Source organism: Schistosoma haematobium, chromosome 4, assembly GCF_000699445.3.
Source record: "Schistosoma haematobium chromosome 4, whole genome shotgun sequence".
Classification (NCBI taxonomy): domain Eukaryota; kingdom Metazoa; phylum Platyhelminthes; class Trematoda; order Strigeidida; family Schistosomatidae; genus Schistosoma; species Schistosoma haematobium.
This window is the reverse complement of record NC_067199.1, coordinates 2,187,126-2,331,304: the sequence shown is the minus strand read 5'-3', so window position 1 is coordinate 2,331,304 and position 144,179 is coordinate 2,187,126. Positions and strand designations below refer to the sequence as shown.

General features: G+C 36.0%; 3 protein-coding genes across 3 annotated transcripts; all 3 read left to right on the top strand.

The window, feature by feature from the left end:
* The first annotated feature begins 40,334 nt into the window (after window positions 1–40,334).
* MS3_00007195 (uncharacterized protein) lies at window positions 40,335–115,728 on the top strand. Its single transcript, XM_051215449.1, has 27 exons — window positions 40,335–41,010; window positions 44,689–44,830; window positions 46,308–46,466; window positions 49,270–49,401; window positions 53,226–53,339; window positions 56,703–56,783; window positions 58,288–58,458; window positions 62,929–63,087; window positions 64,409–64,799; window positions 67,524–67,741; window positions 68,572–68,597; window positions 72,816–72,873; window positions 74,454–74,703; window positions 76,096–76,159; window positions 77,451–77,640; window positions 78,633–79,046; window positions 83,351–83,408; window positions 89,920–90,310; window positions 91,297–91,754; window positions 93,674–93,924; window positions 102,964–103,071; window positions 103,897–104,061; window positions 106,522–106,594; window positions 107,988–108,094; window positions 108,802–108,874; window positions 109,900–109,946; window positions 113,093–115,728. Exons 1-27 carry the CDS (start codon window positions 40,409–40,411, stop codon window positions 113,159–113,161), a joined length of 4,971 nt encoding a protein of 1,656 aa, XP_051065954.1. The 5' UTR covers window positions 40,335–40,408; the 3' UTR covers window positions 113,162–115,728.
* A 771-nt stretch (window positions 115,729–116,499) lies between these two features.
* MS3_00000363 (uncharacterized protein) lies at window positions 116,500–118,302 on the top strand. Its single transcript, XM_051208160.1, has one exon. The coding sequence runs from the start codon at window positions 117,424–117,426 to the stop codon at window positions 117,787–117,789; it is 366 nt and encodes a 121-aa protein (XP_051065953.1). The 5' UTR covers window positions 116,500–117,423; the 3' UTR covers window positions 117,790–118,302.
* Window positions 118,303–127,865: 9,563 nt separating this feature from the next.
* SLC3A1_5 (Neutral and basic amino acid transport protein rBAT) lies at window positions 127,866–134,686 on the top strand (the record flags this gene model as incomplete). The annotated part of the gene is made up of 9 exons (XM_012939371.3): window positions 127,866–128,316; window positions 128,370–128,671; window positions 128,720–128,839; window positions 128,886–128,981; window positions 129,067–129,188; window positions 131,483–131,760; window positions 132,235–132,470; window positions 133,601–133,717; window positions 134,438–134,686. The coding sequence occupies 9 exons, from the start codon at window positions 127,866–127,868 to the stop codon at window positions 134,684–134,686; spliced, it is 1,971 nt and encodes a 656-aa protein (XP_012794825.3).
* Window positions 134,687–144,179: the final 9,493 nt, after the last annotated feature.

The window sequence follows — 144,179 nt, the reverse complement described above, 5'->3', positions numbered from 1 at the left end:
ATTGAAAGCGATCCAGTGAAGGCAGAAACCGAGAATTTTAGTGAATTCATCTGCATAAACACATAGTGCAAATGATGTGCAGTTCGGAGTCAATTACGTATTGGCACCAAAACAAATTGTATTTATGCAAGTGTTTTGACGACATCCTAAAGTTAAGCAGTCGATAAATTCATTTGAAAACTTGAAACATACAAACACGGACCAAAATCAGTTCACGAGTACAAACATAGCTACACTGCCGCCAAAACCTTTGCTATTCCGTGATCGATACTGACGATAGATATTGAAATCTTGTAGTGGTGCTAAGCAGTCATCTTGTAAATCATTTAACCAAGCTTCTTGAATTGTGGTTACACCACAGTTATGATATATGTTTTGGATTAGTAGGGATTGAAGATTGTCGACTAGAAATTAGCATTTCGTGAATCGACAACTCATTAATGTTCATTCTCCTGAATGCATGTTACCAGCCACAACGATTTTAGTGATTGTACTTTTTGTGTCTTGTAAAGCAATAGGTTGCAGACGTTTTATACATCGCGTGAACAGGTCGGACAAGTCTTAACTTCAAAGGTGATGGTGTTGCTAACACAATCAACAGGAGACTTAATACTGCGCTAGCCAGAACCTATCCGGCGGCCAAACTTCAAATTCTGTATAAAAACATGTTCAATAACTCAATCAAAGGTTGATAAGCATCCTTTTCATGTTACCGCCAATTGTATTTATAAATTTACATGTACCTGCCAAAGCGGCTACATTGGCCGAACAGAAAGGAGGGCATATCTCAAACTTTTTGAACATGTTCCAAAAAGACTCTGAACAAGAGAAAGAAAAACTCTAAGTAGTGCAATCACTAAACATTTCCTTGACACAGGCCATCAGGTTGACACCCTACAATCATTCAAGGTGATTAGTAATCAGCCAAACTCCAGTCTTCTGAAGTTTGCTGAAGCAGTTGCTATCAGGCGCCAAAAACTTGATTTATGTGTTCAAAAGGAGATGATTGTTAATCTTTCCCTGCCTTGGTGACAAATATTCTTCCGCTGCAGCCTCAATTTTTTTTATTTTTATCTTTTATATTTATTACGTCATTGATTTTATTTTCTTCAACTATCTTTATAAGAAAATTGATAATCTTTCAACTGAACTCTACTCACTATATTCCTATCAATGTTTATTCATTATGTAATCAATTGTTTCTAACCCACTTTTGAACTGTTGTCATGATTAATCCTTTAGAGTATTCTTTCACATAAGGTATATATTTACAATATTCAGTAAGCAATTTCAACCCATTATGTAATTATTATCTTTTTGGAATACCACAGGTTGTAAGCAGCTGACGAGAACCTACGAAATAAAATGAATTCATGTTATTCTGTTAGAATCTTTGTTCTTGCTCTTTTCAAAAGGGAACTATATGTATGAAAATAACATTATTATGTTGAGTTCAGACTATTGCAATTATAAGATTTGGTTAAACCTTTTTGTTAACTTATTTAACAAACAGAGTCATCCGTTCAATGACAACTTGTACATACCATTATTAGTGTTGCAATTGTATGAATATGAATGTTTGAGCATCGTTTATCGCCTGCGCATATATTCATTCTGATAGACATACTATTAGTCGCCTAATTTATTCAACGATTTATTCACTTCCCTATGTATATGTACATTTTAATTCTATTCATTTTATGTGGCAAGCTCACATGCTCACTCACTCGCTTGCTTTACAGCACCAGCCTTTTCATTCTTGTTTCGCTTGTCTGTGGCTGCGGTGGCCTTTGTGTTGTGCAATAATAAACCCGATCAACATCTGGTACTCCTCTTCTGATTTATATACCGCTTCGTGGATTTCAAGCATCATTTCTGAACATATTTTGCCCATGTTATGATTCGTTAAGCTTGAATGCTACTACTGATTCAGCTTATTCGGAATAGAACGAAGGATCAAGGATTCAGAAGCTCAATAGGCTATTCTGGTCCGTTGTCCCCGACTCAGCTAACTCGATCAAGAAGTCTTGGTAAGGCGTAGAAAGTGTAGTCTACAGGCAAACAGCAAATACCAAGTCAGGTCAAGCACACAATTCAAGCGTATTTATACAAATATTTATAATCGATATTGTCATGGGAAATTTTTAAACATTGATCAATAAGTTCATCAATTGACCTATTCGCACATTTAATCAATAAGTTCATCAATTGGCTGTTATTTAAATCTTTAATCGATAAGTTAATCGATAAGATGAAATTACAAAATATGAGTTTTGGGGATCTATCGTCCCCAACGCCCCTCCCCTTTTTAATCACTGGCCTTTCTGGGGCCGACTTGCATCCTGACCGTTGCTCACCGTTGTCGGAGAGGCCACCGTCTGGAAAGTGTTTCAGCTTGGTGTTGAGGATTTTCTTGTGGTGGGGTTGCTGATAATTTGAATGTGTCTGGCAGGATGTCAAGAGGAATATTTGCTTCGGTTGATGGGCGGTCTGGGGTTAACCGTTTCCGTAACTGATTCCGATGGCGTTGCCACCTGTCGCTGCCTACCTCAACTTCGTACAAGACACGGCCAACTCTTCTGACCACTCGTGCTTCTGTCCATGGACTATGTTTTGGTCTGCAGTCACGGGCAAGCACAGGACATCCCACTTCGTACGTGGATCGCTTTTCAAACTTGGTCCGTACTGGTGTCGGTGCATTGCTTGGATGCATCAGGCTGTGGATCGTCTTCAGTCTTCTTCCCATGAGGATCTCTGCAAAGGACTTTCACTCCGGCAACGTCTCATTTGTTGTTGTTCGGTACACGTATAAGAAACTTTGCAACGCGTCCGCTGGCGTCCCCTCCGCTTTTGTCTTTGTCAAGGCTCTTTTGTATGTTTCCACAAACCTTTCTGCTTGCCCATTCGACTGCGGGTGGTATGGTGGCGATCGTAAGTGCTTTATGGCTAGCAGTTGACAGAATGACTGGAACTGACTGGAGGTGAACTGTGAACCGTTCTCAGATACAATGGCATCTGATATACCATTTCGAGTGAAAATTTCTGTGAGGATCTGTATTGTTTTAGTCGTCGTTGGCGGTATGATAGGGCTGATTTCAGGCCATTTCGAAAGGGCGTCGACTACAACTAGATACATGGTTTCGTTATTCGGGCCTGCAAAGTCGATGTGTATCCTGGACTAACGATGATCAGGTTGTGTCCGTGAAACTGGTGGAACTTTGGCGTTCACTTTTGCCACTTGCTGACACCGCATAAATTTTCCAATCAATTCTGTTATATGTTGATCCATTGGCGGCCAATTTGCATGACTCCTGGCTATGGATTTTATTCGTCTAACCTCCGGATGACCAAGGTGGAACCGTTTCAGCACTTTTGCACGAAGGAATTCTGGCACAACCACTCTTTCTCCGAACATCAAACAGTTGTTGACAATGCTTTGCGAATCCCGCCGCTGATTCAGCTGTTTCATGTCACCATCAAACTTCTTAGACGGCCAACCGTTTGTGACATAACTCATAGTCATCTTGATGATGGGGTCGCTCTTAGAAGCATTTTGTATGTATGTTGCAGATACTGGCGAGGTTCGTATTGCGGTCGTCAGATAGCATTCGGCGTGGTCTTCCGCCAGCAGAGATGCGATTACCGTGTTTTCCTCAGCCGCCAACTGGTTACTAATGAGTCGTGATAAGGCATTCGCTTGACCGAATTGTTGAGTGCGTTGTTACTGGATCTCGAAATCATACCCCAAGAGTGCTAAGGCCCATCTCTTAAGACGATTTGCGGAATGAGCTGGAATGTCAGATTTCGACCCGAATATTGAGAGTAAAGGCTTGTGATCTGTGAGAAGCGTGAATCTCTGACCGTACAGAAACTTGTGGAAACAGCGCACAGCAAACACAAGCGCAAGGGCTTCTTTTTCTATCTGGCTGTATTTCTTTTCTGCTGGGGTGAGTGTGCGGGCTGCATGCATAACGGCTTTTTCCGACGCATCCGGAAGCTGATGTGAGATAATAGCGCCTAGGTCATGCGCTGATGCGTCTGCAGCTACGATGACCGGCATGGCTGGATCGTAGTGTGTCAACAGCGATTCTGAACTAATAATGGACTTCAGTTTACAAAAGGCAGCGTCACACTGTTTAGTCCAGTTTCAAGAGCTGTTCCTCTGCAGTAAACTATTCAGTGGAGCGCCAATGTCATGCATCGATGGAACAAACGCTGAGTAATAGCTGACAAGTGTCAGGAAGGAACTTAGTGCCGAGACATTAGTTGGAGTGGGCATCAGTTTGATAAGTCGGATATTCTCAGGATCCGATCTGCGGCCATCGGCATCGAAAATGAACCTCAAGTACTTTACTGACTGAAAATAAAACTGGCACTTCTCTGGGCGTAACCGGAAACCGTTGTCACTGATGCGTTGCAGTACCAATGTCGTGCGTTCTCGTAACTGTTCTAATGTCGTCGCTACAATTAAAATGTCATCGAGATAAGCTGTGACTCCCGAAATACCTGATGGGATGGTATCCATTAGTTGTTGAAAAATCGGTGGTGCAGTTTTGACCCCGAAAGATAGACGGTTATACTGGAACAAACCACGATGGGTATTGATGGTTAGCAGCTCCCTTGATGCTTCATCTACTTCCACTTGCAAATAAGCATCAGCCAGATCCAGCTTAGCGAAAAACCTTCCCCCATTCGGCATGGTTAATAGGTCTGCGGGAGCAGGTAAGGGATAATGATGATGTTTCAGAGCTGCATTGAGGCCTGTTGAAACGTCAGCAGATATACGTATCGTGCCGTTGGCCTTCTTGATAACAACTATAGGTGCTGCCCATGCAGAGTAGGAAACGGGAGTAATAAATCCTTGTTGTTCGAGTCGATTCAATTCTTCATCTACTGTTCGTAATGTTGCATAAGGCACAGGTCTCTTTGGGCGAAAAGCAGGCCTAGTCTCAGCTTTCAATCGAAGTGTTGCTTTCATTGTAGAGCAGCGACCCAATTCAGGATGGAAAATAGTGGAAAACTGCGTCATTGAGATCCTCGTATAAGCTCCCTAGTCATGTGGTTGTTATCGTAGTTGGGGTTGTGATACCAGGTTGCATATGGTATTCAGCAGGACATCAGCTAAATTTAAGTGATCGAACCAATCTGACTCGAGCAAATTAAGATCAGCTGGCGTTATGTAGCATACCCCAACAAATGTCGAATCACGAAAAGTAAATGTAAATTCCACTTGTCCTAGCAGGTGAAGGTAATTACCACACGCAGTACGAGGCTTTTGCGTTGTACGCTGCAAGTTTGGGCTGCCAATTTGGTCCAAGTCTTACGACAGACGATGGTGACATCTGATGCAGTATCTATTTGCAATCTAGATGAATGCCCATTAATGTTAACAGTAATTCAGCTATACTATTTGCGATGCCATCTACCGATTGTGCCGTGGTTGAACTAGACGTGCTTGGCTGCAAGGGAGATGTAACCTTGGTCTTCGTCAAAATTTGCAATAATTTCAGCTGCTGCTCAAGTAACAGTTAAAGTGTGGAAGGGTCCATAATTGAAAAACCACCGCCGCCAAATTGTTATGATTCGTTAAGCTTGAATGCTACTACTGATTCAGCTTATTCGGAATAGAACGAAGGATCAAGGATTCAGAAGCTCAATAGGCTATTCTGGTCCGTTGTCCCCGACTCAGCTAACTCGATCAAGAAGTCTTGGTAAGGCGTAGAAAGTGTAGTCTACAGGCAAACAGCAGAAACCAAGTCAGTTCTATCATCTCCAACAGCCCGTTAGCTTGTAACGCCAAACATTCGTCAGAGGAAGATCACCTCAAAGCTTGTTTGTGTTAATGGAGGCAATACAAATGATCGAACCACATAAAGAAAGAACGTGCCATTTGACGTCCCAGTGTATCATGGTTCGAACTCAAAAAAGCTTATTATCAAGATAAGGATTCTGGTGGTTATTCGATGACATATGACTTTAAAAATCTCTGTTGAAATGAGAAGCCAGGGCTTGAAAAGTCAGAGAAGAGCTTAATGTCTAGAACTACTAAAGGTTGATTTGAGTTGTTTCGATGGATAACCAAGAAGGGACTGGGAGTTTGCTAGGCAGTTTGAGACCCCTGTAGCATCAAGAGTCATGGATGATAGTCAACGTTTGCTTCATTTGATACACTATTGCAAGGGTAAGGCGAAAACAGCCATTGGGGAGTGTTTCACTATGAGTGCCCCTATTTGTTATAAAAAGGCCAGGAAAATTCCGAAGTGGTTGTTCGAACGGTCAAATGTAGTCGCTCGAGAAACCTTAGAAGACTTATTCAATACTGTAAATTTTGATCATGATGGCGCGGAGCAGTCATCAAGCCTGGCTATAAGAATGGGAAATTGTGCCATGTTCTTGAAACAGATGAATTATACTGTCAATCTAAATTCTTTAGTTGCTTTAGAGAGAATAGTGAGGCCTTCGTCTCAACCTATGCAAGCACAGTGATCGGAATGGGCGGATAGATTGACTGAAGACCACAGAGAGCCAACGTTTGCCGAGCTCACTACATTTATAACATCTCGTGCAAGAGTAGCTAGTATTAGCTTGAACGGCTGGCGAATTGTCCAAAGAAAGCACATGACGTAAAAACGAATTTTCACTTGCAATCGGGGCAGCGGAACGTTTCGAACTTAACCCTGTGCTGAGACTTCTATATTGTACCAAAATATAATATTGAATAAAGCCATCAATATTAATAATAAAAACTAAATGCCTTATGTGTTCCTATGACCACGCTGTTTATAAATACCCTTTCTAGCGGGGAGCTCATGTAGTGACCTACTTTTATCAAGAGTACGCGATTGGTTTAATGGAAACAATTATTAGTATAACGAGTTGTACCAGTGATTGTTTTACTGTACTTGTTGGTTTAACTGTACTAAAGACGTCCATTATTCTTCCATTCTTCCTTCCGTTGATCGTGACCTTGAACGAATCCGGTTACGCTCAGTAACCACACTTGTAACCTGGCACAATCTCAGTATTCTTACGACACCACAAGATCGCCAACAAATACATCTGGACTACAGACATCAACTGCCATCTGATATTCGACTCACCGGGGATCTTATCGGTTAACTGGCATGTAGTCTTCCTGTAGTGGTGATCATAGTCAAACGCGACTCGCCGCCACATAACAGTACAATCACTAAAATCGTTGTGGCTGGTAACATGCATTCAGGAGAATGAACATTAATGAGTTGTCGATTCACGAAATGCTAATTTCTAGTCGACAATCTTCAATCCCTACTAATCCAAAACATATATCATAACTGTGGTGTAACCACAATTCAAGAAGCTTGGTTAAATGATTTACAAGATGACTGCTTAGCACCACTACAAGATTTCAATATCTATCGTCAGTATCGATCACGGAATAGCAAAGGTTTTGGCGGCAGTGTAGCTATGTTTGTACTCGTGAACTGATTTTGGTCCGTGTTTGTATGTTTCAAGTTTTCAAATGAATTTATCGACTGCTTAACTTTAGGATGTCGTCAAAACACTTGCATAAATACAATTTGTTTTGGTGCCAATACGTAATTGACTCCGAACTGCACATCATTTGCACTATGTGTTTATGCAGATGAATTCACTAAAATTCTCGGTTTCTGCCTTCACTGGATCGCTTTCAATTGTATGAGGTGATTATAGTTCAAGTGACTGTTGCTTTCTTTCGTCAATAGATCACCAACATGTAGAAGAATTTCACAGCCGTCCGGATGCCTATTTGGTCTTAGATTTGATTAATGTGAAAACATATGCAACTTGTGGACGTGCATCATTATCTGGTTCTGAACATGGTATAATTCGTGTTCAACCTGGAGTATTTGGCAAGTTTGGAAAGAGTACACTCCTACATCAGACAAAGAAAGCCAAATACAGGAATTACGTCGAATTAAATATCTGAAATACAGAAAACAAATGGGTGTTGTTATTCACAGATGACTCACTGAAAAACATCTGTGGTATTATCACTTGTTATCCGGAATTCTGTTTTGATATTTGTTGTCCCACTGAAAACCGCTTTGTAAGTTTTAGTCGACTTACATCTCCACAGCTAGAAGGATAATTTACGGTAAAAGTATGAGTGTACTTGAATCTCAAAAGCTAGACATTTCATGACTTCAATATGAGTTGTATGTATTCTATACGTATTTGAGTTTACTGTATTGATCTTATTCATCTTAACGCTTCACTTATGAATAATATCACACAACCGTGAGTCACAGATACACAGTGAAAAGACACCAAGTACCATAACATTGCAGCTGTTCAGTGTTTGCTCATTTTCTGTGATTATCTAGCCGAAGTCAATGTGTGATGGAATCTAAAATCAAAGCTCATTTGTCCATATTTATCTGAAAGCGTAAGATATTTTGTTCTTCATAATATTCCATTAAATTCTTACTCTTCAAATGTTTTGACGGAATTTAGATAAAGTGTTTTAAGGTAAAGTAGATTAGTTTATTTTGATGATTTCCTTCTGATGAATACAGGTTGGATAATGTTGCTTTCTATGTTTGAAAATTGTTTTTCATTTTTCGAGGAGAAGGTACGGGTAACGATTCAAGAGATGTTTATTCGTAGATGACAGAATTTGAAGATGTAGCTAAAACGCTTTGAATATTTGATTTTTCATTGACTGATCTGGAAATGACAAGGACGGCCTGCTTGAATAACTGCTCTACCTGTTCCTACCATCTAGATATTTCAACGAGCTATGTTTCTTTTTGTTTGTTTCAACAAATCATTATGTAAACTACTTGCACAACCTGTTCAAGTACGTTTGTGAAATGTTTGTGGCCTTTCGCTGTAAGACCTACAGAAGAGCTCAATCAGAGACATCGTGGTTGCTGACAAGATAAATGAAATTGAATGTATGGTATTCAGATGTCGATTCCTGAACTGCTAATATCTAATTGGTGACCACTCAATACTTATGGTGAGGATCGATTAAGAAAAAGGAAACAAAAAGTGTTGAAATACTTTGTGCTGAGAATTCTATATTGTACCAAAAATATGATATTGAATAAAGCTAATAAGAATAATGACAATAAAATTATTATGAATAAGTATCTTGTCTTCAATATAAGGCATTATATCAAATTAAGTTTGTTGTTTATAAGCAATACATAACACCTTATAGTGTTTCTCGCTGTTTACGAAGAGCACACAAAGTTCATGATTCCTGAAAGCTAACTCTTCTTGGATTGAGTTGGTACAATTTCACTTATGTGAAAAACACGTGGTTAAATATTCGTATTCTTCTTCATGAACGATAATTCATTGTTCATGAATAAATCAAGTGGACCGAGGTGATTCAAATATGATGAACTTTTAAAACAAGTCAGCATTGAACAACGACAATCAATACCAGAATTAGAACACCATTACACCCTAAGGAATCAAATTGAAAATGTCTTTAGTGTCGTTAAACATCTATAAACTGTGTTTTACACAAAGAAATGAACTAACTACATGGCAAGCACTTGTGAATTGTGTACGTCAAAAGTAGTCACAAATAGTAATGTTGAGTTCTTTGTAGAAACATGAAGTCAAGAGTTTACGTTTATCAAATTAAGATGACTAATGTGAAGTGAGAACAACATAAATGGTACAATGATGTAAAATTGTAGTATGATGGTCTACTGTGTTATTAGTGCTGCTCTTATTATAGACCCAATAACGAAATTGTAGATTTGTCATGATGTCACTGCTTAATCTATGAGATCTTACGTGGAAGTCATGTCATTATCTATACTGACTCATTGTACAGTAACAATAGCTAATATATGATGGAGAACACATTTAAGGGAGGATTGACCACACATGCGGGGCTGAGCCATGTCATCTGTTGAATTGAAATAATGTTCCCGCGTTTTCCCCTGTTAACCTACACTTTATGTCGATTGTTTAATATAAGCCGTTTCAGGAATTATATCCTCAGCTTCAAAAGTCGTGTGATTTGGATCCAATGCCACTACAAATTCATTCAGTTTTTTTGTATGTCAATCTTCCATAAACACATATCTGCATAAATGTATAAATTATTCTACATATGTGAATCTGTGAATTTATTTTATTTTAGCGCCTAAATATTGATGCAAATAGGCACCGAATGTATGTGTGCCACACATTCACTTATTTTGTGTGTGGGCTCTGATACCGTCTAGTTTTCCTGTCAGAATCAATTGGTTTTCTGAAGGGGTCACATCCGGATCCTTCAGCTTAAAGTTGTGACCAACAAGGCAGTAGAGAAACTTCAGTTAATGCAGTCCCATGGTAGCCGGTGACCAACGGTAGGTTGATACGACCTTAGGTTTAGAATCTGGGCTTCTCAACCCCAATAGATTGATCCTTTGTACCTACAAACCTAGTTGAAGCTCAGGAAATCCGCTTTTCGTCCTTTGAAGTTCGCAAACAGTATCCCTGCCATGAGAATGAACTCCGTAGGAGTTCCCTGGCAGTGGATTTATATGCGTGGTTGTGTAAGAGGATTTTGAGATAGAGGGCAGACTCTTCCCACAATAAGCCGTAACAAGGCATTTGGAGGCGTTTGTGCATGACACAAACCCAACAGTTTGGTTGGCTGTGATGAAGATTTGACAACCTGAAGAATTACTTGAAATCTAACCAGTATTGTAATTGCTGTAACCTCAGTATCCAGGACATTCCAAATGATGATTTGCAAATATGATCACTGTTTAAGTAGATCATTTTAACCTAAATCCACAATGCATCTTCTTAAATATAATTCATCAGTTATCTTACGGTTCTTGTAATGCCTAATATACAAATAAGATTAAAATGAAATTTGTACATTGATCTTATATCATATTGAGAGCGATGAATGCTAGAGTTAAGAATAAGATGTTGCAAAGTGAAATATTGTTTACTTATCCACTTGACCTGACTGATTTAAATTTCTATAATTTATTGTCCTGACGACACTAAGATAGGGTCAGTAATTGACCCGAAAATCAGTAACTCTTACAGGTCCATAATATGTTGAGATTTGAATTGTCCATGTTGAAGTGGAGTCAAAAAAGAAATAATTTCAACAAAATCATGATAACCCCTTGTAAATATATTAATTAAACAGAAGTGTTCGTGAGATTGTCACCGTAAACGGTTACTATAAAACATCAGTCAGAAGTTAGGTTTTGGAGTTACATGATGAAAATCATCGTTGTTATTACTATTCTCCTTGTGTTGTTGAGTTCAGTTGAATCTGCTCGTCGTTGCAAAGTTGCTGAATCTAGAAAACCGGTAAGTTAAATGACTACTTAGTTATAGAGTACTTCAGAGAGACGGCGTTTACTCACAGAATACGGAAAAAAGATTGTTGAAAAATAGAAATCTGAAAATTATACCAATATATGATGTTGAACTTCAGAGGAGTAAAGCATTCCCAAAAATAAAGGTTTGTTTCAGTATATTTGTTTATATAAGAAATCATCTTTGAAAAATCGATGTTTATGATATGAAAAACTGGAAAACAGCCTAGTTTTAGACGAAGTCGGAATTAATAGCCCAATTTCCGAATGTCGGCATTATTAATATGTTCATAATTAAAATGACGAACAATTTTGTGGATACACGAGATGGTTGACATTGATTAATTTCATTGAGATTAAAGATAGATTTAGTTTAGAGAACTACTGAAAAAAATGGAACGACTGTTCAGTTTTCTCAATTTTTTCTGTGGTTGTTTATCTTCTCCACCGTCAAGTTGAATCACCTCGTTTCCGTTGCTATTTGACTGGTACTCCTGGTTTCTCAAGTTGTCTGGACATTATATGAACCTGTAGAAATTGTTGTTAGAGACGGTATCAGCCACGTGACTTAAGAAGATTATTGGCTTTCTTCATAAGGCGTCGTAATTTGAATGAATATCATTCAACTCCCAGAACAGATTTTGAATGGTTTATTCTGGTTAGCATCTTTTTAGCAAGATTTGATTCTACGTGATGAGGTTACCGACCCCATGCCCAAACCTCGTTTTTGTGAGCTTTGGACCGTCAGTAACTTTACAAGAGCGATAGCGACAGTTTCTCAGTTTCTGCATTCATTTATATTACCCAACGTCTTTTGCAATCACTGTCACTTTTCATTTATTTATTTTTACAAAAATTTCTGTTATCATTCGTTTTCTGTCAAGAATTCCATGCTTGTTTTTATTCCCACCAACAGAACGCAATTGAGAGTGCTTCCAGTTATTGGGAGAGAGCACTGGTTGTCAATGTCGATAAACAAGAATCGTTACTCGTTCGTAGGTAAATTATGAATTATAATGTTTTATTAAATGATTTCTATATCAGTTTTTGGCCACAATTTACATATGAACATGATACTAGTGTTTTTACAGTAAAGCTAGTCATACTATTTATTCTGATTTGCATAAACATTGTTTTAATGTCAAGTTTTGCATAGGCTATTCCGAAACTGGCGATCACTATGTCGACCCCTTGACATTATCTACGAATATAATGTTCAAAAGTCTGCTCAATCCTGTTCTCAATGTAGTAGTTTTTTATCTAGGATATACAATGAGTATTCACTCTGCATCTTTCGACAGAATCAAATCAATGCTCAGCTTAAAACTTCTTTAGACGCACTTCGATCCCAGCTTGGGAACTGTTGTTGCATCTGATGCTTCTAGTCATGGAGTTGGAACAGTGATAACTCACGTTTTTCCGGACAAATCAGAGAAGACAATTGCCCATGCTGCTAGATTACCCGCACTAGCTGAGCGAAACTACGGCCAAATTGAAAAAGAAGCTCTTGCAATCATTTTTGCTGTCAAAATACTTCATAAAATGCTCCATAGTCGTACGTTTACTCTACTGAGAGATCACAAAACTTTAATCGCAACTTTTGGAATCCCTGTCTATACGACTAATAGATTACAGAGCTGAGCAACAATGCTCCTGAGCTATGAGTTCAATATCAAGTATCAGTTGATAAATACTATCGATCAAGCCGACGCTCTTACTCGATTGGTTGGAGTTCAAAATCCTGGACCAGAGAACATAATCATTGCCTCCAAAGCAATGGATCCAGAAATACGGGGTATAATGGCAGATACCACTCAAAACTTCAACTCCTTCCTTCTAATATCCACTAATAGTAATCAACACACAATATAATTTAATATTGTATTGACTTGTATTTAATGTTAAACAACCATGTATGTGTTAACAATTGCAAAATTAGTTATTATTCTTTGAAGCTTTTGTATCCATATAATTTTAATTATGATTAATCCAATGATTTTGTTATTCAGAGAATGTGTAAAAAATAGGTTGACAATTCCTGGAAAAGAGAAACAAACATACTGCGATGTTGTTGGATGTGAACAAAGTCAAGAATGTTATGAATTTAAAATTCCTAATGATTATTTATCTGTAAGTGTTTGTATAATTTGACTTGTGCTATGTAGAAAAATTGTTTGTATTCATATTGGTGTCATGTACCTTTATCCAAGTTTTGTTGTTGTTCTTGAAGTCATCTGATGATAAAATAAGCATTTAGAGTAATTCTTAGATCTGATCTGTAGTTTACATCACTGTTTGTTAGTTGTAACAGAGTTTATTTAAACTGTATTTTCTAAAATTTCTGATGGAGTACAGTGTTTAGACAAAAGTTGAATGTAGTATAGGGGTTGTGGAGATTATTACGTTTTTGATTGAAATCATGGATCGATTGATGTAAGAACACCGTTGGAAACCTAGAAGCACTGGACGGCCGTTTCATCCAATGGAAAGTGGTCACATAATTTCATGGATTGGTTGGTGTTAGACACTATCACCATTGGATGCCGGCTCAGTGGTCCAGTGGGTTAAGCGTGCGCGCGCGAGACTGAAGGCCCTGATTTGGGATGCCGCGAGCAGGATCGTGGATGCGCACTGCTGAGGAGTACCACAATAGGACGAAATGGCCGTCCAGTGCTTCCAGGTTTTCAAAGGTGGTCTAACATCAATCGATTTATGATCACAATCAAAAAGCTGAATCTGTCAAAATGACAAATAACTCACAGACAGAAGACTTCTATGATGTAATCTTCAAAAGCAAATATTTATACTGACAGCATGTCAAATTAAGTTAACAAGATATTATATAGGTAAAGATCGGTAGTGGTTAGCAGAGGAATACAGAACTCGCGTTTCATCCAGTTTGGGGCTTATCAGTTAGATGTACCTGTGTCGCAGAGTTGATGTTCACTCAAATATAATCATGAGTTTATTTGAATAACTATCTTTATTTTACGAAACACTATCAATTTCATATCTTATTCATCTATTCATCTAGTTCTGGATTTTACTAAGAAGTATGGGTCAGATTTAGTTGGCACAGATGGAATATCCAAGGTTAATAAGGAGTTGAATGAGTTAATCAACAAGTAGAAAAATCTGACTGCTGCCATTTTATGTGTTACGTCGATTGAGATAGGAAAATATGAAGGACTTAATTTCAACTGTAAACCGCTCTCTTCGTGAAATTAAACCATACTAGAATTTGATCGTGATAGTAAGCAAAAAATTGAGAAGAGTTTTAAGTTTGGAAAAAACCAACTATCCCAGTTTTAAGTCAGTGATGAAAGCTAACTTCTCACTGGGTTCATCTTTCCAAATAGTTTGCTTAAATAGATAGCTCCGTTTCTAATGTAATTGATATAAACAGAACATGAATGAATGAATGAATGAATGAATAAATGAATTATTGCACAAATATTAACTGTATATGAAATGCTTGAATATGTCCATATAACTTTACACAACATGTGGACTATTTTTAGGCATGCTATCAACAAAAATCTAATAAAAATGTTCTGGTTTTTCCTGAAGGGAAAGGAATAGCTCCAAATGAATTAGTACTATTTGTGAAAAATGTATATTTTGGTGTATGTGATGAATATGTAGTTGCATGGGCTTCATTTTGTGACAGAGATCCAACCAATGGAAGGCAAGTTATTCTCATTGACCACTTGTTATTTTAATGTGTAATTGTTTTTAATCTACTATCTTTATGTGAAACTTGTACAATCACAGAATGGCGAAAATTGGCCACGTCGTCATAATCAGTTAATCCATTTCATCTCATATTATTGATATGTGGTTGAAACAATTGAGATTCTAAGATGAGATCGTTATATGAAACATTAAAATAAGTGATCCTGTTTATCAAACTCTTGCGTTGGCTGGTTGATAGTTTTACCTCTTTATATAAGATAAATTTCCATATTTTATTGTTGACGATCTTCACATACCTCTCTTATCCGGTGTTTATTGTATATGTTTTGTTTGCTGTAAATCGTTAACTCCAGAAAACATATGTCGTACGTTAATGTTGTCTGTTATTACAGTCAAATTCCATACGTGTTATTTCCATTTCGACTTAGCGAGATTGAATCTGTAAGACATTATTCAAATGTCTTCATTCATGAGTTCTGGCTGATACTTCTAACGGCTTACACATTAAGTTTCCTTAAATTATTTGTGCAAAATGGTATGTTGTAAGTAATCCCCTATCCAACTTAAGTGTTGATTTTATCAAATGATGTCTTGAACAAAGTTTATTCAGTAGAAGACTACTGAAACATTTGTCGATAGTGTCCGAAAATGAGCTTTTGTTGTAGGTATAACAAAAAAACATCACGTTTGTGTATAAATACCTCGAAAGATAATTCCACTCTTGTTTGCATTCTGTGTAATGATGAATCTCTATGAATACAGTTAGTAGATACAATACACATAATTAAAGTTTGATCAGTGACTAGCTTTGAGATGAATTTCTGTAGTCTTTGTCATAAGTTTTGACTGCTGATTACAGTCGCATGAGTAACGAAATTTACCACCGATCGAATTAAATGATATTATGGTCTATTGTAAGTAAACTGGAGACTTGGAACACGATTCAGTGGATATAAACCCAATGATGTGAGCAATGAGCATTAATCGCAGTGTTGAGTGCTTGGATAAATAATCCTCTGCTAATTTGAAGTAGCTTTTGAATGTTTCTTTAATTTTAATGATTTTGAAGTTTGGGTAAGTCAAAGAGCTTCAAAAAGAGCATTATATACAAGTTTATCAAGCATCTTCTATATGAAAAAAAGATTTTTAAAGTTAATATGAAGAATATTCTAGCTTGGAATTCGTTTGTTAATTACGTACTACGTAAATGGAAAATAAGTAGTTTGTTTTGATATATACACATATAGGCCATTTGTGGGTATTGTGAACTTTTGCCCATCAGTGGACGATATTCTCAAAACGGAGGATTATGATCTAATTTTAACAGCCAAACATGAATTAGGTCATGTGTTGGTAAGTCTCTGATTAATACTTGTTCAATGGAACGCATGAATACTTACACTAAGTGATAACGTTTTATTCAGTTTGTTGTTAATGCACAAATAGACTAAATTATTTAGTTAGTAATAACTGCATTTTAGAAATCGTATGAAAATATAGAACATCCGTTATCTTATCAATTTAGCTACTTAATATCTTATACCTTCATGTTGCCGAATACTTCCAGGGATTCGTTGTGACGATTTTGTTGAAATGAATTGAGAAGTTCTAAGCATTCCAAAATATGCTACGAAATTAGAATATGAAAATAAAGTACTTACAGAAATGATTAAGTATCAATGAATTATAGATGATGTTTATATTGTCATATAACAATTTCTATGACAAAAGATCCTCTAATATATAACTGTAGTGGCATCGGACCATAACCACACAATCCTCAAAGCTGAACACGAGACAACTCGGAAAATTGATATTCAATATTTAACGCGGAGAAATACCTAACGATGGAGAAGGCGCGAACAAGGAATTGCATGAATGGGGAGTTGATCGAATGGCATGTCTCGGCCATGCAGGCGCGATCGCTGATGAATATTACCTTATATCTTTTGTCCATAATAAATATATTGTTCTATCTCTAGCCTAAGCTTGTTCTTCATCATGTATTGGTAGTTGTTACGATACAGTGAGTTGGTGTAGACGATGGTGTGACTTCCAGGTAAGATCTTATAGATTAGGCAGTTATATCATGACAAATCTACAATTTTAAGATTAGGTCTATTATTAGAGCAGTACTAATATCATAATAGACCATAACTCTACATATCCATGTTGTTTTCCAAAGAGATAAGCATTTGTTTCAGGTATTGTCATATCATATTCAATATCAAGATGAAATACATCTAACAAGTTGGATTAAAATTTGTTCACATAATGGAATTTATTTCTGCTTGCTTTTAAGGGATTCCATGCTGATATCTTTTCTTCCTTACCGCGTTTAAAACCTGAATTTCGATTATCCAATAATGAGTAAGCTTTTACGTAATGTAATCAATAAGAGTTGTTTTGATCTCCGACAGTTTTCTATTTACATTGTTATTATAATATCCTCATGTATTAATGAGTGTGAATTTAGTACAACATTTTTCTCAGATCACTAATGGTGTAGTTTAGAACACGTACATAATGAATAATACAACATCATCAAATGAAAAACAAGTTTCAAGAGTTATGTATGAAAACAAATTCAGTTGGATCTCACATGAAAACATCTCTATATCATACATTTGAAGAGGTATTTATTATGATGACTGAAGGTTGTAAGATGAAGACTGATGCTTATGATTTACTAGATATTTAAAAAGAACCTCAAAATTACACAAATTATAACACCTGACAACACTAACGATTTCTACTGACGTAATTTAAAGAATAATATTTCTAATAGTGGAGAATTTAAGTAAACTAATGATTTATTAATTATTTATTTATTTTAATACATATATATTGGTACAAGGAGGCACCAAATACTTTCGCGCCACACAGATCTCATTTGATATGGGTGAGTGCCATGATAATGTCCGGGTGCCCAAACCGAAGCAGGTGGTTTTCTTAGGGGGCCACAAGGCAGTAGAGCAACGTAAGAAGATGCAGTCCCATGGTAGCCGGTGACCAAAGATTGGTCCATACGGCATTTGTTCCTTCAGGATACTGGAGCCTATGTGCACTATTGGTTTGGAATGAAGGTTTTCCTACTCCCTCAGGTGGACTCTCCATGTTCACCAACGTGATCAAAGCGCCGGACATTCGCTTTTCGTCCTCTCAATTTCGTAAACAACTCCTCCGCCACGAGAAGGCAGTGAGTAGGACTTTCCTGGCAGAGGCTATGTATGCGTGGCCATGAGAGAGCATTTCGAGAGAAAGAGAGAGCGGACTCTCCCCACTCTTTGCTGTACCAGGGCATTGAACATGTGCCTAGATGACTTCAAAACTAATTAGTACAAGCAGTCTAGAGTCTTTATCTTTCCTGTTAAGTTCAGAAAACCAATCTTAGCCTCTGCAATAGGAAACATGTATTTCAGATAATATTGGGTTTATATACAGACCTAACAGACCACATTCTACCATAAAATGGATAATAACAGTTGTACAATATTTAGGTGTAAATGTGGGAGATAATAATTGATAGACTGGGTGTAACTCAAGAATGATAAATGATATAACAATATTTCATAGATCAAAACAAATCTTATGATAAGAGGAACAGTTTAGTTAATTAACAATTATACAATTAATGTATACATATCGTAGTAGTTTACAAATAGGTTCCAACAGTTACAATTCATTATTCTCATCGGGATATACCAGATGGTAAGGTAGAGTTAATTCGCCATTCATCAATTAATCGGACTGGATAATTCATTGTCAATATTATTCATTGTTCCGGCAGATACAGAGTGTATTACAGATGTATTAAGAGAATCTAAAGACCTAAAGCCAAATCATCCTTCTTTTTTCAATTTGTCACTAAATATCTAATCTCTTATGTTGGATAACATAAAACTAACTTTTATGAAATTAATCATGAACCATATTTACATTTAAAAAGCATGTGATCATATTCTTAAAGTGATATCACTTAGCTAATTTCAATGGAAAAATTATTCCCATAGCCATTAAGTGTCTTTGGATAAGTGTTGCTGTGATAAAACAAGGTGGAGTTGCATTTCATACTTTACTTACGAATACAAATTAACATTTCTGTTCATTCTTTTGTTTTAAGTCCAAGTCCTATTCAAAATATTACCATAAAATGGAAATCAGCTAGAGGGGTCTTCAATATACAAAAAACCATAATGAGATTACCAAATATGATTGTAAGTTACATAATTAGTTCACTTTTGATAAATGTATAGTGCATTAATCATAATGCCATCACATCACTTAATAATCACTACCCAGATCTGTATATTGCGTTAAATGTCAGTACAATATATGCAAACGTTATGGTCAAGCCCTTCAATTAACATGTTTAACAGTGTCATTTAAGTAGTAGCGAATTGTTATTATTATCGCGTCTTCATGATTGATATCCAGCTAAAATATTGTTTGCCTAATTCTCTCGATGTATCATTTGCTTTCATGTATGTATGTGTTTTAATCTTATCAATTTACTTGACTAATGCACCACCTCTGTATTTGCTCGTTTCGTGGCTTTCGCATTCCTATTCAAATTCAGTTTGTGTGCTTGTGGCTTAGTGATTTATACTATGTTATTCGATAATGAACTGTAGTCAACGCTTTGTATTGTGATCTGAAGTCTACACATCGTTTGGATTAAGTTCGTAAATGTTATCAGGATGATTGATATGTGAAATAAAGCCTTAGAAATTATCTTGAAGATAATCCACCACAAATATGTCACTTTCAGTTCGAGGTTCACTCTACCAACAATAGTGCACTAACTAGTTAAAATGTAACAGATCATACCCCTGAAACTTGAATAATGAATTAATCTCCCAGCTGTTTATAATAACTCAGATTATTCTAACTAATTTATTTCAACGAAGTCATAATTGTCGTCTACCACTGGACATCAATAAAATTATTTCTTATTATCTTGTTTTTGTTTTCCATTGAAAGTCTGAAGCACAAAAGCATTTTGGTTGCAACGAAATTCCAGGAATCCCGTTAGATTCTAACCACTTAAGTCACAGAGTTATGGGTGTAAGTTTTTCATTTACAATCATACATTGACTTCATTATTCCATTATTCACTAATAGTTGCACAAAGAAATAAGTAAAACACTTAAGAAGTGAAACTTTGTAATTTGTGAATTCATTTGCGATATCTCAAAGTTATGTCATTTCAGTCATTCAGTCCTCGAGAACAATAGAGTACTTCGAAAATGGATAACAGTTAATGGACACAAATAAGAACAACTGGTTATTAGTTTAATTGGATGCATTGTAACATTTACGATTGATATATTCCTCTCAAGACATGATCATAAAGGCAATCGACATGAAAATATGATTGACAGTTTATCAGATAACCTTTATCGTCTGTTATATCTGTTGAGTTTTGAATTGAAGGGATCCATCTGGAGGCTAAATTTGACCAAATATTCTGCTGGAATCGAAACGTTTAAAGTCGACTGACAATCAGAAAAAAAAAAGCTCTACGAGTTTTATCGCTAATTTTTATGCGTCTAACACTCACTCTATTTGACTCAAATTTCATAGACATCTTAGATAATGTGATATGTCATCTATTACTTTTTGTATACCTCTGAAATCCATTGACTACTACTACCAAACAAACTTCAGTTTCAGTACAGACACAGTAAAAAACATAGAGAACTTCTCATATACAATGAAGTGTCAACTATATCAGTTATAGAATATGTGAATATTTAATGATGAACACAATAAGCGTTGGATCTGTGGAATTACTTTGGGGATTCACATTCAGAACATCCATACATAAAATAATGTTATCATAAAATGACATCGTGACAAACATCTCAATTGTAAATCTTCGGTTGAATGAAGCGACTTCATGATTATATCTCTTGAATAAAAGAGATGAACGTAAACACATTTTTCTCGTTCAATAAGTTTGATCTTCAGTGTTTACATTTATGTTCCTTTTTATATTCAGAATGATATCTTGACGCCTAATAGACTAGAGTCAAACCTGGTTTCCAGAATACTTCTGGCTTACTTTAAGGATACAAAGTAAGTTGTACATACTGAAATAATAGACAAGGGTGATTATGTAATTTCTATAAACTCATTAGTTTCACGTTAAATCTTTACGCTTTCAAAACTCATTAGACGAATTTATTATGTTGAGTAATAAATGTAGTAGTCTTGTGAGTAGTGAACATACAATATGATTGTAATTACTCCCATATTTCTAAAGTTCTAATGAAATAATGTCTATCAGACCTATAATTTAGACGTTTCATGGGTATGGGAAGTCACAGTATGTTAAATCATTCTCGTTGGAAACATTCAACCATGGTAAGTTAATCCATGACAATAGTAGTCCAAGTCGTTTTCAACAACAATAATAACCATGGTCCCTTGTTGAAATATATTTCAGTGATAAAAAGAAATGAAAGATGAATTACTATAAAAATGAGATAGTGGAGAGGATTTGTAGCTTGAGTGGATGATTTCGATGGAGTTTTGTTCTCTGAGCTGGATGGTTTGTCCATGAAGCTTTCATTAGTTCATTACTTCATCAGTTCAGAAGAACGATCAAAGCTCCACAACCAAACCATCCAGCTCAGAGAACAAAAATCCATCAAAACTAAATAAAATAAAATATAAAAATTAAAATTGAATCACACCGTATTTTTGTAAAACTAATTCTTTATACGTAAACTGTCATACAATCAGCTCTGATGATTTCCATGAAGGAGCTCCAACCAGGTTGCAGGGTGACGAGATGACTGTTCCGTAATTAAAATGTCTGATATTATTTCGAAAATAATTTATATCAACTCACGAGCAATTGAGTTTGTTCACTTTAATGTGGTTAAGCTGTGTGTGTGCTACTTATATTGACATAAGTAGTATATGATGTTAGTCGTGAACAGAAGGTCTGGCATCAGAGAGACAAGAGGATAGAACAGTAATGAATGGAAACAGGATGCAACTTGTATGAAAGTGCAAGAACAATGAAGTCTGAGTCATTTGGAGACAACTGGTGGACATTTTGCAAATCATAGTTGAGCGTTGCTTACTGCCTACACATATATTCATTCTGCTGGCCTGGCTACTAGTCGTTAATTGATTCGATGATTCATTTCACTGTGTATAAATGTGTTTAATACATCGTTGAAGAGTTATCTAGTGACCGTTATCAAAACAAACTATGTACGAAGTTTATTCGTTATGTTGAATACTGACCACAACGAATAGTTTTGCCTATAAAGTCTTCAAAAATTACTTGGCATAGAATTTCTGTTAGAATTTTCAAAGATTATTTTATATGAACTTAATTTTTATTGAATATATATTTTACTCCACTAAAGCATATATGATGTCGACTATTCCATGGCCGATGATTTCAAATGGGGAAAAGGATTAGGTTGTGATTTCGTAATGAAGAGCTGTTATGAATTCATTCAGAAAAGGAAGATGTTGTAAGATGAATCTTAATTTTGTATATGTATTCGAAACATTTTTATATGTTATGATGGATAATGTGAAAAATTGTTTTCCTGAATTCGTTGCCAGTATGACCAGTATGACAACACTTTACGAAAGTCACTTGGTTTTTAATCTCTATTACATTTCCAAGAAAGTATTCATTGGAAAACGACGTCTGCTGATGTGTGATTCCATTATGAGAATCGTTGTTTGGTTAAAGTGTTTTTAATGAAAACGAATGTTTATTTATATCATCGGTGGAAATATATTGGATAATGACTTTAATAAAATGATCAAATGAAACTATGGTCAATTGTTTTCATTCTTCAAACTCAATAGAATGAAATGGACTCAAAACGATAAATAATCTTATTATTGTTAGAACTATCATTATAAGCAAAGATGAATATTGGCTAGCAGTGGAATCCAGCTAACGAGTCCCAAATAGGACGAAAAGAGTGTTCTGGATTCCACTGATGGCTGCTATCCATCTTATTAATGTTCGTGTAGTAAAGTTATACCGAGGCAATACGCACAAGATGCACATATGCCAATAAGAGACTGATAAATTGCAATCTTAAAAATCAATGGGAATGTTCAAGTAAACTATACCAAGTGAATTTAAACTTCACTCCATTGCACAAGCATATGGCTATCAAGACTCAGTTGCTAAATGGAAAACACGGTGGCTCTTGAGGCGCATGGTATTGGTTTCCTGCCCCATTTGAATAAAAAATATAGAACGCGACCAAAACATATTATTTGATCTTAAAACAATTCAAGGAGATCAATATTTTTTAATTTTCGCTTTTGGATTTCAGGAAACAAGATATTCAGCCGTTCTGTGATACTCCATGGGAAAAAAGATGTATAAATTATGACAGGGCAATAGGTCGATGCTCACTGTTCGATTCGGAAACTGAGCTGCCGTTGCACTTTCAGTATGCTGATAATTCGTTCAATGTACCTCGTGAAAAACAAACGTATTATTCAGGTCCCGATATATATGATTACTGTCCTGTCTATGAAGTAAGTAACATTGGTTTGCAAACGTTTCGTTCAATCATATTGTTTCATATCGATGTTCCTGGAACAAATTCGATAAAGAACATACGTGATACTCTACAATTTACAATCCACTGTTTTTTGTAATATTTATATTTTTAGGAGGCGTTGAGGTGCAAACAGTACATTACTGAACGTATTAAACTAATTAAACAGGACGAGTTTGATTTAAATGGGTTGGGACAACATTATTCTTTTAAATTCGCACATGCACATTATGAACATCTCTGGTTTATGGCATTTGATATCTTTAAGTTTTTAATGATATCGGATAACTTCTATAATGGATTTGAATAGTCTCCAAAATGGAGGGAAATCGTTTAACAATGTTTGTAATCACAAGCTAGAACCGTGGTACTCCTCACAAAGTTATTAATAAAGACAGAAAACATTAAGAGTCATTCACAATTGGTATTTAACAAAGTACGGCGCATAACACTGTCACTATCGCGAAGAATTACTGCAAATAAAATCATTAGTTGGACATAGTCAATGTACATTAGTGTAACTGATTCGCTTTTCGGAATGGAATGTTTCCCAATGATTTGATACGTTTGTAAACATTGTTTATCGTATTTATGCCTAATTCTTCACAGATGTTTAAACTACACAATGGTCGAACTTCAGCATGCAGATTCAATCTGAACCTAAAATCAGGTTTGTTGATAAAAGCATTCAATTTGGTTAGAAATATATCTTTATATTTATGTATATACATGTACAGTTTCCACTTTTTCTCACTTCTTTCATGTATTGTATATGAGAAGAATCTAAAAGTACTCGTATCGGGATTATTATAAGCATAATATGTAAGTATATTAGGGGAACGCAAACAAAATAATGAGCAACACAAATATATTTCAATGGTTAAGATCATGGGTCAGTTGAAGCTAGAATACCATGGGAAACCTGGTAGCATTTGACGGCCGTTTCGTCCTATTTCGGGACTCCTCAGCAGTGCGCATTCAAATATATGTATAAACATAATTAAACAACTGGAACGTGTAAGCCGGAAATATTGGGTTTATGTATATGTGAATTGTTGAAGGAACTGTCTTTTAAAATATTACTGACATTGCAATTCGGTCATATGCCAATGATAATATGAATCTAATCTATTTACGATATTGTTTTTGTCAACCTTGATGATACATACAGCATGTGTTGATTTGAATTTTGACACATCGTTAGCCAGAAACATTAGATTCAGGATTCAAGTTGGATTTCATTGTAACTCTAGGTACAATTATACCGACAGAACAAAATTATTCAGTGAATGAAAGTATCATTTTGTTCTAGATGAAATTCGTAACCAACACTTCGAACTATGCTCTTTTTCTTCAAAAATGTTGGGTCTAATTTGAATAAATAATTATATCTTTTCAACAGATCTAGTAAATAATGAATATCTAGAAGATATGGGTCCAGATTCAATCTGCTTCGATCACGAAAAGATCTTGAGAAAAAACAAAACAACAAATGAAGTTTATCCTAGAACATCATCATGTCATAAAGTAAGTTCCCACGAAGTTGACTCTCAATCTAGTTTTATTTAAACATAGCTGTATTTCGATAGAGTATACGACTAATGCTGAATTATTGAGTAAATATCGATTTTATTCAAGCGGAAAACGACTATTCTTTGATATTCATAAAGAATCAAATCTTCTTTTAGCACGATTAGTTCGTAATATATAACTAGACAATAAGACAAGAATACCATTTGAATACATGTACACATACATGTGTAGCGTGGCGTCGAGTCGAAATTGACTATGAACACCACTACCAAAAAACACGTGCCAAGGAAATCAGAAGGCGAAGGTTGAACGTAACCAGATTTATTCGGCTGGATATCTCGTGGTATCGAATGAATACCGAGTTCGTGCCAAGAATGGTACAAGCGAAAGCAGGAGAACGGAGTACGTGAGAACAGTACCAAAAACCGCGGAACAATCATGGAAGGTAATGGAAGCACAAAATGGCTATAATTAGCACAGTTAAACAAAAGCACATTAAAACAAACACTGGTACAGTTGGTTATAATAATAATTGTTTTTAATAAACCAGTCATGTTCTCGTGATAAATGTGAGTCACTACACATGAGCTAAACTCATTTTTGATATCATTATCTCTATTGGATGTGAAATATCTACGAACAACCAACACTAGCACATTTCATGAAATCATCATCACGCTGGGTATTTCTGAAGGTTTTGATTGTCGACTTCGTTCAAACATGGAGACCATCATTAAAAACTTACTTTTACCAGCATTTTTTAAAACAATTGTTCACTACTCTTCAGTTGTGTGTTGTACAATATGTTAAGAGTACTTCAAATATTTATTCCATAAAAACACTCTTTATAACAGCTTGAATTATCTGTAAATGATCTTTTCAGTATAAATGTTCGAAAAATGCTGATCTTCAAGTGATTATAAATGGAAAGAGTTTCCCATGTCGCGCTGGCGATCGATCTGCTCATTTGAAGTTGGAAGTACAAAATGTTGAATTTTCCACGGATATACATTGTCCTCCATGTCAATCTGTCTGCAATGTTGGTTGAAGTGTTTTCCATGTGTTTTATCATTGATATACATATGTACATTCCCCATTTGTTATATAATGCCAGGTGACGCAGATAAATGTACACTATGCGTTCCATGGTGACATATCAACCAGGAATAAATATGATGATGTAACGAATGATAAAATATAACATCTCCATGCCTACTCTTCGTTCATATGTCATCACGGAAGCGATACTTGACACAAATAATTTTCATGTATGTATTCGACAATAAACAATAAATATTTGAGAGACTAAGGACGATATCGCATGTTTTGATTAGCTGACACATGAAGGTGAATGATTCAGTCTCTCGGCCAAATGTATGGCTTCCGAGTAGATGCATATCAATTGTATACTTCTACCCGAGTACTGATCTTGTGTGATGAGATAAGGCCAGCACTAGTGACTCAAATCAGTCTTATGAAACTGCAACTATTGTCTGGTTCATAGAACTGGTCTACTAGGTTCAATCTAGTCAGGCGATTGTCGATCAAATATGCATGTTTCCGACTGAATTTATTTTCATTTGCCCCTACTGATGTAGCTTCTGTATGCTTCAGAATATTAAGTAGACTTCAATTAATTCAGAATGTAATTTCTCATCTGAGATTTGTCGTCAACAATTCGAATTTCTAAAAATATTCCGCTACTAACGATAGTTCGCAGTTTAGAAATAATTGTTTTCCAGATATATACAGTCCGCATATTTAGTCTCAACATCTCGGAATGCCATACGTCGTTTGAGCGTGGGGAATTGCTAACATTAGAATGACTATTTACCATAATGCAGATAACAAGACTAAATTCATCATCTAATTATTCGGTCGAAATTGTAACATTCGTAACGTGCTTGTCACGCAAGACACCTATCATTTAGTGAAATGCTAAGATCGACATGACCGATGAACACATTGTGTGCCTATGAGAAGATTTCTAATGAGATTTAATTAAGAAAGTGCGTTTGCATTACGCCAACTATGATTTCAAGTGTCCGATATCAGATCGCATATCTGTCTGTTGAGTAAGCTGAAGTGCTCCACAATTTCTTGTAGCCTGCTGAACCATTGATTATGACCTCACTTCCGAAAACCGAGACATTCACATGGAATACGTTTATGGAAATGAATGTGAGTTTAGTATATTCGTGCAAACATCATCACGTTATTATAGTCGCCAGTTTTTCTGCGTCAGCTTCGTCAAACCCATGATTGGAAGTTTCATGATTTGATGTTTATGCATTTAGATGTAACAAGTGTCGCATATTTAATTTTCCAAATTTATAAATTTCAGGAAAGTTGTCCACGATAAAAGAATACGGAGAAGGAAATATCCAACATCTTTCAACTGTCCGCTGATCAACTATGTCAAATATAAAGGATTTTGAATACTCATTTAGAACTTTTAAAATTAACTCGTGTGTCATATGACCACTTTTTTATTTAAAACACACATTGTGTACAAAATGCAATTTTGTCCATGCGCTAATATACAGAGTGTAACTTGTCTCAATCATGATAATGGCCTTGGCATGATAGAGTGGCTGGTCGGTTAACAAGTGAGAGAGGGAGGGAAGACGAGTCAACTGGAACACTACCCGATTTACTCACCATTCCGATTCACACTCCGATTTGGTTCTTATTCAGATTAGTGCAAAACGATACATGAATAAAGGATGACCAACACGACCATAACGCACAAACACTTAGAAAATACAATTGTGACCAAACTAGGTATTATTGTGGAAAGATAAAATACTAAAGATCACATTTAAACTACAATAACGATGGGTCAAAAAGGGATACCACAGTGAAGCATACATCAAACGAACGCTTATGGTTAGTAGAATAAACTGTGGACAAAGCTAAATCCTAGCTTTACAATCTTTGTATTAAGTGAAATTAAGTCCTCGAAAATAACTTCCATTGTTTCTCTGCTCACATCAATTTACTAATTTCAAATATTGATGCTCTCAATATATGCGAATTATGTATTGTATTTGTTATGACAACTATTATGTAGATTGGTTCAGTAGTAAACACCAACATATACTATTAGGCTCATCACAAATGTGGCTGTTTCAATTGCTTCAACGATACGCGATCATCGCTCATATGACTTTGCTTTATTATTGTGCATAAATATACGTTCTGCAAACAGTGTTTTACAGCTGAGCGAATATTCATTGTATAATGATTTATTGTACAAACATGCTCTGTTGTGGAACAGTCAACAAAACGAAACCTTATCTGAATGAAAATAGACGAAAAGAAACTGATACAACGGATGGGTTAAACGTTTCTTTCTCTCTCGCTCACACGCTTAGGTATACTACGATGATACGACTAGTCATGTTACATCAGATCCTGGATTCTTGACTCAGATTAGAGAACCAGGTTAACACTAGACACTACATTGTTCAAAATAGTAACAAGAAGTCACTCTCAGTGGGCCCGTAGTGGAGTTCAGTGAGAGGAAATAAATCACATGAAAATCAGTCAGTAGGCTAAGTACCATTTTGTTTACACTCAGCGACTAGTATCTCGTCAAAAGACGCATTCAATAAAAATTGAAGTCTGAACTTATTTTTTGAAATGCTTTTCCGGTAGTTTCTGTCTATCATAGGTAAATTTTATGGTGGAGACTTCCCACTGAACGTTTTATAGAAATGGGCTAAACTTGTTAATTTCGTAATATCTTTTTATAATATATATCATACTTTCCAAAAATAATAATTCAGTACAAATAAACTCATTATGTTTGAAATTACTACTTATTCAGTCAAGTAGAAACCGTTGATTTTCAAACGGAATCAGATGAACTCTTTAATGAACTATTTAGGTAATTATTCAGAATAAATGAACTCTGGAGAGTTGGTTTTCATACGATTCTCATCCAATGTCTGTTAATCATTTGAAATACAAATCAAGTGAACTCCACAAATATCTTATTCTTACATTAGATAGACAGTGTGTGTAAAACAGGATAGTGAAAATATATAAACTGAAGACTTTTCTCCTTGCCTAATCTCTGAAAAAATTTGGTGTGCAATAGAACAAAAACATTAGAAGCTTCAGTTGGACCAATGGAAGAAACCTGTGATTGATGACAGATTATAGACAGTGACAACTAAATACATTTCAAACATGTTTGCTGAATATATGTGTTAAGCAAGAATTGATCGTCTACATTAAAAAACTAATTCCGAAAATAACGCACAATGATAAAAGTTAAAATGTTGAACATATCTACTCTAATTATTGTTTTAACATTTAACACTCATTGAATTTACCATAAAAAGAACCATCAAAATAAACAACGAAATATGATAGATTGATCAAGCGATACATGTTTTAACATAATTAAGTTATACTTACTGATTTTATGTCAAGTTAAAGTAAGCTACCAATGAGAGTTCAAAATACATATACCTCCAAACAATATTCATTAATCAAATTTAATAAATGAGTTTCTCTCTCGATAACAACTAGAAGAATGTTGTTCCACGCGGTCCTCTTTTAATTTGGACAATATTCCTGAAAAATAAAACGGCCAAGCATAGATAGTTGCGTCGGTGATTATTTCTCAGCAATACAAACGTAAAACACTACAAACATGAATAAACTCGGTTATTGAACTGTCGCTAAATAATTACTGACTGAAATATTTTGATATGAACCATGCAAAATAAAAATGTGTATGTAATACACTGTGTGGTTCAGGAATTCCTACTTAAATAACCTTCTCTCAGAAAGTGATGGACAATTTCAGGTGAGACCATAATTTTTTGGACGACCTTTAAGTGAAGCTAGACCGACCTTGGGAGTTACCACCTGATAAATAAGACCACCATTGGAGACCTAGAGGCACTGGATGGCCATTTCGTCCAAGTATAGGACTCCTCCATTCATGACATCAATTCAAACTCAACAATCTTCACAACTCCATACTTATAGTTTCCATGTTCTCACTAATAACTGGCGTCAATTGTGAGTGGCTTCAAAATGGATTTCCGAGATTTCTAGTGAGAAGCCGCGGCCAATGGAGTTCAACCGCGTCTGTTGTGAAGCCGTTAATCACTGAACACAGTGGTGGACAGTTCCATAAGGTCATGAGCTGGTTGAATTCGGACACCAACACTATTGAATACCGGCTAGATGTTCTAGAGGTTAAACTTTCGCGCGCGAGACTAAAGGTTCCGGGTTCAAGCCCCGTGTGAAGTGTCGTAGATTCGCACTGTTTAGGAGTCCCATACTAGAGCGAACAGGCCATTCAGTGCCACCAGGTTTTCACTATTGGTTTGGCTTAAATCAATTCATGGTTTCAACTATTAACATCACTACAGTCTTCACTAACCCCCAGTTTAATTATAATATTTTGTCGATGATTTTGAATAATATCCTGAAATTCGAGTGTTGGAAAGGCATATATGATGCCTAATGTATGGGTGGGAATTATAGCATTCAACACAATTTACTGTATGAGTTTTGCGATTGTTCAACTGAACAAAATATTACACCAACGCGATCATCATCAAATACAGTCGAATGTCATTCATCGATTTGAATCCAATAAACACTGACAACACACTATATAGTTTTCTATGGATACACATTATATAAGCAGAACAGAATAGGCATACCAACTGACGTCGGAAATGAAATCGAGTCATAGACAAAGTCAAAAAAGTGTTTAGTGATAGATGAAAACATGAAGTGAAATTGTGAGATACAAAATATCGAAAAATATTCATCTGTTATGGAGTAAATCTTATAGACATGTGTAACATAAGTTACGTTAAATGTTGTCTTTATTTAATACGGTCGCAACCTTTTATTATTCCGCAATAATCATCTGTTTGACCCTTCAACATTTTACATCCTACCATGGAACGTATTTCTTGATTATCATCCAATCCTACTTTAAATTATATGTCATCATATGATCAGATACATTTGAGCAATTAGTAATTTTCATGCCAAATTTCCTTACACTTCCAATGGATATTCAATCTCTGCAGGGTTCCAACTCCAATCACGCTACAATCTACATATTGGCTTCAATTGTTTTCTCAGTTTATTGTGATACAAATTTTAAAATTACATCTGTGTTATTAGAGTAACTCGATTTGTCCGTTTTTTAATAACACAGTTAGAAATCACTGCAACTCACCTTACACAGTGACGTGCACTTTGGACATTGTATATCGATAAAAATATTTCCATTTTCCACTTGTTGCTCTATATGTAATGTTCCACCGTCAACAGGACACTGAAACGCCTTTTCGTTAAATACCACTTGAACACCAGTATTTGTTGAACATTGGAACTGACAGTGTTTGCAATCAGGTTAAGGAACAATTGATAGATAATTGGTATTAAATTGAATAGAAGTCAACTTAAGAAATCAGCTTCCAGGAAAATGTCTATCTAACTAGTTAGGAAAATATCTATACCATACCATACCATAACAGACGGAATTTTCATCTAGGAATATGTACACTATTTTACTTTTAAGCAAATTGTTTTATTAAGCTGTTAATTTGTCTGTCAACGCACGTGTTAATATTTTCACTCTTACATTTTGCTTGTTGAATTATTTTAGTTTCTGTTACTTGCCATGAACCAAAATTAAAACCATCTTAAAGACCACTTATTCAACAGGCGCACTGAACACAATATATTAGAAAAGTGTTGACGATATTTAGCACCAGCACGTAGACGTAGAATTATTGTGTTTTATCATTTTGAATCTAAAGGTCAAGTAGAAATGTAACCAAGATATTCGTTGTGTCTTGTTACTGCAGATTAGATAGCAGCGTATTATTATCGGCCGGATCAATGTCACGTAAAACACGTGGTATGGTGGTTAAGTTCTCGCGCGCGAGACTGGAAGGTTCTGTGTTTCGAATCTCACAGGGATGGATCGTGGATGTGCACTGCTGCGGAGTCATTTAGAAGGACGGACTGAATGTCCAGTACTCCCCGTTTTTCCTTCGTGGTCTAGCTTCAGTTGACTCATGAATTCAACCGTTAAAGTGCATGTATGTTTAATGAGCAAACAAAATAGGTGAACAAACAAAATATGTTTGTGAACAAACCTGGTCTTATTTCACTTTCCTGCTCGCATAGGTTTGGTTTATTATGTTCATCCGATTGAACCTAAATCGAATTGTTTTTAAACACAGTAAATATAGTATGTATGAAGTATCAAAAAACCATTGTCGTCTCAAATAAATTTTAATCCATATGACTAAATGATTTAGAATACGAATACAGAGACAATATCAAAATCTGTTTCCATCAGAAACCAATGATTAAACAGTTTTATGTGTTGTTGGTAATAATGATGATTATGTATAAGGTTTTATCTCTGTAAGTAGACCAACAATCTTTCACGTGAATTCCTGAAAAGCGTCAAGATCGTCTAATTACTTCACAGTGATTCTAAGAAAGAACAAATTCGGTCATTAAAATGATAATTGATTTAAATATTGTTTTAGAGATCACGTAACTGAATAGCTGTAATATCTCAAAGAATATTTCTGATATCAGAAATATAATAACAAACACCTTTGTGTATCAGTGTATGAAAGACCATACGAACACATGCATCTCTTAGTTAAAATACTTACCAAGTAACAAGTAAAATGGTACAGTCAAGAACCATATCTGATGACTCGGTTCATCCGATATAAAAATTTCAGACGCTTTGTACCAGATAATCATTTCGATGACTAACTATACTTCCAGACTAATTACTTGCAAAACTAGCTAAAGACTGTCAAATGCACGACGTGAGTGGTTTGATACATATGAGAAGTCCACTTTGGTTGTCTGATCAACACATAATAATCATCATACGACTGTAAAATACTGTGACTTACTAGGAGGACTGGACAGTAGTCAAAAGCCATATAGCCTCCATATTTCTCATTTTGTGTATCAATAAAGGGGAACAAACCATCCATATACTGATATTTTTTATCTAATTGATTGTCGTGTCGAAACAATGCGCAACCACCGATCCCGTTTTCATAACCGGCGCGTTTTAGTACGTTCGGAATACCACAGTAGGGCTCAATATCTTGTCCTCAGAGAAGAGAAGAATTTGGAATTTATTGAAATGAACATTTACCACATTAAATTAACAGCGATTAACATCTGCTTACGTCATCACCTAGATAAATCAAGAGTGATGACGAATTATTTTGTGTAGATGACGCTATAACTCCGCTTGTAGCTCTTATAGGGTTACTGCCGGTTCCAAGCCCGCGTAAAGGGGGAGGGTTGGGCATAAGGTTAGCGTCCACATCCCGTAGAAAACTAACTCGCTAAAAAACGCTTACCAGAAAAAACTATTCAAACCATTTAAACTCTGCCCTGAAAGTTAGAAGGTCTTCATTTAGATGAATTATGACGCTTCATGGTGAAAGCCGAGCTCCTTTGGAAGCCACGAGGCCGATGCCCCTTCTAACAACCAGAGCAAAATTTTTATAGGTACATGGAACGTTCGAGCAATGTGGGAAACCGGGAAGACCAGTCAAATAGCAATGGAAATGAGGAGATACAACTTAGCAGTACTGGGAATCAGCGAAACCCACTGGACCCAAACTGGACAACAAAGGCTAAATACGGGAGAGATGCTACCATACTCCAGTCACGAAGAGGAACATGCTCCACACATTCAGGGAGTTGCTCTAATGCTGTCCAAAGTAGCACGAAATGCACTTGTAGGATGGGAATCTCACGGATCCAGAATCATCAAAGCATCATTCAAAACAAAGAAGGATGGGATCTTAATGAATATCATCCAATGTTATGCACCCACCAATGATAGCAACGACGACATTAAAGATCAATTCTACGAGCGGCTACAGTCAATCATTGAGAAATGCCGAAGAAAGGACCTAACTATTCTGATGGGAGATCTAAATGCCAAAGTCGGAATAGACAACACTGGATATGAAGATATTATGGGACGACATGGACTGGGAGAAAGAAACGAAAATGGAGAAAGATTTGCAAATCTATGTGCATTCAACAAATTAGTCACAGGAGGCACAATATTTCCACACAAGCGTATACACAAGGCTACATGGATCTCACCGGACCACACTACAGAGAACCAGATAGATCACAGTTGCATCAACAAAAATTCCGAAGGACAATGGAAGATGTGAGAACCAGGAGAGGTGCTGACGTAGCTTCAGATCACCACCTAGTTGTAGCCAATTTAAAACTGAAGCTGAAAAAGAACTGGACAAGTGGACAAACAACACTACAAAGGTTCAATACAGCCTTCCTTCGAGATACTGACAAACTCAATGAATTCAAGATAGCTCTCAACAACAGGTTCCAAGCCTTACAAGATCTACTGAAAGAAGAAGAAACTACTATGGAGGACAACTGGAAAGGCATCAAGGAAGCATTGACTTCAACGTGTCAAGAGGTTCTGGGCCTAAAGAAATACCATCATAAGGAATGGATCTCTACAGAAACACTGGACAAGATCAAAGTAAGGAGGAACCAGAAGACAGCAATAAACAACAGCCGAACACGAGCAGAGAAAGTCCAAGCACAAGCTGAATACATAGAAGCAAACAAAAAAGTGAAGAGGAGCATTAGAGCCGACAGAAAGAAATATGTGGAAGAACTAGCAACGACGGCAGAAAAAGCTGCAAGAGAAGGAAATATGAAACAGCTTCACGATACAACGAAGGAACTAGCAGGGAAATACAGTAAACCAGAGAGGCCGGTCAAAGACAAAGAAGGCAAGCCAATCACCGAAATTCAACAACAGCGTAACAGATGGGTGAAATACTTCGAGGAGCTCCTGAATAGGCCGGCTCCAATGAATCCACCGGACATCGAAGCAGCACACATAGATCTTCCTATAGATGTCAACCCACCAAAGATGGAAGAAATTAGAATGGCCGTCAGACAAATCAAGAACAGTAAAGCAGCAGGACCCGACAACATACCAGCTGAAGCACTGAAATCAGACGTCGAAGTAACCACAAGCATGCTTTACCCTCTATTCAAAAAGATTTGCGAGGAGGAACAAGTGCCAATGGACTGGAAAGAAGGACACCTCGTCAAGATTCCAAAGAAAGGAGATCTGAGCAAATGTGAGAACTACAGAGGAATCACACTGCTGTCAATACCAGGGAAAGTCTTCAACCGATTGTTGCTGAACCGAATGAAGGATGCAGTAGACGCCCAACTTCGAGATCAACAAGCTGGATTCCGTAAAGACCGGTCGTGCACAGACCGAATTGCAACACTACGGATCATCGTCGAACAATCAGTTGAGTGGAACTCATCACTATACATCAACTTCCTTGATTATGAAAAGGCATTCGACAGTGTAGATAGGAGGATATTATGGAAACTTCTTCGACACTACGGAGTTCCTGAGAAGATTGTCAACATTATCCGGAACTCATACGACGGACTACAGTGCAAGGTCGTGCATGGAGGACAGCTGACAGATGCACTCCAAGTAAGGACTGGAGTCAGACAAGGCCGTTTGTTCTCTCCCTTCCTCTTTCTTCTGGTGGTCGACTGGATTATGAAGACCTCAACATCTGAAGGAAAACACGGAATACAATGGACAACTCAGAATCAATTAGACGATTTGGACTTCGCAGACGACCTAGCCCTCCTATCACGTACACACGAACAGATGCAGATGAAGACAGCCAGTGTAGCAGCAGTCTCTGCATCAGCAGGCCTCAGCATACACAAAGGGAAAACCAAGGTCCTCAAATTCAAGGCGGAGAACAGCAATCCAACCACTCTTGATGGCGAAACTCTGGAAGATGTAGAGTCCTTCACATACCTAGGAAGCATCATCGATGAACAAGGAGGTTCAGATGCAGACGTAAATGCGAGTATCGGCAAAGCAAGGGTCGCATTCCTACAACTGAAGAACATATGGAACTCAAAACAACTTTCAACCAATATCAAAGTGAGAATCTTCAATACGAACGTCAAGGCAGTTCTACTGTACGGAGCTGAAACTTCGAGAACTACAACACCCACCATCAAGAAAATACAAGTTTTTATAAATGGCTGTCTACGCAAGATACTCAACATCCACTGGCCGGATACCATCAGCAATAGCCTTCTGTGGGAGAGAACAAACCAGCTTCCCGTTGAAGAGGAAATTAGGGAAAGATGATGGGAATGGATAGGACATACATTACGCAAATCATCAAACTGCATCACGAGGCAAGTCCTAACTTGGAATCCTGAAGGAAGGCGGAAAAAAGGAAGGCCAAAGAACACATTGCGTCGGATAATAGAAGTAGATATGAAAACGATGAATTACAACTGGATGGATCTAGAAAGGATTGCTTGGGACAGGGTTGGATGGAGAATGCTGGTGAGTGGCCTATGCTCCTTCACGAGGAGTAACAGGCGTAAGTAAGTAAGTAAATATGTAATATGATGCTATACCTACATCCTCACTTTGTTGGTCACTCTCAGACTGATCTTCGTGACTTCCGACTCAAATGTCGACGTGTAATTCAGAGGGCTTCTCAATGCAGATAAACATTAGTGTGTCGAACAAGTATGATGATTATTATGATACACACTGACGGACACATGTCAAAAACCAGGTTCAAAATCAATTAAGGGAGAATACAAATCCTATTGAAAATAGTTATGACTAATGAATATAAACGCTTCAACATTTTACATAGTTGAAGATTCGCACTTCTCTCCTGACATTTTGAAATTCGTGTATGTTTTCGTCAAGAACACTGGGGTGAACTTATCCGCAACGCGACCATGTAAACTTAATGTATCGCCCAGGGTCATCTGTGCGTCCAAGTAACCACAGATTTTGTCATTTCATAATGTATTTTTAAATAAATAACTAGATTATGTAGTTAACTTTGCTCTGTTTTTAATTTTTATTCGCCACGTCCGACTGAGAGTTTATGATCTGAGATCTGACATTTCAAGTAAATGTATCATCTACATAACTGTTCCTCAACTTGAATAACTTCATCATAAAACACGTCCAACAAAGTGTAACGAATCACCCACGTTTATAGCTGAGTTGAAGATTGTATTTGCTGGACTGTGTCTGTTGAAAAATTGTTAACATAACTGATGACGAGATCACATTCATATATATATAATGTAACATGGGTATTTTTCACCAACACTTTATAGCTAGTAACCAAAAATGTATGATGCAAGTAAGGTCATATGATAGATGAATAGCAAACTAATCATCTATACAAACTAGCAATATGGGCTATGAAATCAGTCGAGCTGGCACCCAGTTTTCCCTAGATGGTCTTAAAATATATAGTGGCAGTGCAGCTCACAACTGACTACATAAAACTGTACTCATTAGATGAGTTAGTGGATCAAGTTGGTGTATAAAAACTAATGTCTACTGATATATTTTTAAGATAGGTATTAAATCGTTTATATGTCGTTCAATATTTGCACGAAGTAATCCCGTGTGGATTTGATAGAAAATTGTTAGTCAAGATCTCAAGCCTGAGTAAGCGAACAACGTTGAACTGTCTGTTCTGAAAAAGAGGTTCCATGTATTAGCATCGAATTCATGTGATACATTATGTTAGTCCACCAAGTGATGAAGCTACTTAGAACTTCACACTATTTGCTTAAAAATTATCTTCAATATCATCTCAAAAGTGAGATCAGTGGAATTCGTTTGGAAAGCGATCAACCTGATATTACTAGTATCTGATTGGATGAACATGAATGATAATTTACATGGGTTTACGGAAAAGTGACTACCCAGGTAATGCTACTGAAAAAATAAAGTCAATGGGAATATATAACGTAATATTCATGTAGATAAAACTACTGTTTGTGTGATATTACTGTTATAGTTTGTGCAAAAATGGCATCTCCTTTAAATTGTGGCCTTGTCAAACGCATATCTCATCAAAGCTCCATACCCGCTTGTTGCAACGTCGGGCGAGTGAAATTTTGCTGGGCTCTACCCTACTCAGCCATTTGACGTTAATTTGTTTAACGAACGTTGGTAAGGTCAAGGAGAACTAGCGTGTTACGTCCAAGTTTTGCTCGTTCCAGTTATTGAAGTACGGACTATCGATCTACTTGCAAATTACGAACCCAAATTAACAACAGAACCAAGCTCCAATTTAGATACGAAATTTATTCGTAATTCACAAATAATCGACCAAATGTCGTTCTAACAACAATAATTATAACAATTACGAAACAAATCTCCAATTTTGTTGGTTCCCGGAGCAAAACTCCCAAATACCAAACCAAAGACAAACCAAAATGTCCGAAATAATGATATGAACAAACAAGTTCAAAAGTTAGGTAAAACAATTACATCCAAACACACAGTAAATTAATAATGTACAATAAAAGGTTTTAATCCACCAAATGTCTTCAGTTCTCCCGTAAAATAGCGTGAACAAATAGACCTGACAATATGGGTCAGATCATACCTTATATTTCTCCATTCCCTTAATAAGTCATGGATGGGATAATGCTCTGTAAAACATAAATGAAACAGTAATCTAAACTCCGACGACATCCAAGTGTTGACAACACTCCAAAAGTTGTAGAAGGTATAGAGCTAATAAATGCAATCAAACCAAACGAAAAAGGGATATTTGAAGACATAATTAACAACAATTCAAGCACCCTTTATGATGGAGAAACTAGGGACTAGTCGAACGGAAAGGCATAGATAAGAGGATTTTCAAGTATGTCTACTTAAGGGATTTTCGAAATCGATTGTGAATAAATAATATCCTGTACACCGTAATCCAAAATGTCTAGGTACAGCCCATTGTAAACTATCTACCTTTCATGAGATAGGACAGGTCTTTGTGAATCTATAGCTTTTCTGACACACTTTTTGGTTCACTTAGTATGAGAATGTTATCTTTCATAGAATAATCCTTGCCAACGATTTCGTTTTGAGCTCGAACCTCTTCATTATTAGCTATTAAACTCGGCATCCTGAGATGGGTTTTATTGGAGTACTCATAACAGATGTCGAAAGTTTTAGATGCCTTCAGTGAAACCTTCAGCGATCATTATACTCCTATTCTTCGCGCGCAACCACCACATGGGCGAAAAATACCCGAAATTTCTAGACATCGTGCATACATTGAATGCTAAGGAAGAAGGTATAATTATACATACATAAGTAGTGATCTCAGAAAACTGTGTGTGTCACACAAACGTTCATAGTTTCTTATTTAAGACGTTGGAACTGTAACTACAGTGGAAGAATTGCGTCCCCAATAAACTTTTGTCGCAGAAATGTGGCTAAGTACAAATGTGAGTTTTTCTCTGGATGTTGAATGGTCTGTCTGTATTAGAAGTGGTAAGGTTAAAAATTGGGAGACAGGAGGCCTAATATTATATAGTAGTAAACGTGAGGTATCTGACTGTACAGCCAAATTTAGAAAGGGATTAGTGATTATAGGAGGAACATACCGTAGTTCAAGTTGTCATACTGGCGACGTTTTTCTAAGTAATATTCACACGCGGAGTAGGGATGATCGTGGTCACATCATTGAAAAATTCAACCGTACACACCAAGTGATTAGAGCTCACAACCTCAGGTGGATGCTTCGACGTTAACTTATCAAACGGTGTATCTCACAATCCAGACAGACATAGAACATGGACCATCATTGTTCACCTTCCACTTCACAAAGCACTGTGATGATGTTACCGACATGTAGCGCGGGTGCTATTGCCGATTCCGTATCTAAGTGCAGAAAGAGATAAGTCGTGCCTGACGACCGATCAATCATTCTAACCAACATAGTAGTTAAAATAATTAAGGGAATAATTTGGCTACTTACTAGGTCGCGTAGAATCCCACAACGTTTTAACTCCTAAACAACATGGATTTAGTAATAAACGCTCGTGCTTAACCAACTTAGTAATTACGGGAAGTAGTTGGACAGCTGCTCAAGATAGTAGTCTGCCTGTCAGTGTACTGTCGGTAGACTTTAGCGGATTATGTGGTAAGGTCTCTCACTTAAGACTTATACATTTACCAATGAGAGTGTCAACTAACGTGGCATTCTTGTTAATGAACAGCGAATACAGGTCATAATAAAACACCGTAGGTTCTTGCTTTTGCAATTCCTTGTTTTACTGTGTTAATAATTCTTGTTTCATGGTCATTAGCAATATGTGGGCAATACGGGTGTAGTGGTTTAAGTAGGACAGTCTTCGGATGTATTTAGTGCTTCAATGTCAAATATATGTCCGCGTTTGATAGACTATTTTGTACTGGTTGGCTCGCGATTACCTGGGAACGCATACTCAGTGCAGTCTCCCGAGATTCTTTGTCGATTTCCTCCCACAAACCACAAGGATTTCCCTCTTCCTACAGATGTGTCTTTCTTTTGTCAGCCAGAAGGATGTATTAATACTTCCAGCAACACATTCCCTATAAAATCTTTGGATAATAACCTTAGCGGTATAAAATCAATGACATTTTTATTTTCGCTAACTGATAAGGATTCCAGTAAAACACGGTATGGTATATGCACCAACTTCTTCAGACCAGTCAACCTTAGAAGTTTGAGTAAAACTACATATCCGAATGGCAGGGAAGGCACACATTTTGGCAACGTATCTGGTAATGGGCCAGTTTCATGTTTGAATGAAAGTATCCAGGATAAATCCTTACCATCTGGAAAACTAAAAAATACAAATAATGTCTATAGCTTAACGTCAATCTGTTTAATCACTCATTATCCTTTTGCTACAACGTTTGCACGGCTTGTGCAATGTGTACATGTAATTTTAAAGAAGCTACACAAACTGTCAAAACCCAGCTGTGTGGAAAGGTAAGGTCGAAGCATTTGCAATTTCATGTTGTGGCATTTCTACCAAATTTTCGGGTGAGACTATAATTTATGAACGATCTTTGAGCGACGCTAAAGTGGCCTTGAGGGTGTCCACTTACTGACTAGGGCTAAATGAGGGTTTTAAACCTGTTCTGAGGATAATGATTGTAAATTACAGTTGATGGTTAGGAATAAGGTTTAGATTTACGGTTTTCATCACGAACTGACATAAGCTAAAATGCCAAGGCGCTGTTTAACCAAATGGATAAAGAGTTTTTGCGCCGGAATCCAAGGCCTGTTGTCGTGAATCTGACTGGTCCGTTCATAAGTCACAGTTTCGCCACTTTTCGAGTTTAGGTATTTCTGTTGTTAGTGACGTTCAAGGCCTAAAGTTTGCCACTAAATGTTAGCCGTCTAAATAAGTTTTTTATGTTCCTCAGTTCTTGAGTAATTTCCTGCCAATTATATTCTAGCAGCTGATTGTACGATATAGTGAAAGCAAATTTCACCATTTTATATCAAAAATTCGTTTAACCTATCGACCTAACCAGAATTTCTACCTTCATTTCACTATCACTTCGTAATCAAGATCATCTTATGATATGTTGATCTGGGCGAAGGATTCGTTGAATGATTGAGGCTTTGACTCGTCCCTCTCTCAGTATATATTCTTTTCGATCCTTTTATTCAGTTTGCCATTGAATCACTTATGAGTAATATGTGAAGATTTTAACAGGGGGATCTTCTGTCAATAGTTATTCCAATTCATTTCTTCTGGTGGTTTAGCATCCACTTTGTGACCTGAAGGTCATAGTTCCGATCCTTGGAGAGGTCGTAGGTGTACACTGCATATGGAAAAGTGATTCAGCTACTAAGCTGGATGTTCTGACCCCATCTGAATTAATTCTAGACAACCAGTTAGTATCAACAGCCCTCACACTCACTGTTCGGAAAATAAGTGCGCAATTTTGTCTCTGGTAAACAAGTTATATAAATAAATTAACTAGCACCGTTCTTCTTCCATTACTTGAAAATTGGAGTCATTTTAAATTTTTTTCCATAATTCATTTTCTGCGACCTTTATGTTTCATTATTGTTCGTAAAACATGCCGAAATCAACTTTCGTTTTCCCCTTCAAGCTCTGTTTTACCCATCTTGTTTCACGAACAGATACATCTAAGATCTATTCATCAAGATTTTAACCCTCACCATAAATTATTCTTTAAAGAAGTTCTCAAGTAAGATTAAATGTTTTTCACACCCTACAACACTGGGATACGTTTTTAAACCAAATCGAATCACGGTACAAATTAAACAGCTGAGCCAAACCTTGATTTTTCAGGAACACTCATTCAGATTCTTAAGCTTTATATAACGCAGCAAAAAGGAATCGTTAAATTGATGGGATATGCGACCTGAATGAACAAGTTTTATAGTGGTAACTTACTTACGCCTGTTACTCCCAATGGAGCATAGGCTGCCGACCAGCATTCTCGAACCCACTCTGTCCTGGGTTTATAGTGGTAAATCACAATATGAACATATAACTTTCTAATTTGTGTTCAGAAAATAGCCCTTCTCAGGCCACTTTTATGTAACTTTGTCGTTGACGTGCTTTTAGAAATAGCACTTTCCTGATCTAAATTTCCAGGAGTTGAACTTCTACCGGGAAACTCACTTGTTGACCTAGAATATGCCGATGACATGGTTCTATTTAGTGAAGACGCTGAAAAAATGCAGAGTCTTATCATCACTCTAAGCAACAATGCAAGTATGTTCGGCATGCGATTCTCCCCCCTCGAAATGCAAAATATTGCTCCAGGATTGGGTTGTATCGACACCCGAACTAATGGTAGGGAGTGAAGTAGTTGAGCGTGTCGACCGCTTCACTTATCTTGGAAGTTTTATCAGCCCTTGTTGTCTGGTGTGTGACGAAATCTCAGCGCGGATACTGAAGGCTCGACTAGCTTTTGCAAAATTGCGTCATTTATGGCGTAGGCGAGATATCCGTCTATCAACCAAAGGACGTGTTTACAGAGCAGCAGTTCGCTCCGTCCTACTTTATGGAAGTGAAACGTGGCTGGTAAGAGTAGAAGATATTCGTAGGTTACTAGTATTTGATCAAAGGTGTCTTCGAAGCATTGCTCGCAGATCATGGGACCATCGATTAAGTAACGCAGTTGTTAGGAAACGGGTACTAGGTAAGGATGGCGCATCAAGTGATGAAGTAGTAAAACTTCATCAGTTTAGATGGCTGGGAAACGTGTTACGTATGCTCAACCACCGACTGCCTCGACTTGCAATGTTTTATGTCGTAGGAGTAGGTTGGAAAAAGCTGGGGGCGGTCAGACCAAAACATTGCACAAATTTATGAAGTCACTGACAAGTGGACTAAACCATGTTGGTAGGTGTAAACTACCTGATTTTGATCCACGAGACGATAGCAACCGATGGTGAGATGCCTTGAATAATATGGCTCAAAATCGTTTGCGATGGCGCAAGTGCATCCACTCTTTGTGTTCTCCCAAATTCTAATCTTCTAAATTCTTCATGTCCCTTTCTTTTCTCTTTCCAAATTTGTTTCACTAGATTATACTCCTTGAATAACATCTTCGAACCCTAATCTTTGCGATTACTGCCTATGCTCTTACTACCTCTACCACTAAGGGATTTGCATCTCTGTGCTAATGTGGTATGGCAACTCGAACCGATGTACGTACGTATAAAGTTCTACGTTGTTACTGACTGACTGACGTTTATGTAATAGGACCAAAAACTTGATTCACCTATTTACGTTGTATTTCATGATTAAAACGTGCTTTAATTGATATCTGTTAGTGAAGCTATTATCCTGCAAATTTTTTACTGTTATCGGTTATTTATCACATAGACAGATATGCAGTTACACCTGTCTCGTTTTCTCCATGTTATCATTGATTGTTATGTCATCTGTTATTGTCTAGAGTTTACGTCGAGTACTCCTAGTTGTCCACGTTAATCATTAAGTCAAACAGCCATGAATAGAGCTTCAATTATGCACAGAATATTTAGTACTCATTATTTGATTTTTTTGACCCCAGGTCCCTGTGTATTTTAAGTTTACAACTGTTGATTTGCACTCAGTACTGGTGCTAGGTGTCATGACTTTTACTGATGTACTTGTTTGCAAAATACGACGTTTATAAGCTCATGTGTGCACATGTTTCAATAACTTGTTTTATTGATGCGTTTATGTAAGAGGGTCAGAAAAAAAACAAATATATTGGTTTCGAAGATACCCTCAGGCTATGATTTTAGTCCATAGTTATTTTTAATTAAGATATCGCAAGTTCATTCGTTTTTCGAACTGAAGTAAGTTAGAAAAGTTGTCCATTTAAGTTCAACAAGGATGTCGCTTATAGGTTTGCTATCATGACTAGCCATTCGGCTAAGTTTCAACTACTTATCACCTATGAGAGTTTAAGCAGCCATATAGTCGTCAGAACATCCTAATGCTTAAAACCACAGTGGTTTACTAAGTCATATTCGCATTTACTTTTACCAATGCTAGTTACACATTTTAGTTAAGATATTGCTTTTTCAGCTTTTACTTGATCAAGCTCTTAACATTTGTTTCATAAACGATCAGAATTTGTTATAGCTGTTCTGTTAAAAAAGACCACTAATTTTCTTTTCTAGTCCAGATATATGGGATGTATTGACAAGTAATATTACACTATCATGCTCTTATCCTGTTGTGGAAAGCACACGTCAGTTCCAATGTTGGATTCTCCGGCTTCTCAGTGCACCAGCACCAATTCCTGGCTGTACATGTGTATATGTAAGTATTTGTATTGCTTAATTTCCCTTCATAAGTTGTTGGAAGCAAATTTTGGCATATTTCATTTTCATTTGTGCACATAAAAACGCTACTAATTGTAAATAATTAATTAAAAGTCTTAAAAGTAGAAGCTTTCCAGATGAAAAACTTCGGTCTCAATGTGGGTATAGCAAGAAATTCTTATTTCATTTAATTAATGTATAAACTACCCCTGAAGTACTCTGGATAATATTTTATCACTGCCAAAGTACGGCGTTAAAAGAGATGGTTTAATATAATTTAGTCAATATTTTCAACTTATGAAACCCCCAAATGCCCTGGTATGGCCGGGAGTGGGGTGGGCCCCCCTCCCTTTCGAAATGCTCTCATACGGCCACGCGTATACAGCCTGTGCCAGGGAAGTCCTACTCACTGTCTTCTCGTGGCGGGGGTGTTGTTTACGAAAATGAAAGGACGAAAAGTGAATGTCCGGGTTGGTGGACACGGAAAGTCCACCTAAGGGAGTTGGAAAACCTTGACTCTAAACCAATGGTGCACATAGTCTCCAGTATTCTAAAGGAACAAATGGCGTATGAATTAATAGTTGGACACCGGCTACCATGGGACTGCATCTCCTCACGATGCTCCACTGCCTTATGGATTAGGGGTTTAGGTCAAAGGCTCGGGGTATGGCCCCCTAAGAAAACCACCTGCTTCGGTCTGGGCACCCGGGCAGTATCACAGTCCGCACACATACAAATATGGTGTGGCGCATATATATTTGGTGCCCTCTTGTACCAATATTTATGTGTTCAAATAAATAAATAAATAAAATAAAACCTAAAATTTCCACATAATATTTAAAAAGTAAGAGTATTAGAATAAACGATCGTTTTCGATAATTTCTTCATCAGACTCTACAGTTATAAAATCCATAGTTATTATTTTCCTGTTACGGTAGATAGAATATTAAAGTTGAAATAATTCATGTTATAAATTGAAAAAGCTAAAGAATATTAGGCGGGGCAATATATCCACGACTTCACATCATTCTAATATAAAATCAATCTATTTAATTGTCTGATTCATAGAATCTGACATCTATGTTCTAAGGATAGTATAGAAGGAGAGCTATGCAAATCATGGATCATACTACTACAAATCGGATACCATTGTAATTTCATAATGAAATACATAACTCAACCTGAAAGCAAGATATGGATTTCCACAGTTGAGAAGTAAACTGTATCTAAGACTATTTCAAGAGTGATGTAGTGAGCTCATTATGCATGAATTCATCAGTATTAACTGGTTCAACATTTTGCTTAGTTATATCAATTAATCAGCTTTGTTCAGTAGTTTGTGATTAACTTTTAAGTTATATAATTTATTTCTTTATTAAATTAACAAAAATCCTCATAGTCCCTTCTTTTACTGATTGATTTACAAACATTTGTGTTAAATTATCTAAATCTTGTTTCCTTCTTTAATAATTCAGCTTTCAGTTCAACCGCAAACCTTAGGTTCACCTTTGTGTTTTGCTCTTCCTGATCAATCACGTCTTCCTTTGGTTGATTTTCCTGTGAATCTGCCTTTTGAAATTATGGGTATCAGGAAAACTTTTCGTTTAATTATGTGTCTTCTATTGGAACAGAAAGTAAGTTTACTTGACTTCATATAATCAGGATCCTTTTTATGTGTTTGAACAGTCAGTCAGATATAACGTAGGACCAGACACATATATGCATAAAGTACTTAATTCAGTAGTGGTAATGTATAAAAGAAAGATTGCATATAAGGACATAGTACAGGAAAAAAGAAAGATATGGAGTGATTTTAATCTTATAGTTTAAAGGAAGACAGAGAGTGTATGCACCTACGCCATGTGATCCATTCTGAGCTATGTCACCAAGACTCTCCAACCATTGGTTACGATAGTAACGCGGACCCCAAACAAATAGTCTGCGTCTACCAACATGGCTCAGACTAGAAGTTAGTGACTTCAAGCACTGTGAATAGAAATTATTTTTTAATTATTTAATTAATTAATTAAATGACACATTTCTGTAGTCGATGTTTGACTGAACCCTTTAAGTATAATAATGGCTAGTGATAACCGGGTTGATCAAACAGAAATATATGAGGTGGGATTTAACCCTGCTCCCTATTGATCGATTTTACATTTTAGTCCAACTTGTTTCTTGTTTAGCTCCCACCTTCATATTTATTGATTGTTGATAGATTGTTTTCATCGATATATTTCTGTTTACTTTATTGATTTTGTCTCCATTGGACCTTATTCAAGACCATAATTTGACAGTATAGTGACGTAATTGTTTTTTAAAACCATTTTGTTGATATGATATTATGGCTATTAACTGGACTTGAAATGATGTGCATTCGTGTCAGCCCCTATATTGATGACACATATATGTTCTTTCTGTTCAATATTTTTCGTTTATGGAGTACCGGTAAAATAGACAACTATTTTATCATCCTTAGGACAATATATTTATATTACCATGAAGACATAAACCCAGCATACATTGTTTCAAATACTAGGCTGTTATCCACCAGGCTACGACAAAGTCACTGTGTCCACCAACTTTTTTTTTTATCAGGTATGATACTTATTGTCAATTGTGAGGTGTTGTAATTCATGTTATTGTTATTTCAAAACTAATAACATGTGAGCTTCTTTGAAATGCTGACAATATCGAGTTATTCGTTCAATGAGTTCATATTCCAACAAGGACTGATCAAAATCATCCTTAGATATTAACAACAAGACAATATGAATCCTTTTATTCATTGGTCATTTATTACTATGGTTAAATGTTCATAGAATATGATAAGAAGGGCTTATTTAATACTTCGATTCTATAGTATGTACTAAATTTAACATTTACAATTATTAAAATAAGTCATGTTTTACTTACTTACTTACTTACTTACGCCTGTTACCCCCAATGGAGCATAGGCTGCCGACCAGCATTCTCCAACCCACTCTGTCCTGGTCCTTCCTTTCCAGTTTTATCCATTTTTTTGTTCATTTTACTCATTTCTGTCTCCATTTCTTGGCGTAATGTATTCTTTGGCCTCGATATACGAATGGTAACACTATTTTGTATGAAAAAAATGTATCTCTCTCAGTCGGCCTGTCATAATCAATACATAAGGTCTGGCACAAATGTTCATCGCCTCAATTCTCTACACCACACCATTACAACGAAATAAAAATTTATTAAAATTAATATCAAAATAGTAGAATTAGTACTATTAGTAGTGTCAGTGTTAATATGATAAGTTAGTCATGATATAATAACTTGTACTTAATAAATAAATAAAATGAATGAAAAGTAATACACGGACATCTCAACTACGATAAGTAACCAATGGTTGGAAACTCTTGGTGACATGGCTCAGAATCGATCACAATGGCGTTGATGTATACACTCTCTATCTTCCCTTAAACTAAGAGATTAAAATCGCTTCATATCTTTCTTTCTACGGACTAATTCTTTCTTCCTGTACTATATCCTTATATACAATCTTTCTTTTTTATTTTACCACCATTGAAGTAACTACTTCTATGAATTTGGTGTTCATCTTGTTGTGTTAATGAGGTATGGCAAATTGGATTGATGCATATATGTGTCTGGTTCTACGTTGTAGCTGACTGACAACTACGATAAACTCATTCATACGTTTTTATTATTTATTTTTTAAACACATAAACATTGGTACAAGGAGGCACCAAACAGATATGCTCCACATAAACCATTCGATTTTTGTGAGGGCTGGGATACTGCCCGGGTGCCCAAACTGAAGTAGGGCCACACCCCAAGCTTTTGACCTATAGGTCTGATCCACAAGATAGTGGAGCTACGTCACAAGATGCAGTCCCATGGCAACCAGTGACCAACAATATGCTCATACGTCACTTAGTTCCTTAGGATCCTGGAGCCCATGGACACCATTGGTTTAAAATCAGGGTTTTCCAACTCCCCTCTGTAAATCCTCCATGTCCACCAACCAGGTTAAAGTGCCGGACATTCGTTTACTTAGACTAGTCAGTTCATTTCTGTCAAATGATGAGGTAGAAACTTGAATATAAATAAATAGTTACTGTCGTAATTCAATAAATACATGCATAGAACTCATGTATTTTAAGCTGTAAACACTTCGTTTTTCAATGTATGACATGAAAGTACACTCGCTTAATAAGTAGTTTTGAAAACGTGTATATTCTACATTACTAATAGTTGATAGTTTGTTTGTTTATAGCTATATGACTATCATTTTTACTGCTAAAATCTAAATGTTTTCTTTCATCTTGGATTTTTTATCTTTGTGTATAGAATCATTGTATAATTAATCTATATTATCTTATACAATAGTTCATATTTTCACTTAACCATTATATGTTCTAATATATTTTGTCTTCTTTTGTTATCTAGGTGGTTTTACAATCATCTGATTATAACAAGTTATCCTTAACAATTTTATCATTGGTTGCATTACTCTATCCACTTCAATATATGTTCCCAGTCATTCCTCTTCTACCTGCATGTATGCCTGATGCAGAACAGGTTAGTGTGTATTGGATTGAAGTGGTATTTTGATTAAAATTTATTATTATTATTATTATTATTCAACTAAAAGTTCCCATTCGGTGCATAGTCCCAATCATATTCTCTTAAACTATAAAGAACACAAAGTCTGGTAAGAATGTGTATCAGCCCAAGTTGTTCTACATTTTATATCAACATATTGAGTGAGATAGAGAGATGTATAATTGGTTAAGTAGAAGGTGATCAATATTTTCAAAGAACTTAATTAAATATTTCGATAAAGATAATAGATAGATTTTACTGCATTAGTACAATGGAATGTAAACTATGTAATCAGAAAACAAACCATATTATAGAGGCATATTGAAATCATATTGTGGTGTGCATTACTTATACGGACAGACATGGTAATAATTGGAAGTGAAATGTTTACTTGCAGAAGATCGAAATGAAGAGAAGAGGCAGGAATACAGAGAGCGATCGGAACAACAATAGGATTGAAAGAATGATGGAGTATGTAATGGACAACCTAAGGAAGATATGCAAATGATGTATTCAATTTTTATATTTTACAAATGTACTGTATAATTTTGCATAAAACAATAAATTGGTTTACCATACCTTTTGTAGGACTTTAAGGTCCAAACAAACCCCTGAACAACTAAAGATCTCTCAGATTGTCCTTGAGTGACACGACTATGCTTAGTCTCCTATTCAAATACTTTAAGAAATGTAAGAAGACTAAAATGTATTCATTGTGTACCCATTCACAGCAGTATGGAAGTGATATGTAATTACATTTAATCCTTTGACTTATTTTATTGTAATTTACTCCTATCATTATTGTTGTGAAAAAAAGAACCAAGACATATCAGTGGGGACGCGGATTGCAAAAATGAGCAAGGTCAGCCAGTAATTGGACGAAAATCAGTGTAATTATCAGACAATCAGTATAGAGAATTGCCGTCGGTATCCTTGAACGACATTGATTGTTAATTTGCCATACAGCATTTTTCATTACCGTGCTGATTCATACAGAAACAGAAAATAGCTCTCCTTTCCGATCAATTGAGGTTTCTGTTTCAGCGACAGCAGCAGCATTTTAAAAGGAATCAGTTGGAACTTATAGACAAATTACACACATGGTTGCTGAATCATCCATGCTTTATAGATGTGACGGGAGTTAATGAACTAATTTCTAAATTGCGTACAAAGCTGGAAAATGATTGCAGAACATATGAATGTTTCGCTGAAAGCCTCTATGAATCCTTGACAAGCAGTAATGTAAACGAAGCAGTAGCGGTCATTCATGATCCGCCCAGTGGTCCAAAAACGTCCATTTCAGATACATGCCCTATAGTGGGTTCAAATCCCATTGTCCCTAAAACACAGTATACAAACACTGACTTGTCCAGCTCACAGAAGGTCGATGTCTTGTTAAATGCACATGACATTGTTGCAGTACCCGCCCACGAAGAAACAGAAAATGAACTAAGCAGTATAATGAAGACAGTTTCATCAACTGGAGCTCATGCCAGGACAAAAGTTCCTGATGAATCTACTCATCAAGGTTTTCTAGTTGTTTTACCAGATATGAGTTATCTTAATGACTCACATATTTTTGATCAAATTTCTTACAAAAGTGAGAAAAATATGTCGGATGTATCAAATGATGATCAAGAAACTAATGAACTTTTGATAGATGTTGATTATCCTAGTGATCACTTATCTACTAATGTGATTTTCAATAAATTTGACGAAAATGTTTCAGAAGAATCAAACTTTAATGACCTCATATCAAGTGTCGTTGATCCTCAACATCTAGTCAGTTCTAGTGGACTCTCTATTCAATGCGGGTAATATGTTTTAAAAAGAGTCACACTAATTGTAACTTAGGAATATGAGGACCCAACATTATTTCGTGGGGGGAGGGGGGGTAAATTCATGACCTAAACTTCGAGTCTTCAAGAAAAAGAAGAGGAGGTGACGGGAACGAAAGTCAAAATTCAATTGATTCACTCATTATGAGTTTTGTCGAACATTACTTCCGTTCTGATTCAATATGATGATTACTCAATGTAGCGTTTGTTACTGTTATCTCATATGATATTTTATTCTGTATAACATACGATATTCTTGTATTAAAAATTGACATGAATTACGCTTAGCATACGATTTGTTATAACTGAGTATTTTTTATGTATGTGATTTCATCCTAATTATTAATCAAAATGGGTCTACGAATCAATGTATAAATGAGTGTATTTTTGACCGGGGTCATCGTCGTCGTCATCATCATCGTGTTTTAGGGTTAATAAATCTTCACTTATACCAGTCTTTGTGTTCTTACTTTCGTGTCGTAGGAATCGCAGAGGTCCCTCGTTTCGACTATAAGTGATAGGCCTTTCCGACACAATAATCAGCGACGACTATATATAAAAAGTAGCATTCAAACAACAAAACATCAGTGGCGACGGGGATTTCGGAAAAAAATTGTGAAGACATGTCAGTTATCCTACTGACCCGTGCATACCATCTCCAATCTCCACCTCTATTCAGAATGCCATCCAGAATCTTAAGGCAGTTTCAAGTTTAAATAACGAGCACTACATTATGTATTTGTAATTGGTATTTGGTACACATCACTTGGCTGGATAATATTAATAGTGTCATTCTTAGGTGATTCACTTTAAGCAATCTTGATTCTAAATGAGCTTTAAAGAAATTAGATGATGATATTGAGTGATTGAAGCGCTTAACCTTCAAGTGTTGCGTCACACGGGTTGGGAAGTGATAAACAAGAGTGATTTCTAACAAAGTTCTCGGCTTCCGTAGTTATTAATCACCTCAAGATATTTAACATTGGAATGTCGTGTTACGTGATAGCTATTGTCATAAACTGGATTTTTTCCTACCATGTGTTGAAATCTCATTTTTCTGACCATTATTGTAACCTGAATCTTCTCCACGCAGTTCAAAAATACCAGCTTGATAATAGACAGAAGTTAGTGAAAACAAGAATAATTGTTCTGAGTGGGTGCAACACAATCACTGTTCAATACTATGCCTGAAAAACTCTTGATCTTCTTTCAACTATTAAGAATAGAAAGCCTACCCTACAACTATGAAGAATGTACATTGGATAAAAATACCACTTATATACATAGTTTCTTCGCAGTAATTATTTTAATTCAAATAATCAGAACCTAAGTGAATAACTCACTGACAAAATATCATGCTGAATGGATGTATAACAGAAATTGTCGGAGGGAACTCGATTATCTTATTGAAATAATTGATCATTTGAACACAATTGAGTGTTATAGTAAAAGATTTTCATAGTAAACTAATCCATAATCGTACGTTTATCAGCTGTACCTTCAGATTTTATAGAAAACTAAATTCTAAACTCAATAAGTGAATGATAGTTTGTCTACTTATTTTTTTTTGTCAGAACCAGAAATAATCTCAATAGGTTACTTAAATAATTAGATTAAACCGCTTTTGAAACCACATGATTTAATTTGGGGTTACTATTGAAACTTGGGATTATTTATGCTCATCTACGACCCTACCCGAGATCGAGTAAAGATAGACTTTCAGGTTAGTCATTGAAACTGAGGAGTTAGCGTCCAACATATATGATTCCAACTTTAATCAGTTTGAGATGATTTAATAGTTTGTAATGTGTTTGAACTATCATACTGAATTACCTTTTACTTAATGATTACCTATTCCTATATTAAAAGGTATTTATCACTTATCTAGATATATTTCAGTTAATTAATCATTTTTTCCCTTATTTCTCATTTGTTTTCTTCTTCAATGTGAAAATAATCTAGCTTTTGTTAGCGCCTACACCCTATTTAATCGGTGTTCCAACAGCATTTTATACTGCACGGAAAATTTTTCGTATGCCTAAAGATGTTTGGTTAGCTGATTTGGATACTCGTGAAGTATGTTTAATTCAATTTAATCTTTTTTTTTGGTTTTTGTTTTTGGATTGTTATTTGTGAAAAAATTGTATCTCTACATTTATTTTCTTTTTGTTTTCTTGTTAAAGTTATGTAAGAGGGACTCAGTGTCTATTACTAATTTGATTTTCTCTCTGATCCTGTAATTAGTTTTTAGTGTTCAGTTTGCAATGATTAACCGTTGAATAAAATTTTTTATTATTCGCGTTAATTAATGGTAACAACAAGGACTTGCAATTAGTCTACAACGGGTTAAACCTGGAAGCACTGGATGGCCGTTTCGTCCTATTATGGAACTCTTCAGCAGTGCGCATCCACGACCCCCCCTCGCGGGATCCGAATTCCAGGACCTACTGATACTAATCAACATATGCCCACTAGTGACTGGCTTCAAGATGTATATCCTGGAGTCCTAGTGAGAAGCAGTGACCAGTGGAGTTCAACGGGGCCAGTTGTGAGATAGTAACTCACTGATGACAATGGTGGATGTGTCGCTCAATTTCGTGGATTAGTTGAAGTTAAACATTAACACCGTTGGGTGCCTGCTCGGTGGTCTAGTGGTTAAGCGCTCACGCGCGAGACTGATAGGTCCTGGGTTCAAATCTCATGAGGCGAAGTCGTGGATGTGCGCTGCTGAGGATTTCCACAATACGACGAAACAGCCATCCAGTGCTTCCATGTTTTCTATGGTGTTCTAGCTTCAATCGATTCATGATCTAAACTACTGAAATTACTAAAATCTCCACAAAACCCCTTCTGATGCTAACCGGTTAAACCTTTAGCCATAATCGATGTTTTATGCTTGAAAAAAGTGTTTCTTTTAATCTGTTGTTGTCCACTTGTCAAATAAGAATTTCAAATTGAAGTAAAACAACTTTGATGAGTATTATAAGGGGTTTATAGAGATTTTTGAATTTTGTAGTTGACTGGGATTCGCTTTAAGTCAGTCAAGGCTAGGAAGCACTAAACAGCTGTTTTGTCCTAGTTTAGGATACCTCACCAGTGCACAGTTATGCTCTCATTCTCGGGTATCAAATCCAGAACCTACTGTCCTGTGCATGAGCGCTAAATTTCTGGAGATCACTGGGTAGCGGCCCAGTGGTTTACACTTTTAACTTCAATTACATCCTTATTAGTGACTAGGATCAGGAAGTGATCTCGGAGTTTTAGTGGGAACCGGTGACCAGTGGAATTTAGTCATATTAAGTTTTAGGCAATTACTTACCAAGTATATCGGAAGGCGATTGCACAATATATCAATAGGATTGGAATGCTTATATATCGATTGGGTGCTTGATAATAGTACTCATTGTTATTTCGTAATCTTTCACTAACTGTAATGAAAACGTTTTTGATTATATATATCTTGGATCCATTCATTTTCGTGTGGTTTCGTTTTTCTGCAAAACAGTGACTGGTTCGTTTCAGTCACACATAATATTCCTATTATTTGGTCTTGTGTAGGCGGTTTGTAGCTAGTGGTGTAATCAAAGATGCGGATTTTCTTCTATTTGTGGCTCATCAACCGTATATACTTGCTCCCCCATAGTATTAATGTTGAGACTGAGACTCGAACCCAATGTTCTTTCACTTCAGCTTTACAGTTTACTATCTGTGGTTTTCAAAACCTTTAAAACCACATTGAGGTTAATCATCGGGAAGCTGATACTTTGTCACTGTTTTTCAGCTTTTAATCTTTCCAAGTCCCTGACTTTGTCACCGAATGAATAGTTCCACAATAGTTGAGTGCTGGGTTTGCGGAATGCATTAGTAAAGAAAATGCCAACTGTTAGAATTTCATCAATTAAAATTAACGATAACTTCGGCGTTCCACTCGGGAGTCTGGTGTAAGATCTCTCAGAGAATTAGTCAAATATCAAAATTATGAAACATGAATAAGGATTCATTATAATAGCTGCATCAAATGAAATAGTTTTTCATATATTGGACATAAATTTGGTACTACTAAGTAGTTGATAAAACTAGATTATCTGAATACCTTCTTGTTAAATAGTATTAAGGCTATATCTAATGAAAGTTGTTTTATTGAATGAATGAACAAAAATCAGTCAGTCTTATTTATTTATTTATTTTAACACATAGATATTGGTACAAGGAGGCACCGAATACATATGCGCCACACAAATCTCTTTTGATATGTGTGAGGGCTGTGATGCTACCGGGGTGCCCAGACCGAAGCAGGTGGTTTTATTAGGGGGCCACACCCAGAGCCTTCGACCTGAAGGTCTGATCCACAACGTAATCGAGCAACGTCGAGAGATGCAGTCCCATGGAAGCCGGTGACCAATGATTGGTTCATACGCCATTAGTCCCTTCAGGATACTGGAGACCATGTGCACCATTGGTTTGTAATCAGGGTTTTCCAACTTCCATAGGTGGTCTCTCCATGTCCACGAGCCCGGTTAAAGCGCCGGACATTCACTTTTAGTCCTCTCACTTTCGTAAACAACACCCCCGCCATGAGAAAGCAATGAGTAGGACTTCCCTGGCAGAAACTATATACGCGTGGCTATGTGAGAGCATTTCGAGAGGGAGATCGGACTCTCCCCACTCTCGGCCATACCAGGGCATTTGAGGGCACAATCAGTCAGTCAATCAGTAACAACGTAGAACTTGGTACGTATGTACATCAGTTCGTGTTGCCATACCACATTAGCACAGGGATGCAGTTGTCGATTGAAACCCCATAGTGGTACAGGTAGTAAGAATATAAGCAGTAATCGGAAAGATTAGGGTTCGAAGATGTTATTTAAGGAGTATAATAAAGTGAAACAAATTTGGAAAGGGAAAAGAAGTGACACGAAGAATTCAGAAGATTAGAATTTGGGAGACCACAAAGAGTGTATGCACCTGCGCCATTGCAAACTATTTTGAGCCATGTTATTCAAGGCATCTCACCATCGGTTGATATCGTCTCGCGGATCCCAATCAGGTAGTCTACACCTACTGAAATGGTTCAGTCCACTTGTCAGTGACTTCATGGATTTGTGCCATGTTTTGGTCTGGCCGCCCCTAACTTTCTTCCAACCTACTCCTACGACATAAAACATTGCACGTCGGGGCAGTCGGTGGTTGGGCATACTGACTGCCCCATCAGCATATGCAAAGAGATTCATTCAGATCTTCTTAATGAATAATACATAGGTTCAAATGCCTATTCTGTATTTTGTTGTCACTGTGAAGTATTATTTATAACTCTTGAAATGTACATAATTAATTGAATTTTATTATTAAACCAGTTGATGATAACATACAGTTTATAAGCTTCAATCATTATGGTTAATGAGAATTGTTAACATTTTTTTTGTTCATATTCCATTTCAGTTATCTTATCCTATGGTGGTTGATGAAATACCAGAGTTACCTGAAATAGAAAGTAACATTCTTATTCATCATTTAAAAAAAGTACGTGCATATTATAGTAATTTTAATGGTTGAAATCATGAGTCATTTGAAGCTAGACCACCATGGAAAACCTGGATGCTGGCTCAGTGGCCTAGTGGTTAAGCACTCACGCACGCGACTGATAAGTCGTGCGTTCGAATCTCACAAGGTGGGATCGTGGATGTGCGCTGCTGAGTCCCACAATAGGACGAAACGGCCGTCTAGTGCTTCTAGGTTTTCCATGGTGTTCTAGCTTCAATTGACTCATGATCTCAACCATTAAAAGTACGTGCATTAGATTTCCTTTCATTCTTTTACTTTGAATGTATTTATTTTCTATGTGTAAACAGTTTTTAGTGACAATCATTGACAAAAGTGTTATTTCAACTATGATAGGTTTTCAGTCAACAGTTTGTTTCTTTTTTTTAGCCATCAATGCTTACAGTCAACATGTATTACGACTGACTAATTTTCTTAACTTTTTCAAAAAATACGTAATACGTCAGTGTGATCTGTTATTCGACCCTCTTTTATATAGTCTTCTCACTAATGATCAAAGTTTGGGATCAGAATTGAATAAAACTATTATTCGTAAGGGGCTAAAGACTCAAATCACTCAAATACATTTATGTTCTTCCCTAACCTGATTGATCAAGCGCTTATAATTATAATCGATTTCACCTTTTCTCCGGGAGCATATAGCACATCAAAGTTACTGGTAAGAGACATCGATAACCTTTGATTTTTCTTCACTGAATTCACATTAGAGGTAGTAAACTTCCTGTTATATTTCTGCCTTCTGCTTTTGCTCTGAGTTAAAGCATCGGAAGTTTATATGAGATTAAATGCCTGTTAGGAAGTGCGCATCTCAAACGTTTTAATGTACTAGATGTAACAATATTATCATTATTGTTACTTTTGTTCTAGTTTGTGAACTGTTTTGTTAGGTTGTTTTTTGATGTTTCTGTTGTGTCTACACAAAATTCAATTCTTGATTAATCAGAGAGCACTGTAGATGTATTGATGAGTAGTTCTGAAGATATTGATACATAACTAATAAAGAGTGAGTTATTCATAACCTTATTGCGGAAATACATTAAATTACACAAAAATTAAATTAAAGATCATCATTTATCTACTTCAACAGATACATCGTCGACTGAATTCTTGGGAAAAAGCAGTGTGTGTGTGTCAGTTTTACTGCAGAAGCTGTCGATTTCCTAATTGACTTCATTCAAATATTCTTGACTGGTTAGAAAACTGGAATTAAAAACGTCAATTCATTGTACAATATTAATTTAAGAATTTGTATTTTTTCCGTTGTTGATATTTAGTATCGAATCGATTTATCTCGCAGTTGGAACATCAGCAATTAGGTACAGTTAACGAGTTGTGAATTAAACGAAACCCATATTCATTACTTCTCACTAAAACTGTCTTACATATAAATTTGATTGCAAGTTTCCAACTATTCATATTGTAATCTTATCTTCAAATTCTTTTTTTTTTACAATGGACTTATCAGTTACTTCACGAATTTTCAAGTTCACCTCATATTGAATTGGATTTGGATGATTCTTCGAAACATTGGCCTGTTTCTGTCGCACGTACAACTGCATTTGAGTTATCGAAATTTGATCCTTTATTGTATACACTCACAAAAGATTCTGTTGATGTCGGTATACGTGTATCTATGGTAAGCGGAACTGGTAATGACACTAACGATAATAATGATAATAATATGTGTAGATTTTCCATTAGTATGGCTTTGTAAAGATCTTTTTTGGCATCCCCCGATAAGTTCCTCGATAAATTCTTCAATATTCAGAAAAAGGGTGAAAACACTTGGTCCAATATGCATCCATTTTCAATTTCCCAAAATTAATGGATCATGTACCATACTGTGATTAGGTAGTTACTTTCGTTATTATGTTCTACATGCTTCCAAAAGTTTCTACAGGATCGTGGTTATACTTACTTACTTACTTACGCCTGTTACTCGTGAAGGAGCATAGGCCACTCACCAGCATTCTCCATCCAACCCTGTCCTGGGCAATCCTTTCTAGCTCCGTCCAGTTGTAATTCATCGTTTTCATATCTGCTTCTATTATCCGACGCAATGTGTTCTTTGGCCTTCCTCTTTTCCACTTTCCTTCAGGATTCCAAGTTAGGGCTTGCCTCGTGATACAGTCTGATGATTTGCGTGATGTATGTCCTATCCATTTCCATCGTCTTTTCCTAATTTCTTCTTCAGCTGGAAGTTGGTTTGTTCTCTCCCACAGAAGGCTATTGCTGATGGTATCCGGCCAGTGGATGTTGAGTATCTTGCGTAGGCAGCTATTTATAAATACTTGTACCTTCTTGATGGTGGTTGTCGTAGTTCTCCAAGTTTCAGCTCCATACAGTAGAACTGCCTTGACTTTCGTATTGAAGATTCTCACTTTGATATTGGTTGAAAGTTGTTTTGAGTTCCATATGTTCTTCAATTGTAGGTATGCGACTCTTGCTTTGCCAATTCTCGCCTTTACGTCTGCATCTGAACCTCCTTGTTCATCGATGATGCTTCCTAGGTATGTGAAGGACTCTACATCTTCCAGAGTTTCGCCATCAAGAGTGATTGGATTGCTGTTTTCCGCTTTGAATTTGAGGACCTTGACTTTCCCTTTGTGTATGCTGAGGCCTGCTGATGCAGAGACTGCTGCTACACTGGCTGTCTTCATCTGCATCTGTTCGTGTGTACGTGATAGGAGGGCTAGGTCATCTGCGAAGTCCGAATCGTTTAATTGATTCTGAGCTGTCCATTGTATTCCATGTTTTCCTTCAGATGTCGAGGTCTTCATAATCCAGTCGAGCACCAGTAGAAAGAGGAAGGGAGAGAGTAAACAGCCTTGTCTGACTCCAGTCCTTACTTGGAGTGCATCTGTCAGCTGTCCTCCATGCACTACTTTGCACTGTAGTCCGTCGTATGGGTTCCGGATAATGTTGACAATCTTCTCAGGAACTCCGTAGTGTCGAAGAAGTTTCCATAATATCCTCCTATCTACACTGTCGAATGCCTTTTCATAATCAAGGAAGTTGATGTATAGTGATGAGTTCCACTCAACTGATTGTTCGACGATGATCCGTAGTGTTGCAATTCGGTCTGTGCACGACCGGTCTTTACGGAATCCAGCTTGTTGATCTCGAAGTTGGGCGTCTACTGCATCCTTCATTCGGTTCAGCAACACTCTGTTGAAGACTTTCCCTGGTATTGACAGTAGTGTAATGCCTCTGTAGTTTTCACATTTGCTCAGATCTCCTTTCTTTGGAATCTTGACGAGGTGTCCTTCTTTCCAGTCCGTCGGCACTTGTTCCTTCTCCCAAATCTTTTTTGAATAGAAGGTATAGCATGCTTGTGGTTGCTTCGATGTCTGATTTCAGTGCTTCAGCTGGTATGTTGTCGGGTCCTGCTGCTTTACTGTTCTTGATTTGTCTGACGGCCATTCTAATTTCTTCCGTCGTTGGTGGGTTGACATCTATAGGAAGATCTATGTGTGCTGCTTCGATGTCCGTTGGATTCATTGGAGCCGGCCTATTCAGGAGTTCCTCGAAGTATTCCACCCATCTGTTACGCTGTTGTTGAATTTCGGTGATTGGCTTGCCTTCTTTGTCTTTGACCGGCCTCTCTGGTTTACTGTATTTCCCTGCTAGTTCCTTCGTTGTATCGTGAAGCTGTTTCATATTTCCTTCTCTTGCAGCTTTTTCTGCCGTCGTTGCTAGTTCTTCCACGTATTTCTTCTTGTCAGCTCTAATGCTCCTCTTCACTTGTTCGTTTGCTTATATGTATTCAGCTTGTTCTTGGACTTTCTCTGCTCGTGTTCGGCTTTTGTTAACTGCAGTCTTCTTGTTCTTCCTTTCTTTGATCCTGTTCAGTGTTTCTATAGAGATCCATTCCTTATGATGATGCTTCTTTGGGCCCAGAACCTCTTGACACGTTGAAGTTAATGCTTCCTTGATGCCTTTCCAGTTGTCCTCCATAGTAGTTTCTTCTTCTTTCAGTAGATCTTGTAAGGCTTGGAACCTGTTGTTGAGAGCTGTCTTGAATTCATTGAGTTTGTCAGTATCTCGAAGGAAGGCTGTATTGAACCTTTGTTGTACTGTTTGTCCATTTGTCCAGTTCTTTTTTAGCTTCAGTTTTAAATTGGCCACAACTAGGTGGTGATCTGAAGCTATGTCAGCACTTCTCCTGGTTCTCACATCTTCCATTGTCCTTCGGAATTTTTTGTTGATGCAAATATGATCTATGTGGTTCTCTGTAGTGTGGTCCGGTGAGATCCATGTAGCCTTGTGTATACGTTTGTGTGGAAATATTGTGCCTCCTGTGACTAATTTGTTGAATGCACATAGATTTGCAAATCTTTCTCCATTTTCGTTTCTTTCTCCCAGTCCATGTCGTCCTACGATATCTTCATATCCAGTGTTGTCTATTCCGACTTTGGCATTTAGATCTCCCATCAGAATAGTTAGGTCCTTTCTTGGGCATTTCTCAATGATTGACTGCAGCCGCTCGTAGAATTGATCTTTAATGTCGTCGTTGCTATCATTGGTGGGTGCATAACATTGGATAATATTCATTAAGATCCCCTCCTTCTTTGTTTTGAATGATGCTTTGATGATTCTGGATCCGTGAGATTCCCATCCTACAAGTGCATTTCGTGCTACTTTGGACAGCATTAGAGTGACTCCCTGAGTGTGTGGAGCATTTTCCTCTTCGTGACCGGAGTATAGCAGCATCTCTTCTGTAGCTGGCCTTTTCTGTCCAGCTTGGGTCCAGTGGGTTTCGCTGATTCCCAGTACTGCTAAGTTGTATCTCCTCATTTCCATTGCTATTTGACTGGTTTTCTCGGTCTTCCACATTGTTTGGACGTTCCATGTACCTATAAAAATTGTTGCTCTGGTTGTTAGAAGGGGCATCGGCCTCGTGGCTTCCGAAGGAACTCGGCTTTCACCATGAAGCGTCATAATTCTTCTAACTGAAGACCTTCTAACTTTCAGGGCAGAGTTAAAATGGTTTGGATTATTTTTTCTGGTAAGCGTTTCTTTAGCGAGTTAGTTTTCTACGGGATGGGGACGCTAACCTTATGCCCAACCCTCCTCCTTTACGCGGGCTTGGGACCGGCAGTAACCCTGTTAGAGCTACAGGCGGAGTTTCGTGGTTATACATAAACCTTTAAATACTCTTGATCTTCTGCATATAGAAAAACTGTGAAGTAAAGCATCTGTTCTTACTTCGAACTTGTCATCCACTTTTGGGGGCTGCAGTGTAGGTAAACTCTGAGGATTTGGTAAGCAGCTAAGAAGTCATTATTAAGCTTTTGAATATAAAATGTACTGGTCTAATATAGCTTGAATGGTAATGCTATTGTAGACCGTGGTAGGAGTAGATTGAAACCGAAATGTTGAGTTAGTCTATAAAATTACTGATTGTTAATCTGAGGGATGTTGACAGGTGCAGATATGGTGCCCTGATATGGTCGAGGGAGGAAAGTCAGCTCTCCCTCTCGAAATACTCTCACATGACCACACGTTTACGGACACTGACAGGGAAGATCACTCACTTCTTTCTCGCAGCGGGGGTGTTGTTTACGAAACTGAGAGGACAAAAAGCGAATGTCCGGCACTTTAACCGGGTCGGTGGATATGGAGAATCCACAGAGGGGTATTGGAAAACCTTGATTCCAAACCAATGGTGCACATGGACTCCAGTATCCTGAAGGAACAAAAAGCGTATGAACCAATTGTTGGCCGCCGGTTACCACGGGACTGCATCTCTTTACATTGCTCCCCCGTCTTATTGATTATTCCTTCGGGTCAAAGGCTCGGGGAGTGGTCCTCCAAGAAAACCACCTACTTTTTCATTCTTTGTCGAACCATAATATCAATACATAGTTTGCCTATCATATCTATTATAGTTATTTCGACTCTTTCATATCATTTTGCTGGCATAATCCCGCGGGGTGCGGGATCGTGGATGCGCACTGCTGAGGAGTCCCATACTGGGACGAAACGGCCGTCCAGTGCTTCTAGGTTTTCCATGGTGGTCTAGCTTCAACTGACTCATGATTTCAATCTGTGAAATTAATTGATTGACCAATATCATTATTCACTGTTTCCCTCTGTTTTATAGATTCTCTTCTTCAATACAAACAACATTCTAGGTGGATTTACTAATCATATACGTACTTTACGATTATTTCCTCGGCCAGTCGTTGCATTTCAGTATGAAAGTTTTATGAAGTCTCGTCCAAAGCCATGTTTGTTTACTAGCATGCTTGCAAAAACTCAGGTATGTACCATTATACAAATCTATATGCATATATTTATTTTTCTGAATGTATTTAAACGGCATCTATGTAACTGTTGCATACATCATACTATCGCTCCGTATATTTATGACATAGACCATGTTTCAAAGACTTGAGCATGCACAATCAGTCGATCAAACTATAAAAGCTTTCGTCAATATGTTTTTACTTAAGTGACTCCATTTGTTGTTTCAGATCCTTTGTATCCTACCCTCCTCGTAACATGACTCGCTACACTGTCTATCGACATAAGTAGTATGTAACACCAATAGGAAGTGGAAACCCTGGAAGCCTAAGGCTATGATAGTTGACTTGAAGAAAACATAAACAGAAATAGAAAGGAATAGTGAATCGGAAGAATGATACAGAATGTAAAGCACAAATGATGAAAATTCACAAGTGAAGTGTTTAATGTATCGTTCTCATATTTTACCAAGAGACCCTGTAATTTTGTATTAAATAGCAAATTGGTCGTCCCCACCAAAGTGTTCGTTCATTATAATACTATTCGGTGCCCGAAACCGAAATAGATGAGTGTATGATCTAATTAACTAGAAGCCAATTGTTAAACGTTGCGTATATTTTGGTGCTTTTAACAACTCAACATTTACTCTGATTTGACTCAGTTTTATGTAGTTGCTTGTTGTTTAATACATTATTTTCAACTCTTCACGACGAAATCTATCGATGTAATTTTATCATTTGATCTCATATTTTTATGAAGATGGAAGGTTTATAGAGTTTCTTCAGTTTCGAAGATATATTGTTGTTATAACCCTAGAGAACTGATACTTATTACAAAAACATCATGTAATTCGCGCGACTCAAAGAAGAAGATGAAACTAATGACGGAAGCATATTTTATTCACCTTCTAAAAGACACAACTATCATTTAATCGACCGATTTCGACTTGGGAACCGTATAAAATTACTGAGAATTAAATAACTATTTCTTTTTAACATAGTAATGTTTAATAAGTAACTCATTTACCTGATAATTGTTTATGAACGACACTTAAAGTGTAAGGAGTACTGATATTACTCGGTTACTGAAATCGAAACAGGCAGGTCGGAGTTCGAACCTGAAATCTACCTCCTGAGATCTGGATGCCCAAATTACTGAGATACAGCTCTGTTTCTTAGCATAGAACTTAATGGTACTCACCAACGACCCCTTAGGGGTATCTCTTACAAGTCTCGTGATAAACGTATTACCTTTTCAAGACTAGAAAATTGGTATCAAGTAATAGTTCGCATCTAACTTCATCTAAATTATCCATCCTTTTTCATATATTATTCTAGGCTGTTGAATATTTTGCTGAATCTTCAATTTGTGCACTGAATGAAGCCTATCAACGTATCTGTTCAGGAGTTTATTCCACAGAATTAATTGGTGATAAGTTATACTGGTATAAAAATCAATTAAAACCAGTCTATTTTGATTGTTGTGACAAATTAATCGATTATGCCAATGCTACAGCTACTAATACACCCATATCAAACCAATCATCTCCCAAGCTCAAGCTATCCTTATCAAATTCCAACCAGTTAATGTTATTCCAAGCTTTTGAATTAGCAAAACGTATCATTAATAGACGATGTTCTGGTGATATAAGTACAGAGATTGATACAGATAGCATAAATAATGATACGAATAATTTATCGAATGATACTCAAACCAATGATTTTATTGGTTAGTATATTGTTTTTGACATTTTTAATACTATGCTTCTTCAGTAAATTTCAAAATATCTAGTTTATGCCTTATTCGATTCTGATGCAACTACTAATCACCAAACAATGTATAGGCTATAAAAATAAAGGGATAGCTTTGTGAAGATATAAAAGAGGGAAGTAGAGTGCCAACAACAACAAGAAATAAGTGAGCATGAGTGGTATACGATGAGAGAATAGAGTTCAGTTGAAAGTATAACCTAGAAGGGATTTATTTTATCTGGTATGTCGTCGCTGTTATGTACATATAAACTCTGTTGAGTCTGCAATCTTACTGCTTATATTGGACAATCGGGAACCATTTCAATTCCTGGGTTGTACTGCTTACACTTTGAAACAAGAACCACTTCGATTTGCCACGACGCTAAGTGAGAATACGAAATTTGTACAGTAAATGTATATTGACTCTAAAAAAATACGTCCCCAAAAAGTTCAAATATCACATCGTTATTAGACCAAAATATGATCATTTATGTACTCACTCTTACATTCAATAATATCGCATTTAGAAAATACATAGAGCTACTGTACAAAACACACTAAATTTAGTTCACCCGAATCGTTACAGGGAATATGTCAAGCTAAACGAAAGTCCACACTTGTGGTTTACTAAATGAAATTCGTACTAAATCGACCTTAAAACTTCATGCTGAACAAAGTGTACATGTATCATCCTTGCTGAAGTTCATAATAAGTTGATACTTAAAATATTGACCTAATACTGTAATTATATTATCCCGTTATATCAACTTCTTTCAGTGAATCAAGTTGCTTTCACTTATATGAAAAATGTTAATGGAAAGTACATTGGAATCTCCATGATCTTCTATTTTGACCTATGTCTGATAGTGTCTGAAGTTATTGAACACTGTTTATAGATAGACAGACCGGCTTGTTGATGTTCAGATGATAACTGCAGTTGAAGTACTAAGACGGTTTAGAATTGCTTAACTTAGTGTTTATATACAGATTATAAATTGAATAAATACTTTAAATAACAATAGAAAGTTGTCACGATCTGCTTAGAAATAAACTAGTAAGTATTTTTTTAAGGTATTGTAGTGAACAAGAACACCGGTAGGGACAATCAGATGTATTTAGCACAAAATTACAGGACTTGTTTATAACATCTAACAATCATAAAGTAAATGCTTAATTTGCAAAATGTCCACCAGTTGTCTCAAAATGACTCAGACTTCATTGCTCTTGCATTTTCATACAAATTGCATCTTGTTTCTATTCTTTACTGTTCGATCCCCTTGTTTCTCTGCTGCCAGAACTTCTGTTCACGACTATCATCATATACTACTTATGTCACTATAAGTAACACACACCACAGTATCATTACCAAGGTTTGATTTGATAATTTCGAATAAATTGAGCATTGGTTAGGTTGTTATAAATAAACCAATATATTTGTAGATATCCCAATGAGTAGAAAAATTAGATTTTTTGACTTAGTGTAGGCCACTTCTTCAAAGAATAAATAACCAAAGTAAGTACTTTAGAAAATAGATTTTATTGACTTTGTTAGTTTGTAAGAAGTACTTATATTGGTCGCTAAAATTAGCTCTGAAAGTTTTAATGTAAATGGATTAGAATGTTTCTTGTTTATTTATTGTTAATCTCTTCAGTGATATCTGTTTTTAGTTTGTGTTGTGTGGACCTTTAAATTACTATTGGGGTACTAAGGTTTATGCACGGATTTAAATCGCAATTTATAGTTACAGTGTGTGTCTACGTTTTTACACAGTAGGTTTAACCTGTAACTTATGGAGAGTTTAGTAAGCTAGTGAACCCAAATACCAATGTATTTGTTAGGTATTTAGCTACCTACCTAGAACATAGCACGTGTTAGATGCTCATATTTTGATTTGAATTATAGAATACACAGTACAGATCGTTTTATCCAACGCTACAGATTTGAGACACGAATTTTGAAAATGAAAAGTATCTACAAACCACTGATATTGAATCATAATCGTTTTCTAATGATTTCTGGCACGTGAGGAAACCGCTGAGTGAAAAATGAGCTTACGCGTAAAACTCTCGCTAGTCATTCTTATTACCTGTTTGTGATCTGTTTCTCTCTTGATAATATCTTTCTCTTTCTTAAGGGATGTTCACTTCTTCCATTTGTATTTGATTTCGGCATAGACGTTCTATTAACGAAAATAATAATCACAGTTATGTCCTGACGTTTTGACTGTCTGCCTTGTAGTACTCCTGTATCTACGGAATTCATTTTTTAAATCATATAAGCAAATAAAAAACATAATATGATAATTCTATTGTGGAAAAAATGTTGTTAGAAAACAACTATTCATTTTTTTCTATGTCATACGCGTTTTTTCTGTCGCGTTTACTACGTGGCTTTCGTTATGTGGAATGATGCCATATGATAGATTTAATGCAATTCATTTTCCAAGTACAGAGTTTAATAAAATTAGCCTTGTGCCACACCCTCTATGTGTATGTTTGTGTTTTTGATGTTGCAAGATACAGTCCATTTACCTGAATCGAAGGGGCTCTAACGAGATAAAATTCTTTCCATGATTTGCTATTCATATTTTCCAGTTAAGACCTTCGAAGCAACCTGATTGAGATTAAGATTTGTCAAAGTAATACTGTAGCTGACTGAATCTTTTTAAAAATCATGTCTTGTGTTTTTTTTCTTTCTCAGGTATGTTTAAAACCTATTCCAATGACTCTGACTCAAATCATTCTTATGAAACCGTTGTGTCAAACCATACAATATCGAAAGAGATGGAAGATTGTATTTCAGTTCAAGCAAATAAACCATTGCCTGATTGTCTAACTGAATTTTACACTCCACCAACAGAGTTAGTTTATAGCAAAGAACCTAGTACTACACGTTGTAGTCTATCATTGGAAAATGCCGTAAGTTGCTAAATGTATGTAAACTTAACAACATAAACGATTGTTTTTAATTTTATTTTATTTTGATGAAAAGATATCTGGATCTATCTGTGGTTTATTGGTTAGAGTACTCATCATCCTTCTAACCATTAAATCCCAATTTTAAACTCCACATTTCATGTATTTAGCTTTGGGCAGTCGCATAGTATCACTAGCTCTCATGTAACTAAATTGTACCTTAAAGCCATATATTGGATAAATTAATTAACTCCCATCACATAGACTTCAAACAAATAGCGCTATTTAGTCTACGGTTGAAAAAGAAAATTGGCGTGTAAAAATGAATAAATATTGGTAACTTTATAATGAACTCCATTTTATAAATAAGTGATTCGGCTATTCTGATATCAATCACAGTTTGTGTTCGCTTTTTCGTCATGCTGTTCATTGACAGATGTATTTCAGCACTGATCATTATCCATACGTGAAAGATGTAATACTGATTAGGTGTCTAATACAAAGGAGATATATTTCTTAAATGTTCATCCTTTGAGTCTTTGACTTTAAGGTTTAGTCCTTATAAATGTAGAATGAAGTTAGGTGATTTATTCCCGTGGTACCTTTTTGACAAACAGGCTCTCGATGTGGATACATTCAGCCGCATAACATTGGTCTCTACTCAATGACTGATTAGTTTGTATTGTTTAAAGCTTAACAATGTTAGCTGATTATCGATTTCCTATCCGATTACATTTTCATCACTGATTCTGAATTGAGTGTTTATGAAGTGGAAAAATGTTTTAAACAGGAATATGAGTTTTATTTATCATTCCCCCGTTTTTTTTATTTAGGAAAGTACATTGTCGAATTTCTGGAGGTGAGTTCGTGTATATTATTCTATATAATTTTAAATGAAAAATGTATCATGAGACGAGTTCTCGATATCATGGTTGTTGTCTTTCGTGAATATTTTTTCCGCAGATACAGTTTTTGATGTTATTGTACATATGATAGTGTCTCGGGTAATATGCAAATGGTTCGCCTTTAAAATGCGCTTCAAGTGAGAACACAAATAAGATCAGTTTCGTTCAGTCATTAAAACGTTTCTACAGAATATACTTCAATAAAGAACATCAGTTTCAGGGATCGTCTAGGATCACTGGTTTACCACTTAGTCTCAGCTTCTTCAAATAATGCTAGGTATTTAAGGTGTTAGCGCTACGTCCATGGGGGTTACTATAGCTAACAAACATGTTTTTAAGAAATACTTTATTTCCAAACATATTCCTTCTCCATATCATTCATGGCTTTTCAATTAAATTGTTCAACTACAACACTTTTACCGAATGATATTTATATTCGAGTTGAAAGCGATCTTTGACGATGTAGTTTGTGGTTAGCTTCGCTTTAAAACTGTCCAACAGTACAAACAGAGGCTTATCCAATAATGGTAGCTGTTGATTTGTGTATTAATCACACCTACATGGAACTTTATACATAACGGAACCTCGCTGCTTGACAGCTGTTCCTAGAACCCACAAACGATATTATGTGTACTCTCAATCATGAATCCTAATTATCTTGATCGTTTGTGCAAGCTTATTTGTTGATACATTAAATCACATAAAGAAGACAGTTGTGAACCGAGTTTAAACATTTATTGTAACAGTATAGTATTAGAGAAATTAGCTTGCCTGATTGATTTTGGTTTTTCTTAAATGCTAATAATATTAACATCAATTATCCAATGATAGTCTATAACATCAACGGAAAGATTCAAATAACCAATACAAATGAATTAACATTAATAGTTTTCTAATGGTTGGTTGAAAAAGAAAACAGTTTTATACATCGATTAAGAATTCCGTAATATCAATAGTTGATTTCATGAGTCATTTGAAACTGGAACACCATGGAAAACCTGGAAACACTTGACGGCCGTTTCGTTCAATTGTGAGACTCCTCAACAGTACTCATCAACGATCCCACCTCGCGAGATCCGAACCCAGGACTTACCAGTCTCACGCGTGAGCGCCTAACCACTAGGTCACTAATCTGGTATCCAACGTTGTTAATGTCTAACTTCAACCGATCCACGAAATTGAGCGACACATCCACCATTGTCTTCAGTGAGTTTCTATCTTCACTGGTCACTGCTTCTCACTAAAACTCCATGAAATACCTTTTGAAGCCAATCACTAGTGAATATCTGCTAATACTAATTCCATAATAGTTCATCGAATAGTTACTGTAATAATTGTAGTCATTGTTTGAAAGAAGCTTTGGATTCTCTATTAATAAGTTTACTGAATTTTTTAACGGAAGAATTTTGATATTGTCAAATAAATAACATCAGTCAGTCAGCTACAACGTAGGACCAGACATATATATGCATCGGTCCAAGTTTCCATACCTCTTTAGCACAGCAAGATGAACACCGGATTCATAGAAGTAGTTAATTCAGTGGTGGTAATATATAAAAGAAAGATTGCAATAAGGATATAGTACAGGAAGAAAGAAATATATGGGGCGATTTTAATCTCATAGTTTAAGAGAAGAGAGAGAGTATATACATCTACACCATTTTGATTGATTCTGAGCCATAACACCAAGAGTCTCCAACCATTGGTTACGATAGTCACGCGGACCTGAACCACATAGTCTGCATCTGCCAACATACTACTTATTTCTTTTTAGTTATCCGCGATGTTAGCTGATGATATACAATAGAAACTAATTGCTTGTTGAAACATGATTAGTTTGTCGTATTTTTGTGCTTGTTTATTTGATTTTCTTTCTTTCTGGCACACAGATAAACACTTTTTTCAAAGTCATTTTTTCTACGTTAGTATAAATGTATGTACATATGATGTTTGACAATCTTATAACGTGTTATGTTAATTGTGTTTATAGTTTATAGACTTGGTGCTAATAATTACGAATACTGATTTCCAATGTCATATTATTATAGATTCCTAAATGATCGATCGTATCGTTCAGGAGTCGTATATCATTATCATCATCATTTAAACTTGAGATAACATTGATAAAGTCAATAGATCAAAGTTGTATTAGAAATTAGCATGTTTATGTTTCTTTCTGTAATGAAATTGATGAAGTATGCAAATCTTCACTAAGTTATGTAATTGGTAGAAATAGTTGTCTAAGTTGGTTGATTATTCAATTAATTGAGGATATTGGATGACATGTTACTCTCTAAACTAGAAAACGACCCACTGGCACAAGAAATTGACAATTTTTTCATTTTACTGTCGATATATGGATGATATATTTATCCTTTGTAACAACCATACGAACGTCATAGAAACACTCGAACGTTTCAATACAGTTCACCCGTTTATAAAATTCACATGTGAGAATTAAGATGGGGGGGGGATAGAATAGCCTTTCTAGATGTTCTACATACAAGGAAAAAAGACGGGTCACTAAGAAGAAACATAAACAAGAAAACTACTTGGACGGGCCAATATACAAACTTTCTTAGTTTTAAAGAGGAAGAATGTATTTGTAAAATCTCAGCGAAAGAATTTGAAGTAAATCCAACGTTTCACCTGACAATCTGGCCCAAGCTTTTTTTAGTTTTGTTCCTCTGCAATACAAAAGAAAGCTTATTAAGACACTGTATCATAGAATCAATACCATGTACTCTCTAGATGAAACAAAGGCATTATACCCAACCCTGAAAAATGGATATCCCGAGAACTTTATAAATAAAAACATAGCCAATAAAAGAGAGCATAGAGAATGCCTAACTGTGAATAAAAAGCCTCTCTATATACGCTTACAATTCAGAGGCGGACCAATGATTAGAGACTTTAGATGACATAGCTCGAAATCGTTTACAATGGCGCAGGTGCATTCATCCTTTGTCTTCCCCCAAATCCTGGGATTCTTAATTCCCCATATTTTTTTGCTCTTTCTATTTCGTTAATTTATATTTTCTTGATAATGTTACTAACTCTACTATTCTGGGATCTGGCCTGGCAACTTCATATTTCGATACTAATGTGGTATGGCAACTTGAATCGATGTAAATACCTACCAGATTTTACGTTGTCACTGACTATTAGTTAATACAAACTACCTAGTTAACGTGTGGATACATTCGCTCTTTGTTTTTTTTTGTGGATCCGTAGTTATGATATTCCTTCATACATACCTTTTCATTCCTTTCTTCTCGAACCATATTTTCAATGTTTAGTCTCTCTCTCTTACTATCATTGGTGCTACGATTATTATTTAGGATTCTTTGTTATTCATCTCGTTTTAATAACTCTGACTAAAGTACATTTTTGTCAGACTCTATTATGATTGTTAGATTAACTGAATAGTCGACTTAATATTATTTAATTATATTGCATCAATTTATAAATAAATATGTCAATTTCAGTTATCGCCATTATTTTTCAATGTTCAATACTTGCTTACTTACGCCTGTTACTCGTGGAGGAGCATAGGTCAACCACTAGCACTCTACATCCAACCCTGTCCCAAGCAATTCTTTCCAGCTCTTCCCAGTTGTTATTCATTCTTCTCATATCTGCTTCTATTTCTCGAAGTAATGCGCTCTTCGGCTGTCCACTCTTCCGCTTCACTTCGGGATTCCAAGTTAGGGTTTGTCTCGTGATACAGTTTGGTGATTTCCGTAATGTATATTCTATCCACTTTAAATTTCTTTTTCTAATTTCCTCCTCAGCTGGAAGCTGGTTTGTTCTCTTCCACAGTCGGCTGTTGCTGGTGGTATCCGGCCGATGAATGTTAAGTACATTGTGTAGAAAACTATATATAAATACTTGTACCTTCTTGATAATGGTTGTAGTAGTTCTCCATGTTTCAGCTCCGCACATTAGAACTGTCTTGACATTCGTATTGAAGATTCTGTCTTTGATATTGTTTGACAGACAGTTGTTTTGTGTTCCATATATTCTTTAGTTGTAGGAATGCGGCCATTGCTTTGCCAATCCTCACCTTTACGTCTGCATCCTATCCTCCTTGTTCATCAGTGAATGTTCAATATCTTCTTTAATTCTGATTTGTTTATTCTTAACTGTTGTTTTTTTATGTATATATTTAGTCAATCCACTCTGATAACGTCCAATCCCAGGAATATTAACGAACAACTGATAAATACGGTAGGATATAAGTTTTTTTTAAAGAAAAGTACTCAGATAATTTTTAATAGTTATGTATTCCATTACGTTATTTGTTCAACTGTTTATTTTGTCCATGTTTGAATAGGTGTAGGTTATGTAAAAAAAAATAAGTGAATTAATCAACTCATTCAACTGGTACTCGGATATATGCAGCACTCTAAGTGTAAGGATTAATAATACTATTTGGTTGTTAAGATTGAAGTGAATGGAGCGTAAATTGAATCTGTGACTTAGTAACTGGTAGTCGAACACCCTGACCACTAAGTCACCGCTCCAGCAATACTCCAAATAGTTTGTCGATATGAGATTATATTATAAAGAAATAGTTTCTTCGTATACAGTTGTTTGAAGAACAATCTTAGATTATCAGTGATACATATGATAATTATTATTAATGGCTTTATTCAGTGTTATATTTTTGGTACAATATAGTATTCTTAGCACAAAGTGTTCCAACAAGTTTCCATTTCTTACTTCTTGATCGATCCTTGCGATAAATATTAAGTGATCGGCAGTTAGATGTTAGCTGTTTAGGAATAGACATTTGAATAATGTTCATTCTTTTCGATACACATTGCCAGCAACCACGATACCCCTGATTGGGCCCTTTTGCAACTTGTACAACGAAAGGTTGTACACTTTTCAGGAACACACTTGAATAGGTTGTACAATTAATAGATATAATGGTATGTTAAAACAAACAAGTAAACAGATAACTTGTTAAAATATCTAGATGGTAGGAACAAGTAGTCCAAATGTTCAACTAAGCACGACAAGTTGCACTGGATTCTCAAAATTAATGGGAATAAACCGTCAAATAGTTACTGATCTGGTAAATGAAACTAAAAAATAATGGATTGCACATTGATCCAATTTTAATTTATGTATGTTTTTGTTGACTTTTGTTTGAATGAATTTCACACTTAATCGTCGTCAAATCCTTAATTTTTGTAATTTATTTTACTACTTTAATGTTAAGTAGTTTCGAAGGTACGTTTGCTTCTGAACACATCGTATACCGACTGTATGATAGATGGATTTGAAACAATTAATACAGTTTTAAAAACATGATGTTTTATCCTCTAATTAATAGTCATAAATCCGGTTTTACAGCTAAGTGATAACTGTTCAGCTTTATAGAATAGATGGAATGTGGCTGGTAGTGAAATCCGAGGCGCACGTTTTGTCTTGTTTGGTAATTGTCAGTTAGATGTACATACATCCTAGAGTTAACGTTCACTTCGGGACTTAAACTCAGCACTATTTGCAACGAGCTCTAACGGGTTATGCTCTTAGTTACGGATTCCAGATGGGTATGGATTCTGATTTATTAATAGTAGTTCGCATTACCAACGACGGGCTAATGCAAATTAGTGAAATTAAATAGAATCTGAACCTATTAACTAAGTTACGTTAATTGTATTTAAAAAACCATCAATATTTTGTATTATTAAATGGTTCCATAAACCAAGACGATTTGTTACTTCTTCCTTATAGTCATTGTTTTAATCTTCATCTAAGTACTTCTACCAAAGTTTCTATCCCTTTTTTATTTATAGAACACTGGAATACAGTCTTTAGGAGTTCCTAATTCAGAAAGTGGTACTCTAACTAGATCGTCATCAATTTCATCGAGACGTTCGACAAACGATACTTTACATCTTGTATCTCGTTTATCCTCCTCTATTTTTGTGGGCGATGGTAATGATTCGAAAAAAAGCTCTACAGTAACATCAAATAATTTTGATGATGATAATTTGAGTTGGGATACATCTGTTACTTTATTATTTGGTGATTTGTTAAAATCAAGTTAGTTATGTCAATTATTCTTCAAAAAGACTAGTCTTTTGTAGGATTTTCATTTGTTTATTTGTTTTAATAAATTAAAACTTATGTGGTAATTTCATTGAACAAGGTGTCAGTCAGTCAGTAACAACGTAGAGCTTCGTACGTACGTACATCAGTTTGAGTTGCCACAACACATTAGCACAGAGATGCAGTGGTCGATTCAAATCCCGTAGTTGTAGAGGTAATAAAAGTATAAGCAGTAATCTGAAATATTAGAGCTTGAAGATGTTATTCAAGAAGTATAATACAGTGAAATAAAGTTTGGAAAGAAAATAAGGGACATGAATAATTCAGAAGATTAGAATTTGGGAGAACACAAAGAGTGTATGCACCTGCGCCATTGCAAACGGTTTTGAGCCATGTCAACGTCTGAACAAGATGTTGGTAAGAACAAATTATTATGGAAACTCTTAAATTGATATTAGTTATGTAATGAGTATTTTTAAGGGTTCGAAACATTTTATGATTAATAGGTATAGTGGTGTTAATAAAGACTAATCACCATTCAATAGTTTGGTGAATAAAGCTTTTATGTGTAGTACGATAGCTGTTAAGGTTTTTGTCCTAGTGTGAATATTAGCATAGGAATCCAGTAATATCTATCGGATGAACTCTGGAAACTTGCATCCCGGATCTCATTGTTAGTCACAATCCATGTATACTTAAAATCTGACTGTATTATTTGAGCCGATTACATATTTTTCAGGTGTCTGAAATACATGGTTCACTGCATAATTATGTTAAAATAACACTATCCTACCGTATCTACTTGTGCAAATCATTTCTTTATGTATGAACTGAAACAATTATAACCATTGAAAATTCCCACTAAGTATTTCTATTTCACACAGGCGAGACTATAATTTATGGACGAACCAATCATGTATAAGATAGTAGGTTTTGGATTTTGGCGCGAAATTCACTCATCCATTTGGCTGAATAGATTCATGGAATTATAGCTGATGTCAGTTCATGATGAAAACCCTAAATCTAATTCCTAACCTTAACCATCAACTGTAAATCCTAATTCCTCATATTCATTTATAACCCTCATTTGATCCTGGTTATTAGGTGGACACTCACACGGTCACTTTAACGTCACTCAAAGGTTGTCCATAAATTATAGTCTCATCGACTAACATTAGTTGGGAAGTTTTTTGTTTCTTATAACCGGATCTCATATATATCTGTTGGTAGATTGGGAGGTTTACAGAGGTCAGTAATAAAAGATATGTACTTCTGATCCTCACACTAGTTGAGGAATGTTCAGCTGAATAATTAAGTCAGTGATAAAGTTTTTGATAGTCTAAGACATAGTTCATTTATCTTTTTTGTCTTTTTCAATCTTTATAGACCGTCTTCGAAGTTTGGCATTCAAAGATGTTCCTCTTTCTGCTTTACAAATACATAAAAAACGGTCAGTATCTTGCTAATTTTTGGTTTGTATATTCGGTGACATTTCTTTATTTTTAAATCACAAGATTTGACATATTGCTCCTCAAATGTTTAAGCTCCTTTTGAAATACTTCAGTCTCAGCGGGATAGCCATTAAAAACACCAAAATGTTGCGTCTCTTCGTCACAAAACTCTGTGGGATGGAAAATGACGCAAAACAATATAGGATCTTATACAATTATATTATATATCATGGACGAAGATCATTGGTTCGTTCCCGTTCACGGAATTGTGAATGCGAACTGCTGACGAGGTTGTCTAACTAAGCAGACAACCAGTCATTATCATTCGCACCCACACATTAGTATTTTAATGGTACAGACTTCAGTGCAATAGTTTTGAGCTCAATGATGATTATTTTGAATGATTTCGAGATGGCAGCGATTGCCTTTGAAGCAGAAGGTAGAGTTCGAGTCCCGGAGTGAATATTAACTCTGGTATGCAGAAACATCCAGCTAACGAGTCACAAATAGCATTCCACCGTTAGCTACAACCCATATATGCTCAAAAGAGAAAGTAGGATTGTTTTAGTCCTAGGCAAGTAATCTGAATCTACAGAGTAAATAAATGTACATCATTTCATCATGATTGTTATTTGTGCTTGATTGAATTTGAACAGATTGAAAGAATAACATGAAATTTCTCTAAAGACGAATAACACTACATAAAACTCCTTATTATTCAATAAAAATATGTTTAGCGCCCCCAAATGCTCTGGTACGGCCGATGGTGGAGAGAGTCAGCTCTCCCTCTCGAAATGTTCTCATATGGCGATACATATACATCCACCGACATGGAAGTCCTACTCATTGGGTTCTCGTGGTGAATGTGTTGTTTACGAAATCGAGAGGATGAAAAGCGAATGTCTGACGCTTTGACCAGTTCGATGGGTATGAAGGATCCACATGAGGGAAGTGGAAAACCCTGATTCCAAATCAATAGTGCACATGAACTCCAGGATCCTGAGGGAACAAATGGCGTATGAACGCATTGTCGGTCACTGGCTACCATGTGACTACGTCTTGTGACGTTGTTCCAATGCCTTGTGGATTAGACATTTAGGTCGAACGCTCCAGGTGTGGCCTCTTAAGAAAACCGCCTGCTTCGATCTGGGCATCCGGGCAGTATCACAGCTCACACACAAATCAAGTGACTTGTGTGGCGCCATATGTATTCGGTACCATTATTCATGTGTTCAAATAAATAATAAATTACACTGTATCATCATTCCCTGGTTTTAATTGTTTGTTCAGATTGGAAAATGAACGTACAATCATTGATTTGTCAAAATCCATTAAACAAGGTCGAATACCAAATATATTTTCACGTAATCAAATTAACACATTATTACAAGATGAGAATTATCGAAATCTATTAATTGCTCGTATAAATGATAATCTCTCAAAAGATGTCCTACCAAATCAATTGCATATTGATGATGTGGTAAGTATGATAATTTTGTAATTACGCTGTGGTGTTTGAAGCGTTCGGTACTGGGTTCGAGTCCCAGAGTGAACATCAACTTCGAGATGCAGGTACATTCAGCTGACGAGTCTCAAATAGAACGAAACGCGCATCCTGGATTTCACTCCTAACCACTATCCATATAAAGATACAAGTGTGTAGAAAATCTAATTCCATTAGTGACAAATCAATTAGTACATTGAATAAGACATTTAGAGACATTCGAAACGGCTAAATATTACAGTAGCACTTTTACTGGAGAAAAAAATTATTTACCTATTTCCACAACTCGATCTAAATGTGCCATGAAAATTGTCTTAAATCAACAAAGTATTTTACGAACCATGGTAATCGGCATACTTTACAAACTAACACAATCCCTTCACTCTATTTTATTCAAATGGAAGGATAAAACAATGATATAATTTACTTAGTAAATTGTACGAGAAACCATATAGTAGGGTATGGGACGCCCTTCTTCATAGGTGCACACGAGCATAGATTATTCTTTAAATGACAATACATCGTCAACTATATCAATGAATACAGACAGCTATGGATGTGACAGAAAAAGTCGTACGATAATGAATTTAGGAAATCTTGAAACTGTAAAAGTCTTTAAAGGATACTAAATCAAAAGAGATGCTGATACAGATTGGGTGTAAGAATCAACTAATCAAACTATCAAAAGCTAAACCCATAAATTAGTTAACTGAATTGGAAAGGTGCATGTTGTCTAAAAAGATAAACAACCATGAATATAATTATCATAACGAACTAAATTGACCATCATAGGATAACTCCAAATTATCATTCCCATTTAAGCAAGGTGCCAATCATGTTGTATAAGATAATAATTAAAGCTTCCAACTCATAGAATTCAGATTAACTCGTGACCAATGTGTTCAAATTATCATTTTTTAAAGTCTTATTTATTTACCTTGTTTCTTTTAATTTCTATCATCTATTAGCCTATTCAACAGTGGGATCAATATAAAGCAATTTTATGGACGCTTAAACAAATGATCAATGGTTTAGAATATAGTTTTCGACCGGATATTGTATTCCCAACTACAAATCAATATGATCGCATTACTAGAGATAAATCACCATCGTCAAATATTCCAAATCCATTGAGTAACACTAGTTGGTTATCCTATTCTACTGGCATTTTGAAAAGTGGTGGTTTGGCTTCAGCGTTTATGCTTATGGAAGTTGCACATACGCACTTCTATCGGTTGCCTAATCGAACAGGGCACATAGATAATAATCATGATGAAAAATTCTTTTGGAATAGCATGCCAACTACACCCACAACAGAATTGAGATCACCTATACCAGCAAGAAGATTAGTTGGTAATGATATTTCTTCAGTTCGATATCAAGTAAGCCGACTGATCATTTTTCTTAGAATCGGGTGTGTTAAATGTGGAAGTATTTTTTATTCATAGATATCTAGTAAGATTAGCGGCGGTACTATAATTTATGAACGACCTTTGAAGTAATCGTAAGTGACGTTGAGGAATTTCAGCCAGTTAAAAAAAGTTTGTATAGAGTGAAAATATACAAAAACCAAAAAAATATGAGGGTGAATACACATCGTTAACATGGTTTAAAAACTTCACAAGGTTAGAAAGAGACTCTGCAGTTGTGAAATCGTAATGCATGCGCTACAAGAATTTATTCATGGGTTTACATAATAATCGAACTCTGGAGCCATAATAAGGTCGCAGAAATTGTTTTAGCCTCTACCACATTGCTTCTAGTTTATTGATGTGTACTCCCGTGATGGGTTCACAAAATGTCTCTTGTGAACGACAATATGATCTACGTAACCAAGTCTAAATAGTCATCGGTATGCTCTCCAGTCATTTGTGTATATTGTGGTACCCGGTTGCACATACTCTCGTATAATTGGTATTATATTTGTAGCTTATCGGTTTCTCTTGCGCTGGAAGTGTTTTTTTTAGATGATCTATCATATATATATATCAAGGACCTGCTAAGTATATTTAAGGAACTGCTACCTACCCAGTCTTCTTATCATTTATTTCTCTATTGAATTTGAGTTTTTTTTAACGACTGTTTCGTCGATTTACACGACTTTTCTGATTCATTCAAAGGACTGGTGCAAGGTTGTCATTTTCATTGCACATATATCTCTACAGTGTTCATACCATTGAAGTGCCGAAGCTTCAGTAGCATTTGCAAAGGTCACAGCATTTATTATCCAGTTTACAACAGTTATCATAATCTGTCTGAGTGTCAATCGGGATCGTACAAAAAAACTTCCTGATCTAGGAGACTTTTTCCTCCAACATACAGTACATCGAAATACAACATCACCACGATAGTCTGTACTAGGTCCAGCAGTTGTCGAAATCACAAATAAAGGACCTTCTTTATAATCCATTTGTTTTACTTGCTCAATTATAACTTTAAAATTCGTTGTAAACCGATCGTACATGAGCATTGGGCACTGAAATAGGCTCCGTGACCTTGATATCGCCCAAACGTTTCTGATTGACTCGTTCATAAATTGTACTCTCGTCTTCTTTATATGGATCATTAGATTTCGGTGTTTCGAAATAGACCGAATAAAGTTTGAACTGATATTAAATCTAGTAGACTATTTAAATAAGCTATTCTGAAATTAAACAACTCTCCCATATACATTGTTTTCAATCTTATAAAGTAACAGTCAATTTTGCTTACATCTTTGTTTAGTATTTTCATCAGTGTGTGTTGCATGACAAAGAATTACTATCAAGATCGTAATTATCTTCTTTGAATATCCGGTTATTTATAAAATGTACCATTATTATTTAATTTTATTAAACTATGCTAATAGCTGTTAAAAAATATTTTGTTTTTGATTGAGATCATGAACCGATTGATGTTAGACCACCACAATTGAAAACCTAGGGGCACTGGACGGCCGTTTCGTCCTATCGCGGGACTCCTCAGCAGTGCGCATCCACGACCCCGCTCGCGGGACTCGAACCCAGGGCCTTCGGTCTCGCGTGCGAACGCTTAACCAACTGGACCACTGAGCCGGCATCCAATGGTGATAGTTTCTAACATCAACCAATCCACGAAATTGCGCGACCAACTTCCGTTGTACTGAGGTAGATATCTGTCTCTACCCGACAAGGATTAGCTCCACTGGTCACGGCTTCTCACTATCAACCAATCCACGAAATTGCGCGACCAACTTCCGTTGTACTGAGGTAGATACCTGTCTCTACCTCAGTACAACGGAAGTTGGTCGCGCAATTTCGTGGATTGGTTGGTGTTAGAAACTATCACCATTGGGTGCCGGCTCAGTGGTCCGGTTGGTTAAGCGTTCGCACGCGAGACCGGAGGCCCTGGGTTCGAGTCCCGCGAGCGGGATCGTGGATGCGCACTGCTGAGGAGTCCCACAATAGGATGAAACGGCCCTCCAGTGCTTCCAGGTTTTCCATGGTGTTCTAAATTCAATTGACTCATAATCTCAACTATTAAGTTTACTGTAATATCCACAAAACTCATTCTAATAATAATAAAAACAGTATTCTTTCTCTCAACCAATAAACAGGTGGTATTGTAAGTCACTTTGACAACGTATTATATTTAATGATTAGTAATGAAACACATGATTGCTCATTGAACATTTATATGAAATTAACACATGACTTAATAAAAAATCACGTTGTTTTTTTGTCTTCTCGTTATATATCAAACACCAAATGGTGGGTAAATAGGAATTAAGAAATCTAGTTAGTTACTTGTGACATAGTTTAAGTTAATGACTATTGAATTATTATTATTATATCTTGAATTGAAGCAATTGAAAGTGACAATACTGTCAGGGATGTTAGATCCCCAACTCACGCCAAAAGCACTCATTTTCACCTTCATGTTGTATTTCCTACTTGGGAGGATCTTAAACGTTTTTGGTTCGTTGTATCTTTTAATATGCTATTTTGTAACGCTTCTCAAGGACGTTTTTATGTTGTATATAAGCGGCTGATTTGTGCTTGTCGTAATTATTCGTGTTTCTGGCTGCTTGAGAAATATATTTCCCTCTTCCTATCTTGGACTTCTCTATCTAGTTAGCTGAGCTGGGACGCGTTGGAATTGGTAGCTTATCTGTCGTTGTGTCACAGAGTCTTTGGTCCATTCTCAGGTTAGATGAACTCGTAATCACTCCAAAAATAGCAAATTTATATGTATGTTAGGATCATAACTCCTAGCTCTGTAGTATGGTTCGAGCTTCTTTAGAGAGATAATCCTATAGTTTGTTTGTAAACTGTTCAAATTGGATTAAACACTTCATATATATCATTAAACAATCTATTTACGCGTTCTATTTGAGATATTTACACTGATAATTTGATTTATAGACCGCTGACATACGGAACCTACAGTTTCTATTAGTCTGATATCAGTTTGTGATTTTCATTATCGATAGGTACACAATTTTTAAACTTAGTGGCAACTTTGTGTAATTTATCAAATGGTAACTCAAGTAAATGTCTATATATAAAACTTTCAGCCAGACTTCATAGTTGTTAATTATTGATTCTACTGGACTGTTGAAACTGAAATTGGAATTCCAACCTATTCCTTAATAGTGGGTAACAGAGCATGTTAATCTATAATTTAATGCCATCTCAACGGTACAGTGAAATAGCAACCATTAGAAATCATGGGGGATGAAACAGTTATTTCGTTCTGGTCTGAGGATCTTTAGTAGTTCTTATTCATGATCTTGCATTATATTAAACCTATGACTATCACAATCAGTAGTTTGTCAGCTGACGTCAGTTCGTGAACAATTTAGCCAGCAGACTGCACAAAACTATTTAACTCATATTGGGAATCATTAGTGCATACATCACATCGTCACTTGCTACAAGCGGTATACTTTCTACAGTCATATTTGCAAGTACACGAGACTATCAGTATTACTATTTCTTTTCCTATTAACTAGAGAAGAAATATTCTTCCACATTGGTGGTAGACAGGAATTGTTAATCGCTCACACACGCGATTCATCATCTCAGCTTACGGAATAGAGTTCTCTGATCTATTGACGTCATCGAAATTCTCATTCCTGATCTCGTACAACATTGAACTTAAAACTCTTAGGTCTCCTTACAGATATACTACTTTTTTCACTTTAACAAAATAAGAGATATGTGCTTTCAACAAATGTGACAGACTGTCTGTTTTTGTTTAGTTAGAGTTTAGAAACCCTGTTCATTTGAAAGGACATTGTATGATATCATCGTTTAACTATATATTTAAGGGCAAGACTATAATATATGGATGAACCAATCACGTATAAGATAACAGGTCTCAGATTTTGGCGCGAAACTCGCTCATCCATCTGGTATATAAAGTTTTGGCATTATAGCTAATGTCGGTACATGATGAAAAACCCTAAATCTAATTCCTAACCTTAATCATCAGCTGCAAATTATAATTGTAATTCCTTACATTGGTTTATGACCCCTTCATTTGGTCCTGGTTATTAAGTGGACACTCTCAAAATCAGTCTAGCGTCACTCAAAGGTCGTCCATAGATTATAGTCTTACCGATTTAAGTCTTTTAAATTACTTCACTTATTATTGTGTCAGTGATAATATATTACTATCCAACATTTTGTTCATTCTCTCCCCTTTTCTAATATTTTGTCATTAGAATAATCAATTAGATTTATCGGACTGTGAATCATACAGTAGAAAAGGTTCAAAACTAGGTAAGACTATTGTTGTTTGTGTTATATTTCATCCTATTCTATTCGTTTGTTCATTGTAAAAAGACGAATGACATTAAAGTATATATATATATGTATGTATGAAGATTAGATGATGAATTTTCTTTCTATTTGTTAGTTGTTATCGTAACACTTTGCGACTATTTACTCACGGACCAACAGAAATGTTCTCAATGCTAAGGATAAAAAAAGACATGATATTGGTTACTGTTGAATGTTCTGTTGGTGTAAACATGTTGATAGTACTGGAAGTCTATCTCAGTTCGAATAATTGATCAGATTATTGACTGTTACTACGGGCGATCTGGATTTGAATTGTGTTACATTGATACTCTTTTCCCCAAACATCCACATACACCTACTGACACAAAACATAGATCTAGGGTCTCCTGCTAATTGCCTTAAAACATCATACTGTATCAAGATATTGAGTTATTATTTTTAGTCGGTCGGTCAAGGACTGAATAAGACATGACATTGATCATCACTTATCAATCAATTAACATAATCTTTATTACCTCGTATCTAAGTGACTGTCACATAGTTTTGTGCGATTTCATGCTTGAGTTACATTTTTGTTGATTTATTTACCTGCATAGATTCCAACTGTTATTTAGTAATGCTTTTTGTACTTGAAGCGAGAGTTGACATCATGTCATTGCATATTTAAACTGATTTTTGATTGATATTTATGATGAAACGTAATTGTATGAACGGTATTTTTATTAAGGCAATTACACATCATTGTTCTTTTGCCTTTCATTGAACTGAAATAAAACTATTGACTTAAAAAAATATATAGAATCAAATATTCTTTTGGTCCATACAGTCTGTTTTCTTTCTAACGTTTGAATTCAGCATTCATCTCACTATCTCTGCAGTCACAGTCTTGAGTGTATTTAAAGTGTTCTTAGGCAAGAGGTTTTTACTCAGACGAAATAGACGTGTATATGATATTGTTTGGTAATAATGATATGTTTGAAACTTCACTTACTTACGCCTGTTACTCCTAATGGAGCATAGGCCGCCGAACAGAATTGTCAACCCCAATCTGCCTAGGCCATTCGTTCTAGTTCTGTCCAACTGTTGTTCATTCTTCACATATCTATCTCCATTTTTCGACGTAATATGTTCCTTGGTCTTTTTCTTCTTCTTTTTTGACCTTGAGGATTCCATGTGAGGGCTTGCCATGTGACGCATTTGAGGGCTTTCCTCAATGTGTATCCTATCCACTTCCAGAGATTCTTCCTGATTTCTTCCTCCACTGGTAGGTGTAGACTACCTGGTTGGGGACCGCGAGATGATAGCAGCAGATGGTTAGAGACCCTGAATGACATGGCTCAAAATCGTTTGCGATGGCGCAGGTGCATACACTCTTTGTGTTCTCCCAAATTCTAATCTCCTGATTCCTCATTGTCCTTTTTTTTCTCTTCCCAAATTTATTTCACTGGATTATGCTCTTACTACCTCTACCACTACGGGGTTTGAATCGACCACTGCATCTCTGTGTTAATGTGGTATGGCAGCTCGAACTGATGTACGTACGTACGTACGAAGTTCTACGTTGTTACTGACTGACTGACCTCCACTGGGATCTGATTTGTTCTCTCCCACAGTAGGTTGTTGCTAATAGTGTCCGGCCAACGGATGCGAAGTATTTTGCGTAGATTGCTGTTAATAAACACTTGTATCTTGTGGATGATGGTTTTCGTAGTTCTCCAGGTTTCCATCCCATACAGTAGAACTGTCTTGATATTCGTATTGAAAATTCTGATCTTGGTGTTGGTTGACAGTTTTTTTGAGTTCCAGATGTTCTTCAGTTGTAAATATACTACCTTTGCTTTGCCGATGCGCGCCTTCACATCTGCATCAGATCCACCATGTTCACCAATGATGCTGCCGAAATATGTAAAGGTTTTTACATCTTCCAAATCTCCGTCAAGTACGATTCGATTGTTGAAAATTCACTAACCATCTTTTCTTATCATTGTCGATAGTGTATAGATCTCTAAATTAATAATCAGTAATCGATTCACACTATCATCTTTTATACAATTTGTGGAATTTCGAATTCCGACTAATTTATCAAATACAAATTTATGTACTAAAACTTTGAGTCTCATATTTTATGTATGACTAGCCATTGACACTACTTGGCAATACAAAGCAAAGTAATTGAATTCAGATTTGAATATGTAACCTGGTCTCTGGAAGTCAAACCTTCATGAAATATCTAAATTTGTCAACATTGTCTATTCACGTTTTTTTTTTATTTCTTCTTCACATTAATTAAGATTAATTAAATTGACGTATAATTTACCTTATGTATTATCAGCTGATCTTAAAATACTGATCTGATCGTCTTCAATTCCTTTCATTCATTATATATAAATTTATTTGTTCTATTCATTGGCATCATATGAATAAAGGACACATATGATTGACTGATTATATTTGTCCGACAAAATCTTATATTCTTTTGTCGCTCCATTTCGACCATGTAATAGTCACTTGTTTCTAATTCACAAGATTATGGACTTATGGTAGATTGATTTGTTAAGGTCACATGCAAGATAGATATATATTCGTTTGTATGTATATATGTATATACGTTCAGGTTACGTTTCTAAATAATGAAAGTAGCATTGTTTATTCATCATCTCAACTTTATTATATACTCATCTAATTGTAACATTTTCAATGGATTGTAGATTATTTATTTGTTTATTTATTAAAACACATGAACATTGATACAAGAAAGCACCAAACAGATATGCGCCACATAAGTCATTCGATTTATGTGAGGGTTGCGATACTACACGGGTGCCTAGACCGGAACAAGTGGTTTTCTTAGGGGGCCACACCCCGAGCCTTTGACCTAAAGGCCTGATCCACAAGGCATTGAAGTAACGTCACAAGATGCAGTCCCATGGTAACCGGTGAGCAACAGTAGGTTCATAAGCCTTTTTTCTTACGCTCCTGGAGTCCATGTACACCATTTGTTTGGAATGAGGGTTTCCAACTCCCCTATGTGAATCGTTCATATCCACCGACCCGGTTAAGGCACCGTACATTTGCTTTTCGTCCTCTCAATTCCGTAAATAGCACTAGTGGTGCGACAAGACAGTGAGTAGGACTTCCCTGGGAGTGGTTTTATGCACGTTGCCATGTGAGAACATTTGGAGAGGGAGAGCGGAGTCTCCCCACTCTCGACCGTACTAGAGAATTTGGGGGCTAATGTATATAATAGTCATTTTATTATTATTAGCTTTATTCAATATTATATTTTTGGTACAATATAGAGTTCTTAGCTCAAATGATTTCAAAAAGTTTCCGTTTCTTATTTCTTGATCAATCGTGACGATAAATATTGAGTGATCATCAGTTAGATGTTAACAGTTTAGGAATCGACATTTGAGTAATTTACATTCTTTTCTAAGCATATTACCAGCAACCATGATACCTTTGACTGAGCTCTTTTGTAACTGGTACAGCGAAAGGTTGTAAAAGTTTTCACAAACGCACTTGAATAGGTTATGCAATTAATTGGCACAATGATTTGTTAAAACAAACAAAAAGCATATATTTCTGGTTAGTGTTTTTTTAGCGAGTTGGTTTTCTTCGGGATAGGGTACTATTTAAAAGTAGTATCCCTCATTTCTTCAATCGACTCGTTGTACTTGATGACCATGAGTGAAATGACTAGCCCAACACATGAATGAACTCCCACCAGTCTTGTCGAACTGCTAAAACGTCTTGTGCTAGGACAAAAGCGGCTATCCACTCCCCTTCTTGTTTTGTAGTTAATATAATATAAACTTCGAATTGAATGTTTTACACAAATCTTTGATGCTAATACTAAGATTGTTTCTTAGAATTTTTCATAAAACTTAATTTAGAATCGACTGCTTAATTTGCATTTGCGTTGACCATCACTATTCTTTGTAATTCACCTCTTGAATAAGTCAGCTAGATCTTATTACGAGCTGATTCTTTATTATGCTATCAACTGATACTAATCCATTCCACACACATTGAATAGTTAGTTAATAAGTCCAGAACGTAGAACAAGTAACTCTTCATTGTTCTTTTGATAAAAAAATTCTTTCTATTCGATTGCAGTAAGTGATGAACACATATCTCTTCATTATACAGAATCCCTATTATACTAACTAAGTAAATTGGCATTGAAACTGAAGATTTAGTGAAGTTAAGTAATAAATGTATCTAAATTACTACAATGATCGATTTTGAACCATGGCACTCTACATCGATAACTATTGATCACAGTTATGACATGGATCATAACTGAGAAATCTTCATCTTATATCACTCTCAATTTGAAAATCAATACCGTTGTATAGTTTGTCCATCCTTAGATTTCCAACCTATAATCCTAAGCCAGTCAAAATTATTTATCAAGGTAAAAAGTGGTTAAGTGTTAGTAAGACAACGGATAGTCAGTTGCATCAATGAGAATTTCTAAATAAGTGAAACCTGCCTATTGAGACTTAGAAACAGGAAAGGTTAGTTTGTAAGTAAGCAATTTTTCACTGGATTAGTAATTATTTTTTCAATGAAGATTCATAACATCTTCAAAAGATTTTATGATGTTTACTTAATACCCTATACCTCACTTCATTATCAATCAGTTGGTAGTCTTTTTCTTATCGATATTACCGAAATGCAAAGAACTCAGTCTATAATAAAATAACATTTTTTTATGTTACTACTTTCATAATTTAAGAATATAATCGAAAAGGATATAGTGTGTTCCATTTGATTCATGGATATATACAGTTTAAGGAAGTATATATATATATATATATATATATATATATATATATATATATATATATATATATATATATATATATTCCGTCCCCAAATGCCCTGGTACGGCCGAGAGTGGGGAGAGTCTGCTCTCCCTCTCGAATTGATTTCACATGACCAGGCCTATACAACCACCAACAAGGAAGTCCTACTCACTGCATTCTCGTGGCGGGAGTGTTGTTCACGAAATTGAGAGAACGAAAAGCGAATGTCCGGCGCTGTAACCAGGTTGGTGGACATGGAGAGTCCACCTAGGGGAGTTGGAAAACCCTGATTCCAAACCAATGGTGCACATGGGCTCCAGTATCTTAAAGGAACAAATGGCGTGGGAACCAATTGGTGGTCACCGGCTACCATGGGACTGCATCTCCTCACGATGCTCCACTGCCTTGTGGGTTAGACATTTAGGTCGAAGGCTCGGAGTGTGACCCCCTAAGGAAACTACATGCTTCGGTTTGAGCACCCGTGTAGTATCACAGCCCTCACACATCAAAAGAGATTTGTGTGGCGCATATGTATTCGGTGCCTCCTTGTACCAATATCTATGTGTTAAAATAAATAAATATATCTGTGTTCCAAGCTAAATCGAAACAACCGATTTGTATTTCTTCCTGTGAACCTTTTTTTTTCTCCAATTTTAATTTTTCCATTGTTTACTGATGTTCATTTATTACATTGTTTCTTCCATTTATATTGGATTACAGTTTCAAATTCTAATTCAATACCTTCTTATGGATATTCTATAGATTCATCTGTATTACAGCCATCATATTGCATAACTTCACCCACAAAACATCATCATCATCACTATCAAAGACATCAGAAAATGTCATCTTTTAATCATTCACAATCATCTGACATCAGTAATAACACTACCACTACCGCTACTACTACTAATACTACTGATTTAACCAATAGTCAATTATCGAAATCATTACATTTATTAGAAAATACATTTGAATTAACTAATGTTTCGAATAAATTAATTTTATTCAAAACAAAACTTGATTATTCTAATCAACAATTCAATGATCTATATAATAGTGTATCATCAAAATTATTAAAAAATTTAAAAAAACCACCTTTTCAGAATTCAACAAATACAATGGGAAATCATATCATCAACGATCATCTTGAGGATAATGTTGATCACAATTCTAATGATCTATTATTACAACATCAAACTGTTGTGGCAGATTCATCATCACCTCAAACTATACCTTATATTAATTCACCACTTACTATTAGGGGTATACATATAATGCATCATAGTAATACACTTGATCATAGTGAGCATTTTTAAGAAAAAAATTAATGTGTTCATGTGTAGTTTGTTTAGTAGTAGTCTAGTCCCATATACCATGTATGAATATGTTGTGTAGAATGGGGTCTTTGCTAACTTATTTATATGTTTGCATTGTTGTTGTTGCTGTTGCTGTTGTTCATTCACCAATATTCTTACTTGTCGATTTCATCACATTGTAATGTAGAGAGATTATTTTGCACCGATTGTTTGATCTGTAAACTCATCAATGTTGTAATTTTTAACTAACCATGTTTTCTTCCCAATAAACGAATAATAGACTATAATTTTTCGATTTTCTTAGTACCTGATCTCTTCCTTTTTTTTATTTTTCTTGTGAAAAAATATTCATATCAGAGCTATTTCGTGGTCATGGTCGTCATCAATTCACCAATGTTATTGTTACAATGAGTGAACCATCATCAGATAGAGAAGATAATGAACAAATTCAATCAAAACCTATATTTAAATCAGATAGTACTGATATTATTAAACACAATATTCAACCATTGAATAATGCAAACAACACTATCAATATTGGTCATACTGGAAGTTGCCTTACAGTGAATCGATATAATGAATGTGAAAAATTCGATAAATTGTTTGCTTCTGATGCTAAACTACATGAATCAATGAGTAAATTAAAACCACATCGTGATAATGAGAATGGCGTCAACGATGATGATATACCGCCAGATTATGTACCGGAATTGCCTAATCGTAAAAGTCAACGAAGTTTTGGCTACAGGTAGGTGTTTAACTAAAATGTAGTTCTTGCTGCAAATATGAATGTTTTTGACCAATTTGTCTCATATTTTCTGTGTTATGAAATGATTGAAGAAAGAGAGGTGAACGTGACTAGTATTACAAGTAATTCAGATCTGAGTAGTAAAGTTAGGTAGTAGCTAACAATGGAATCTAGGAGGCGTGCTTCGTCTTAGTCGGGATAATAGATAACGCACTGAGCCTTTGAAGCCGAAGGTAATGGATTTGAAATCCAGGTACATCCAGCTAGAGAGTCTCAAACAGAATGAAACGCGCATTTCTAATTCAACTGTTTACAAATATCCAACTTAATCAAAACTTGTGAATATGTGGCACTGTCGTAGCAATTCACATAGAATTCGATATCTGATGACATATTCGATATGCCGAAGGAGGCAGATCGATTGTAGTCCTTTTTACCAATAACAGAATGACATGAACCGTTACAAATACTGATCTGAATAGATTAAACTATATTAGTTTCCTTAAAAAAATTATGATAAACATTACTGACATGTAATAAATAATGAATATGAAATTTGAGTTGAATGGAAAATTCTATGAAGATGCCCTCATTGTAGTATAACACGATGATAAGTTTCTTAGCTTGATGGTGATGTGAATATGATCTATGGAATGCAGGCAATACTGAAAATTAAACAGATGAGTTTTTTGTAGGAACATTATTTCTACTGTAAACTAAAGTCAGCTACCTAATCTTTAGAAATAAAGAAAACTTTGGGAAGTATAGGTGAGATTAGCTTTACGACATTTGTTGAAGTTCTAAATTGTGAACTGTGAACATTACGAAGTTGAATAAGTTTGATGGGAAATCAGTATTGTACAGTCATAAAAACCGATTAGAGATCTGCACCATTGTATTCGAGATCATGCTTATAAAAGTTTTATAATCTATTTTATTCAGTCCATGGGTTCCTACTCAACTCTGGTTTTAATTTTCTTAAATAGATATTACCAATCACACTTAATTTTAACGGATCCATCAATCACATCTAGTTCATCTGATGATACAGACGATCAGACCACGTGTACAATATTTACTTCTTCACCGAATACATGCACACCACCAGCAGTTTATCGTCCTGACTTAAAATTTCATTTTAACGATACTGAATCAGAAAATGAAGATATAGATAATAAACATCAACAACAAATAGAGATAGAACAACGAAGAAAACAATCAGAATGTCATATGTGTAAACTAACTTTGCTGATACCAACTCCACCTCCACCAAATTCATCATCAGTCATGACAGTATCTCCATCTAAGATGAAGAAAGTACCATGGACTTACTTATTTGAAGATATTTTCGATACTGAATGGCATAAAAGTAAAATATTGGGTAATCTACAATTTTGGGAAGATTCCTTTTTAGATACAGTTGCACAGGAACGAGATATACTTGGTTAGTTCTTTCTTATAAATCATAAAATGTGAAGAAAAAAGATTTTTTTTCATAGATTGGATGTACATCGATGATCGATAGACAGCTAACGAGTTGATTACTGCTTATTAATTACCACTATTTAAGTTATATAGTAAGCCAGTCAGAAGTAGCCTAATACGAGGTTTATTCGATGGCAATCAGAAGTGACCTGAAAGACAAGTATATTTCATTGGCTAGCATAGGCCGCTCACCAGCATTCTCCATCCAACCCTGTCCTGGGCAATCCTTTCCAGCTCCTTTCAGTTCCTATTGATCCTTTTCATATCTGCTTCTATTTCCTGACGTAATGTGTTCTTTGGCCTTCCTCTTTTTCGTTTCACTTCAGGATTCCAAGTTGGGACTTGCTTCGTGATGCAGTTTGACGATTTGCGTAGTGTATGTCCTATCCATTACAAATCAATATAATATCAAAATTAGTTGTTCAAATACAATTAACAGTCACTTGTTAAATAAGTAATATACTCATAGAATATCTGGTTAATTAATTTATGATCGATGTATAGGTTTACTTCTCAGCATTTGATCATTGTTTCTAAAGCCAAAAAAGGACTAAATAGCTGATTGAAACTAAGACTTTTTGAGTTTTATAACGAATGTACTAATCTGTAATTTGATGGTTTACAGCTTCGTTATGATTTCATTATGTTGAATAGCCTAACCATCCTTTAAGAATGTACATTGAGAGATGTAAATTACCAAACAACTATGATTAACAATTGTGAAAGTCCTTATACAGAGTCCGACTATTGAAAGAGACGTAACAACCAATAATACCTCTCTATTCATGACTCAGAAAGTTTATTTACTGTCGTATAAGGGCCTTAAAATGTTCTACGTTTTTGTTTTCAATATCTTCATCGTGCAAATCCAATTATCTATGGAAATCATATTTACAGTTCAATAAAATAAACAATAAGAGAGAGTAGATATTCTTGACCATCTCCCTGAGATCATGTTTCACTGCGTTAACTCTAAAAACTGGTAACTACAAAATGTTTTGACATGTAGTTTTTATTATCACTTGACTTCAGTTATACAGGCAGTTGATATAAAATTAGTCAACACTGGACGGCTTTATTAATTCCAGTATAACAACATTCATCAGTGAGTAATGCAAATCGTGCTAGTTGTAACCAAATCTTAGAGTATCATTCACGTACATGCAGCCCTCAAATACCCTGGTACTGTCGACGGTTGCGAAAATTCGCTCTCACTCTCGAATTGATGTCACATGACCACGCCTAATACAACCACTGACAAGGAAGTCCTACTCACTGCATTCTCGTGGCGGTGATGTTGTTTACGAAATCGAGGTGATGCAAACTGAATGTCCGGAGCTTAAATGGGTTGGTTAATATGGAGTATCCATTTAGGCGAGTTAGGAAATCCTGATTCAAAACCATTGTTGCACATGGACTCCAGGATCCTGAAGGAAACCAATGGCGTATGAACGTATTGTTGGACACTGGCTGCCATAGGGCTGCATCTTGTGACGTTACTCCACTGCCTTGTGGATTAGACCCTCAGATCAAAGGATCGAGGTGTGGTCCCCTAATAAAAGCGCCTGCTTCTGTTTGGGCTCCCGTGTATTATCACAGCCTTCACACAAATCAATGATAACTAATATTGGCCTCATTGTTATTGTCTGATGCATATGTATTCGGTGCCCAATTGTACCAATGTTTATGAGTTCGAATAAATAAACAAAACGTACATGCAACCAATACGTCATCTCTAGATCATCATCACTAAGTCTGAAAATACATTCAGTATCCACACTACATTCTTCGTAACTTCTTACTTATCATATTATAAACTTACACCACACTTAGTCACTGGTAATGATTATACCTTTCATTTCTTCAATTCATATTCAGGTATGGATTTTCGACCAAAAGAACTTTTATTAAAATATCAAAATGCTTCTTTATTGAAACGTAAACAAATGGAATTAGAAGAAGATTGTTTATTAGTTAATATAATGCATAATATGATTGCATTTATGCTAATGGCTAATGTGGATCGTATATCTATACGTAAAAAATTACAACGTTTATTAGCTAAAAGTCATACAGGTTTACATTATTCACGAAAAATTAATGATTTATTAAATTCATTGAATTATTTGGTAAGTTTGCTTTCTTTGTTGTTGTTGTTGCTGAAGTATCTCGTATTCTGTTTTGGCATATATATACCAAGTTTTTTTGTTCAATGTGTTTTGTTCAATGGATTAATTGTGGAAGTCATCATTATCACTTTGGATGTAGTTGTCAACAGTTATGACATTTTGAAGTAAACTGTTTAGTTATTCTGTAGTCAGTCAGTAACAACGTAGAACTTCGTACGTTGTTATTCTGTAGACACTAAATCAGTCTGTTGTGATACTACTTTTTTGTGTGGGAATAGGTTGTCTTCAATGATAAAGTCAACTTGATTTGTCTTTGTGTTTTTGTTGATTATTTTATTCGGCAGACCTCTGATCACAATGGTTTAACCTTTTCAACATAAATTCATATATGGTCATCGATTAGAGATTAATCTGGTTCTGTCCAATAACTGTGCTTGCTGACCTGTTTTTGTAGACACATAAGAAAATCTATCAGGATATTCATGAGGGCAATTTATGGAGATATCACAGTGAAGGGAAGATCTTTTTGTACAGGCTGATCATGCGTTTCAATAAGGGTTGCGTAGATTGAAACAATATAATCCGAGGTCAGAGCAATCGTCAGTCTCCCATGCTGGTTGATAAATCGAACTTGTGTATGATCTCTTCTGATTCCTGACCACTGATTCACTGTCTGGCTAATTGTTGATGAGATGAATCGCCTGAGCACACTCTTCTAAAGAAAGAATGAAACGTTGAGGTTGTTCAAGAGTTTAACTCCTAAGGAATTCTACAAATGTTTTGAAAAATAGAAGTATAGATTAGACATGTGTATTGTCACAAACAAGGGGGAGGTGTAGCACTTTGAAGACAACAGAACTGACCTAAATAGAATTATTTTTTGAAAATTTATTTACAAAATTTTTTGAACTAAACACATCAACTGAAGTATCAATAATGACCATGATGTTGAGCTACTCAAATCATTTACCGTGCACTAATATGTCGTGTACTTGGCTTTCTGTCACATTCTAAGTGTGTGGGCATGTGAGTGATATGTGGTTGTCATCTGACTCCAGTAATTTTATCAATTCACATGTTTATATTTCCCATGTTAATTTCTCATATCGTACTGATGACTGATGTCATCAGACAATGAGATAACAAATTTCCATACAGAATATTTTGGGATTATCACATCTAATGGAAACATATCAGTACACAAACCATGAGAGTAAATAAATAGATGAAAAATGAATGTTGACACGTAGCCAAATATAAAGTATAACTTGTTAAGTGAGTGAGTGTATATAGTTCAAAAAGATTAATAGGATAAATGATTAAACAGATACTCACACAAGTACACATAATAGTAAAGTACATATGCAAAAATGAATCATTACGCTTATGATAATATTAACAATCACATGTTTATCATTAAAATAAAAGCTAAGCCTCGAATAAATTTAAACAAGCGTCACGATGGGATTCTTATAAATACCACCAAGTTATCTGAAACGAAAGAGATTGGGTGACTTATGAACCAGCCACTTAGGAACCAAAAGTTGCTCACCTTAACCGGTGGACTACCTCACCAAACCTTTTTACACTAAGCAACAGTGACCTGTTATAGTCTATCATTTCTTGGAATCATGAGTCGATTTGAGCTAGAAAATCATTATAAACATTGAAGCATTAGATGTCTGTTTCGTCCCAATATGGGACTCCTCAACATTGGACACCCACTACCGCGCCAGCAGGAATCGTACCCAGGACCTTCGATCTCGCGCGCGAACACTTATCCTCTAAACCACCAAACTCGGATCTAATGGTGTACGGGTGTAACTTCAATCAATCCATCTCGCATTGTCGACTGTATTATGAAGACCTCGACATCGGGGGGGGGTGAGCACGGAATACAATGGACAGCTTGCTTGTAATTAAACGATTTAAGCTTCGTAGATGTGCTGGCTCTTCTATCCAATACACATGAGCAAATGCAGGTCAAGACAACTAGTGTAGCAGAAGCCTCCGCATCAGTAGGCCTCAAGATACACAAGGGAAAAAGACACATCTTGAAATACAACACAGAGAACAACAATCCAGTTATACTTGATGGAGAAACTAAAAGTTGTGCAATCTTTCACGCACCTGGGAAGCATCATTGAATAATGTGGAGGATGCGATGCAGACGTAAAGACGACGATTAGCAAAGCAAGGGCCACATTCCTACCGTTCAAGAATATTTCGAACTCAAAACAACTGTCAACCAATATCAAAGTAAGAATCTTCAAAACGAACATCAAGACAGTTCTACAGTACAGAGATGGAAATTTGAAAACTATCACGACCATCATCAAAATGGTACAAGTATTTATAAATAATTGTCTACGTAGGATACTGAATATCCGTCGGACGGATACCATCAGCAACAGAGTTCTGTGGGAGAGAACAAACCAGCTGAAGAGGAAATTAGGAAAAGACGTTGAAAGTGGATAGGACATACATTGAGGAAATCACCAAACTGTATCACAAGGCAAGCCTTAACTTAGTTAGTCACTATTGACTACATGATACTCGTTAGTATGAGGTTGTGGAGTTTATTAAACTTCATTGAAACGATCGTTGTATTAACATAATTCATGAAACCAGTTGTCCGGTTCAACATAACTTATTAATTCACTGTGAAATAAGAACTTTTTACACATTTTTTATTAAATCCAATAACTATTTTCTACAAATATAAAAACCTCACTCATCTATCAATTACTGAATCTTAGTTTGAAACACTACACAACATAATTTGACAATCGATAGTCATGTTAGTAGCCTTTCAATATGATAGAATTTTACAAGTGTATTATTTAGTGAGTTCATTCACGTATCCTTACATGGAAAAATGTCATCTAATTGATATTTATTACCGAGTTTATCACCCCATAAAAAGTTGTAGTTTTCCATGGGATAAATTAGCTATCTATCTATCTATCCTATTATCACCCTCTATGTGTTTGTTTCTGTTCGTGTACTATTCAGAATTTGACCTTGACCATGATTTTTTCCTACTAAATAGAGTATATCTACATAAATATCTACTCACGTGTTGACACAGTATTACTTGTCTTTAAATTACATCCAGTGTTTTTTAGAAGGTAATGAAGCTTCTCTGTGAATAAGTTTTCTAGGGTAAATGGAAATACAAAACCTTGTTATCACGATCTTATCTAGTTTAATATAGTTAATATCAATTACTATCACATTTAGGAAGATATTTACTCCTAGTTCCTTCGTATTTGATTATACTGTTATGATTATGTGGTGGCAGTAGTACACTTATTCTAAGAAGAACTTCTATACTGTAAGCAACAGCTCTATTTTCTTCTAGCCTTAACTACTACAAAAGACAAATCTTCCTAAGAATACTCATTGGAAGTAACCAAAAATGATTAAATGTTTATTGGCTTTAACTCAATATGTCAATTAATTAATCAGTGCTTGAAGTCAATAACATGTAGTCTTAGATATGTTAGTAGTAGATATAAACTGCTTGGTTCGGGTCCGCACGACTATTGTAACCAACGTTTGGAGACTATGGGTGACGTGGCTCATAACTGATCACAGTAGCGTAAGTGTATACACTCTCTATCTTCCCTTCATATCTTTCTTTCTACCACCCGACCGTTGTTGCTAACTTGACGTGGTGGTCGGGCTTGCCTATCGTGATGAAGCAACCGAGCTATACTGGCTGGAAAAACCGTTCCTCAAGGTCCTACCATGTCAGACAGGTCGGTTGAAGAGCTGTAAGACTAAAAGCAACAAACCTAAGGTCGTACTGCTGACTGTACAGAGGTGTGACAGCAGAAAGGTGTTTCCTTCAGATAACCAGCATGACAGCGATGCTGCCTTCCCACAAGGAGGGGTGGGGCTAGAAAAGGTAGACCCTAAAAACACACACCTCACCTTATCCCATGAAAATCCGTCTCCGGCGGTAAGGTCTCAACAAGTACGGGGCTAACACAAAAACTACTCATAAGAAAGGTCTTTTGTGGCCGACCTCAAGCAGTTGTTCCTTGGACACTGCAGTCACGCTCCCAGGTCACTAAGACCACCTCTAATTCAATTTCATTTTCAGGTACCTCCAGAATAACCCTTTCACGGTGTGGGCAACCGGGAAGTGATAACCGCCCTCATACCTCTAACGGCACCCAAAACTACTGTATTCATAATCAACCTCCCTCTTCAATTCATATTATTCCTCCTACATCGACTTTTGTTACTATACTTCCTCGTTTGGCTTCCTCCTCAAGTGTCAACAAAGCCAACGATTCTAGTGCTCAAAACACTGTCTCAGGTCTACTGAAACCTCGCTCAAAACTACACATTGGAGCCTTCAACGTACGCACCTTATGTCAAATCTGTCAGCAGGCCTCCTTGGCTAAAACCCTAGAGTCTCTTACCATTGAAGTATGCTGTGTCTCTGAAACACGCATTCGGGATCCTAGTGTGGTCATTCACTTTACCTCACCTCGGCAAAACGGAGAGCCAGCAAGATACACCTTCCGTGTATCTAGTGACCCGACGGCCAGCTCTCGTGGACTGGCAGGTGTGGTCATAGAACTAAGCATGAGGGTGGAACAAGCACTGTTAGAGTGGATGCCCGTCAACAGTCGTTTATGTGCTGTTCGGCTAAATTGCTCCGTAAGAACTCAGAACGATAGGGACACACGTCGTTGCCTTTTTGTCGTTTCTGCCTACGCTCCCACTGACTGGAGCTCAGATGAAGTGAAAGATGAATTTTACAGAAAGCTGTCCGAACGTCTGCAGAAAGCTAAGCGCTCAGACATAGTACTCGTAGGGGGCGACTTTAATGCTCAGATAGGTAGTTTAAACCAAACAGAAAGGCATTTAGGTGGGTATTTTAGTATTCCGACACAGCGAACAGATAATGGTGATCGTCTGCTGCAACTATGCTCAGACAATCGTTTATTTTTAGCAAACACAAATTTTAAGCATAAAGAGAGACATCGTCTAACATGGCGACCCCCTACACCAAATCAACGATGGACTCAAATAGACCATATTGCCATAAGTCATCGTTGGAGAGGGTCGGTAGAAGATTGTCGCTCATTCTGGAGTACCTGCTTGGACTCCGACCACGCCCTAATACGGGCACGCATCTGCTTGCGCCTCACTGGATGCAAAAAAGCCACACTAAAAAGACCCATTAGAACTGAGTTGAGTAACGAGAAAGCCAAAAGTAGGTTCCAAGAACAACTGAGGTCACACTTAGGTAGTTCTGAAGACGAGGCCGACCCAGATGTTGCTTGGAAAGCTATACAAACAGCTGTGGAAACAGCATTGACATCTATCAGTGATCTAAACCACAGAGTTAGAAAGAACCAGTGGATTTCTTCAAGGTCTATCACACTGATGGATTTTCGCAAACTCGTCCCATCAGGTTCTGAACATGATGAAGAGCGTAAACAAATCAGATCTAGGTTAAGAAAAAGTCTAAGGAACGATGGGCAGAACATTTCAAAGAACAGTTCAACTGGCCTTCAGCTACTCTACAACTACCCTCCATTCCCAGACAATGTGAATGGAACATTGAAGTAAGTCCCCCAACTCTTGCTGAAGTTGAGAAGGCTATAGTTAATCTATAACGAGGAAAGATAGCTGATCCAGATGGATTGGCTCCAGAAGTCTTTAAGGATGGTGCTCCAATTGTAGCAGTTACGTTGACTAATATTTTAGCTAAGATCTGGGAGTCAGACCTTATCCCATCTGACTGGTCGCAATCACTTATCATCCCAATATATAACAAAGGGTCAAAATCATCCTGTGACAACCACAGAGGGATTAGTATCTAAAATACTAGCCTCGATAATTATCAGACGCATAACTAAGACTCGTGAACTGCAAACGCGAAAGAACCAAGCTGGCTTCAGACCTGGTCGTGGCTGCATCGACCACATATTCACCATTCGTCAGGTTCTAGAACATAGGCATACTTATCGTCGTCCGACAATGGTGGTCTTTCTTGACTTAAATACAGCATTTGCCTCTGTAGACCGCGAGATTCTGTGGCAGTGTCTGTCATTGAAAGGCGTACCCCAGAAGTACATAAACCTTATAAAGGGTCTTTACTCGAAAACTACTAGTCGAGTTAGAGCTTATGGCGAACTGTCATCTACTTTTGCAACCTCAAGTGGTGTCCGTCAAGGCTGTCCACTTTCTCCATTTTTGTTTAACTTCATCATAGATCTACTGATGGAAATAACATTCTCGTCGACTGAATTCTCGGGTATTGATCTCCTTCCAGGAGGTCCACTTGTCGACTTGGAATACACAGATGATATAGTCCCGTTTAGTGAAGACACTGATAAAATGCAGAGTCTTTTGGTAGCACTAAGCAACAGTGCCAGAATGTTTGGGATGCGCTTCTCATCCTATAAATGCAAGTTGTTGCTTCAGGACTGGTCTTCGTCAACACCTGAACTAAGGATAGGTAGTGAGGTAGTCGAACGCGTCGACAACTTCACTTATCTTGGAAGTCTGATCAGCCCTAATGGGTTGGTATCGGACGAAATCTCTGCACGGATTCGAAAATCTCGTTTGGCTTTCGCCAACTTACGTCACCTATGGCGAAGGCGAGATATCCGTCCATCAATAAAAGGACAAGTATACTGCGCGGCAGTTCGTTCTGTTCAACTTTACGGCTGCGAAATGTGACCATTAAGAGTAGAAGACACCCGTAAGCTACTAGTATTTGACCACAGATGCCTTAGAAATATTGCTGGCGTCTGCTGGGATCACCGGGTAAGTAATAGTGAGGTTAGACGCAGGGTATTAGTGAATGATGGTAAATCAGTTGATGGGTTTGTTAATCTTCATCGACTGAGATGGTTGGGTCACGTGTAACGTATGCTCGAACACCGATTACCACGACGTGCAATGCTGACTAGTGTTGGGGATGGTTGGAAGAAAGTTAGGGGTGACCAAACAAAACGTGGCATCAGTGCTTGAAGTCACCAACGTCTAGTCTGAGCCATGTTGGTAGATGCAGACTACTTGGTTGAGGTCCGCGTGACTATCGTAACTAATGGTTGGAGACTCTTGGTGACATGGCTCAGAACCGATCACAATGGCGTCGGTGTATAAACTCTGTCTTCTCTTAAACTAAGAGATTAAAATTGCTTCATATCTTTCTCTCTACGAACTAATTCTTTCTTCCTGTACTATATCCTTATTGCAATCTTTGTCTTATATATTACCACCTTTGACCTAACCACTGCTATGAATCCGGTGTTCATGTTGTTGTGTTAATGAGGTATGTCAACTTGGATCGATGCATATATGTGCCTGGTCCTACGTTGTAGCTGACTGACTGACTGACTTCTTTCTACCAATTAATTCTTTCTTCCTGTACTATAACCTTACATAAAATCTTTTATATATTACACCATTGAGTCATCTGCTTCTATGAATCTGGTGTTCGTCTTACTGTGCTAATGAAGTATGGCAACTTGAACCGATGTATATATGTACCTGGTCTTACGTTGTAGCTGACTGACTGACTTCAACTAAACATTCATCACTTGAATACAGCATGACAATGAAGTAATTAGTATCAGAAGGGGTTTTTTGTGGATATTTTAGTAATTTCAGTGGTTGAGATCATGAGTCATTTCAATCCAGACCACCATGGAAAAACTGGAAGCATTAGACGGCTGTTTCGTCCTAATGTGGGACTCATTTAATTAATTCAATGAGGTGTCTTGAAATTCAATGAATGATTTCTTATAAATAGAATCAATACAATTGAACATATAATAATAGTTGATGAACACATTGTTCAGTTTCAGTTAGCATACGAATTTTTATCACCAACACATAAACAAAACATCTATAAAAGATAATATATTTAATTTAATAGTTGAATTCATGAGTCAATTGAAGCTAGACCACCTGGAAGCACTGAACAGTCGTTTCATCCTACTATGGGACTCAGCAGTGCACATTCACGATCACGTCTCGCGAGATTCGAACCCATGATGGTCTAGCTTCAATTGACTGATGAATTCAACTATTAAATTACTATAATACCTACAAAAACCTTTCTCTGATTATAATATAATTACTATACATTATTACGCAATATATGAACCACCTAATTGATTTCAGTAAAAGAAAAAAAAAGGCTTCAAACATTTTTGATGAAATTAGAAAATCAATGAGTTTTATGATAAAGTGTACTTTTAGAGATGAATCAATTGGAATCAAATATGTGACATTTAGGTTTTTTTTTTTGCTCAAAATGCAAATGTCATATTATGACAAGCAGTAAAATTACCTTTGTATTACTGATCAAAGCGTTAAACATTGAAGCGGAATATTATTTTTATTATCATATGAAATTCCTTAATTGGTTGTATATTTTAGGCAAATCAACTTTTAACTTTACTTGGTATTGTTTGTCTGAATCTTCTCATTGATGTTTAGGACTACAATTGATCAGTCTCTTATTGACATATGTGCATCCTATGCGGATTACCTCGATATTATATCCTTAAGTCATAAGCTTTGTAAGCAATGATGGATAGTAGTGGTTAGCAGTGGAATCCAGTTTGAGACGCGTTTCGTCCTATTTGGGACTTGTCAGTTGGATGTACCTCGACCTTAGAGTTGATGTTCACTCTAGGAGTCGAACCTAGTACCGTTCGCTTCAAACGCTATGGCATTATCCACTTAGCTACTGAGCCCTGATAGCCACTTGCTTCATTCATTAATTATATAAAATTGTCTTTTCTTTCATAATATTATTGTCTTGTTCATAAAACTATTCACTTACAATAACTGTTATCTGATTAGCTAACAATGAGTTCAGATTTCTCATTATCGTTTCAAGTTTGTGTGTTTACCTTACTTTAACTAAATTTTGTGATAGATACTTGTGGTTATGTTGAATCGCATATGGTATGAACGTAATTTTTAAAACTTACTTTTATTGTTTTATACTGGAGCGTAAATGTAATATTTCATATGTTATTCTTCACACAGAATGGGAATGATATCGATTTAAATGTGGCTCAAAGTCGTTTTATTGTACAACGTTCACATGAAGCCTATCGTGGTTCAGATGAGAGCGGTGAACTAATATTTCTTGAAGTAATATTTTTTTTAAATGTTAAATTGTATATTTTTAGCGTATTCCTAATATTTAGGGTAGTGGCTAATAGTAAGTAATGTAAAGTACGCCACTAGGCTGGAGGAATGTATATTTAATACGAGAGGTTACAAATATCTGTATATATATATGTCTGGTCTCCACGTGTTATGCTAACTCCATGCTTTCAATGTACTAAAACACTTCGCTCTGTCTAACCACTTTTTATGAAGAAAGTACAAGAAGGTTACAGCAGGATCGCCACTGGCTTCTATTCTGAGTCATATCTGATAAAGTCTCTGGACACTGTGTTGCACCATCTCTTGGACCCCAGCCAGGGAGTCGTGAAGGACCAACAGAAGCCATTCCTTTGCAGCTTTCTTTCACACCACGACATCATGTCATACACTGACCACCTCTCCGCTTCTTCCAACCAGTCCCATAGTCGGTAAATAATGCACGACGTGGAATTCTCTCGGACGACATTCGTAGAACATGTCCAAGCCACCGAAGTCGGTGTTTCAAGATGGTGACACCAATTGCATTATCGTCTCTGTGCCCGAACACACGATGCCGAACCTCTGCATTACTGACATGGTGTTGCCACTGAATGTCAGCAATCCTTCGGAGACAACGATGATCAGACACAGAGTCGTCTAACATCCTCATGTATCAGTTACTTATGAGTAATACTATTTACTTTGATTACTTTCATTCTACTATTATGATTTCATAACAAAACACATTTGGGAATGTACAAAGAGGTACTTCTTAGACGATTATCCTAAATTTTCTTTCATTTTTTCTTGGTGTCTAATTATTATTAGGTTTGTTCTGATTATCTATTAATTCGTAATTTATCTGGACGTATATTAGAACGTTTATGGTATGATCAAGTGATCAATTTAACGTATAGATCACATACACATATATTATGCATTACAAGACAAATATTTGATCATTCACAAATGGATTTATTTTATACTCGTAAAGTAAGTATACTGATTTGGATTCGTTTTTTTTATTCATTGAGTGACTTGAATAACGTAGAACCAGGTACATATATGCATCGGTCCAAGTTGCCATACTTCATTAGCACAGTAAGACGAACATCGGATTCATAGAAGTAGATAACTCAATGGTGTAGTATATAAAAGATTTTATGTAAGGTTATAGTACAGGAAGAAAGAATTAATTGGTAGAAAGAAAGATATGAAGCGATAGTTTAAGGGAAGACAAAGAGTGTGTATACACCTACGCCATTGTGATCGATTCTGAGTCATTTCACACAGAGTCTCTAAACATTGGTGATGATGTGGTGTGAGTAACGTATATCCACACACGTAGTATATAACGGTGGTTAGGCATAGAATGTACTTCAGTAGAATGTCGATGAGGAAAGAACGGAAACGGAACGCTGTTGGTATGAAAACAATGGATTGATGTTTGCGATAGGAACGGTCAAGTTTAAGATGATGGATTGAAATTTTGCAAATTAACGATTTGCTGTATTGTTCTCAGATTTTATTGAGATGCTCTGTAATTTTGCGCTCAAATACATTCGATTGTCCCCACTGGTGTTCTGTTCACTACAATGATATTCACACGACCTCAACCAAGTAGTCTGCATCTACCAACATGGCTCAGACTACAAGTTAGTGACTTCAAGCACTGATGCCACGTTTTTGTTCGGCCTTCCCTAACTTTCTTCCAACCATCCCCAACACTAGTCAGCATTGCACGTCGTGGTAATCGGTGCTCAGGCATACGCAACATGTGGCCCAACCATCTCAGTCGATGAAGAATCACATCCTCATCAACTGATTTATCACCATTCCCTAATACTCTTTGTCTAACCTCAATATTACTTACCTAGTGATCCCAGCAGATGCCGGCAATATTTCTAAGGCATCTGTGGTCAAATACTAGTAGCTTACGGGTGTCTTCTACTCTTAATGGTCACATTTCGCAGCCGTAAAGTTGAACAGAACGAACTGCCGCGCAGTATACTTGTCCTTTTATTGATGGACGGATATCTCGCCTTCGCCATAGGTGACGTAAGTTGGCGAAAGCCAAACGAGCTTTTCGAATCCGTGCAGAGATTTCGTCCGATACCAACCCATTAGGGCTGATCAGACTTCCAAGATAAGTGAAGTTGTCAACGCGTTCGACTACATTACTCCCCATCCTAAGTTCTGGTGTTGAGACAGGCCAGTCCTGGAGGAACATCTTGCATTTATAGGATGAGAAGCGCATTCCAAACATTCTGGCATTGTTGCTTAGTGTGCTACCAAAAGACTTTGCATTTTATCAGCATCTTCAGCAAACAGAACTATGTCATCTGTGTATTCTAAGTCGACAAGTGGACCTCCTGGAAGGAGATCAATACCCGAAAATTCAGTGAACCAGAATCATTATTGATTCCATTTGTTATATGACATATTGCTTAACTTTTTTAGGGATGCATAACTAATATTTTGTTAGATTTATGTACAATTTGTATTTTCCAAGTAAACTTCAAAGAAATATATACAAAGTTATAGATAGATTATGAATAAATGAATTGACGAATTTACTTTTTCTACTATCTATTCATACTACTCATTTTTTTCATTATTATATTGAGGTGAAACTTCAATTTGAAGTAATAATGTACATGAAAATATTGTGATTTGACAGTGTGTTATCTGATGTTCACACCACTGTCATCAATTTGACCTATTATTTCATGTTTCTTGATGTGTTTTGAATCAAGAATTAACATTTATTTACACACATAAACATTGCTACAAAGAGGCACCGAATAGATATGTGCCACATTAATCATTCGATTTGTGTGAGGGCTGGGATACTAGCCGCGTGCCTAAACCTAATCAGGTGGTTTTCTTAAGGGGTCACACTCCGAACCTTTGACCTAAAGGTCTAATCCACAAGACAGTGGAGCAACGTAAGGAGATGCCAACCCATGATAGCCAGTAACCAACAATAGGTTCATACGCCATTTATTTCCTTCAGGATCATGGAGTCCATGTGCAACATTGGTTTGGAATAAGAGTTTTTAACTCCCCTAGGTGGTTCCTGTATACCCACCAACCCCATTACAGCGTCGGACATTCGCTTTTCGTTCTCTCAATTTCGCAAACAACAGTAATGTCGCGAGAATGCAGGAAGTAGGAGTTCCCTGTCGGTGGTTGTATAGGTGTGGTCATGTGAGATCACTTCGAGAGGGAGAGCGGACTCTTCCCATTCTAGGCCATACTAAGGCATTCGGGGGATTCGAACTCGGGACTACTCGCACTTTTCAAGTGCATTAAACGGTTTACTTTGCCCACTTTTAGTATTTCTTAAGTAAGTTTTGGTGTACGCGCTTACGGAGATACAAGTAATTTTCAAGCCGTCTTTGCAACTTTACTTACATGCTCATATTTGTTACATTCTTCTTTTCTTACTAGTCTCGTTTAGTTTATCAACAGATCAAAGAATCAATGAAAAATATATCTGTAGAAGCTTCACATGGAATATTAAGTTAGTTCTATTGTCTATGTTTTGGCTAGAAGTCTTATATGAGTTATATACGATGTGAATCAGTTAAATATAATTTATTATTATCGTTTTCACAACCTCGAACCAACCAGAAATCTAGTATACCTTCACAGTAGAAGGGGAAGCGCTTGATACAGGATTACTTTGAACATTTTATTCCGAAAATCCTCTTCAGCACCAATCAACACCATCTTAACTACTGTCTCAGAAAAAACGGTTTAACACTTCGCAGCAACAGATTTCCAACACATGATACTGCATAGAATCCAAATTCACAATCACCTTTTTTCTGTCATCTGAATTTTCCAATTCAATGACCATCGAACACTGGAAAACTGTCACATCATCGGTTTAACTTTGTGTGAAATTCTGGGCTGGAACTGTTGTCGACTAGCAAAGTAGATTTTCCATCGACTTCTGAGGTTTTCAACTTAACAACTGTTCGTACGCTTCCGGACTTTCTTTTCACCGCATATTTGTTCATTATTTTTGTGTTGCTGAAAACAGATATAAGTAGTCAAAAAAATAATTTCAAATCTTTCATTCAATACCTGTTTACATCCAATTTCTTTATATTATATAATACAGTATTACATTCTTTATGTGTTTGTTTCTTCTCCTATCTCATCAACTTAATCGACTTTTGAGGTATTACGATCAATGTTTCCGATCGATTAACTTGACTCTTTGTTTATTTTGAACGATCTTAAAGTATTAACTTTGTGATCAGTGTCAAGCCGTAGACAAGTAATTACACTGTTTAAAACATGTTGGCCTCTTAACCTCAGTTGCTGTGATACTTTCTCCGAGATGCAAAAAAGACTCTTCCTTCCTTTGACTTCAATGTAATTTCTTTGACATGTACATGTAAGCTAGTAAATGCAATTGTAAATGGGTGCCTGAACTGAAGCAGATGGCATTCTTATCGGGCCACTCCTTGTGCCTTTGGCCGGGTGGTCTAATCCATAAGGCAACGGGACCATATTAAGAAAAATGCGGTCCCATGGAAGCCGGTGGTGACCAAGAATAAGTTCATACTCCAGTTATTCCTTCAGTATCCTGAAGCTAATGTTCACCATTTGTTTTCCAACCTTCTCAGGGTGGATCCTTCATACTCACCAATCAATTTAAAAAGCCGAAAATTCGCTTTTCGTCCTCTTAATTTCATAAACAACACATCCAGCACATAAAGACAGTGAATTAGACTTCCTTAACAGTAACCATATAAGCCTAACCGTGTGAATTCACTTAGAGAAGTAGTGCGGACTCTCCTCACTCTCGGATATATCATAATATTCAGAGGCGTTGTAATTGTTAGTAAGATTTGTACACCACTTTTCATAATTTTGTAAAATTTCTTACTTATCTTATCTAGATGGTGATTTGAACGGTGAGATTAATGCAACTAATTTGGACAACAATCAACCTGGTACTATTAGTATCTTACCAGATGGATTCGTTATTAAATTCGGTGATGAGCAGGTTAGATTTTATTATCTTAAACATGATTAAACTCGTGTGTGTATTTTCAGACGTGCACCTATATATATATATATATATATATATATATATATATATATATATATATATATATATATATATATATATATATATATATATATATATACGTGCACGATGTGAGGGTTATTTAATGTATCTTTTTTATGGCCTTTTGCCGGTTGTACTGTATACATTCATGTTGTTGTTTTTATTATCGTACAGTGGACAGTCGTGGAGTTATGTCACATCTCTAAACGTCATCAACACCTGTTTAAAAGATCCAACGTCGATGGAACCTTATTAGTGTCTAACCGTTATTCTTCGAAAAAGGCATCCTACTTACGCTGAAATTGTGTCATTTTAATTGCTTCTGCTTAAATCCAATTTGAATATTACTATTTTAGTGACCCTATATATGAAAAACGTAGAACAAATTAACACTAATGTGCAAAGCAAACAACTAGGTGGGCAACAGAGATCATTGCTCGAAATATAGATTTTAGTGCTCGTGGTGATTTTGTTACATTTGTGATTGACAACTAAAATTCCGAATCATGAAATCACAATGATTTGGTATACAGTGTTCTTCATTCGTTAATGACTTCATCTTCTTGGTACTTTTAATTAGACCTCTGATTTATTTTTCACTAAGTGTAATTATTATCTTCATCACTCTCTTTCTATTTCAGAAATTTATCAAATTGCATAATATTAAACGTTGTTGTACAATAAAATCAGAAATATTTACGATTGATGTCTACGGTAAGTGGTTCATTATATATTTTTTTATTTAATAAAATTAAACATACTTCCATTTAGTAGTTGAGTTCATGAGTCAATTAAAACTACACCATTATGGAAAACCTGGAATCATTGGACGGCCGTTTCATCTTAGTATCAGACTTCTCAGCAGTGTGCGTCCACGATCCCGCTCGCGGAGCCGAAGGTCCTAGGTCCGAATCCCACTCTCAGGCTCGTGGATGCGCATTGCTGGCTATCCAATGCTTTCAGGTTTTCTATCGGGGTGTAGCTTTAATTGACTCATAAACTGAACTATTAATTTACTACAATCTACACAAAAACCGTCTTCTGATAATAATTGGATCTGTTTTAATCTGACTAAAGGGCATTTTCTGTCTTGTCATTCTACACTATTTAAACCTGTGTGAATTCTACTTGGTTATTTATCTATTTATTCTGAAGACATGAGTTACACTGATTCATGAAATGTTATAAACTGCAACTTCTACTCAATAATATATCATTATTTTATTACTTATATCCTGCTCAATGTTCAGTTTTTTTTTCGAAATAATGAAGTCAAAGTTTAGTATTAATGCATGAAATCAGTCTTTCTTGATAGTTCCATAGGTAGATGTTCGTTAAAATTCCACTTAAATGGTGATGATCCAGTAACCTGGTACATACAAAAATACCAAATTAACTAGCTGTTCACGCTTGAAATATCTTTAGTTGCTCTGATGCAACGATCTTTTGCGTATATGAATTCGTTGCTGATTATTTTCAGTAACTAGAAGATACTGTCTCTTTTTCCTTCTGTCACACACACACACACACTATTGATCCTCAAGTCTCGGTACCCATGTTGGTGTAATATGAAAAATAGTTGTATATCTCATTCCACTCTAGTCTCATCAGTGGTATGACTTGTGTCATTGACAATTTAGGTCTTTATACAACTAAATATATAATAGCTGGTTCTGTAAACGTTTCTTATTTCATTCCAATTTTTATCATTTTTATTCCCTACTTCAAATAAATATCAGATCAAGAGAAGAAAGCAATGATCACTTATCGATTTCAAACGGATATGGTATGTTTATATTTGATATAATTAACTATTCTCACTATATCTTCCATTGTATTCACTTCATTTCTATTTTCAAATATGAATGTATGTAGTAGATTTCCTATAGGATGAATCACATATGAAAAAAACGTAATTATACTTAGCACTACTCACCTTTTGTTGCGCACTACATTACTGTTGGGATATTCAGAAAAATATCCTGTTAATTCTAATTCTATCCTTGGACTTGTAATGGTATCATTTTCCTGTTGGCCAAATATTGTACAAATGTTATTTTCTATTTTATGGTATGTTGTGGTCTATCTGATTGGTATATAAACAGAGTATGTTTGAAATAAATAATTCGTATTTCAGAAGCTGGGATTTGTACTCTGAACTTAACAGGCAGATCTAGGCAGGAAGCAGGGCCAATCAGGACTGTAGGCTGCTTGTACTTGTTTTATGTGTCATTGATCCGATCGATAATCCACTGCTCTCAAATCGGTGGTCACAAGTTATAATGATTACATCCTATGCAAATCAAATGATCAAATGACAAAAGAAGACAAACCAACCATCATCTACAAAATAAGTTGTGTAAGTTGCGAAAACCACTACATCGGACAAAGCGGATGCCTTCTCCATCTTCGCCTGCATGAACATCAATTAGCAGTGAAACGCCATGACATGTCCTCACTTATATCAATGCACGTGGACAACTGCGGACACACAATCGACTGGAAAATTGTGTAAATTGTAGATAGAGGCAATTCGAAAAACAGCAGAGCATTTTTAGAAGCTTGGCACTCAGGTCAATCAACAAGTACATTGAAATCGATTCAATTTATCAACCGATCAGGAAGATTATGGATAAACATAGGAAGAGAAATCAAACCGATGTAAGATACAACGAAACGAAGAAGTAAACAATGACAGGTATAATGTCAAGAAGAACCAATCAATATGGAGTTGTACAGGACAAGCTGTGTGGAGAAATTCGAACACTTCACTTCTACCTGACATTTATGCTAATGGTGTCGTTGAGAAGGAGAACGATGAAATTTCCACGACCAAACTACCCAACTTAGAGAACAAAACTCGATCGAAAAAGCAACATTATCACCGTTTTTATTGGTTAGTTGAAGTCATTGAAATGAACTGAGGATTGATGTATAATAGTTTAGAGCTTTGAAATGCTTGAAAATTCGTAATGTATAAAACTTTCTAGTCAGAATATCATTGTGTGTCAATCAGTCAGCTACAAAATAGGACCAGGCACATATATGCATCGGTCTAAGTTGCTATACTTCATTATCAGTATGTCAGATAAAGGTTTTAAAAAACTCTCTATTCTATAGAGTTATTCTTCAAATAAGAGATACATGATCACAAAGCAACGCAATTAATAAATCTTAATAGGTACATAATTAAGACATTTTCGAAACAAAATTAAGAGAATCTTCATCGACTGAGATGTTTGGGCCATGTGTTATATATGCCTGAACACCGATTACCACGACGTGCAATGCTAACCGTTGTTCGGGATGGTTGAAAGAAAGTTAGGGGTGACCAAACCAAAACGTGGCATCAGTGCTTGAAGTCACTAACGTCTAGTCTAAGCCATGTTGGTAGATGCAGACTACTTGGTTGGAGTCCAAGCGACTATCGTAACCAATGGTTAGAGACTCTTGGTGACATGGCTCAGAATCAATCACAATGGAGTAGATGGATACACACTCTGTCTTCTCTTAAACTAAGAGATTAAAATGGCTTCATATCTTTCTTTGTACCAACTAATTCTTTCTTCCTGTATTATATTCTTATATGCAATCTTTCTTTTATATATTACCGCCTCTGAATTAACTACCTCAATGAGTCCGGTGTTCATCTTGTTGTGTTAATGAGGAATGTCAACTTGGACCGGTACATATACGTGCCTTGTCCTACATTGTAGCTGACTGACTGACTAAGAGAAAGAAAAAACCACATTTATACTTGCAGGGTTAACTTGTAGGTTATGAATGTTAAAAGATATAACACCGTAGACTTTTTGTTGTTGTTCTAAATAACGTATCTAGACAGTCTATTTGCATCATATTTAGCGAATGTTTATTCCCTAATGAAGTTCTAACCGACATTACTCAGTTTGAATCATCAAGAAGATAACTAAAATTCTTATCGAAGTGTGTCTAAACAATTTTTCTTCCATTTTCCCAACATTCGAAAGATGATTATATTACTTTTAATATTCTATTGTTATCCATTGAAATCTCTATAGGCTTTAATAATTTTAAGCTTATGGAAAAGTATCATTGAATCGGCTCTTCGACCTAAATTGAAGAATATGACAAAGTGATGATTGATGATCATGATCATGATGATTGGTCAGTTTATTGTTGGACCCCAATATGTTGTCTGTTAATGTGTTTGTTGTTGTTGTCCTTGTCGTCGTCGTCGTCCTTGTCATCGTCATTTTTACATTGAATTGCTCTATATTGTCTCCGTTTTCTTTGTGCTACTTTTTAAGTCGAATTTTATTTATACATGAATGAGTTTTATGAAATAAAATTACATACTTACTTACTTCCATAGTTTACTCAAGTTTTAAAGCCTAATTTCTCATAGTTTATAATGTAATTGAACTATTACATACTGTCTGTGTATATTTTTGAGTTGAATACATCCATACAAAGTTATATTGATTTAGGTCGCTAATTAGTTTTATGTATCGAAAATGGTGATTAAGAGCATATGGGACTCATGTGCTGCATATCAGCTTAGCTCAATAAGTTGTTGTTCGAACCAAATTTACAATTCTCATCAAGTACCCTTTCTACTACCTTCATTTGATTGAAAGATATACCGGATCAAATACTAACAATGTGTTTTTAACCTTCAATAAACAAGTTTTATAGCCATATTACATAAATGACATAAACCTTCTGGGTTTCATGAATAATCCTGAACTACCTATAATTATTAAAACTTCACCTCATTGCACAATCAAGTGACTATCAGGATTCAATAGCTAAGTGAATAGCATGTTGGTGTTTTGAAGCAAACGGTATTGAGTTCGAATCCCAAATAGGATTCTACTGGTAGCCTTTATCCATCTTTGTATATATAATAATACTTATGTTCACTTTTATGTTTGTTTATTCTTATTTCAGACAACTCATTTATTTCAAAATTTTGTATCACTTTTCTCAATGTCATCATCATCATCATCATTTAAGTAATTCATTTACTCTGGGAGAATTCATATATAATCAAATAAATCAATGATGTCATAGCAACTAATCATAATACATTGGGATACATACAAAGGAAATAACATATTTTTGTTGTTGTTGTTGTTGCTAGTTATTGTTCCCAAATCAATTCTGTATGTACATGTGATGAATGTATTTTAAATGTTCACCTCCTGTATTTTATTCTTGTTCAACAGTGTTAATTGTCTTCCTTATAATATACACATTTCAATATTCTTTCATTCTTTGTAGATGTTGTGATCATGAGTATGTGTGTGTGTGTGTGTGTATTTCTTCTCTACTTGATGCTTACATAACTTACTTTAGATTGATTGAGAAGAACAATATTGTATACATTTTGGTTTCTATTACATTTTATTCTATGTATCACAAGTGAAAGTGATCGAATTTCCTCTATTGTATTTTATTGTTTCAGTGCCTGTTGTCGTTATTCAATTGTATTGACAAATGATTATCATTACTTACTTACATATGTCTGTTACTCCTCGTGGAGGAGCATAAACCGCCCATCAGCATTCTCCATTCAATCCTGTCCTGGACAATTCTTTTCAGTTCTTTCTAATTGTTATTCATCCTTTTCATATGTGCTTTGATTTCTCGACGTAATGATCATTAATACAATCATTATTATAGTTCAGGTTATCTGTTTAGAATCATTTCAAAAGATACCATTTCATTATATGTCTTCTTTTATTCACAATTATCTGTATGATGTTTCAAATGTCTTTTTCCTTTTGGCTTCATTTACTTTATATAAGTCATTAGTTACCTATTTGATTATCAATGATCTTTTGTTACTATATTTCTAATTCATTATTACTGTGATATTTATATCCTCTATCAGTTAGTCTTTCCCTAATATCATTTTCACTATTAACAATGATACAGATGACCAATTTCCTTCGTATTCCCTCCTCCTTTCTCCCTTCTTACGACTCATTATTATCTTTATAACTGAAGATGAAATCTTCATATAACTTTCTAGATTGTTGATTATAAATTTCATTGTGTTCTTGTCTGTTTACTTCATTTACATTCCATGAGAAAATGGGTTATGGTAAGATTTGTTTAGTTGTATTTTACAAAATCTACACTCTATTATTATTCACATCACTTTGTATCTGTGTGGTAATGTTCATATAGCAACTTGAACTGATGTATTTTGCGTACGTACGAAACTCTACGTTGTTATTGACTGGCTGACTGACTGATTGATTAACATCATCTTCACATACACATTCCTCGTTGTATATGTCAATTTGTTTGAGAAATTACTTTTCATCGGTATTATTATTATTATAATCAGTCGTAATATTGCTTATTTGTTGCAGTTTTCTTAATGTAAAAATTTCGATCATTTGTTATAATACAATTTGATTGAACCCAGTTATTTTCTTACTAAAAAATAAAGAGGAGACAATAAATTGAATTAGATTAAAAGATTAATTATAGTGGATATTGAGCTAGAATGATTATTTCAATGGTTGAGGTCATGTGTCATTTGAAGCTAGACCACCATGAAAAACCTGGAAGCACCAGACGACCATCTCGTGGGACTCCTCAACAGTGCGCATCCACGACACTGCCACGTGAGATTTCGACCCAGGACCTATCGGTCTCGCGCGCGAACGCTTAACCTCCAAACCACTGAGCGGGCATCCAATTATACTAATGTCTTACTACAACTAATCCACGAAATTGAGCGACTCATCCCTCATTGTCTTCAGTGAGTTTCTATCCCACAACAGACCCGGTTGAACGCCACTGCTTCTTATTAGAAATCCAGGAAATGCTACTTGAAGCCAGTCACTAGTGAGCATATGTTGATTCATATCAGAAGGGCTTTTTGGATATAGTTGAGATGATGAGCCAAGACGAATGGAGTTGCCATTTCCGATTTTGTTATTACATCGGGTATAACCAGAGTGTGATAAAATGTTTCAAGTAATTCGATCTCAGAAAATACCAATAATCCCACCATGTGTTTGGGGAGTTGTGAATATGTGTGGTTAAGTGTACCTAACCCTACTTTTCACACTGTAGTTGCCTCATACACTCATTTCATCTGAACTACATGTAATAGTGATAACCACTAGGTTTCGAACGGGCGTATATCTTCAAACTGCAATACTTCACTGAATTACTCTTTGACCGACTGTAATCGTGTATCATCTGGTTTTTGTGAACTAACTGAAAGTGTCGGATCCCTAATAGTTATTTGAATGAAAATTGACTCATTGTTTAAACGACATCTTCACATAGTGGATGATTCAATACACGGATTTGCTTTAGATGCTTAGCAAACACTTGCTGTGACGAAATCCTTTTTTCGACTCATATGTTGATGGAAGGAAATATCCACTGAAACCTCATTTTATCGTAGAAAGTCAACGCCTATTATGGAAGAATAGTGGTGTTTGCACGAAACGATGATTGATTGGTTTCTATACAACCGCTCACTTTATTCTAACCATTGCGTTCAGAGTATTCACCTTTCTTCGTTATCGAGTTTAGTCACAGCTAACAGAGTGTTCATTTTGTACAGTTTGAGGGATTTTCGGTGCATACACCCGACTAAATTACATTACTTATTATCAGAATGAGTTTTGTGGAGAGTTTTTTAGAAATTTCACAGGTTCAAATCATGAGTCGATCGAAGCTAAACCATCATGGAAAACCTGGAAGCACTGGACGGCCGTCTCGTCCTAGTATGGGACTCCTCAGCAATGCGCATCCACGATCCCACACCACGCGGGGCTCGAACACAGGACCTACTGCCTCCGCGCGCGAGCACTTGACCACTGAGACGGCATCCAACGATGTTAATGTCTAACTTCAACCAATCCACGAAGTTGCGCCACCGTACACCATTGTCTTCAGTGAGTTACTATCTCACAACAGACCTGGTTGAACTCCACTGGTAACGGCTTCTCATGATTTCAACCTGTGAAATTTCTAAAAAACTCTCTACAAAACCCATTTTGATAATAATCAACTGCTCACTAGTGACTGACTGCAGCAAAAACTCCTGGAGTTCTAGTGAGAAGCCGTTACCAGTGGAGTTCAACCAGGTCTGTTGTGAGATAACAACTCACTGAAGACAATGGTGTAAGGTGGCGCAACTTCGTGGATTGGTTGAAGTTAGACATTAACATCGTTGGATGCCGGCTGTGGTCAAGTGCTCGCGCGCGAAGCCAGTAGGTCCTGTGTTCGAGCCCCGCGTGGTGTGGGATCGTGGATGCGCACTGCTGAGGAGTCCCATACTAGGACGAGACGGCCGTCCAGTGCTTCCAGGTTTTACATTACTTATTGTAAGATTGTGTGCTTGATTTGGTCCGATTTTAAGTATGCTACTTATAAGTAACTAGATTTCTAATAATAAATATGTATCACACGAGAAAGTTTAATTAAATATATGGTGTGGAATGCGAAAATAACCGAAATACAAACAGTGAATAAGAAATTGCTGTTCATGCGCCTACAATTCAGAGGGTATACGTCTAGCGAAATATCAACTCAGGGATTACGCAGGTCAATGCAAAAATCTTTCAGCGCTGATTGATAGATATTAATGATTTACCAAACAATGATCATACTCTATCTAGATGGTGACCAATAAGCATCATGAAATCCGTGAAACTATGCTCAAATCCTACACTTTTCACTTTCAAAGGGACTTTGTATAAACAAACGAACGGTTTAACCATGTGATCTGCAGTATCTCCAATTATTGCAAATTTATCTGTGTACCACATTGAGTCGTCTATTTTCGCCAGCACCATCAGAGCGCGTATCTGGTTCAGATATTCAGATGACACATTTGTCATTATTAAAAAGACTCTTCTTTGAAATCTCTCCAAACACATAAACGCTATGTGAGAACACATCAAATTCACTTTCGAAAAGGAAAATGAACATCATGAAGCTTCAATCTTAGACTGTTTGTTTGAAAGGAATTCTGATAGTAGTCTAAATCAGATCATATATCGAAAACCGATACATTCAAATCGGTATGTTGATTTCAACTCTGCAAATTCATTCAGTACAAAAATGCCCCAAGCACTAAATCTTTTCGGAAGAGTAATCAAGATGATTACCTCAGTAGAAAACCAGCTGAGAGGAAAAACGAATGCCATCGAAATACTATGAAGTATTAATTTTCGTGAAATTATTATTATAAACATATTAGAACACAACTTTCCTTCTGTAAACAACAGACCTAATGAACGATGTTGGATTGGTACTGTGATTCTACTTACGTCCAAGGTTCAACAGAAGTACCACAACAGATATTAAAAGAGCACAAAATTAAAACTTTCTATAAGACAACTAACACTCTAAGAAACGCTTTAGTTAAAATTACAGATAAAACTCCATTCGTTTTCATTCAAAATTTTGTCTACAGATTAGGCTATATCGATTTTGATGCGTTGTTCTATATTGGAGAGTTTTCTCGTGAAATTTCGACTGATGTCAAAGAATATTTAAGTTACACAAAAAGACCTCATAACAATCCTATAGAATTAGAAATCTTACAGGTTAAATCAGCAATAACAGTACATGCTACTTTAAAAAAATCATCAAATCGATATTAAAGAAATCAAATGAATTCGGAAAGTCTGTTCCAACTGTCAAGAGAGGCGAGTAGTCGAAACGTTTCACATAATGCTAAATCCCTCTGACCTCATTAGGAAAGAAGGTCTGAATATTCATCGAATCTGGACTGTCTCTCCAAACAACCACATTTAATCTTATTATTTTGTTACACACAGTCTGAACATACACACACACAGAGACCTACCATTCAAACCCATTACTTCATATTACAAATGTGTACATTTTTCAGAACAATAACCTGACACACAAATTAATACAGTGAAAGGCTATACAAATTCACCATTACTAAGAATTACTTGACATTGATATATTCAGATCTTTTATGATACTGATTATACTAAAAAAATTCTGCTTTTTTTACTTACGCCTGTTACTCCTCGTGGAGGAGCATAGGCTGACCACCAGCATTCTCTATCCAACCCAGTCCTGGGCAATCCTTTCTAGCTCCTTCCAGTTGTCATTCATCCTTTCCATATCTGCTTCTATTATCCGACGTATTGTGTTCTCAGGCCTTCCTCTTTTCAGTTTCCCTTCAGGATTCCAACTTAGTGCTTGTCTCGTGATGCAGTTTGAAAATTTGCGTAATGTATGTCCTATCCATTTCCATCTTCTTTTCCTGATTTCCTCTTCAGCTGGAAGCTGATTTGTTCTCTCCCAGAGAAGGCTGTTGTTGATGGTATCCGGCCAATGGATGTTGATTATCTTGCGTAGACAGTTATTTATAAGTACTTGCACCTTCTTGATGATGGCTGTAGTAGTTCTGCAAGTTTCAGCTCCATACAGTAGAACTGCGTTGACATTCGTATTGAAGATTCTCACTTTGATATTGGTTGAAAGTTGTTTTGAGTTCCATATGTTCTTCAATTGTAGGAATGCTGTCCTTGCCTTGCCAATCCTCACCTTTACGTCTGCATATGAACCTCCTTGTTCATCAATTATGCTTCCCAGGTATGTGAAGGATTCTACATCTTCCAGAGTTTCGCCATCAAATGTGATTGGACTGGTGTTCTCCGCTTTGAATTTGAGGACCTTGGTTTTCCCCTTGTGTATACTGATGCAATTTTTCTACTCATTAGGAATAAAATATATTTATTATTAACTCTCTACCGAGTGTTCAATTTATTTGAAATTTTAATAGCTGAGATTATGAGTCAATTGAAGCTAGACCACCATGGAAAACCTGGAAGGTTCCGAGGTTCAAATCTCTCGAGACGGGATCGCGGATGCGCACCTTTGACGAGTCCCATACTGGGACGAAACGTCCGTCCAGTGCTTCTAGGTTTTCCATGGTGGTCTAACTTCAAATGACTCATGCATTCAACTATTAGAATTACTATAATATACACAAAAATCCCTTCTGATATTATTTGAAATTATCACGTCCAACCCTGGAATTGATATCTATAACTAGTAATTTTATTGTGAAATTCCTTTGATAAGTCTGCCGTAAAGTAAATAAACACTTACAAACCTTTTATCTATATGATCAGATTTAAATGATTAATTTGTCGTTGTGTTTATGGAGTTCTGGTTAGAGTCAAGACAGTTCTACTATACGAAGCTGAAACTTGCAGAACTACTACAATCATCATCAAGAAGGTACAAGTATTTATAAATAGCTGTCTACACAAGATAATCAACATCCATTGGACGGATACCATCAGCAACAACCTTCTGTGGGAGAGAACAAACCAGCTTCCAGCGGAAGACGAAATTAGGAGAAGACGATAGAAATGTACAGGACATACATTACGGAAATCACCAACCTGCATCATGAGACAAACCCTTACTTGGGATGCTGAAGGGGAACGGAAAAGAAGAAGGCCAAGGAACACATTACTTCGGGAAATAAAATCAGACTTGAAAATAATGAATAACAACTGGAAATAACTGGAGAAGATTGCTTAGGACAGAGTTGGATGTACAGTGCTGGTGGTCAGCCTATGCTCCTCCACGAGGAGTAACAGACGTAAGTAAGTAAATTTATGAAGTATTGACTATTACTGTGAAGTTCAATGCCTTCATTTTACATTTATATCTTAAACTAATCATTAATAATTGTACAGTCATTCTCTTATTCCATTCACTAATATATATATATACTCAGGTGGAATCTCGCTGATGATGTCGCTCAAATGCTTATGTAAAGCAGCCATTGAAATACTAACCGTTTGACAATCGAATTCCGTATCCAATGTTTCTCAACTCATTATATTTGTTATCATTGGATTTTCTTTACACTTATAACAAGTCAAGTGAATGAATCGTTATAGAAATGTCGGTAATCATTAAATTCCTGTTAGTGGACATCCTGTTCATATAGAGGCAGTGGATCGGATGTCATTACCAGTGCCATAACAGAGTGATCACAATCATACACAACCAGAGAAATATTGGAAACACTTATTGCAGAACAATAGTAATAATTACTATGATCAGTCTTTTGTTATGTATGTTCCAGGTTGCATTGTGATCTACTGTTAAGGATAAATTAGATTTAAATCAGTGAAGTTTACCAGGAACGGTATAAGTGTAACATATTTACAGGTAGAAAGGTTTGATGAATAGTCTCGATAATAATAAAGATAAAACACTAGTTTGATTTCACGGACAGATTAAGGCAAATTACTCCAAATCCCTAAATATTTACTGGTAAAAGGGTTCAAATAGAGAGAGAAGATTTAAGATGAGATCGCTTCACTAATAATAAAGAGTTACGGACTATGGGTAATTTTAGTGGTCAAACAATTAATCCTGAATAACATACTGTTAACTTCAACCTGATATGTGAACAACATCTGAACACCCTTTTCAGATACTATGAAATTTGTATTATTGAATATTCTTTAATGCAAACTATTTCAAAGATCGTTTAACTGGGTGCTCACGCTTTACTGATATCGAAAACGGTTTTCAATCTGACTTTTATGTACAGAAGCTACTTGATTTCAGCGTTACTCGATAATCACTGTTACGATTTGCAAATTCATGTGCATTATCTATTCTTCTTTACTATTCTCCATTATTAGTTCCTGAGTTCTTAAGGGAAGCTTTTGCTCTGTTGGTGAATGTGCTGTAAGCAATTGGTAAGATATATGCTAAATCCTTATATCTCATTATGAATGTGGTAATGGATAGATGTATGAAAACTTGTAGACTACTGTCATGTGTTATTCTCTCAGATAATAATCATGCTTCCCATTTATATATTTCTCTTTGTACATCTGCCGGTAGAACAAGGTGCAGATACAAAAGCTCTACAGTATCTTATCAAACGAATGTGAAATGATACGAACAGGTTGGAGTAGGAGGAGAAGTAGTAGTAGTAGTTGTTGTTGTTGTTGTTGTGAAATGATAATATCGATTATTATCATGCTGACACTAGTGTACACTGAAATTATGATGGTAAGATCGTTATTATTATTTTTATAAGTTGTACTGGTCTTGTGCGTGCTACTTATACTAACATAAGTAGTATATAACGCGGGTCAAAAATGTAATGTTTGGCAGCAAATTGGGAAGATCAAGAAAGGAAGAACGGGAATAAAAAGCAATTAGTATAGAAATGCAAGAACAATGAAGTCTGAGACAATGATTGAACATTTTGCAAATGAAGTATTATAGTATGGTTTTTTCTATTTTACCAAGTAACTCTGTGATGTTGTGCTAAGTATAATTCGGTTATCCTCAACTGTGTTCACCTTCACTACACTGCTAGTAATATTGCAATCATTGGAAGCAATGATTACAAAAGCGCAGGACAGTTGTATATAATTGAACATTTACAACTATTAACCACAAGTTTGTTTACTTAATTAAATAATTAAAGTGTATAAAGTCATTTAAACCTAGTACAAATCAACAACACAAGTCAACTCATGCACATTCAATACTCACACATATCTGTATAGAGACTAAATTTGTTGTTGTTTTTTTAGTCTTGTGTTAAGCAATAATGACTGACACCGATAGAAAGCAATTTTCATGATAATCTGTAAGTATGTGTTCAATCAAAACAGGAACCGAGGTAAGATTATGGTGTGTGAAAGTCGATAAATCAAATCAAACTTTAACAAATACTCACAATCACACACACACACATTAGTTCATAAGGCTGTACGTTATCATCAAACATCGGAAGTGACACCATGATCCTCTGATAAATGATAAGCATCATTTTATTTATTGTGCTAAACTGTTAAGGTCATCCGTTATTTGTGATCTAGTGAGATTATCAAATATCTCAGATAAAGAGAATATTAGATAGTAATGAAAAGAAATGTAGGTAGATTGACGTGAATGTCATAATTTGAAAAGAACAAAATAATCAACCTTTTTTTTATATAATTAAGGTAAACAAACGTGAATGACATTGTAATTCATACAAAAATATTCACTGGTGTTCCGTTTCAATAACTTTGTATAATTTAATCACTAAATTCATGAGTCCATTGAAGCACTAGATGTTCGTTTCGAACGATTGTCGGACTCCTCAGCAGTGCGCATCCACTATCCCGTCCGCAGTAAACGAACTTATGACTCTCGGTCTCACGTGCGAACAACCAACCTCAAGAATACTGAGCAGGCGTCCAACGATATTAGTTTCTTACTTCAACTAATCGACAAAATTGAGCCACCGTACTTCCAGGTTTTCCATGGTGGTCTAGCTTCGATTGATTCATAAATTGAATAGTTAAATTACTACAATCTCCACATAACCCTTCTCTGAATGAATAATTATTTATTGTAATCATCCGATTTGTAGGTCTATTAGGTTCATGATCTCAAACACCGGTTTACAAAATTTACATTCTATACTCTTTCTAAACTCAATTATACACAGATGGATGACAGATGTACTGCAGTTCACCCAGATTCTCAAGTTATATACATACTATTCACTTATATGTAGATCTTAAACATTGAAGGTTTGTTGTGCTAATGTCATCAATGTTATTGTCTAGTATTTTCTCAAAGAACAAGCTTCGGAAGAATATATTTGAATGTGATAATTTGGAAAGAATTTGATAGTAAGTGACATGAATCAGAATCAAATGAGTCTGCTGAATTGCAAGCAGAAACTGTGAACTAGAGTACAAACAAAAATACTTCAATGTAGAGGTAATATGTGGTATCATGAAGACGATGATCCTATTGACTGCTTTGTACATGTTTACTGTTACTCGTCCTGCAATTGTGGACTACATACACCCTATTATCTTTCGGAAATTTTCTTTCAACATGAGTAATCAGGATCAACCTTATACTTTACTTATCCTGTTTTGTTTCACAAATACATCGGAAATTCGTTTGTAGGGTGAGTTCAGCACGAATTAGCAAATAATTGATCAGTCATGTAGACAAATATGGAATATCTTTCACTAATTAGCTTTAACTACAGATGTAGTTAAAGATTTAGCTGTGTGTTTTAGCTCCGTCATCACCTCCTGTGTGTCCGTCTCCGTGTACCCATTTTGTTGTGTTCTTCTGTGAACATTACACATTTTATTCAAATACGACATCTGGTATAAGAACCACGGTAATTTTCAAGTGAACAGTATATGTTGTATTTTTGAGACCGTCAGAATTATCGACTGTATGTCAGACTAAGTTAGAAGAAGGACTATCATAAACCACTGCGAAATAATGTGTGGTGTTTGAATGAACTAATGATACCTTTGTACTTGTTGAATGCTTGATTGACTATTCTAAATACAGTACATTCGTTTTTGGTTATCTAGTACTTCTTGATCCGATTACGTTATTTCTGGGATTCTTAGTTCATACCATAATTCAAATACTTCAGTTTATCAGATCATCTTAATCATATTGACAGAATTTTCAATGTTACTGAGATGGCACTATCTAAACAAATACTTGTTTTGATACACTTACCCAACACTTCATAAATGACGTCACCAAGCCTGTTAATTGTGTTTAGTCTATCGACAGTGTCAGTTGTCAACCGTACCGGGATACCTCATCTCCGACTTAGCTTAAATGCTTCAGATTACATTTCTTCATATCCAATCACGAACATACAAGCAAATACATTTAGTTCATAAGTAGTATGTCATATCCCAATTAATCACATTCCAATGTCTTCTCATTCCAACTCAGGCAAACCCATAAAATTGTCTGTTGTCAATATGCATTATACTTGTTGTCAAAGTGAAATCAACATTCATTGGCATACATATACACTTGATAAGTTGCCTGACCAAGTTGTTTCTGGGATACGGTATAACACACGACATTTGGTAGACATAATTTAAATTAATTTAATGCAGAATAACGAGAAAACAGATGAAGAACAAGTACAAACAGACTGCAAAGATGGACAATTGATTTAGATATCAAAGAAAGGCGATCTCAGCAACTGTGATAACTATAGGGGCATCACTCTTCTCTCAACAGGATTTTGTTAAACAGAAGGAATGACTCCGAAGACACTCAACTTCGAGACTAACAGGCTGGATTTCGTAATGACGGATTGCGTACCGACCAAATCGCGGCACTATGGATCATTATGGAACAATGGATTGGATGGAATTCATCACTCTACATCAACTTCATTGACGACGGGGAAGCATTTGACATCGTGAATAGGACAACACTATGGAAACTTCTTCGATACTGCGGCGTACCTGAGAATATAGTCAACATCCTTCTAAATTCATATGATGGATTAAACCACAAAATCGTTCATGGAGGACAACTCACAGACTCGTTCGAAGTAAAGATCGGTGTCAGACAAAGTTACCTACTCTCACACTCTCTCTTTCTCCTGATGATCGACTGAATCATGAAGATGTCAATATCTGTCGGAAAGCATGTGATACAGTGGACAACTAGGATACAACTGGACAATCTAGAATTCACAGAAGATTTGGCTCTTCTATCACACACGCAACAACAAATGCAGGAGAACACGACCAGTGTAGCAGCAGCCTCAGCAACACTAGGTCTCAACATAAACGAAAGGATAGGCGAGATTCTGCGATCCGAAACAAAATGCACCAGTCGAATCACACTTGACGGAGAAACTTTGGAGGATGTAAGACATTGACATATCTGGACAGCACCATTGATGAACAAGGTGAATCTGATGCTGATGTGAATGTGTGGATCGGCAAATCAACAGCAGCATATCTACACCTGAAGAACATCTACAACTCAAAACAACTTCCAATTAACACCAAAATCAGAATTTTCAATACAAATGTGAAGACAGTTCTACTGTATGTGGCAGAAACTTGGAGAATTACGAAAGCCATCATTCAGAAGATACGTGTTTAAAGCAATTGTCGGCGGGAATCTACTTTATGAACGATCTTTGAACAAATTTTCAGTTGCCTTGACAATTATTGGCCAGTCAGAAGACAGTTCTTATAAAGTAAAAATATATTATAAGAAACCAGTGAATTACAGTGGATATTCTTCTTCTACATGATTTAAAAACTTGTTAAGGTTTTATAAAGTTTCGGGTGTTGTGAAATCATAATGCATACGATATAGAAACTCGTCCATATGGCTCCGTAATAGTTGTCCTCTGGAGCCGTGATACGGTTTTAAGAACTCCTTCAATCTTGACCACATGGCTTCAGTGTTATTAGTATGAACCCCTGTGGTAGGGTCGACAAAATGACGTTTATGCGCCACGGAATGATGGACATATCCAAGTCTATGAAGGCATCTATACGCTTTCCAATCATCTGTATATATCGTAGTGTCCGGCTGAACGTATTCCTGTATAATCGGTATTATTGTGCTTGCTTGCTGGTTATTGACCCTCTGAAAATGCCGCTTTTGCGTTGACCGGTCGTAAATTCCAAGCACCTGTCAAGTATATTTACTGAAGTGCTATATACCCATTCACCCTTATACTAAGTCCCCTGTTGTAATTTCTCTTTCACACTACTGTTTCATCTATTTCCAAATACTTCCAACTCCTCCGAATGACTCGTGTAAACGTGGCATTTTAATTGCACATATATCACGACAATACTCATACCATTGGACGGCTGAAGTTTCAATAACATCTGCAAATGATGGAGCCAGTGATACTGATGCTTTCATAATCCAATTTGCAACTATTATCTTGATTTGCCTCAGTCTCTGTAGCGATCGAACAAAGAAAGTCTCCGTTCGAGCAGACTTCTTTCTCCAACATAAAGAACATCGAAACACAATGTCATCACTATAGTCTGAGCACGGTAATGCAGTCATTTGATTACCGCAGTCACAGGCAAAGGAACTTCTTAGAACGTCCCTTGTGACCCCCAAATGCCCTGGTACTGCTGAGAGTGGGGAGAGTCCGCTCGCTCTCCCGAAATGCTCTCACACGGCCACGGGTATACAACCTCTGCCAGGGAAGTCCTATTCATGTCTTCTCGTGGCAGGGTGTTGTTTACGAAAATGAGAGGACGAAAAGCGAAGGTCCGGCGCTTCAACCGGATCCCGAACCAATGGTGCACATGGGCTCCAGTATCCTGAAGGAACAAATGGCGTATGAACGAATCGTCGGTCACCGGCTACCATAGGAATGCATCACCTCACGATGCTCCACTGCCTCGCGGAACAAACCTTCAGGTCAGAGGCTCAGGGTGTGGCCTTCTAAGTAAACCACCTGCTTCAGTTTGGGCACCCGGGCAGTATTACAGCCCTCACAAATATCAAATGGGGTCTGTGTGGCGCATATGTCTTTGGTACCTCCTTGTACCAATATCTGCGTGGTAAAATAAAATAATAAAAAATTGTAGCTGCTCAATAATCACCTCTTCGCTAAAATCCGCTGTAAGCCGATCGTACGTGAGCATCAAGTATTGAAATTGGCTCAGTGACCTTGAAATTCCTCAAACGCTTCTAATTGGCTCGTTCATAAATTGAGTCTCGCCACAATTGTCAATGCAGAATACTTCGGATCCGTTCGTAAGACACTATCGACAACAACCTACTGTGGGAGAGAAAAAACCAGATTCCATCGAAGGAGGAAGTCAGGAAGAAGCGCTGGAAGTGGATAGGACACACATTGAGGAAAGAAGCCAACTGTGTCAAAAGGCAAGCCCTCACATGTAATGCTCATGGTCAAAGGAGAAGAGTAAGATCAAAGAAAACGTTACGTTGAGAAGTGGAGACAGACATGTGAAGAATCAACAACAGTTGGATAGAACTAGAAAGGAAGGCTGATGACAAAGTGGGTTGGAGAATGCTTGTCGGCAGCATGTGCTCCATTTAGGGTAAAAGTCGTAGGTAAATAAGTAAGTAAGTAAGTAAGCAGCTGTACAACTCGAGCAAGTATTGTCATCGAAATGAAACCTTTTACTCGCTGATCTATGTTAATTCTTCTTCAATGACACCGTGGATTACTTTACTTAGTTATTAATTTTCAGTAAGGGGCTGTGAAGATTGTCGAGTTTAGATTGATATATCATGAATGGAACAACGTCAGACCACCACTGAAGACGTGAAAGTACTAGACGACCGTTTCATCCTAGTATGGGACTCCTCAGTAGTTCTTGTGTTTTCAGTGTTTAGTTGCTTATATAGTTTACCTATATGTTTACTACATGGGACTGAAGTCATCAATATTCAACTTAATTAACTAGTTCTTCTTGTTCACAAGTAATTTGCTGACTTAATACAATAAAGTACTTTTAAATAAGTTTGTGTAGGGCCGTAACTACAGCAAGATAAATTTACTACCATTTGTTGTCTAATTAGTTTGATTATCATTTCAGAACTACATTTCTCTGTTAGATACACACACACATACACACAAAGAGAGAGAGAGAGAGAGAGAGAGAGAGAGAGAGAGAAAGTCAAACTAATTATCCAATGATTATGAAAAGAGATTGAGTTGACTGGTTAGTTGTTCATTCCACTTGATACTATAACATTTCTGTATGTTCAAGCACAGCAATTATTTGGCTAGAGGAATAGTATATAAATAAGAACACATAAATGGTGAAAGATTGAAGCAACTGTCTTGTTATTCAAATTGACTACTTTCATTACAGTTCATTAGAGAACAAGTAGGAAACCAAACAAAGTCATGAAAATCGTCGACGGTCTACTATTTATGAAAAATCTTGAAAATCCAAAGCAGATAACTGAAAGAAAGAAAATTGATTTGGAGAATGGCGAGCATAATTATTCAAAGAACTTTGACAGGACGTTGACAGAAGAACAAGAAGAAGATGCAACGAGTTTTTCGTCAAAGTTACTTGAGCATAAATCTCAATTAGAGAGTCGTCTACTCACTCGTGAAGATCTGATTAATTTAGACGAAACTGAACCTCGTTGGAGATATATTCGAATAGGATTATTAATTGGATTTGGGATTATATTTTTTGGTCTTTTAGCAGCATGTATTGTTTACATAATTGTTGGAGAAAAATGCCCATCTGTGCCCAAATTACCATTTTGGAAATCAACAGTTGGTTACTGGTTAGATGTGTTTGCATTTAAAGACTCTTCTGGCGATCTAGTCGGTGATTTGAATGGTAATGAGTATTAGTGTAAAACCTCTATCACTCAAATGATTTTATCCTTATAGGACTCACATCTGAAGTAGATTACATCAAAACTGTAGTCGGTGCAGGATATGTGATATTAGGTCCCATTACTAAAGGATTTTACAATAATTCATACAATATACTCGGATTAGTGGAAGATTACAAGCAGTTAGATGAGGCAGTCGGCACAATGGATGATTTTCGTGTTCTTTTAAAACAATTTCATAAAAAGGATATAAAAGTTATCTTGACATTCGATTTCAATGCCATATCCATCAATCATAAATGGATCACAGAGAACAAAGTCAAACTGAATTCGTTTGAAAATTCTCTTAATAATGAAGTAATTTTCTTTCTTCCATAATCTCCTTATAATTTATTTAACATAAAGATGTCACGATACGGAAAAGCGATCAATGTAGATATCGGTGGTCAGAAGTTTTATTCTGTATTTGGATCACCGAATGTAGATCTAGATTTAACTTCTTCCGAAACTCAGAAAGCAATATTTGTATGTTTCAATGAATCCACTTATTAAACTGTATTATTACCGATAGGATGTGATCCACTTTTGGATGAAAGAAGGAATAGATGGAATTCTCCTGGATAATGCTGCATTTTTTGTTGAAGAAGAAGAAGGAACACAAGGCAACGTAAGTCTACGAATGATAATTCAATGATAATTGTTTGTCCCTTTATAAACTATTCTCTTTCCTTTTACTCTATCTGTATATTTAGCTCGGTTCAACATGGTCGGAAAACTGTCCTAATTCTCAATTATATAGAAATGGAAGTGTGAAATTTGTTGAAATTGTAAGAGAAGAAATGAACAAGTGGATTAAGGAAAGTGGAAAAGAAAAGTAAGTTCGTTATTGATTATTAATTTTGTTAAATTTTGCCAACTAAAACCCAATAATGATTAGTTGGAGACTCTGGGTGACATGGCTCAGAATCGATCACAATGGCGTCGGTGTATACACTCTCTGTCTTCCCTTAAACTAGGAGATTGAAATCGCTTCATATCTTTCTTTCTACCTACTTATTATTTCTTCCTGTATTATATTCTTATATGCAATCTTTCATATATCACTACCATTGAAGTAACGACTTCTATGAGTTTGGTGTTCATCTTGTTGTGCTAATCAGGTATGGCATCTTGAACCGATGTATATATGTGCTTGTTCCTTCATTGTAGCTGACTGACTGAATGATTGGTTGAACATCAGAGATATTAGTATAAATACAGACCAATAATAGTTTCGACCGTACAGTTTACTATGTTTTTACCGTGAATTTAATGAATTAAATGGGTAAGGCGAAACTGTCCAAGAATAAACAGGTAAGTAAACAAAGAGTCTTTGTTTATGTGTTTGGTATATATATAGATTACACACTCAGCGATACTCCGATAGTAAAGTTATGCAGAGCAATTCAATGAACTTTCAATGTAGGCAGAATATAGTTTTCTGTGCATCATTTGATAACCTCGAGATTGAAAGACAAACTACGTAGACTATTTGTCAACTGCTCGTGTAGAGCAATTCAGATGTCCCAGAAATTATCATTTTCATGGTCACAGACACCTACATGATATCAAAGTAAATGTGTAGTTTAACGATGTCAATAGTTCTAGTCTACTCCATTTGATATTAATGAATCTTACATCTAACATGAATCAGTCATCTACAATAATAAATCATATCGATAGTTATCTGCGTAAATCTGTCAGATAGAGAATCGTTCAATTGGTAGGAACACTAGTTGTTTAGAAGAAAAAAAAAACTGGACCTTTATGTTGAAGAGAAATATGTCCAAAAGCTTTTTGTACCTTGGCTAACTTCAAGTTCAACAAGTCACTTTGATGATAAAATGGTATCATTCGACTAACATACCAACAGTTGTCTTCTTTATGTTTATGAATTTCAATGTATCTTATCCTAATTTACTAATTGGTTTTTGATTCATACCACTCTATACATTACTCGAATGACGTAGTGAAACTTCATCAGTTGAGATGACTAGGACATGTGTTACGTATGCCCAACCACCGACTGCCTTGATTTGCGATGTTTTGTTGTATAGGAGTAGATTGGAAGAAAGCTAGAGGCGGCCAGACCAAAACATGGCACAAGCCCATGAAGTCACTGACAAGCAGACTGAGTCATATTGGCAGGTGTAGACTACCTGGTTTCGGGGACCGCAAGACGATAGCAACCGATGGTTAGAGACCTTGAATGACATGGCTCAAAATCGTTTGCAATGACGCAGGTACATCCACTCTTTGTGTTCTCCGAAATTCTAATCTTCTGAATTCTTCACGTCCCTTTCTTTTTTCTCTTTCCAAATTTATTTCACTGGACTATACGCCTTGAATAACATCGTCAAACCCTAATTTTTCTGATTACAGCTTGTAATTTTACTACATCTAGCACTGCAGGATTTGAATCGACCACTGCATCTCTGTGCTAATGTGTTGTGTCAACTCGAACTGATATACGTACGTACGAAGTTCTACGTTGTTACTGACTGACTGATACATTACTCAATCATCAACTAACCCATTGTTCTACTTTGTAATTACTTCATTATTTCTATCATTCCATGTTATCTATACTTATTACGATTAACAAGCTCATAATTTTAAATGGTCCATAAGAAGATTCATGTGAACATCCCATACTAGAGTGTGTGATGGAAGAGCCAAATCATCTAAGAAGTTTAAATCGTTTAATTGCATGCAAGCTGTCTATTGTATTTCATGATTCCCCTCCGATGTCGAAGTCTTCATAATCCATCGAACCATCAGAAGGAAGAGAATCGCTCCGAGTAAGAAGCATTGTATGCCTCTATCATCTGTCTTCTATGCACGACTTTGGACTGTAGTCCGTTGTGTGAGTTCCGTATGATGTTGACATTCTTCTCAAGTGCAGGTATTTACTATAAACTTGTAAAATCAGATACGAATCTATCCAAAGGAATATTCTTCATTCATATTTCTGGAAGTTGTTAAACTATCAGTGATTAACTGGTATTCACATTGAACAATTAATTATTTAGACAATAATTATAATATTTGTTACAAAGATGATTGTGACTACAGTTTATCCACATAATCCCAAACATATATGTATTGTATATACAATATATTCTACAGATTATTGGCTGTGAACTCTGGTGATACAGGTTGTGGTGTGGGCGATAATCCAGATCCAATGTTAATGTTCCGAGATGTGGCTGATTTAATAATCAGTCGTGAATTGGTTTTCAATAGGGGTAGAAGTGAAATGCGAGAATCATTCGACAAAACAACCATAGAGAAATATTCTACATATTCAGACTCTGATAGGGAGAAATTAGGATTGATAGCAAGTACTTCAAATAATCCAACAGATTCAGATGTGACTCAGCTTGCATTAACATTATTATTACCAGGTATGTTAACATGATTATGGCATCTGTTTATATGAATTAAAACTATTCTTCCATTTTGATATTCTAGTCTTCTAATGCAAATTAATTCATCATTGAAAATATGAAATTCACAAATTGTGGGACATTCATAGCAACACTATTGAATGAGAACGACGGTTCAAATTGATACACACTACAAGATGTCATGATGAATGTTTATGAAAACACATTTTCCAACTGCCTGCAAATTCTAAATACCAGAAGATTAATCCAACAATCACTAACGACGTCGTCAGGTAGACGTGATTGATGATTTTTGTACATTCTAATAGTATCTTGTTCTGTGAACACAATGTTTACATTGTGAATTCCATCATGAAACTAAACAAGAAGTGTTTAATCTGTAATCACTCACAATTAATCATTGAAGCATTTCGATAGTGTAATGTGTTTAGCTTACTCAATTATCATACAATATATTCTTCACATCTATAGGACAACCAATAATTTATTATGGAACTGAGACGGGTATCAGTACCATGGAATTATCTCTTATTCCGGAAAAGTTATATCCAAAAGGGAAACGTTACAATGATGAAGTGGGATTTTGGTCTACACGATCTCATTTACCAATGCCATGGGATTTCAATGGGAGGAGATTTTCAGCAACAATAAATGACTCTAGTTTTAGTGACTATTTGGATGGTTATTCACATAAGGAAACCGTTGAAGTAAGTTATATTAGTGACTTTCATACATTAAAACCTTTCAAGTTTAATATAAAGTAACTGACAAGCTTTATTCAATATCTGTAAGGTACTAACGCAGTACAGAGTGGGTTAGAGAATGCTGGTCAGTGGCCTGTGCTCCATTGTGAGTAACAGACGTAAGTAAGTAAGTAAGTAAGTAAGTAAGTAGTAAGTAAGTAAGTAAGTAAGTAAGTAAGTAAGTAGTAAGTAAGTAAGTAAGTAAGCGAGTGAGTAAGTAAGTGAGTGAAGTGAGTAGTAGGCAGTGAGTGCAAGTGAGGTAAGTGAGTGAGTAAGTGAAGTAGTAGTAAGTAAGTGAAGTGAAGTGAGTAGTGAGTGAAGTAAGAGTAAGTGAAGTAAGTAAGTAAGTAAGGTAAGTAAGGTAAGTAAAGTAAGTAAGTAAGTAAGTAAGTAAGGATACTCAAGCATAGAAAATAGTAATTCAAATGATTTGTCCACTTCTCCAAACATTCAGTATTTCCAATCTGATGGCTAATGATTAAAGTAAACAGAATGGAATAAGTTGGTCATCTGTTTACTACTAGTGATCAATTATGATAGTGTTGAGCTAAACTATTCATCATTTATAATGAAATTATAACGATTATTCATGTTATTCAAGATTCCTTCATTCAATATTCGCCAGGATGACAATGTGAAATGAGGAAACGTTGTGTGAATTATGAATTGAAAAATTCAATGATATTTAATTGTGATATAATGCCCGTAATCTGAACATGAACAGACATTGATAGATTCCAGGAAAGTTCACTTCATATCATGTTACAACTTGAAAGGATTGGTGAAATAGTGCAAACCGAATGAAACTCTGGTTTCAAAATGAAGTTATGAATGAACTCACCTGGTAACCGGCTTAATTTTCAATCAATTTAAGCTACCGTTTCAGTGAGTGTAGTTGTATTTTTTATTGACATACAAGTCTTGGTTGATATTGAACAATTTGTGATAAATTGACGGATGCTTCATTTGAAATGAATACCATATGTGAAAGTATTTATTTTGGTTGACAGAAATAGTTAAGTCATATAGTACTGTTGTAATGCAAACACTTGTACAAATCATTCTGAATGTGACAATCTTTTTGTTCTTTGAAGATTCAGCTTGCTGAGGGAAATAATCTATCAAAACTTCATCTCGTTAAGAAATTGGTGACTTTACGTCAGCATCATAGTTTGAAATGGGGAACAATGGAGCGGATAAGTTTTGGTGAAGTAAGTGATTTCATAGTTTACTTTTTCTGAGGTAGTTTTCGCACGCGACCACTGTGAGTTAAATGTTTAAAAGGAACATTCAAAGTCAAAAATCATATCACACATCAATAATCACCATGATCAATTTCATGAGAGATAAGCGACTCTTCAACTCTGTTGCTCCATTTTCTTATATCGAATTCCGTTATCATCTATTCGTTACATAACGATATTGGTATAGGCATCCATAAGATAGTTGATAATGTTACGTAAGAAAGCTATGCCAATGAACAACTTGTTTGGAGTTGTTTAGCTAAAGCTTCATTAATCACTATGTTGAAACATTTGTTTCAATATGTTTACTTATTCTAGATGGTTATTTCATGAACAAATTAAGGAAAATGTTGTTCACTCATTCATTCATTATCACCATTCAACATAAGAACTTGAAGCATTAGGTTCGTGACTTCCGAAGGAACTCGACATTCACCATGAGGCGTCATAACATTTCTAAATGAAGACCTTCTAACTCCGAAGGCAGAGGTTAAGTGGTTTAAATTATTTTTTCTGATTGGCGTTTTTCAACGAGTTATTTTTCTACGGGATCAGGTCTCTAACTCCATGCCCAACCCTCTTCCTTTATCTGGGTTTGGGACCGGCACTAACCTCAGAGGGTTTCCAGACGGAGTTAAAGCTGTTCAATATCTAAGTTTACATATTGTTTGAATAATTTAATTTTAGGCATCGTCGGATCATGTAGAAGCATTTGTACGAAAGGCAAAAGGATTCCCATCATTCATTGTGGTAATATTGAAGCAGTTAATGGAGGATTATCTTTTGGATCTCACTTCTGTTTGTTCATCAGTTACATCGAAAATAATTTATCCTTCACATCCACATTTACAAGTTGACATTCCATTAACAACTTCAAAAATATACATTCCGAAAATGGACAATTCAAACTACATCTTAGTATTTCATTGTAATTGATTAGATCTTTATCGTATTCGAAATCCTCTAATCAACATTTCAGATTGATTCGAATCTGACATGGAATAACCAATTGTAATCTCATTCACTACTCTGTTTATTGTGACTTTCTACATTCATTTTGTTAGTGTATTGAATTTGACATAAAATTATCTATGGTGTATAACCGTTTTCATTTTATTGTAAATCTCTGATTTTCATGGAGATTGTGAATTTGTCTGTCAACATACTTCGAATCAGAGAGGAAGTGACTATTCTGTGGAGATTCTATGTGACATTCAATGACGAAAGACTGTTTGCTGGATATTTTATTGTGTCACATCCACGTATTTATATACTGATTAATGTGATTAGTGAAATATACACCATTTTGTAAGTTCTTATTATCTTTTGTAATTCTTCTGTTTTACCTTGGTGGTAAGGTAAAACTATGGTATCAATCAAAGAAATTTCATTAAGATTGTTATTTACGGTAATACGGTTTCTTCTGAGGTAATCATCTTGATTAATCTTCCGAAAACATTTAGTGCTTGGGGCATTTTTGTACTGAATGAATTTGCAGAGTTAAAATCAACATACCGATTTGAATGTATCGGTTTTCGATATATGATCTGATTTAGACTACTATTAGAATTCCTTTCAAACAAACAGTCTAAGATTGAAGCTTCATGATGTTCATTTTCCTTTTCGAAAGTGAATTTGATGTGTTCTCACATTGCGCTTATGTATTTGGAGAGATTTCAAAGAAGAGTCTTTTTATTAATGACAAATGTGTCATCTGAATATCTGAACCAGATACGCGCTCTGATGGTGCTGGCGAAAATAGACGACTCAATGTGGTACACAGATAAATTTGCAATAATTGGAGATACTGCAGATCACATGGTTAAACCATTCGAATGGCGCACATTTTGTTGGCTTGTCCAGTGAGCAGTACAACAGATGATGAGCACCATCAAAACGTCAGTCACAGTTCTGTTTCACTTGTGAAGTGAGAATAGAATCAACATCAATCTTTGCAATTCCTTATTTTAAGTTGTTTCGGATAGTTGGTAGGCACACCGGTTATTACAGTCGTTTAGAACAGCAGTCAGGTTATGACTAGTCATCGCCGAATCCAAACAGGATGTTAACTTCATTTGATTCACTGGGAAATATCTACTATCGGTTCATTCCTAACTGTGTGGCCATATATATTTCAACTACCAGATGTCTGTTTACGTCGATTCTCTTATCCTCTAAAATTATCAACAGAACCTGTTCAGCTGTATGAAAATTGCAATAGGAAACATGAGACACACTTGTTTAACGAACAATTCTATATTTTGGATAGATCAGTTCTCAAATATGTATTACTGCAAAGTGACAATCTATGATTTGCTTCACACATACAGTTGCTAGCTTATGAACTTGAATAGATCATGAACAAGTATTCGGATAGGATAGCATGAATTCATGTTATTTCTCCGAATCCTCATCAGCTACTTAAAAACCATGAAATGTTATTACCAAAACTGCATACGGAAGTCAACTTATATACACAAGTGAAGTCGATTGAAAGTATATACACATCATCATGAGGATTAAAGGATAAAATGAAATTTATGAAATGAAAGAATTGCAAACAAATTTATTGTACACGAGAAGGTTGTGGAACATCAAAGATAATAAGGACAAAGATCAAATTGTAGTGTATGTTACATATGTCAACAGACATATATAGTAGGTGACACTAATCGAAAGCTGAGTGGCTGGCAGCAGAAGGCTAAGAAGATCGAATTGAAGTAAATAGAAACGGAAATAGAAAGGAATTGTGAATTGGAAGAATGTAAAAGACAGTTGATTGAAGATTTGCAAATGAAGCATTCAATGTATCGTTCTCGTATTATTTGATGATATTCTGTACGTAATAATAAACTGGTTGTCCCCATCTGAGTTTTATACCATTACAATAGAACTAATGATGAATGAATGGAATTTATGAAACTGATCTAATCGTAAATAAGAACGAAAAGAACAACGTGGTTCAGACGAGAGATTCATTAACTTTTCAATGATGTCTTTCTAACAACAGTATAATCAGATATACATGTAAAATAGGATTACGTATGGTGATCAGAAGAGTTTTGAGAATAAACTGTATTGAGTGAAAAGCATGGGAACAAGTGTAAATACGTTCATTATAACTAAAGCAATAACTTTTTCACTTTAGTTACATTATCTTACTGAAGCATATTAAAGAAAAATCGCACAGTCATGATTTAATTACAATGCCCTACTTCACATTGTTTTCTTTGTGAGGTTATACTCTTTCTCTCGAATCTCAGGAATACTTGGTACAATGATCTTGAGGTTTGATGAATAACATACAAACTAATCCTGTTGATTAATGTGATGTTATTATTACTTTAAGAAGGTGAATATTCTGGCTAAAATTCACATGGTATCTTCTTTATAGATACACTGAGAATAGGATACAATCAAGAAAGTACAGTTCACTATAAGTTGATATTACTTCATTTATTTTTCATGAGGTGAAGTTAGAGTTTTCAGATTATTGGCCTCTATATTCCAACGGTTCGATTTGTTTCAACAATCAGTGTGATTGGTATACACGAACTATAGTCAGTTTGAAGTGATTACATCAAAGCTTACTTAACTTCCGAAGGAACTCGGCTTTCATCATGAGGCGTCATAGTTCTTCTAAATAAAGACCTTCTGACTCCCATGGCAGAGTTTAAAAGGTTTGAATAATTTTTTTCTGGTTAGCGTTTTTTTAGCGAGTTAGTTTTCTACGGGACGGGGTAGCTAACCCCATGCTCAACCCTCCTCCTTTATCAGGGCTTGGGACCGGCAGTAGCCCCCGGAGGGACTCCAGACGGAGTTGATTACATCAAAGCAATGTAGGTTATTTATTGATGGGCTATTTGCACGTAACTACTTAAACAGATTTCCATTAAATACAATCTTTATATTATTACTTACTTGATGGATATATGTTCAGTATGTTACATAAGATGTACTTTATAGGTAAGCAGCGTCCTAGGCAACGCTCAACTTCAATGAAAATTTTAAGTTACGTAGTAATCAAAATGAGATAAGAATGAAACAACATATAGAAAAGAGATGTCACTTAACGATGATGAGAAAGGTGAACATCACAAAGAACATTTGTCAAAACAATTTAAAAGTGAGATATAGAACAGAGATATAAGGGATAATGTTCCGCTTGACGAATATTAAGCGATAAAGAAGAGAAAAGAAACACGTACCAAGAAACAAATAAGGAAATGAGAGGGAATGTTAAGACTATGGTGAACTAGGGGATTGGATATATCACCTAGCAAAACAAAAGTCAGACTTCGGTTAATAAATTGCTTAGATCTTCTCTCTTCATAGGTTTCTTATCCAGTTTATCTTAGAAACGGTTCGTCTTAATATGTGAATACTTTTGAATAAATATTTTGATAAAGATAGATATTCAGCATTCAATCTATAGACTTTATATTCATTTACCTTTTGATAACCATGGTGGATAGAGGCCGTATATGTGGCTGGGAAAAGGTTAGGGGTGACCAAATCAAAACGTGGCATCAGTGCTTGAAGTCACTAACTTCTAATCTGAGCCATGTTGGTAAACGCAGACTACTTGGTTGGAGTCCAAGCGACTATCGTAACCAATGGTTAGAGACTCTTGGTGACATGGCTCAGAATCAATCACAATGGAGTAGATGGATACACACTCTATCTTCTCTTAAACTAAGAGATTAAAATGGCTTCATATCTTTCTTTGTACCAACTAATTCTTTCTTCCTGTATTATATCCTTATATGCAATCTTTCTTTTATATATTACCACCTCTGAATTAACTACCTCAATGAGTCCGGTGTTCATCTTGTTGTGTTAATGAGGAATGTCAACTTGGACCGGTACATATACGTGCCTTGTCCCACATTGTAGCTGACTGACTGACAGATTATTCAAAAACATTTAAGACAGCAGCTAGTGGTTCTATGTGTGTTTCATAAAACTGATTAATTCTGGATCTTATCTATTGTAGGATGTTTGCTACTTACTGTTAAAGGGTATCAATCACGGTTATAAACAGCTGCTCAATGTCCTCTAGCTTATCATTGTGTATTTGACCTCAGAATGTGTTGAAAACTATTCTCAAACTGTAAACAATTTCAGACAGACTTGATTGGATGGTTTGCTTCTGACTTCAGTTTAGAAATTACTACTTACTTCATAATTAACGTGGCAAGAGAAATGTGAAATTCCATCTGGATTACCATAATCTCATAATATATACTTAATCCCTCACTGGCAATTCAGTTAGTGTTTTATATCTTAGTTAGTGTAAGAAAAACCTATATGAACTTTAGAATTAACTAAATACTCTGTATTACTAACTGTCAGTTTGACAGCCTTAATTACTTATACACTTACATGCACCTGTTACTCTCAAGTGGAGCATAGGCCACCGATCAGCACTCTCCAACACACTCTCTCATGAGACTTCCTTTCTACTTCTATCCAATCGTTGTTCATTATTCTCATGTCCATCTTCATTTCTTGACGTAATGTATTATTTGGTCTTCCTCTTCTCCTCTGGCCATGGAGATCCCAAGTGAGGGCACGCCTTGTGATGCAGTCAAGGGCTTACCACAGTGCTTCTTCATGTGATGTGTTCCTCACTTGTTCTGGATTATTATCTCCCACAATAGGTTGTTTCTCATAGTGTCTAGCAAACGGATTCGAAGTATTTTGCATAGACAACTGTTAATAAGCACTTGTATCTTGTGGATGATGGCTTTCGTAGTTCTCCAGGTTTCCGCCACATACACTAGAACTGTCTTCACATTTGTATTGAAAATTCTGACTTTCGTGTTGATTGGAAGTTGTTTTGAGTTGTAGATGTTCTTCAGTTGTAGACATGCTGTTGTTGATTCGTCGATCCACACATTCACATCTGCGTCAGATTCACCTTGTTCATCAATGGTGCTATCCAGATATGTCGATGATTTTACATCCTCCAAAGTTTCTCCGTCAAGTGTGATTCGACTGGTGCATTTTGTTTCGGATCGCAGAATCTCGCTTTTGCTTTTGTTTATGTTGAGACCTCCTTGTTCATCAATGATGCTGATCAGATATGTGACAGCCTGAATACTTTACTAATAGTGTAAAGTGAGATTATTTCATTTCAGATAATTGTGTTCAGATTGTTGATGATAAAGTTCCTTATGTAGATTATCATTGTTGTTTTGTTTCATGCTTCTTTTGACATTCCTTCTTGAAATCCTATTGATAATATTTTCTTATGGAAACCTTTGAAATAAACAGTATAATGTTGTTTATGAAATTACGTTCCTTATTCTGCTCCAACGTGAGAATTTTTCTAATGTAAAAATCTTGGTCATTTGTTAAAACACAATTTAATTAAGTTTCGTGTTCTTCTTGTACACAACAATCGTTAATCTAGAAACTATTCAAAAGAGTCCAAAGCCACTTGTCTTCTACCAGAACATAAAGATTTGAAGAAACTCATCCTCCATTTGTCTTTAGTAACATTGTCACTCACAGACCGATTCATTCCGTTTTAAGCAGATGGAGTAATAACAGAAATGAAAGAAAAACACATCATGATTTATAATTAACATTATGGTAACATGATATAATAACACTGATATCAATACATTCAAACAATTGTGTATACGAAGTCGATTGGAGAGACATCAAAATTTTTGACTTGGCAAAGTTCAAGAATTCCAGAAATATGGCATCGAACAACAATCAATAGGCACACAGTTTATGAATCCATATTGAAGAATCCAATCTATCACAATACCAGAGATCAAACAACATAGTTTTAACTTGAATCGAAAAGCAGATGAAAGAAACAAAATCTATGAAGATATCTGATTATATACATGGTCATTGGAATGAACTAATTTAACAGTTGCGATATAAATAAGAAGTCCACCTACATGAAGTAGGTTCTGAGGATGCATTTTGAAATAACAATGAAAATTTCAAAAGTTATTCAGGTAACTCAGAGAATTCAACACCGCCAAAAAAAGGAAACCGTAAAATGGTTTGTAGCAAAAGACTATAAAGAATGAATGTTAAGCTAAAACCCTGGTGAGAAACAACTCACCATTTTGTACTCTTTTTCGCGCTCTCCCTTTAAGTGCCAATTTTGCCAAAAATGATAAACCTTGTTATTCTGTAGTAGAGTTACTCCTGAAATACTACGTGCTAGGATAAGAAAACGTACCAATTATCGTTCGGAATTAATATATCACAATTCAATGGAATTCATCACTCTACATCAACTTCATTGACTACGAGAAAGCACTTGACAGCGTGTAAAGGACAACACTACAGAGTGCCTCAGAAGGTAGTCAATATCATACGGAATTCCTATGATGGATTAAACCACAAAATCGTTCATGGAGGACAACTCACAGACTCGTTCGAAGTAAAGATCGGTGTCAGACAAAGTTACCTACTCTCACACTCTCTCTTTCTCCTGATGATCGACTGAATCATGAAGATGTCAATATCTGTCGGAAAGCATGTGATACAGTGGACAACTAGGATACAACTGGACAATCTAGAATTCACAGAAGATTTGGCTCTTCTATCACACACGCAACAACAAATGCAGGAGAACACGACCAGTGTAGCAACAGCCTCAGCAACACTAGGTCTCAACATAAACGAAAGGATAGGCGAGATTCTGCGATCCGAAACAAAATGCACCAGTCGAATCACACTTGACGGAGAAACTTTGGAGGATGTAAAATCATCGACATATCTGGATAGCACCATTGATGAACAAGGTGAATCTGATGCAGATGTGAATGTGTGGATCGACGAATCAACAACAGCATGTCTACAACTGAAGAACATCTACAACTCAAAACAACTTCCAATCAACACGAAAGTCAGAATTTTCAATACAAATGTGAAGACAGTTCTAGTGTATGTGGCGGAAACCTGGAGAACTACGAAAGCCATCATCCACAAGATACAAGTGCTTATTAACAGTTGTCTATGCAAAATACTTCGAATCCGTTTGCTAGACACTATGAGAAACAACCTATTGTGGGAGATAATAATCCAGAACAAGTGAGGAACACATCACATGAAGAAGCACTGTAGTAAGCCCTTGACTGCATCACAAGGCGTGCCCTCACTTGGGATCTCCATGGCCAGAGGAGAAGAGGAAGACCAAATAATACATTACGTCAAGAAATGAAGATGGACATGAGAATAATGAACAACGATTGGATAGAAGTAGAAAGGAAGTCTCATGAGAGAGTGTGTTGGAGAGTGCTGATCGGTGGCCTATGCTCCACTTGGGAGTAACATGCGTAACTTCAACTTCAACAACTCGATTTCAATGCTACTATACACTGAAGCTGCATTTCAGTCTGCTACAAAAGTTACCAAATTGGTGTACTGTGATAATCATGTAAAACGAAACACTATACTTTCTGGTCTTATGGATGATTCATTGTTTTCATCATTATTCACGTTAATGAATAATACAAAAATACAATCTAACTTATCACAAAATCAAGGGTTTATTAACGTCTAATAATCGAGATATTTCTGATGTAAAGTATGTATACTTGTTTTGTTTTTAAGGAATAATATTGATGTTTTTAATTTGTAAAGAACTCCGTCTGGAGCCCCTCTGGGTCTACTGCCGGTCTCATGACCGGATAAAGGACGACGGTTCGGCATGGGATTATCCACCCCATCCCGTAGAAGACTAACTCGCTAAAAAACTTTAACCAGAAAAACTAATTCAAGTAATTTGTAAAGATTTTTTTGAAAGGAAAATTCATAACCAATGAGTCGTATGATTATTCCACAACTAGATTTTTGCTATCAGAATTGTTTTATTTTTAATTCAAATACTCAAATCATTGAATAAATGATGTTCAAGATTCCCAGGATGATTCCCAACATTATTCAAGACACTCCTTGTAAAACATCGTTCTTGGTTCTTATCCTTTATGTAACTATGAGCACTATCAGTCAGTCAGTCACTCAGTCAGTCAGTAACAACATAGAACTTCGTAAGTAAGTGTATCAGCTCAAGTTGCCATACCACATTAGCACAGAAATACAATGATCGATAGTAAAAGTGTAATCAGTAATCAAAAAGGGATATGAAGAATTCAAAAGATTATAATTTTTTTGGGGGGGGAGGCAACACAAAAAATGGAACTCTATACAACTGATAAGCTCTAAAATTAAAACTAGTACAATCTTCTAGTATTAATTTATCATGAATATGAATTGATTCAATTAAAAACCTTAAATTCATTATCATATTTCTCATTTTCAAATAATACACTTTGACTCATGATCTCAACTATTGAAATTATTATAATATCCACAAAAATCCCTACTCATAGTATTCATCGTCATGTGCTCACTAGTGACTGTCTTCAAGAGTGATTTCTTGGAGTTCTAGTGAGAAACCGTGATCTGTGAAATTCAACCAGATCTTTTGTGAGATAGTTACTCACTGAATACAATGGTAGACGTTAGTGCTCAAGTTCATGAATTGGTTAAAATTAGACATTAACATTACTGAATGCCGGCCAGCTTAGTGATCTAGATATTAAGCGCTCGCGCGCACAAAACGGATACATTCTGAGTTGGAATCTTCCGAGACGGGATCGTGGAGTCCCATACTAGGAGGAAATAGCCGTCTAGTCCTTCCAGATTTTCCATACTGGTTTAACTTTAATTAACTCATGAATTCATTTATTACAATTTATGACAATCTCTACAAACACCCCTCTCCGATAATAATAAATTTTGTTTATTATTTAATTTTCCCACCTCAATTTTTTTTGAATAATATAAACCAATCAGAATAAAGTATAATAATTGTTTCTGTAATTTTATTGTTTTTTAAATGTTATGCACTCACACACACACACGCACACAAGATAATCAACAACAACGAAAAAACACAATTTGTTACTCTATTTATGATTATAAAAGATCCCTTTTGCCATTTTTATTCATTTATGTAATACATCGTAACAGGTTGATATTATTACATTACGTAATCATCAATTACATAAGTAAATAGTCTTATACAATATAGTACATATCATTAAATAAAAAGAAACAAAAGTAAGTGAAATGTATCATGTTAACTAAGGGGGGAAGGTGAGTTTTATTATGTAGAGATTGTAGTAATAATGTTTTTTTTTTAATCGTTGAATTCATGAATCGATTAAAGCTTGATCACTTTGAAAAGTCCGAAGTTATTGGATTCGAATCTTATCGGGGGTTGAGATTGTGAATTAGCCATGCTGAAGAATATCATATTTAGAATGAAATAAATATTTAGTATTAGAAGGGATTTGTGGAAATTTTAGAAATTTCACAGATTGAAATTATGAGTCCAGTGCTTATCCAGATTTTTCCATGGTGATCTAGCTTCAATTGACTCATG

Excerpts from the sequence above, each read along its gene's own strand:
- MS3_00007195 (XM_051215449.1), top strand. The coding sequence starts at position 40,409 with ATGTCAAATATATGTCCGCGTTTGATAGACTATTTTGTACTGGTTGGC. Across the intron at positions 44,831-46,307 it reads CTGGCTGTACATGTGTATAT|CTTTCAGTTCAACCGCAAAC; the intron begins GTAAGTATTTGT and ends TTAATAATTCAG. Across the intron at positions 93,925-102,963 it reads TAAATTCATTGAATTATTTG|AATGGGAATGATATCGATTT; the intron begins GTAAGTTTGCTT and ends TTCTTCACACAG.
- MS3_00000363 (XM_051208160.1), top strand. The coding sequence starts at position 117,424 with ATGTTGGATTGGTACTGTGATTCTACTTACGTCCAAGGTTCAACAGAA.